General features: G+C 31.2%; 3 protein-coding genes across 3 annotated transcripts; all 3 read left to right on the forward strand.

The window, feature by feature from the left end:
• Nucleotides 1-5,963: 5,963 nt before the first annotated feature.
• Nucleotides 5,964-16,774, forward strand: LOC143043786 (uncharacterized). Its single transcript, XM_076215965.1, has 8 exons — nt 5,964-6,189; nt 8,781-9,083; nt 10,408-10,468; nt 12,024-12,061; nt 12,951-13,004; nt 15,245-15,280; nt 15,968-16,016; nt 16,753-16,774. Exons 1-8 carry the CDS (start codon nt 5,994-5,996, stop codon nt 16,772-16,774), a joined length of 759 nt encoding a protein of 252 aa, XP_076072080.1. The 5' UTR covers nt 5,964-5,993.
• Nucleotides 16,775-16,914: 140 nt separating this feature from the next.
• On the forward strand, nt 16,915-110,243 carry LOC143043543 (uncharacterized). The gene is made up of 7 exons (XM_076215807.1): nt 16,915-17,109; nt 21,224-21,492; nt 23,748-23,888; nt 25,588-25,814; nt 103,896-104,005; nt 105,844-105,985; nt 109,819-110,243. Exons 1-4 carry the CDS (start codon nt 17,046-17,048, stop codon nt 25,663-25,665), a joined length of 552 nt encoding a protein of 183 aa, XP_076071922.1. The 5' UTR covers nt 16,915-17,045; the 3' UTR covers nt 25,666-25,814; nt 103,896-104,005; nt 105,844-105,985; nt 109,819-110,243.
• Nucleotides 110,244-114,986: 4,743 nt separating this feature from the next.
• Nucleotides 114,987-117,823, forward strand: LOC143043787 (uncharacterized). Its single transcript, XM_076215966.1, has 5 exons — nt 114,987-115,335; nt 115,979-116,020; nt 116,525-116,614; nt 116,851-117,010; nt 117,616-117,823. The coding sequence occupies exons 1-5, from the start codon at nt 114,987-114,989 to the stop codon at nt 117,821-117,823; spliced, it is 849 nt and encodes a 282-aa protein (XP_076072081.1).
• Nucleotides 117,824-144,179: the final 26,356 nt, after the last annotated feature.

Raw genomic sequence — 144,179 nt, forward strand, 5'->3', positions numbered from 1 at the left:
GTAGGGGTCACCGTGCTATTTTTCAAGCTATGAGTCATTGAAAATTGCCTAAATTTGGTTAGATTGTTAATGGAAAAACACAATTGTGTGCATAAAAAATAATCTATGAGATAGAATTTTGAAATAAATTGTGAAAAGATAGGTTTTGTAATATGTTTTAAGAAAATAAAAAGAAAAAATGGTGTCACCGAACTTGTTTTCTTGCTACAAGTAAAAAGAAAAAAATTCCCTATCTGTCCAGTATAATTTTTTTACTAAAAGAGTTATCTTCCCTTAAATGGCTCATTTGAAAAAAAATGATTCAAAAAGCAAAATAAAATGATATTTGTTTAATTATTTTGAATTATACAATAAATTGCCAAGTTTTCTTTATATTATTAAACAGTCTAACCATCAAATTGCAAATCTGTCTCCAAATTTGCACATTTAGGCAAATAACTAGACCGATTTTTTACTGTGATTGTTCAATCCAAGATGGCGATATACCATGAATCTACCTTAAAGTATTTATCTTATAAAGATAAGACCGTTGGTTTTCCTGTGTGGATGGTTTAACGCTTTTTATTTTTTGGGCCCTCCATCTTGCTGTTCGGTGAGAGACAAGGCTCCCGGTTGAAGGTCATGTTCTGACCCATATTGGTTTACTTTTAAAAATTCTGACTTAGTTGGAGATTTGTTTCATTTGTATTCATGCTTCATCTTATATCTATTTGCATCTTTGAAAAAAAATTAGTGGACACGGTGAAGGCTTGAGGGTAACAAAATTTATAATTCAATTATTTACCAGTGATACATAAATTACGTTCATCGACATTACAACATCATCGCAGAAATCGGAATTGTTTAGTGGTCGTCGTTGTTCATAGGTGTCTCTCTTATCACGTTTTTGAATATATTAGATCATTGGTTTTCTTGTGTTAATTGTTTCACACTAGTCATTAATTGGACACTTTATAGCTTACTATTCGGTTTTAGCCAAGGCTCCGTGTTGAATGCTGTACTTTGACCTATTATTGTTTAGTGGTTTATACATTTGGATCTTAATGGAAATTTTTCTCATTGGCATACATACCACGTGATAATATGTTCTTCCCTACCGCATAAGTGACCATTACTTATGTAACTCTGTATGACAAGTTTTATATTATCGAGATGTTTTAACCCGATACTTATTTATTTGTGGGCATTACACTGCTAAGATCAGAGATGTTAACAAATTGGAAATACTAACAGAAGAAGAATAGTGTGTCTACATGCATGGTAGTTTGAAGTGTGTCATCTTCAGCATTATCAATGACAGGAATATCAATTTTAGCCTCTATCCTTTCTGAGTCGATTTAGCAAGATTATGGCCATGAAAATCTTGTTTAAGGTACGCAGAGGGAGTATAAACAAGAATTGATAGAATTTTACATACTTTGTCAAAATGAAGTATAGATCTCTGCAAACATATAATGAAAGTGATCAATCATTGAGCATAGTCGGCAAGCTTCATTCAGATGGTGAACACTACCAATTATGTATAGATTAAACAGAAAGAAGGCATCACAATGTATCATGGGTACATAGAAGGAAAACTATAACTAAAATATTATCAGATTGCTCTTTTAAAATGTTTTTACAATATATATATAAAGAAACCATGGGGTCACTGTTTTTCTCCCTGTGGTAACATAAATCGGGAAACTTTTCTGTAGATTCCCTTCCTGAAAAATTGTGATAATGCTAAGCTACCTACGCACGATCAATACGCCAAAAAAATTGATTCAAACAAATATATTTTACCTTTGTAAAAGATACGATTGACCATTACTTGAAATCAGATAAATTTGTTCAAATGATAATTCGTGTTATCAAATTGCACTCATGTATTGAAAATTGTGGACCGAAAATAGTCTAGACCTACTGTTTTCTGCTATTTAACATTCAAAGACTATGGAAGACAGTCGCACCAACTCAAGTTAAAAGTGTGTACGACAGAAAAAGTCCAAATTCGCTAAATTAAATAATGCATCTGACACTGCCCTGTACAATAGAATATTTAGAAACATAATAATTTTAAAATCTTTGTTACTTCTATATGTATTGTAGTTCTCAAAATAATTGGAGGAAGATCAATAGCTTCACGAAGATGACGGAAAGCAAAAACAAATATAAGGTTGTAAAAAAGAGACGAAAGATACCAGAAAGAGAGACAAACTCATAGAAAGAAAATACCCGAACATGACTGAAGAATTACACTGGAAAAGCGAATAAGAACATTACGATCACACATTTCACGAAAATGTACTTTGGCGTAAGAGGGGATTCGTCAATTATACATTATATCTTTTCTTGACCAAAAGCCGATAATATAATATAATATTTGATATAGTTAATACCGTGAACAGTTAGTATTGCAACGTAAATAAAATAAATTGAGATCACATCTAATTAATATAACTGACACTGTCTTTAATAATCCGAAATCAAAAATGGATAATTTCTCCATTTCAACAAATTTTATTTTTACTAGGATATCATTAAGTTCTTAAAACATTATCAACATGAAAAAGAAAGATAGTTTATGATTCCAAAAAATAGTTTTCATCGTTTTCGCTAAAAAGACGAAAGTATAGTTGATATTGAACTTGAAGGCTCACGATAAATGTTTCTGTTCTAATTTGCAAACATATTCAGAAAATATTTTGCAATTTGAAGTTTAATGTATTACAGTGTTCATCTTGTTCATTAACCATGTTAACTGACACAAATTTTAAGCAAACTGATATTTTTGCGTTTTCTGTAAATCAATTTGTTGGGTTTCCCCTTTTGATAACCTAGTTTTGGAAAACCGATCAATGACCCGGAGATTTCGAAAGGCTTTAAGGTATAATATGTTATTCTATTTCATTCAATTATTCACCTTTAACATTTATGTTAAGTACCCGGAATATTGATTTCTGATAATTTTTTAAAAACTTTAATGAGATATGCACACGGCCATTATCAAAAACCTACCGACCTATCACGTGCTATACACACGTTTTCAATATGGCCGATTTCAGCGAGGATTAAACTTTATACAGTGCAGAAATGACAAGAAAATTAGATATTTTGTGTTTGAAAACATTAAGGATCACAGCTAACATCTTACAAAGAAATGTCACGAATGGTGTCAAGTAAATATACATTTGTTTCATTTTGTATTTATAATGTAACACTTACTTATTAAAATGACTGATTGCTGTGCGTTCACAAATATGACTTTGTAACCAGTTGTATCTCTCTCGTCTTCATTCAATTTGACGTCTTTATACCAATGCGTTACACGATTGAATATTAACATGGTTTTGGTGATTTAAATCGTAGGGTCACTGATTCTCTAATTTCAGGTAAACTATAGGGTTATAACAACCCCGTTACTAGTAGTAGCATATATTTGGGTACGTGCTATGGATTCATTTTCTAACGCCTTATAGAATATAGCTGCAATCCCTATACAGCGTCGATTGTTTAACAAATAAAGAAACTAAAGGAAACTAGTATATTTATATGGTTTTAATTCAAAAATAATATTGATTTCAAACTGATAACAAACAAAAATAAATACAGGTACATATTTAAGAATCTTTATCAACGTTTAGTTGTGATAAAGTCCTAATAATACACCTTGAAGTGTGCAGTAACTGATATAGACCGAAGTTTTGCTAAATAGTTTACACTTGTTTTTCGTTTTAATAATGAAATTTGTCTATAGGCCTTTTTGTGTTTCTTTCCGACATATTTGATTGTTTCAGTAGTGTTTAAGATTTTAACAAAATGTTGACTGCCGTACCCCTATTTTACCTTTTATATCTGTTTGTTTAATTTGTTCACACATCTATTTCAGTATAATGGTATTTTATGCGACTGTCATAAAAGTAAGAGGTTTATCTAGTTATAAATCCAGGAATATGACAGTTGTCATCCATTAGTTTGATGTGTTTGAGCTTGAAGGTTTGCCATATGATTAGTGGCTTTCCATTTTCAATTTTCCTCCGAGTTCGGTATTTAAGTGATTTTACTTTTAACTATCATGCATCAAAGACATCGTTACCTTTGCCGTTGGCAAAAAATAAAATTATTGTGTTTATCAAAAGTAAAATTTTAAATACATGGTGAATGGCATAAATGTATGACTCAAAGGGTACTGGGGTACAGAAATGTGGTCACTTCTGGTCCCATTCGACCAGCAGTACATTAAAACCATTGCTAAATTTTGGCGTCCATTTAGTTGCGTGGGATGCACAAATACGAAGCCACAACCTGTCGTTATGAAGAAACGTAGAAAGAATTTTTGTAACAACTTTTTGAGGTGTCTGTATGTGACTTATTGCAAATCCTAATTTCAGTTTTTCCACAAAACAAACCTCTGCTATCAATTGTCGCTGAAATCAAAGAAATGATTTTATTTCTTCTGTTTAAGAGACAACTCTTTATTCTACATAATTATAATATGTTCTATGTGCAAGCATACCATTAGCGAAATAATTACAAACCACAACTCCTATTAATATAAAGCTTGGAATCACATACTTCATTCTGGTATGGGCTCAGCATAAAATCAAAATCTATAATTTATTAATGTATCTTATATGCATTATCTATTGCAGTTATACTGTGCCTTTTATATGAATTATTCGGACTCAGTGACAGAATTGATATAAAAACGCCAAAAATAGTTACTTGATTTGGGAAACATTACTATACATGTATATCTTTTCAATAGACACGAACCAGTGCTGCAAGGTGAAAAACTCAATTACAAGTAGAAAAGAATAACAAGTATTAATCAATAAGAATGCTTCTCAAATAACGTCTAAAGCAAATTGACATATACTCTCAAAAGTAAACAGTATATGAATACGTCCAATACGACCATATTATTAAACAGCAGACAGTTAACCCAATTATTTTAACACATGCATTTTTTGTTAACCCTGGTAATTTTTGTATGAAAACAAGGAAATGTGGTTTAATTGTGCGTGTTGTGTAATGCTATAACCGATTTGAAATTTTCCTGGTTATAGTTTTTCTTTCTGTTTCAGCATTGTATACTCGATTTAAGAAGTGGTACTGGTTCTGACAAATACCCCGTTCGAGTAAAAAGAGGGGAAAAGACAACGAGAAAATAACTTAAAGGTAACATATACAGATAGGTATTTCTAAACCAACTTCTAGTAGTTTGGTAATTAAACAGACGCAAGATAATAATTTAGCAAAATAACATTACTAAGTGATAGTTATGAAATAAAAATGTAAAACACAGTAGGCAAGGCAACACTAGTTTATAAATTTCAAATCACATTATACAATTTAGAAGGTGCAAATCGAACTTAAGCAATACCTCAATGAATTGTATAAACTCTAAAAAGGATTGAATTTAGACCAGGGGCGTTGGACAGATTAAGCGTCGTCTTCTTTGCTTGCTAATCCAACATGTCACAGAATTAGTTATGTAAGTGTGAATATGAATATTTACATATTATTATGATATAAATATATATTTGCCCTCATATTACACTCTGATATGTAAGAGAAATTGAACATTTGTATTGCTGAAATGCCGTATTTGATCTGTGTATTGTTAGCACACATTTTTTGGACTTGAATAATGCGGTATGGGTTATTAAGGCCGTATGGTTCCTTTAAAAAAATCTTAGACGGAGAGTTGATTGAGTTGTAAACGTACCACATCTTCTTATTTGTTATCAGAAAAAAATCGGGTAGCAACGTTATGAAATTTTATTTTTATACAGCTTAACATGTTAAACAGTTATACAATTAAACAATAAAAAATTAAAAAGAAATTAAATTTAACAGGTTGTACCTACACTAATATTGTTATAATGATGGTACAGTCATATAATTTTGTTAAAACTTTGAAACTATTTTAGTTTTATGATTTTGATAAAATAAATCGTTATCTAGAAGAAAAAAACATGGATTAATACTAATTCTAATGGTTTTAGATGATTTTGATGGTTTTGGCAATAACCGTTATCTCGGCATTCGATTTAAAATGCCCAGAGGAATTAGAAAGAACGTTTCGGGCCAAGTTTGTTTGTTATAACAACACACTAGTGAATCGCTATTCATGTCTGTTAGACCAAGATGCAAACGTTTATAATGAATCATGTACAGACAATGCTGACTATGTACGACCAGGCAAGTATCATGTAAAAAAATAGTGTTCATTTATTTTCAGAAGACATGGTTCACTATTGCTGATTATGCAATACGAGCTCTCTTCATTTTTGAAGGCCGTACGGTTATTTATAATATTATTTTCTGAGTCATTTTTGGGTTCCTGTGGAGAGTTGTTTCATCGGAAATTATACTACATCTTTTTTTTTATATAGATACATTTTCCTTATCAGGCCACCATGCTTTGATTGACTGGGTTGGATATGCATGTCGCTGATATTGCGGTTACATTAGCATATGACGTTTTATTGAAAGCATAATATATATTTTAACACCAATACAATATGTGCACTTAGCAAAACCAGGAAATTTATTAGGAGCACCCGAGCCAACCATTAACGTTTAAGGGATAAATTTATACAAAACCAACACATGTATGAACACTTTTAACATTCAGCAGATTTCGACACACGTTTCGTACTTCTCAACAATCTTGTTGTTTGGTTGTTTATTCCGACACCTTCATGCTGTCTTCTGTAAATAAATGTTGATTTGTTTTCTTTTATATTTTTATATTGGCTGTATCAATTATTGAATTGATATTATCCACTCAACGTAATCGAAAAAATCGATAATACTGCGGTCAAAAATTCCTCCAGAATATGTTCAGATATGTTATCATCTTTTAAATTAGATGGTCAAGAGTTATTTAAGAGAAAGCTGATTTGAATCTTTTGTTTTGCTCCATATTTGAGATTGTATCCGTGCCGTTTTAGAACGTCAGCACTGTTTATATAAGAAAAGAAGATGCGGTATGGTTGCCAATGAGACAAATGTCTACGAGAGACCAAATGACACAGAAATAAGCAACTATAGGTCATTGTACGGCCTTCGAAAATGAGCAACGCCCATACCGCATAGTCACCTATAAAAGGCCCGAAAATTACAAATGTAAAAGAATTTAAACGAGAAAAAAACGGCCTTATTAATGTAACATAAGTCATATCAACAAACGACTGAATTATAGGTTCCTGGTTTGGGACAGACACATACATACGGAATTTGTTGGAGTTAAACATGTTAGCGGGATCCACCCCTCCCTTATGGCTATACTGTTGATTTATATGTAATAATTATAAATATTCTAACTGCCGCCATCCTACACCAAAGTTTCATAAAATGCTTGATTTGCTTGATGTTGCCTTACAAAACTTGTTTACCGTATTATAAGTAGGCAAACGTTACAAATAAAGACATAAGAGTATCTAAATAAACCTTTAATTAGTTATTAAATGTTTTTTCAAATTTTTACTTACAATGCATTCATGACAGGGATGTTAAAGCAAAAGACCATACATTCTAAATACCCAGTCCTCACTGGATTGGACATTTAGTGTTATGCTTGTCCTTCCGTACGTCCGACCTTCAGTACGTTCTAAAACTCTAAAATATTTCCAATCTGTAACCGTTCACAAGATTTAAAAAATGCTGAAAAATTTTGGAATATACTTAATATTAACTTACACACACATCACTAAGTTACGTACTATACAAATAATATACAATGTTGAACTGTGTGATTCTAATGAGTACGTACAATTTAAGTAAGTTCAAAAGATTACGATGTCAGGATAAGTAACAAAAAGAAAATATCAATAAAACCAAATTCCGAGAACGGACAGTCCGTAGTCAAATTGCAAAATCAAAAGCTCAAACGCATCAAGCGAATGAATGACAACAGTCCTATTTCTGACTTGGAACAAGCATTTTCTTATGTTGAAAATGGAAAATTATACCTGGTTTTATAGCTAGCTAGCTAAAAGTCTAACTTGTAAGACAGTCGTATAAAAAATAAAAACACAAAAATACTGAACTCCGAAGAAAATTCAAAAAGGAAAGTCCCAAATCAAAGGGCAAAATCAAAAGTTTAAACACATCAAACGAATGGATAACAACTGTCATATTCCTGACTTGGTACAGGCGTTTTCTTATGTAAAAAATGGTGGATTGAACCTGGTTTTATAGCTAGCTAAACCTCTGACTTGTATGACAGTCGCATCAAATTCCATAACATTGTCAACGATGCGTGAACGGTACAAACATTCCATAACATTGACAACGTTGATCAGACAAAACGAACAGACAAAAATGTCACAAAGTGGTACATAAATCTGCATTTCGTTATAAACTTAATAACTTAAAAACCAAAAAATAATTGTGACAGAGGTATACTAAATGGCATACAAAAAGAACATTTGTAAGATTGAAAGACATGAATACAAAGAAATTTAGGCAAAATGACAACAATTAACAGTTACAGACATGCCAGCTCCATCATATTAAAATCAAGCACAATCCCTCACTATGTAATTTTTCATAATTTGGTCAAGCACAATCCCTCACTATGTAATTTTTCATAACATTGGTCAAGCACAATCCCTCACTATGTAATTTTTCATAACATTGGTCAAGCACAATCCCTCACTATGTAATTTTTCATAACATTGGTCAAGCACAATCCCTCACTATGTAATTTTTCATAACATTGGTCAAGCACAATCCCTCACTATGTAATTTTTCATAACATTGGTTATTTTTTTTTATCAATCTAGGACAAAAGTATGTTACAAGTGGAAGTCGCAAAAATATCGATTGTTCTCCTTTGAGGTATCAACCGTTTAAATTTTGGTCACACGAACTAAGTAGATGTGTTTTCAAAAAATCGAAATGTGATGAATTGGGACAATTTTTATACGAGAATGGTTCATCTATGGCTGACAGCACCTGTCGATGTGACTATACTGCGGGTTATGCGTTTGTTACTGAACCAAGAGATAAATGTTTCTGTATACCAACAAAGGAAGATTGTATGTGCTATTTAGTTTCGTGTCCAAAACAGATGCAGCTAGATCAGGGTAAGATCAATATAAATATACTAATTGACGTTTCCATCGACAGTATCATACAAGTTATACACAAAACATTTGTCACCCTAAAAACTCCGAAGTTATCAACACTTTAAATGCGTCAAAATTGATGCAGGTGTAACAATCAAAAGATGAAATGACATAAGATGCACATGGAAAGTCAACGTATTACCTGTTTGCAATGTAACCGAACTCAAAGGTAAATTAATAAGTCCATAACGACTGTCAAATTAAACTCTATAAACCAACAAAACGAGAAGAAATCATATGTCATATTCCTAACTTGGAACATGCATTTCCGAGGAAAATGGTTGCTTTAACCTAGGTTACCAGCCTCCTACTTGTATGACAGATGGTATTAACAGTTTGAAGTATCATTTCTAGATAGCACAATACATTCAAGAACCCTCTTAAAAAAGCTATTTGATTTTAGTGCGTTCCCCTTGTAAAGTCATTCTGTAAAGTTTAAAAGGTAATTTATATGCGCGAAAAAACTAATGTTAGACTTATGTACATTTTGCCACTTCTCCCAAATTGTATGAAGCAAAAAACCTTTTGAGCAAAAAATAGACAGCACCAACAAGGACCTATCGTATCAAACAAACAAAAATATACTTCAAATTACTTTAAAACAATATCCTAATACATTTTCGTTCAAAAATTTAAGAAATAAGTGATGCAAGCTATACTCTATTATAGTTTTAACATGGGTAGACATTATAATCGGGATTATTTTTGCCCGAGCGATATTGAGGGCTAAAATGACACTAATATAATGCCTACCCATTTTAAAACTACAAAAAAGTATAGCTTGCATCAATTATTTCGATTCTAAATAGGACAATTAAGGTAATGTATATGTCCGATAAGTTTAAGTGTAAAGGCGTGTGTGTAGGCTCTTCCATGAATCTTCTTTTTTTGTAAAGAAGCAAACGGCTGGCACTGTGATTTTTCAGAGGGAGGAGTTTGAATAGCCAACATGAACGGTTATCGTATCGAGGTCAAATATGTCAATTTTGGAATGCAACACATTACAGTCATAATAAATGAATTAGTAACATCATGTGCACCATTTAAGCGTTTGGAAGTGTTTTAAAGTTAAGGAAATATATTAAGTGCATGATAATTTGATAAAATTCATTATTCTGAAGAAGTCAATATACGCATGTGCAAACAGATGTTATTGGATTTAGAGCATGAGTTTGTTCATAAAGCGAAAGAAGCACGTCATATTAGAATGATAAATATAAGCAGGAGATTCTGATATGGCTGATGGTCTTCATTTTGTTTAAAGTTTAAAGTTTTGTTTCAGATTATAATTGCAGCTCTAGAGAAAATTTGACACTAGCGTTTAGTTGCCCGCCGATTAATAAGTGAGCATTGTTATATTTTGTATCTATTTATTTATTAACTAAGACCGAGAGAGTTCGTAAATTTGAAATATCGACAAAAATACCAGTAAACTAGAAATATTTAATTCTATACAAATATAATAATCCTTTTGATTTGTTTTATCTTTTAATTTTGCCATGAGATTTGTGACTTTTTGTTTTGAGTTTTTCTCGAAGTTCAGTATTTTTGTGATTTTACTTTGTATTGTAAGTATTCTAGATATTTATTCAAATTCCGAGTATTATATATTTACTGGAATTGCATTTGTGTTATTGTTTCAAAAATAGTAGTTTCTGTCCTCGAGTAATGTAACCTGATGTCGTTTGCATAAAATTGCTCTTAAACTAATCCTTAAACTATAATCAGTCAGTATTTGATTTTTGTTGAATTGATTTCAACAGTGCAAAGAACAACTTTTATAATTGAGACACGATACTTAAATCGAAAAAAATAAAGATAGACATTTGTAGGTATAATACCGAATTGAAATGATAATTATTTCCTGAACATGCAAGCTACAATACTGTTCAAAGGCCCACCGTATCAGCATAGTAAACAAAAAAAAAAGTATTTTAATGGTCAATTAAGTCCAAAAACATTGAAATGGTATTAATGTAGATTCATGGTATACCGCCATCTTGGATTTTACTATCTCAGTACACAATCAGTCTAGTAATTTGCCCAAGTCTACAAACTTGTGGACAGATGTGCAGTGTTATTGGTTAGACTGTTTATTTATATGAAGAAAACATGCTGATTTATTGCATTTCGCAAAATATATAAACAAATACCAAACATTATTTTTTTTAATTTCATTTTTAATAACTAAGCCATTTAAGGGTAGATTACTCTTTTGGTAAAAAATGTATACTGGATTGATAGGAATTTTTTTAATTTATACTTGTGGAGAGGACACCAGTTAGATGACACCATATTTTTGTTATGTTGTAACCACATGTTATAAAACATTTCTTCTGACAATTCATTTCAAAATTCTATCTCATAGATTTCTTTTAATGAACAAAAATGTGTTTGTTCATGATCATTTTTAGAAAATTGAGCAATTTTTGAACTGAGGATAGTAAAATTTTCAGTTTGGCATAGTATAAGAAACATATACTTATGATCTACCTTAACCACTTAGGGCGAATTTATTATTATTCGTTGGATACCAATTTTCGAGAATTTCGTGAGTACAAGTTAACTACGAAATGAAATTATCAACAAATGATACTTTTTCTACAGGCTATATTCAGACCTCGACAAAACACGAAATGAAACATCCATGAACAAACAAGTTTTCTTTCATAAACGAAGATAGGTACACACAAAAATAAATGTATTCACAGTATAGTAAATATTTATTTGGAAACTCAAATGGTTTACTCAAACGACAATATATATTGAACAAATCTTGAACAGTAATAAACAAGTGTTATCATTTGTTTACATTGATGAAAAACTAATAAAACAATTAGAATAGAATTTTTCATTAGTACAAGGGATTTTCTTCTCAAATACTCATACAAATTTCAGGACTGCAGCTGAAACCAAAGCATCATCACCTATCAAAGGTAAGGCGATATTACATTACAATGTTTGTTTCAAAAAACCTTTCATCAGGTTTGCTAAGAACAATCAGTTCAAAAATAAAAGAGACAAACCCTTCGTTTACATAATTTTTATTTGTAATAAACGAAAATTTACATACACATTACATTTGTATGATGTATACACATATTTACACACACATGTATATATGTATATCATTCAAAATCATTGTGTATGCCTCGAGCATTCAAAAACTCAAATACATTAACAAATATGTTTACCCATTGCCAATTATCAAACCGGAATGATGAGATGCTTATTACTAAAGGTGTATTACAACTGGCCTTACATGCATGTGCAGATGACCAGAGATCCCCCTAGTTTGGGATGTTGTCCTTGTTGCTATTAGTCTCATTTTTTACAGTTTTCTAAGTTTTGTGCACTGTTGTTTGTTTTACAGCTGTTTCGATATCCCTTTGTCGATCCTTTTCTATTAATAATTTTGTACATTTAACAGTCATTCGTCTTCGAAATTCATGTCAACATACTTCATATGGCATGCTCTAGAAAGCTGCCAAAAAGTCGGTACAGTTTGTAAAATTTATTATTTTTTTCACATATCATTGTTAATATGATGAAATTGATGCGACTGTCGTACAAGTGAGAGGTTTAGCGCCAGATTCAATCCATTATTTTCAATATATTTGAAAATGCATGTACCAAGTCTGAAATATGACAGTTGTTGTCCATTCGTTTGTTTGATGTGTTTCATCAGTTGACTTTGCCATTTGATAAGGGACTTTCCGTTTTGAACTTTCCTCGGATTTCAGTATTTTTGTGATTTTACTTTTTAAAGATAGGTAAATAAATCATATTTTTTTTGAAAATAGTATCACAATATTTGTTTTGCAGGCAAAGAAAAAAAACATACAGTTAGAATAGTGGGTACATTTCTTATAGTACTAGGTAAGCTTTTGAGATTACTAAGAACAGAGTTACAATTTTAAGCAGTCATTATTATTTTGCATTTACTGTCAGTTAAAAAAGACTCCCTTGTCGTTTTATTTTCCCAGTCGTTGAAGAATGATTTATACTTCGATCTTTTCAATTTCAATTTTAACTGTGTAATTTATTAGCATAAAGAACTATTTAAATGTATTTAAATATCGGACAGCAGTCATCATTCATACCGAAAGATATACAAATAATTAAATGTAAATGATTGTGCAAAGCAACTATAAATTATAAAATACACGAAAAAAGCATCAAAGACTGGCATTTTGTCATATTAAATTGCGATTTCATATATCAGATCTAATGCTTACGTATATTATAAACAAGCAACAAGAACGTTGACACATAATAAATAGGCAAAAGGAGATAAATGAAGAAAAATTAAAACAACAAAACGTTAGGAACATGATGACAAAAGAGACATAAACGAGGAAGCATGTCCTTGTAAGGTTCATTTTGCCTAAAGATGTGGGAATCTTATTTTCTGAATATTTGCTTACCTTATCAACGGAGAAATTTCAAATAGTGTTGTTGTTGTTAGAAAATATGTCACGGCCGAAACCCTTATTACAAAGCTGAGTTTACAAACGGAGAATAACAGCAAATAAAAACCAGCAGCGGTTATGCTAGTATGAACAATAGCTCTAATTAACATAATAACTTATTCTTTTTTATTAACCTCCACCACAAATACAGAAATAGTTTATTTCTAAATTTTTATCGTTAGGATGAGGGTTTTTGACTGATTTAGCTTTGGTTAAATTTATCTTTTGCTTTTGAAACGTTTTAACTGGCACAAACCTTAACCCTTACCTGGAATAGAAGTGAAACATTACCACATAGAAAGACACACTATAAAATATCAAATCCAAGCAACTTTATCGTTATTTTTTTTACCACCATTTGGTCCAAATTATAGTTGTCTTTTACATTGTGTCATAGATCCAATTTGTTCAGTGATTGTTTTTTTTTTTATTGATTTGTCTTTTTGATTGAGTAAAGCTATTGGATTTGATATTTTATAGTGTGTCTTTCTATGTGGTAATGTTTCACTTCTATTCCAGGTAAGGGTTAAGGTTTGTGCCAGTTAAAACGTTTTAAACTGTTGCACTAGATTGCACCTGGTCTTAGTCAGGAACCTGGTTCAGTGGTTGTCGTTTGGTGATATGTTACCTTATTGTTTATCGTTTTTTTATATAGATTAGACCGTTGGTTTTCCTGTTTGAATTGATTCATACTTGATATTTTGTGGCACTTTACAGCTTGTTCGATGTGAGTCAATGGTCCATGTTGAAGGCCGTACTTTGACAAACACTTATCTTCTTTTTACACATTGTGATATTGGTGGAGAGTAATCTATTAGCACTCATACCACATCATGCATGCGACTCTTCTGAGTTCGAACAAGAGTTATTTCTCCGAGTATCACAAGGACTAAATAATTGTAGCATTTTAGAATGGAATAAATAATTGTTAAGTTCACTCAATGAACAGCGACGGACACCAAGGGCGTAATGGCTTCTGGTTCTCAAATAGTAGTTAAGGTAACCAAAATTGGTGATCGATGCAATGAAGATGTCTAATTTCTCTGGCTTTTTTTATCTGGTTTACTGCTTTTTTTACAGTTGCTTTTTTAAACCAATAGTCGTAATTGCTGTGTAAAGCCCATGCTTTTAATTGCTGTTTAAAACCAATGCTCTAAATTGCTCTTTTAAAATATGCCAAAGATCCATTTAAAGCAATGCTCATCAATTTATTCTTTGCTTCAAGCTGAAGATGATACTTAATACTTTAGGCAAAGCTTCATTACAGAAAAGATGCTTCCTACTTCTTCAGAGTTATTGTAAACACTTCTATTTGTTAGTGTGTCTTTAGCTTAACGTTCGACATCCGACTAACACAATCACTACGAGCACGGCTTTATAAACCAAACATTGGACTTTTTCAAATAAAAAACTTAATCAGAAAGACTGTTTACTTGCGTGTATTACTATACAAACATTTAGGTATGAAATAGGGAAGTACCTTTATGGTGTTTTAATATGACCGTACTTATTCCAGATAAAAAATCGGTTTATTACCTTGTATTTAATGTTAATACGATCAACATATTTGTATTAAAACAAAATTCATCACTATAATGATATGCTGGGTTAATAACCATGAATAACTATATGGTTTGTTTTTTCTAGCTATTATACTTTTATTGATTATGGCAATGATAGAATGTAAGTATTTGTTTAAACTGCTTTTATCTTTATAAATAACTTTACAAGCCAAAATGCTTACATGGAAAGGGATATGTTTAAATCATCAAAGTTCTTATACGTGTATGTTTTTCAAAACCATTCATATCAAACAACATTATTATCGCGGATAAAAGATTCCATTAAAATCTACAACATACAATTGTTAAGAATGTCGTACATGTAAAATAACATTAACGGTACCAATTTTTCTGCACCAGATGCACATTTCGACAATACATGTCTCTTCAGTGATGCTCGTAGACCAAATATGTGAAATCGAAAGCTTTTTATAAAAGATGAAGAGCTATAATTTAAAAGTTCCAAAAAGTATAGTCAAATCCCTGAAAGGAATCAGAGCTTTGCATGAGGGAGATACATTCCTTAATTTATTATAATTGCTAATATTTTGTAACAGCAAAGTTAATAACACAAATAGTCCGTATTTTCATGCCAATACCGGAGTATTGGCTACTGGGCTGGTAATACCACCAGGGACTAACAGTCTACCTGCAGAGGTATCGATACAGTGGTAGTAATACATTAACAGTACCAATTTTTCTGCACCAGAAGTGATATAGGATTTAAAACAATAACTATCAAACAATTCGTTGAAGTGTTACCTTCAGCTTTCGCCGTAATAATAACAATTTTTTTTAAAATGTTCAGTCAGATATGTTCCTACAACAGACACGAAGGAGGAATGTCGCAATGAAAGGTTGGTAATAGATAAAAAAAAATCTTAGCTTTTAATACTCTATTCTTAACTGTTAACGACATGTGAATGTGAATTTGGGACTTTTCATATTTGTATAAATTTACAAAAATGATGTAGGTGAAGTTTATAGTTATAGTTGAAAGTAAATGATGTCTGAAATCTTTTTGTGACCCCTACAAGTAATTTTAACGTGTTCATGTCATTGAAAAACATGATCTCAATACACAAAAACCATACATATACTCTAGTAACATGTGAAAATACGAATATATAAAATAAAATGAAAATTCTTACACTGTTGGTTTTAATATTCAAACTTATATGAATATCTGTATTAACCCTGTATCTCAAACACATTGAGATCAACGGAAATATATGGTATGGTTGTCATTTTAACCAATAACGTCTGTTAGTTTTGCTCACACATTGCTGTCACTATAATAAAATCTTATCTGACTTTCATACAATTGGAAGATTTAGCTAGCTATAACAAAATTGAGAATGGAAATGGGGAACGTGTAAAAGAGACCACAGCCCGACCACAGAACAGACAAAAACAGAAGGTCACTAATAAAACTAGGTTAAGCCCAATATTTTCCACATAAGGTACCAAGCCAGAAATATGAAAATTGTTTTCCTTTCGTTTGATTTATTTCCACTTTTGTTTTTGCGTCTTGATAATAAACTCTCAGTTTTGAATTTTATTTTGGAGTTTTGTGTTATTTTACTCTTTCAGGTTATCTAAACATACTCAATAAAATATACTTCTGCACCATGTTAAGAAAGTACATAATTACAGATATCCATTTATTAAATGTCTAACGACAGAGTAAAAATGCCTGTATTGAATAACTATCGGAATGACAATATACCAATTTAAATGTTTTAGTAAAAAAAAAAGAAAAGATTTCACCGGAAAAAGCTGTGGAGAAACTACGTTTTATCATTGAACTTTTGGAAAAACTGTTGAGTAACAAAGAGTTTGATAAGGATTTTCAAGAAGAATTATCTGCAGCTTGTCCCGACTATATGAACGTTTTGCAGACATATAAACGTGACTTGCTTAGAAATGACTGTGGTATTCTTATTGCAGGTATGTGTACGTAGCATGGTTGTATTCATAAGAATAATAACATTGTGAATATAGTGAAACCAAGTGCATTTAGTCAGCAGTAGTTTAATGTTTCAGTCTGCCTCTAAACTTTTACTATATTATTTTTAGGTTAAAAGGATAGCACTTTTATCATTTAACACGTCATTCTTACTTGTAGATATCTCATCACTGTTTACAAAACTTTCGAAATACTAAAGATTTTCTAAATCAGGAAAGAGTTACTTAGTTGTATATTGAAAGCATGTCGGAGTTGTTGGTAATCAATACTCTTCAACTTAATACTTTGTTTGGCTTTTAATTTTTTAGAAATCGAGGGTCACTAATAAGTCTTTTGTGATCCGGGGAAACAGCTACAGACGTATGACGAATGTTTTAGGGAGAAATAGTACCACGTCCGTACAACGAATATCCCGTATTATTAGACCTTCACAAATATTCTTTTTTTATTGATCTTTCTCAAACATCTGTATCACGCCTGTGTAATCACATGACTTTGTCTTATTTTCATGAAAAAACACAATTCTTTCATTGTAACATTAAAAACCGGAAACGTGCAAAAAATTTTCATAACAAAATATGATAAGTGAAAGTTTTTGATACTACCCTGTAAATATGACATGTACTTGTATTTTGGGTTTTTATGTAACAAGATTGCTATCTCATATTAAAGTTGTCATACATTTTGTATTAAAGAAGGTCAATTCAAGTGATTGACATATATTTACGAGCGATATGAGTAAATTACACGATCTTCCAATGTGCGCTGCAGTGTATTTTTATATGTAGATCACAATTTGATGATAATGTACACTCAAGAAAAAGGTTTGACTGGTGCTTAAATTCTGATATAAATTACACCAAAAGGCGTGTCAAACATATTCACGTAATAACGTTGTACACGATGTTTCTACAACACGACGTTACAATTAAAATGCGACGTACAAGAGGGTTTTTGATTCGATTAATTTTTGCATGTTTTATTCGGTCTTTTATATTTTGTTGGTTGATTCTGGTTCTGTTCTTTTTGTGATGTCATTTTATCATAAATTACATCAAGGTGTGGAAATCGATTTAATGATATTTACCATTTACGTTATTTCACCCAAAAATGCAGTATTGTCGCAAGTAATGTAGGAAGGAAAAAACTGGGACGGAAGTACATGTATATGGTTTTCCATGAATTAATCTATATATTTTAGATGTACTAAACTTTTATCATAGGATGTTTAACTTTCATGGTGCAAATCATCTGTCATTATAGGATTTCTATATCTTAATTCAACCCCAATACAAATGTATCTGACACTCTGCAAGTAAATGGACAAATTTTTACCCATGGTTAACTTGAATATAGTTGTATTTTCTCTGTCCCATAATTTGTCGAAATACACCCGATCAATTATTTGAACCTAAGCATGATAATTATTTCCCAAGTCATCTTCTTGCTTACATTGTTTAACTTCTGATATACAATTAAAATATAGAAATCTACTCCTGGATTAGCCGTAAAAACGGCTAATATAATCCCGGATTTTATGAATTCAATGAAACGGTTTTCGTCGCTGTTTTGGATTATTCTTTCAATTACCTCCATTTCATGCACAAGTTTAGGTAGCACTCCACAGTTAGGTGTAGTTTCGCCTGTGGATTTTTCAAATATGAGAGCTAGTGTGAAATAAAATTAACTTTTGGATAGCTGAGTATCAAAATAGCCTTCGTATTGGGTTTATATGAACATCAAGATTATGTTATGTATGTAATATAGGCTGTTTTCTGTATGACAGTCCGTATTTGCATGTCCGTACCAAACATTGGTCTCGCAATTATTGTAATGTTTTTTTCCAACTTTTTATCGCACGAACTTTGTGATTAGATTTTACGAAAAAATTAGGCGAAAGATACCCATTTTTTTTATCATTAGGAAGATGAATGTCAACAGTTTCTAAAAAGGTATCACTCAAAGGCATTGAAATTCTAGTTTGACCCAAATTTCCGGGAGATATGTGACATGTTCACCCCCCTTTTTGCAATATTTTATGGTAAATAAATGCAAAATGTTGCCATTGATACACATGAAAGGAATTATTTTTCACCCTTTTAACTTTTGAAAATCTAATCTATGGAAGATACTGATTACAAGCATATGCACTTGTACAACATAACGACTTTAAAGGATCTATTTCGGAGTACTTCCGCAACATAAATTAAAGTTCGCATTTTACATTTAGAAAACTGTCTTGGTGGCTCCAATTTGAAATTCAAGTAATGAGATTTTGTTTTCTTCATTTCACCATTCTTTTAAATAAATCGTTAAAAGCTATAAACGATTAATGAAAATTGCAAAAGTTAACCGGTGTTGAATCTATGTCCCGGCCGGAGTCTATAGCAACATGCACTATTCTTTTTTTCGGCAGCCTTTAACATCTTTTTCCAAATTTCGTATTGAATTTGTTTTAATAGTGGTTCATGTTTGTTAACATTTTTATTTTGTTTTGTTAAGAAAATTTTGAAAATTCTGTTTTATGTCGTAGGGGTTGTAGAAACAGCGTGCTTAACGTTAATACTATATTTAACATTTATATGGCAACACTAAATAGATATACATACTCCAAATAAAAAAATCATATTAAATAAAACATTGGTATATGACATACATGATGTCAAGGAACCGATGACGAGGGTTCTGGCTTACAACAGAGACATTAATCTGTATAAGGGATCTCTTAACCTTTGATATATAAAGGCAACAATAATATATCGATGTTCTGAAGTCATAAATCGATTGAGAGAAAACAAATCCGGGTTACAAACTAAAACCTAGGGAACACACCAACTATATGTATAAGAGGAAAACAACGAAACAACAGAAATACTTAAGTGCAACAAAAACCAAACGACAATGTCACAGACACATTAACGAACTATAAGATAACAACTGGGACAACATCCCTAATGCGCCTCGAACTCAAAAGTCACGTGTAAAGACAAAATATCTGTGTAGTGATATTGGACATTTTTCTATTTTTTACAATTGACTGATTCTAACCATTTGTAGTGATAAGGAAAGTAAAGGGACATAGAATAAATGTGTAAAAACTATGGAGCTATTAAATGTGTTCAAAGTATTAAATTTTCAAAGAACTTATTGTGTTAAAAAGGGGATATTTTACCAAAAGGAGCCGCATCACGAAAGGATGTTCGGGGTATGCTAATTTACAGAAAAAGTAATCTCACTTCGTACCCCGAAAATTTAACCACATATGTGAATATGTCACAGCTTCGAAACGAGCTATCATACATATCCAAGTTTACGATATGGACTGGGCTACAGGAAAAAATGTTACCATTATCGCCTATGTATAAACAATTAAAGATATTGACCCTACTGCCATTTTTCTGACTTGGTACAGGACCTGATTTTATATGCATATAAAAACAACAAAAATGTACAAGTAATTTTGTTGTACTATTCCAGTAAAAACTAACTAATGAGAAAAGATAATATTTTTTACATTGATGATGTGCGTTGATCTTGTTTGTATACCTTGTGTAATACACATTAGACCTATTGTTGTTTATTTCTGAGTCATTTGGTCTGTTTTGGAGAGTTATCTCATTGACATTCATACCTCATATTTGATATGTTTGACATCGAGTAACAAATTGGATTAGCCTATAAACCAATTCTCACAATTAAGATTTTGTTAGTCAAAATATAGTTTATACCTCTTTTTTTTTTATATAGTTTTAGTTATTTCTGATCGTGATAGCAAGACTATTTTTTTAAGATTTAAGATGTAAACAGAAAAAATAGTTTTTCTATCATTATATTGTATGCCCTTCTTTAAATACAAAACAAAACGAATTTGACACCTGGTAACAATCTCGAAAAGCATGTTATTCTATATATAATACTATTTTTTTCGAAAATCAAACAACAGATAGATATTAATGAACACAACATTTTCGTAAGTTTATAATTTTTAAATGCATAATACGCATTTGGTTCAATATTCTGTATTTTTTGTTTGTGCTTGAAAGAAATCAGTGGGCCTTTTTTTATTTTCTGATCTTGATTAATTTACTTTTGAAGGCGAGACAAGTGCTGGAAAAACAACATTGATCAATCAACTTGTAGGAAAAGAAATTTTTTTCACCAGTAACCTTGCAGCTACTGGAGCAGTATGTAGAATTCGAAATTCCAAATCATTATCGATTCAAATACATTCAAAAGATCACCCCACTGAAGAGAAGGCTGCTGCTGATTTTGATGAACTAGAATCACTTCTTACGCAATTTACAGATATTGAAAAACATCCCCCAGAGATGATTGATGTGTATCTGCCGGTTCCTATATTGAAGGTAATATCAATCTTAAATATAATGGGTGAGTAAAGAAAATAAGTTAAATTTGCTCTTAAATTAAGTGCACATTGAATTTGGAATATCCGATGTATTAAATTAATTTGTATAACAGTTTTAAGAATGCAAAATATATATATATAATAAAGAAAAACATTAAAGAAATAGAAATATATGGGTGATATAGTAAGCCTTATTCACACATACAGACATTCTTTGAATATACAGCGATTAAAATCAGCAAGACGAGATCAATAAATCATTCAAATGCTTGAAATTGTTTATTTGGTTCCTAATATGACTTTCCAATCATTTTTTCTAAACAACGATTGTGATAAAATAATGATACAGAATTGAGTGTTTCTGTGGTGTCGTTGTCCTTTTCGTATAGTTGATGTGTTTCCCTCAGTTTTAGTTTGTTACCCGGATTTGTTTTATCTCAATCGATTTAGGAATTTCAAAAAGTGGTACATATGACGTTACTCTGTACTTTTAAAGATCCCGCCATTTATATGTTAATGTTCTAGTGTAATGCCATTATGTTATTGTCCTATTATAATTTTGAAAATTATTTGAACGAAAAAATTATTTTACTCAGCATTTTTGTGAATTACTTTATACTACTGTTGACTTCATATATAATTCATTCGATGCACATGGCGACTAAATTTTACAACCGATCAACCCGATTGCTGAATTTACAGACCAAACGACTGCACTTAATCTCGAAGATACTTCCATTTTTAGTTAAGACACATATTATGTATGAGTCAACCAATTTTCGTTAATGACTTACTTATTATCGATTAATTGATCCTTATGCGATACATTGCTCTAAGGGGCTTCTGAATTTAAAAGTAGGTAATGCTTATAGTCGTTCATAATCATAACTATATTTGAAAAGTTTTTATCGATATCTATTATAGTGTTATACTCGATCACTCGATCTTTACAAGAAAGTCTTGTGTTCTTGGCGAAAAACTTTGAACGGTCGACACGTACATTGGCCTTGCAAAAACAGCAAGAGTGCTCACACTGAAATATCTCGCCCTCTTTACTAATCATTGATATTATGTTGATAGTCCTAAATATAAAGCTTAATTACGTTTCTTGGCGAAAAACTTTGAACGGTCGACACGTACATGGGCATAAAATGTTTTTTGAGATCTCAACCCTCCCCTATATATCTAGCCAATGTAGAAAAACAAACGCACAACAATACGTGTTCACTGATCCATGAAATGAGGTCTAGATCAAGTGAGAACTGTCTGACGGGCATGACGACCTTGCAAGGTACGCACATACCACATAGAGTTATCCTATTACTTATAAAAAGAGAGAATTTAACAATACAAAAAAATCTTAATTTGTTTTTAGAAGTCACTGAACCATGAAAATGTGGTCAAGTACATTGTACATGTGACTGACGGAATCTTCGTAACATGAGGCATCTATAAACAAAACATAAAGCATCCTGGTCTTCCTCCTTCTGAAATATTAAGCTTTTAAGAAGTTAATTAATGCCGCCATCGCTGGATCACTATCCCTATGTCGAGCTTTCGAACGACAAATATGCAAAAAAATATCCATTATGAGTTAAGCTTTTCATCGATTTTGTTTTTTTTACCATGCATATGTTATCGATTTCGACTTCTGATTTCAAATTTCCTTAAATACATGAAATATGTTTAATGTTATTCATCTCTTTTGTACTGTATTGTGATTCGAAGATAAAGTAAGAAAAGTTTTACAAACCATCTTCCAAATCATTCAAAATACACAAAGAACTTTTGGCTCGGTCAAATTTGTTTGCACGCTGCTATCCAAAAGTCTGACATGAGGTAGAGGAATGATATTCAAGTTGATCAGAAAAATTAAGTTATCTCTATCACACTGTCTGCTCACTAACATGTTTTATATGATGGAAATTTATTTTCAAAGAAATCTTGAATTGAAGTTTGTATTTTTTGAATTATCTTCATATTAATTGAAGTGTCTTTCGAGGGTTTAATTCTTCATAAAAATAAGGTGTCTTTTGTTACTTCTACATAAAATGAGGTTGAAAATCTAACAAATTAAGTGTTCAATTATACATATATTCTCTGAAATTTAAAAAAAAACCCGCGGAAATTTAGATTGAAATAGTTTGTGCGGTCATTAGCTATTGATAAATTAAGGAAATGAACAGGAACGGCACTCAGTTGTCAAGTAAGCTTAATTGTATGTTATCAATCGTATTATTACTTTCACTTCAGGGAAATGTTATTATAGTTGATACACCTGGTGTTGGCGAAAACGAACAGCTAGATAATCTTCTGTTGGATTTTCTGCCTAATGCCGTCTCTTTTGTATTTATTGTAAACGCAAGCAATGCTGGAGGAATACACAAGGATAGGGTAATTCGAATTAATGTATAGGTTTTTAAATAAAGGAATGCATACGTAGAAAAAAAAGTACCTTCTTTATTTTTCAGAAATTATTAATTATAGTTTTCTATCTTTCCTGAAATCAAAAGCAATTTTATATATAAAAAAAAAAAAAGAAATCATACGTGTCGAACATTAAATTATAAATTAAACATTGTTTTTAAAACAACCTTGAATATGTCGTATTTTATATTCGTTGCGATTACTTTTCCATTGTTTGGTTTAAATATCAATAGTTAAATTTCATCAGTATTTTACTGATGATAAAACCTCGTAATGCTGAGTCATGTCAGGTTTACGAATTAAAGTCAGATGTTCGGATTGCTTGGGTTTTCCCTAAGATGCAGAATAACATATTTTGTCCGATATCATCAACTGATCTTTTCAAGAAGACTTCAATAGCTCTTTAAAGAATACATTACCAATATCGAAAATCATATTCTAAATTTGTTTTCTTACAATTTGAGACCCAAATAATGACAATGATGAAAGTGAGGCAAAAGTAGGCATCAATATTTTCTCGTTTCAATTTTTCAAAAACCAAATATCTAAAAATAGATTTCCATAATATATAATTTGTTTTTACCTTATTTTGTTTTTTCTCTAATGCTATTCTAGCTTAAAGTATCAATTTTTTTAATTTCTAGATTTTCTAAATTTTACATAAATGACATCCTTAAAACATTTCAACTATAGCAATCAAGATTTATGAAACGAGGAATAGTTAATTGTAAACCTGGAATATTTGAAGTTTGAAGAACCTCTACAGATGTGTTAAAGGATTTGTGTATGCATATCATCTAAGTAATACAAATGAAAACATGGTAAAAATATTATGAAAGGGATAACGATATAATCATTTAATACAAAGCCAAGACAACAATAAGTTATCATTTTCTATTTCTAATGAACATGCAAAACGACATTAAGTAGTTCATGAATGGTATTTACCGATATTTCCTGTTTAGAAATTTAGACGACTGCAGTTTATCGTTGTTGAAATCTCATAGAGACAAATCAACATAGCAAACTTAAATTGGGAAATCGCATGAACATGATGAGCTCAAAACAGAGAGATCCCGTGCTTCAAATATGTCAGCGTCTTATGCTATTATTTCATCACCCGCAATCATAATTCAACTATCAGAAAACTGTTGAATTCACAAAAATCACATAAATACAGAACTTCGAGGAAAACTCAAGACGGAAAGTACCTAATCAAATGGCAAAGTCAAAGGCCCTAACACATCAAACGAATGAATAACAACTGTCATATTCCTGACATGGTATAAAAGACAAAAACAAAATCCTAAAGGGAAAGAAAGCACTGATTATCACTAGAGAAGACTAAACAATACGATGAACCAAATTATAAAATAAAAATAAGAAAATGTAGTAGGGCTGCCAATAAGACAACCAGCCAACAGAGGCTAAACGACGAAGAACTAATAACTCATATAAATTAGAAATCATTAAGGGGAGAATAATTCTTTGATAACACTGATTTTTAATACAGCGAATTTCTATCAAATAGAAAGTACGGGATACAGAGTTGAAAATACCATCTGGTACTTAAATGTCTGCAAGATACGAATAAACGATAATATATACGAAGTATTGATACATTTATGTGATATACATAAAATGTAAAAATGTATTTTTTTTTAAGCTTTTACACATTTTGAAGACAGTGATTGAAAAACGAAAGGATATGCCATGTTTTGAGCCAGATGAAGTTATATCTTGACAAATCAATGGGATATCATACCAAATACCAAAAAAAAAGGAGAAGAGGAAGACACACACACGAGGACATGGAACCAAATTCAAAGAAAATTAGAAGAAGGTTGGCCAGGTTTCAAAACTGATCGTTTATTTAAAATCAGTTTAGAACAGGTATATTACTTGCATTTCTTTTTCTAAAACCTGTAATTAAAACATTGGTGTTGCCAGTATTTAGCAACAGATATGTAAAATATAATTTATGTAGAACATCTTAGAAATGTGTATGAATAGTATAGTGTATTGAAAATCAGTATCATAAATACAACCATAAAAATCGACGCTTCAGATTCAGGAATATAACATTTTTTTCAATTTATTTGAGGTGTTTTGGCTTTTGATTTTGCAGTTTGATTTTTTGAAGGTTTTATTTTATGCTTCGCATTTTCCTTGGTGTTGTTATTACTTCCATTTTTTATTATATATCTGCAAATATTGAAATGAAATCCATAAACAATCACTAAAAATAATAGTATGTATACACCTACATTTTTTATTTGTCGTAAGTTTCAAATTCCTTGTAATATCGACTGTCATATGAATGACCTGTATCATCACTTTTCAATGTACAATGTCTGACAATATATGACATTGTTTTTTTAATAAAGGTAGGTTCCTGAAATAACAGTTTTACCTTTATTTACAAATTAGGCTGGTACTATTAAACTTAAAAGAGAAAGAGAAAATACACACACTATAAGATATTAGAACGACGAGGTCTTAAGAGTAATAAAACGACATGACCTTAATGGGTTTTCATTATTAATAATTGCACTATTATAAAAAGTAAAGGACATGTTGAGATACAAACATCTTAAAAACGGATTATCAAACTACAGCTAGAAGGCAAAACACGGAATTTAGAAAAAAGACCCTGGAAAGACCTGCATCGGAGAGAAACATGTTGATGCAAGTCAAGTCTACATGTTTAAGAATAAGACTCTGATTGATTTTTGACCAATCAAATTCGAAATAAAAGAAGACAAAAATGCTAATCAGTCACATACATTGTACTGTCCTTATTTTTGTATTGATATTCATTTTCATAAAGTAGATCTCTATCCGACGAAGCTCTTGCCTTGAAGTCATAAAACGTTCTAGTACGTTTTTTTGTACTCATGCTCCAAAATCAACCAGTCAAAATGTTGGATTTCATGTTTCGAGCATGATTTTTGTGCTCCGAGCACTACGCAAAGTTTGATAAATGCAACCCTAGGTGTAAAACAATGTGACAAGCTCTAAATTGTTCAGAGTTTGAGAGTTTAAAAGTTGAATATAAGATCCGCCATTAAGACCCGTTATTTTTTTAAAACAAAAAGCATACTACTATTTTTTTATTCGATTCCGATTAAATGTACTGAATACAATAAAACTCATATATTTTTTAAGACTTGAAATACATTTATTGAAAACCACCTGAACATAATTTACCTTGTATAACCCAGGGAAGTATACACAAGGTGCTCTGTGTTTACAATGATCCATCGTGCAGGGATAAACGGTGGACTCTATTATAAAAAAAATCTATTTTATATTTTTTGCATACATAAGTTATACATTCATATTAATTATACAGACAGATTTTGCGAATACAATATTTATAACATTTTACAGTAAAAAAAAATACATTCCCCAAAAAACACACTACAATCTACACAATAATTTACCTTTACTTAAAATTAACATTTAATTTTTTGTACTTTTAACACCTGGATTAAATTGTAATGTGTCGGTCAGTGACTTTATATGTCACATGCTCGACATTGTAAATGCGTGTATTTTATATTTCTATTGATGGATGTATAATGTTCTAAAAAGGAAAGGAAAGTAAGTACAAATTATAAAGTCACTTACTAATGTATAAGATTTATTATAAGTTTTATTTCAGCTGCAAAATTTTCTTTTTTGGAAGATAATGATTTATCCATTGATTCAATTAAACTGCACAGTTCCCGTTTTGCATATGATATCAATTGACTGGAAGTAAAACTTTTAGACTGTTATTTGATTATATTCATACATTTCTAAATAATTCATTTAATTGTATTCATAATCGTATTAGTTATGACATTGTACTTTTTGTTGTAATCGTACATTCCTAGTATGATAAGTTCTACGCTGAATGGAATCTATACTGTGTTTTTAAGTACATTATATTTTTGAAGCGCATCAAAAATATGTTCCAAAACTACCATTATAAAGGTACAGCTATGAAAAAGGTGTGTGAGAGTATCGTTTTCTGTTTTACAAAAACGGTATTTGCCATTATTTCATTTGCCGATTCTAAATAGTTTTTGCTCCGTATAGATAATGTTATGAACAATTTTCCATCTAATTTGATTTGCTTTCCTAGAGGACATACTTTTATTTAAATTTATCCAGATCTTTTTCCATGGTAATTTCGAATTATACTGAATATTTCATTTTATTTGACAGTTTGGAACTATATCTTAATTTAACGAATATTGGATTAATTTCAGATATCTCACTTAGGATTACTACTTTATTCTGTTTAATATCGTAGAATTCAAATGTATTTTTAATGTAATAACAATTTTTGGGGGGTTCCGGATCAACGTGGACGTTTTGTAGTCTGTCCTTGAACAACTTTGGAATAGCTAATTTCAGCCTTGTCCATTCCGAGATCCAGTTTCTTTTATCTTTAAGAATATTGTATATAAAGTTGTCGCTTTTGATATTTTTCGTTTCTTCATCCCAAATATTTCCGAATTTTGTTGTATTGAATTTTTACGTTTCCAAAAAGTTGTTGGTTTCGGATATCGTTTTTATTTTTTGGACTTTGTATACTTAAACATTTTGACAACGTTTAAAATAATTCAATTAATTTTGGAAAATTTTCAATTTGTAATCCTCGTAAATCCGAATACTTTGCTAACAAATATTTGATCCCACTTATATTTGATATCAAACTTCTATAGCCACCATTTGGCTATTGAGTTCCAGTTATCGGTTTTTGATCTTAAAATCTTTTGCAAACTTTCGATTTGTTTGGATCTAATGAACGAGTCTATATTGATTATATCAATCCCCCCTTCCTTTACCGGTAAGAAACACACGTCACTTTTAATAAAAAAACAACAACAAATTTTTAACGCTTTAATTGCTGATACATGTAATGTTGCATATTTGTTCTGGTTGCTATGGAAAGCCATACGGGACCCCCGACTCCGTGCAAGTTTTACAGTGTAATAATACAGTACTTGTACGGCCGTGTAAGATTGCCGAATCCCGTGAATGTTTCTGCCGACTCCTCGAAAGTTTTGGACCGACTCCGTGAAAGTTGTTGACCGATTCCGCGAATGTTTTAGGTAGCAATACACAGTTAGGAAAAAAACTTAAAATTGACACTCATAATTTTTAAACACCCTCTTTCCCCTCCTGTCTAACAAAGAAGGCTTTATATGTGTGTTATGCATGTATATACTTATAGAAAGAGAATCTTCCATAGATTTGATTTCTAATGGTCATAAGGGTGAAATATAATCCCTCTTGGGTGTAACCATGGCAACAATCTGCATTTCTTAGATACAAAATATAGCAAAAAAGGGGGGTGAACATGTCACAAAAGTCTCCAAAATTTGGTCTAAAGGAAAATTTCAATCAATTACAGTAATACCTTTCCTGAATCCATAGGTTTATATCTATCAAGTGGTCCCAAAAAAATCATATGCTTATCTGCTCGTTTTTCCATAAAATTGAATTGAAAAGATCGAGCGCAAAATCTTTGTTGATAAACACTACAATAATGTATGGACCTATGAACGGTACGGATAGGAAAATACGGACTGTCAATCATATAAATGGCCTATAAAACATGTTAAAAACAATCTTAATGTTCATATAAACCCACTAAGAAGGCTATATTATTCTTCAATTATCTAAAAATCAATTTTATTGTACAAAAACTTTCATATTTAAAACATTCACAGGGGCCATAATGCGAAACTAAACTTCTAACTGTGTATTGCTACCTTAAGGATTAACATTTTTTTTCCCAATTCCACTTTAAATGGATTTCTGTTTTCTACTAGCTAAAACGAGCAAATTGGCCTGCTAGTTTTGAAAATCGGTTAAGAAATAAATATTTTATGAAGGTTAGCAGTTGACACTGAAATGCAACAAAAAAGTGATTTTATGAAACATGCCATGTCAAAGTGCATTTTCTCCTTTTTTAGTCAAATTTCTAAAACTATACCTTCTAAGCCTGTCTTTTCTTGTTTAAAAACATAAATTGACCTTAACAGTAGACAAATTGTACAAGTTAAAGCTATTTTAAAGCTCTAGAATGTCAATTTTGTTGTGTATTACCATACCAAAGCCTTGGTTAAAATTTAGTAAATACTGAATTCATTTATAATAGCGGGAAAAAATTTAGGCTTAATTCATGGTAAATTGTGACTTTATACTTGCTAAAATAATAAATTTGATTTAGTCGCATGAAAAAATATAAAGCGTTCCCTTCTAAGGTTTCTAAATAACGCGCAATCTTCTTTTCCAAGGGGTAGCCAATAAAGTTTCAATTTATGACGGAACCAAGTCTTTATGTCAAAATGTCTATATTGGTTGCTAAGGACAATAAACAACAAAACTAACATATATTGTCATTCTAAAGGTTGTTTCTCCCTCAGAATTGTATCTATAACATAGTTATCAATAGATTTGTGGTATGATTTGTCTAAAAAAAGGCAATTCTTTGCTTTGTCAAATGCCATAAGGTAGCAATACACAGTTAGGAAAAAAACTTAAAATTGACACTCATAATTTTTAAACACCCTCTTTCCCCTCCTGTCTAACAAAGAAGGCTTTATATGTGTGTTATGCATGTATATACTTATAGAAAGAGAATCTTCCATAGATTTGATTTCTAATGGTCATAAGGGTGAAATATAATCCCTCTTGGGTGTAACCATGGCAACAATCTGCATTTCTTAGATACAAAATATAGCAAAAAAGGGGGGTGAACATGTCACAAAAGTCTCCAAAATTTGGTCTAAAGGAAAATTTCAATCAATTACAGTAATACCTTTCCTGAATCCATAGGTTTATATCTATCAAGTGGTCCCAAAAAAATCATATGCTTATCTGCTCGTTTTTCCATAAAATTGAATTGAAAAGATCGAGCGCAAAATCTTTGTTGATAAACACTACAATAATGTATGGACCTATGAACGGTACGGATAGGAAAATACGGACTGTCAATCATATAAATGGCCTATAAAACATGTTAAAAACAATCTTAATGTTCATATAAACCCACTAAGAAGGCTATATTATTCTTCAATTATCTAAAAATCAATTTTATTGTACAAAAACTTTCATATTTAAAACATTCACAGGGGCCATAATGCGAAACTAAACTTCTAACTGTGTATTGCTACCTTAAGGATTAACATTTTTTTTCCCAATTCCACTTTAAATGGATTTCTGTTTTCTACTAGCTAAAACGAGCAAATTGGCCTGCTAGTTTTGAAAATCGGTTAAGAAATAAATATTTTATGAAGGTTAGCAGTTGACACTGAAATGCAACAAAAAAGTGATTTTATGAAACATGCCATGTCAAAGTGCATTTTCTCCTTTTTTAGTCAAATTTCTAAAACTATACCTTCTAAGCCTGTCTTTTCTTGTTTAAAAACATAAATTGACCTTAACAGTAGACAAATTGTACAAGTTAAAGCTATTTTAAAGCTCTAGAATGTCAATTTTGTTGTGTATTACCATACCAAAGCCTTGGTTAAAATTTAGTAAATACTGAATTCATTTATAATAGCGGGAAAAAATTTAGGCTTAATTCATGGTAAATTGTGACTTTATACTTGCTAAAATAATAAATTTGATTTAGTCGCATGAAAAAATATAAAGCGTTCCCTTCTAAGGTTTCTAAATAACGCGCAATCTTCTTTTCCAAGGGGTAGCCAATAAAGTTTCAATTTATGACGGAACCAAGTCTTTATGTCAAAATGTCTATATTGGTTGCTAAGGACAATAAACAACAAAACTAACATATATTGTCATTCTAAAGGTTGTTTCTCCCTCAGAATTGTATCTATAACATAGTTATCAATAGATTTGTGGTATGATTTGTCTAAAAAAAGGCAATTCTTTGCTTTGTCAAATGCCATAAGGATTAACATTTTTTTTCCCAATTCCACTTTAAATGGATTTCTGTTTTCTACTAGCTAAAACGAGCAAATTGGCCTGCTAGTTTTGAAAATCGGTTAAGAAATAAATATTTTATGAAGGTTAGCAGTTGACACTGAAATGCAACAAAAAAGTGATTTTATGAAACATGCCATGTCAAAGTGCATTTTCTCCTTTTTTAGTCAAATTTCTAAAACTATACCTTCTAAGCCTGTCTTTTCTTGTTTAAAAACATAAATTGACCTTAACAGTAGACAAATTGTACAAGTTAAAGCTATTTTAAAGCTCTAGAATGTCAATTTTGTTGTGTATTACCATACCAAAGCCTTGGTTAAAATTTAGTAAATACTGAATTCATTTATAATAGCGGGAAAAAATTTAGGCTTAATTCATGGTAAATTTTGACTTTATACTTGCTAAAATAATAAATTTGATTTAGTCGCATGAAAAAATATAAAGCGTTCCCTTCTAAGGTTTCTAAATAACGCGCAATCTTCTTTTCCAAGGGGTAGCCAATAAAGTTTCAATTTATGACGGAACCAAGTCTTTATGTCAAAATGTCTATATTGGTTGCTAAGGACAATAAACAACAAAACTAACATATATTGTCATTCTAAAGGTTGTTTCTCCCTCAGAATTGTATCTATAACATAGTTATTAATAGATTTGTGGTATGATTTGTCTAAAAAAAGGCAATTCTTTGCTTTGTCAAATGCCATAAGGTAGCAATACACAGTTAGGAAAAAAACTTAAAATTGACACTCATAATTTTTAAACACCCTCTTTCCCCTCCTGTCTAACAAAGAAGGCTTTATATGTGTGTTATGCATGTATATACTTATAGAAAGAGAATCTTCCATAGATTTGATTTCTAATGGTCATAAGGGTGAAATATAATCCCTCTTGGGTGTAACCATGGCAACAATCTGCATTTCTTAGATACAAAATATAGCAAAAAAGGGGGGTGAACATGTCACAAAAGTCTCCAAAATTTGGTCTAAAGGAAAATTTCAATCAATTACAGTAATACCTTTCCTGAATCCATAGGTTTATATCTATCAAGTGGTCCCAAAAAAATCATATGCTTATCTGCTCGTTTTTCCATAAAATTGAATTGAAAAGATCGAGCGCAAAATCTTTGTTGATAAACACTACAATAATGTATGGACCTATGAACGGTACGGATAGGAAAATACGGACTGTCAATCATATAAATGGCCTATAAAACATGTTAAAAACAATCTTAATGTTCATATAAACCCACTAAGAAGGCTATATTATTCTTCAATTATCTAAAAATCAATTTTATTGTACAAAAACTTTCATATTTAAAACATTCACAGGGGCCATAATGCGAAACTAAACTTCTAACTGTGTATTGCTACCTTAAGGATTAACATTTTTTTTCCCAATTCCACTTTAAATGGATTTCTGTTTTCTACTAGCTAAAACGAGCAAATTGGCCTGCTAGTTTTGAAAATCGGTTAAGAAATAAATATTTTATGAAGGTTAGCAGTTGACACTGAAATGCAACAAAAAAGTGATTTTATGAAACATGCCATGTCAAAGTGCATTTTCTCCTTTTTTAGTCAAATTTCTAAAACTATACCTTCTAAGCCTGTCTTTTCTTGTTTAAAAACATAAATTGACCTTAACAGTAGACAAATTGTACAAGTTAAAGCTATTTTAAAGCTCTAGAATGTCAATTTTGTTGTGTATTACCATACCAAAGCCTTGGTTAAAATTTAGTAAATACTGAATTCATTTATAATAGCGGGAAAAAATTTAGGCTTAATTCATGGTAAATTGTGACTTTATACTTGCTAAAATAATAAATTTGATTTAGTCGCATGAAAAAATATAAAGCGTTCCCTTCTAAGGTTTCTAAATAACGCGCAATCTTCTTTTCCAAGGGGTAGCCAATAAAGTTTCAATTTATGACGGAACCAAGTCTTTATGTCAAAATGTCTATATTGGTTGCTAAGGACAATAAACAACAAAACTAACATATATTGTCATTCTAAAGGTTGTTTCTCCCTCAGAATTGTATCTATAACATAGTTATCAATAGATTTGTGGTATGATTTGTCTAAAAAAAGGCAATTCTTTGCTTTGTCAAATGCCATAAGGTAGCAATACACAGTTAGGAAAAAAACTTAAAATTGACACTCATAATTTTTAAACACCCTCTTTCCCCTCCTGTCTAACAAAGAAGGCTTTATATGTGTGTTATGCATGTATATACTTATAGAAAGAGAATCTTCCATAGATTTGATTTCTAATGGTCATAAGGGTGAAATATAATCCCTCTTGGGTGTAACCATGGCAACAATCTGCATTTCTTAGATACAAAATATAGCAAAAAAGGGGGGTGAACATGTCACAAAAGTCTCCAAAATTTGGTCTAAAGGAAAATTTCAATCAATTACAGTAATACCTTTCCTGAATCCATAGGTTTATATCTATCAAGTGGTCCCAAAAAAATCATATGCTTATCTGCTCGTTTTTCCATAAAATTGAATTGAAAAGATCGAGCGCAAAATCTTTGTTGATAAACACTACAATAATGTATGGACCTATGAACGGTACGGATAGGAAAATACGGACTGTCAATCATATAAATGGCCTATAAAACATGTTAAAAACAATCTTAATGTTCATATAAACCCACTAAGAAGGCTATATTATTCTTCAATTATCTAAAAATCAATTTTATTGTACAAAAACTTTCATATTTAAAACATTCACAGGGGCCATAATGCGAAACTAAACTTCTAACTGTGTATTGCTACCTTAAGGATTAACATTTTTTTTCCCAATTCCACTTTAAATGGATTTCTGTTTTCTACTAGCTAAAACGAGCAAATTGGCCTGCTAGTTTTGAAAATCGGTTAAGAAATAAATATTTTATGAAGGTTAGCAGTTGACACTGAAATGCAACAAAAAAGTGATTTTATGAAACATGCCATGTCAAAGTGCATTTTCTCCTTTTTTAGTCAAATTTCTAAAACTATACCTTCTAAGCCTGTCTTTTCTTGTTTAAAAACATAAATTGACCTTAACAGTAGACAAATTGTACAAGTTAAAGCTATTTTAAAGCTCTAGAATGTCAATTTTGTTGTGTATTACCATACCAAAGCCTTGGTTAAAATTTAGTAAATACTGAATTCATTTATAATAGCGGGAAAAAATTTAGGCTTAATTCATGGTAAATTGTGACTTTATACTTGCTAAAATAATAAATTTGATTTAGTCGCATGAAAAAATATAAAGCGTTCCCTTCTAAGGTTTCTAAATAACGCGCAATCTTCTTTTCCAAGGGGTAGCCAATAAAGTTTCAATTTATGACGGAACCAAGTCTTTATGTCAAAATGTCTATATTGGTTGCTAAGGACAATAAACAACAAAACTAACATATATTGTCATTCTAAAGGTTGTTTCTCCCTCAGAATTGTATCTATAACATAGTTATCAATAGATTTGTGGTATGATTTGTCTAAAAAAAGGCAATTCTTTGCTTTGTCAAATGCCATAAGGTAGCAATACACAGTTAGGAAAAAAACTTAAAATTGACACTCATAATTTTTAAACACCCTCTTTCCCCTCCTGTCTAACAAAGAAGGCTTTATATGTGTGTTATGCATGTATATACTTATAGAAAGAGAATCTTCCATAGATTTGATTTCTAATGGTCATAAGGGTGAAATATAATCCCTCTTGGGTGTAACCATGGCAACAATCTGCATTTCTTAGATACAAAATATAGCAAAAAAGGGGGGTGAACATGTCACAAAAGTCTCCAAAATTTGGTCTAAAGGAAAATTTCAATCAATTACAGTAATACCTTTCCTGAATCCATAGGTTTATATCTATCAAGTGGTCCCAAAAAAATCATATGCTTATCTGCTCGTTTTTCCATAAAATTGAATTGAAAAGATCGAGCGCAAAATCTTTGTTGATAAACACTACAATAATGTATGGACCTATGAACGGTACGGATAGGAAAATACGGACTGTCAATCATATAAATGGCCTATAAAACATGTTAAAAACAATCTTAATGTTCATATAAACCCACTAAGAAGGCTATATTATTCTTCAATTATCTAAAAATCAATTTTATTGTACAAAAACTTTCATATTTAAAACATTCACAGGGGCCATAATGCGAAACTAAACTTCTAACTGTGTATTGCTACCTTAAGGATTAACATTTTTTTTCCCAATTCCACTTTAAATGGATTTCTGTTTTCTACTAGCTAAAACGAGCAAATTGGCCTGCTAGTTTTGAAAATCGGTTAAGAAATAAATATTTTATGAAGGTTAGCAGTTGACACTGAAATGCAACAAAAAAGTGATTTTATGAAACATGCCATGTCAAAGTGCATTTTCTCCTTTTTTAGTCAAATTTCTAAAACTATACCTTCTAAGCCTGTCTTTTCTTGTTTAAAAACATAAATTGACCTTAACAGTAGACAAATTGTACAAGTTAAAGCTATTTTAAAGCTCTAGAATGTCAATTTTGTTGTGTATTACCATACCAAAGCCTTGGTTAAAATTTAGTAAATACTGAATTCATTTATAATAGCGGGAAAAAATTTAGGCTTAATTCATGGTAAATTGTGACTTTATACTTGCTAAAATAATAAATTTGATTTAGTCGCATGAAAAAATATAAAGCGTTCCCTTCTAAGGTTTCTAAATAACGCGCAATCTTCTTTTCCAAGGGGTAGCCAATAAAGTTTCAATTTATGACGGAACCAAGTCTTTATGTCAAAATGTCTATATTGGTTGCTAAGGACAATAAACAACAAAACTAACATATATTGTCATTCTAAAGGTTGTTTCTCCCTCAGAATTGTATCTATAACATAGTTATCAATAGATTTGTGGTATGATTTGTCTAAAAAAAGGCAATTCTTTGCTTTGTCAAATGCCATAAGGTAGCAATACACAGTTAGGAAAAAAACTTAAAATTGACACTCATAATTTTTAAACACCCTCTTTCCCCTCCTGTCTAACAAAGAAGGCTTTATATGTGTGTTATGCATGTATATACTTATAGAAAGAGAATCTTCCATAGATTTGATTTCTAATGGTCATAAGGGTGAAATATAATCCCTCTTGGGTGTAACCATGGCAACAATCTGCATTTCTTAGATACAAAATATAGCAAAAAAGGGGGGTGAACATGTCACAAAAGTCTCCAAAATTTGGTCTAAAGGAAAATTTCAATCAATTACAGTAATACCTTTCCTGAATCCATAGGTTTATATCTATCAAGTGGTCCCAAAAAAATCATATGCTTATCTGCTCGTTTTTCCATAAAATTGAATTGAAAAGATCGAGCGCAAAATCTTTGTTGATAAACACTACAATAATGTATGGACCTATGAACGGTACGGATAGGAAAATACGGACTGTCAATCATATAAATGGCCTATAAAACATGTTAAAAACAATCTTAATGTTCATATAAACCCACTAAGAAGGCTATATTATTCTTCAATTATCTAAAAATCAATTTTATTGTACAAAAACTTTCATATTTAAAACATTCACAGGGGCCATAATGCGAAACTAAACTTCTAACTGTGTATTGCTACCTTAAGGATTAACATTTTTTTTCCCAATTCCACTTTAAATGGATTTCTGTTTTCTACTAGCTAAAACGAGCAAATTGGCCTGCTAGTTTTGAAAATCGGTTAAGAAATAAATATTTTATGAAGGTTAGCAGTTGACACTGAAATGCAACAAAAAAGTGATTTTATGAAACATGCCATGTCAAAGTGCATTTTCTCCTTTTTTAGTCAAATTTCTAAAACTATACCTTCTAAGCCTGTCTTTTCTTGTTTAAAAACATAAATTGACCTTAACAGTAGACAAATTGTACAAGTTAAAGCTATTTTAAAGCTCTAGAATGTCAATTTTGTTGTGTATTACCATACCAAAGCCTTGGTTAAAATTTAGTAAATACTGAATTCATTTATAATAGCGGGAAAAAATTTAGGCTTAATTCATGGTAAATTGTGACTTTATACTTGCTAAAATAATAAATTTGATTTAGTCGCATGAAAAAATATAAAGCGTTCCCTTCTAAGGTTTCTAAATAACGCGCAATCTTCTTTTCCAAGGGGTAGCCAATAAAGTTTCAATTTATGACGGAACCAAGTCTTTATGTCAAAATGTCTATATTGGTTGCTAAGGACAATAAACAACAAAACTAACATATATTGTCATTCTAAAGGTTGTTTCTCCCTCAGAATTGTATCTATAACATAGTTATCAATAGATTTGTGGTATGATTTGTCTAAAAAAAGGCAATTCTTTGCTTTGTCAAATGCCATAAGGTAGCAATACACAGTTAGGAAAAAAACTTAAAATTGACACTCATAATTTTTAAACACCCTCTTTCCCCTCCTGTCTAACAAAGAAGGCTTTATATGTGTGTTATGCATGTATATACTTATAGAAAGAGAATCTTCCATAGATTTGATTTCTAATGGTCATAAGGGTGAAATATAATCCCTCTTGGGTGTAACCATGGCAACAATCTGCATTTCTTAGATACAAAATATAGCAAAAAAGGGGGGTGAACATGTCACAAAAGTCTCCAAAATTTGGTCTAAAGGAAAATTTCAATCAATTACAGTAATACCTTTCCTGAATCCATAGGTTTATATCTATCAAGTGGTCCCAAAAAAATCATATGCTTATCTGCTCGTTTTTCCATAAAATTGAATTGAAAAGATCGAGCGCAAAATCTTTGTTGATAAACACTACAATAATGTATGGACCTATGAACGGTACGGATAGGAAAATACGGACTGTCAATCATATAAATGGCCTATAAAACATGTTAAAAACAATCTTAATGTTCATATAAACCCACTAAGAAGGCTATATTATTCTTCAATTATCTAAAAATCAATTTTATTGTACAAAAACTTTCATATTTAAAACATTCACAGGGGCCATAATGCGAAACTAAACTTCTAACTGTGTATTGCTACCTTAAGGATTAACATTTTTTTTCCCAATTCCACTTTAAATGGATTTCTGTTTTCTACTAGCTAAAACGAGCAAATTGGCCTGCTAGTTTTGAAAATCGGTTAAGAAATAAATATTTTATGAAGGTTAGCAGTTGACACTGAAATGCAACAAAAAAGTGATTTTATGAAACATGCCATGTCAAAGTGCATTTTCTCCTTTTTTAGTCAAATTTCTAAAACTATACCTTCTAAGCCTGTCTTTTCTTGTTTAAAAACATAAATTGACCTTAACAGTAGACAAATTGTACAAGTTAAAGCTATTTTAAAGCTCTAGAATGTCAATTTTGTTGTGTATTACCATACCAAAGCCTTGGTTAAAATTTAGTAAATACTGAATTCATTTATAATAGCGGGAAAAAATTTAGGCTTAATTCATGGTAAATTGTGACTTTATACTTGCTAAAATAATAAATTTGATTTAGTCGCATGAAAAAATATAAAGCGTTCCCTTCTAAGGTTTCTAAATAACGCGCAATCTTCTTTTCCAAGGGGTAGCCAATAAAGTTTCAATTTATGACGGAACCAAGTCTTTATGTCAAAATGTCTATATTGGTTGCTAAGGACAATAAACAACAAAACTAACATATATTGTCATTCTAAAGGTTGTTTCTCCCTCAGAATTGTATCTATAACATAGTTATCAATAGATTTGTGGTATGATTTGTCTAAAAAAAGGCAATTCTTTGCTTTGTCAAATGCCATAAGGTAGCAATACACAGTTAGGAAAAAAACTTAAAATTGACACTCATAATTTTTAAACACCCTCTTTCCCCTCCTGTCTAACAAAGAAGGCTTTATATGTGTGTTATGCATGTATATACTTATAGAAAGAGAATCTTCCATAGATTTGATTTCTAATGGTCATAAGGGTGAAATATAATCCCTCTTGGGTGTAACCATGGCAACAATCTGCATTTCTTAGATACAAAATATAGCAAAAAAGGGGGGTGAACATGTCACAAAAGTCTCCAAAATTTGGTCTAAAGGAAAATTTCAATCAATTACAGTAATACCTTTCCTGAATCCATAGGTTTATATCTATCAAGTGGTCCCAAAAAAATCATATGCTTATCTGCTCGTTTTTCCATAAAATTGAATTGAAAAGATCGAGCGCAAAATCTTTGTTGATAAACACTACAATAATGTATGGACCTATGAACGGTACGGATAGGAAAATACGGACTGTCAATCATATAAATGGCCTATAAAACATGTTAAAAACAATCTTAATGTTCATATAAACCCACTAAGAAGGCTATATTATTCTTCAATTATCTAAAAATCAATTTTATTGTACAAAAACTTTCATATTTAAAACATTCACAGGGGCCATAATGCGAAACTAAACTTCTAACTGTGTATTGCTACCTTAAGGATTAACATTTTTTTTCCCAATTCCACTTTAAATGGATTTCTGTTTTCTACTAGCTAAAACGAGCAAATTGGCCTGCTAGTTTTGAAAATCGGTTAAGAAATAAATATTTTATGAAGGTTAGCAGTTGACACTGAAATGCAACAAAAAAGTGATTTTATGAAACATGCCATGTCAAAGTGCATTTTCTCCTTTTTTAGTCAAATTTCTAAAACTATACCTTCTAAGCCTGTCTTTTCTTGTTTAAAAACATAAATTGACCTTAACAGTAGACAAATTGTACAAGTTAAAGCTATTTTAAAGCTCTAGAATGTCAATTTTGTTGTGTATTACCATACCAAAGCCTTGGTTAAAATTTAGTAAATACTGAATTCATTTATAATAGCGGGAAAAAATTTAGGCTTAATTCATGGTAAATTGTGACTTTATACTTGCTAAAATAATAAATTTGATTTAGTCGCATGAAAAAATATAAAGCGTTCCCTTCTAAGGTTTCTAAATAACGCGCAATCTTCTTTTCCAAGGGGTAGCCAATAAAGTTTCAATTTATGACGGAACCAAGTCTTTATGTCAAAATGTCTATATTGGTTGCTAAGGACAATAAACAACAAAACTAACATATATTGTCATTCTAAAGGTTGTTTCTCCCTCAGAATTGTATCTATAACATAGTTATCAATAGATTTGTGGTATGATTTGTCTAAAAAAAGGCAATTCTTTGCTTTGTCAAATGCCATAAGGTAGCAATACACAGTTAGGAAAAAAACTTAAAATTGACACTCATAATTTTTAAACACCCTCTTTCCCCTCCTGTCTAACAAAGAAGGCTTTATATGTGTGTTATGCATGTATATACTTATAGAAAGAGAATCTTCCATAGATTTGATTTCTAATGGTCATAAGGGTGAAATATAATCCCTCTTGGGTGTAACCATGGCAACAATCTGCATTTCTTAGATACAAAATATAGCAAAAAAGGGGGGTGAACATGTCACAAAAGTCTCCAAAATTTGGTCTAAAGGAAAATTTCAATCAATTACAGTAATACCTTTCCTGAATCCATAGGTTTATATCTATCAAGTGGTCCCAAAAAAATCATATGCTTATCTGCTCGTTTTTCCATAAAATTGAATTGAAAAGATCGAGCGCAAAATCTTTGTTGATAAACACTACAATAATGTATGGACCTATGAACGGTACGGATAGGAAAATACGGACTGTCAATCATATAAATGGCCTATAAAACATGTTAAAAACAATCTTAATGTTCATATAAACCCACTAAGAAGGCTATATTATTCTTCAATTATCTAAAAATCAATTTTATTGTACAAAAACTTTCATATTTAAAACATTCACAGGGGCCATAATGCGAAACTAAACTTCTAACTGTGTATTGCTACCTTAAGGATTAACATTTTTTTTCCCAATTCCACTTTAAATGGATTTCTGTTTTCTACTAGCTAAAACGAGCAAATTGGCCTGCTAGTTTTGAAAATCGGTTAAGAAATAAATATTTTATGAAGGTTAGCAGTTGACACTGAAATGCAACAAAAAAGTGATTTTATGAAACATGCCATGTCAAAGTGCATTTTCTCCTTTTTTAGTCAAATTTCTAAAACTATACCTTCTAAGCCTGTCTTTTCTTGTTTAAAAACATAAATTGACCTTAACAGTAGACAAATTGTACAAGTTAAAGCTATTTTAAAGCTCTAGAATGTCAATTTTGTTGTGTATTACCATACCAAAGCCTTGGTTAAAATTTAGTAAATACTGAATTCATTTATAATAGCGGGAAAAAATTTAGGCTTAATTCATGGTAAATTGTGACTTTATACTTGCTAAAATAATAAATTTGATTTAGTCGCATGAAAAAATATAAAGCGTTCCCTTCTAAGGTTTCTAAATAACGCGCAATCTTCTTTTCCAAGGGGTAGCCAATAAAGTTTCAATTTATGACGGAACCAAGTCTTTATGTCAAAATGTCTATATTGGTTGCTAAGGACAATAAACAACAAAACTAACATATATTGTCATTCTAAAGGTTGTTTCTCCCTCAGAATTGTATCTATAACATAGTTATCAATAGATTTGTGGTATGATTTGTCTAAAAAAAGGCAATTCTTTGCTTTGTCAAATGCCATAAGGATTAACATTTTTTTTCCCAATTCCACTTTAAATGGATTTCTGTTTTCTACTAGCTAAAACGAGCAAATTGGCCTGCTAGTTTTGAAAATCGGTTAAGAAATAAATATTTTATGAAGGTTAGCAGTTGACACTGAAATGCAACAAAAAAGTGATTTTATGAAACATGCCATGTCAAAGTGCATTTTCTCCTTTTTTAGTCAAATTTCTAAAACTATACCTTCTAAGCCTGTCTTTTCTTGTTTAAAAACATAAATTGACCTTAACAGTAGACAAATTGTACAAGTTAAAGCTATTTTAAAGCTCTAGAATGTCAATTTTGTTGTGTATTACCATACCAAAGCCTTGGTTAAAATTTAGTAAATACTGAATTCATTTATAATAGCGGGAAAAAATTTAGGCTTAATTCATGGTAAATTGTGACTTTATACTTGCTAAAATAATAAATTTGATTTAGTCGCATGAAAAAATATAAAGCGTTCCCTTCTAAGGTTTCTAAATAACGCGCAATCTTCTTTTCCAAGGGGTAGCCAATAAAGTTTCAATTTATGACGGAACCAAGTCTTTATGTCAAAATGTCTATATTGGTTGCTAAGGACAATAAACAACAAAACTAACATATATTGTCATTCTAAAGGTTGTTTCTCCCTCAGAATTGTATCTATAACATAGTTATCAATAGATTTGTGGTATGATTTGTCTAAAAAAAGGCAATTCTTTGCTTTGTCAAATGCCATAAGGTAGCAATACACAGTTAGGAAAAAAACTTAAAATTGACACTCATAATTTTTAAACACCCTCTTTCCCCTCCTGTCTAACAAAGAAGGCTTTATATGTGTGTTATGCATGTATATACTTATAGAAAGAGAATCTTCCATAGATTTGATTTCTAATGGTCATAAGGGTGAAATATAATCCCTCTTGGGTGTAACCATGGCAACAATCTGCATTTCTTAGATACAAAATATAGCAAAAAAGGGGGGTGAACATGTCACAAAAGTCTCCAAAATTTGGTCTAAAGGAAAATTTCAATCAATTACAGTAATACCTTTCCTGAATCCATAGGTTTATATCTATCAAGTGGTCCCAAAAAAATCATATGCTTATCTGCTCGTTTTTCCATAAAATTGAATTGAAAAGATCGAGCGCAAAATCTTTGTTGATAAACACTACAATAATGTATGGACCTATGAACGGTACGGATAGGAAAATACGGACTGTCAATCATATAAATGGCCTATAAAACATGTTAAAAACAATCTTAATGTTCATATAAACCCACTAAGAAGGCTATATTATTCTTCAATTATCTAAAAATCAATTTTATTGTACAAAAACTTTCATATTTAAAACATTCACAGGGGCCATAATGCGAAACTAAACTTCTAACTGTGTATTGCTACCTTAAGGATTAACATTTTTTTTCCCAATTCCACTTTAAATGGATTTCTGTTTTCTACTAGCTAAAACGAGCAAATTGGCCTGCTAGTTTTGAAAATCGGTTAAGAAATAAATATTTTATGAAGGTTAGCAGTTGACACTGAAATGCAACAAAAAAGTGATTTTATGAAACATGCCATGTCAAAGTGCATTTTCTCCTTTTTTAGTCAAATTTCTAAAACTATACCTTCTAAGCCTGTCTTTTCTTGTTTAAAAACATAAATTGACCTTAACAGTAGACAAATTGTACAAGTTAAAGCTATTTTAAAGCTCTAGAATGTCAATTTTGTTGTGTATTACCATACCAAAGCCTTGGTTAAAATTTAGTAAATACTGAATTCATTTATAATAGCGGGAAAAAATTTAGGCTTAATTCATGGTAAATTGTGACTTTATACTTGCTAAAATAATAAATTTGATTTAGTCGCATGAAAAAATATAAAGCGTTCCCTTCTAAGGTTTCTAAATAACGCGCAATCTTCTTTTCCAAGGGGTAGCCAATAAAGTTTCAATTTATGACGGAACCAAGTCTTTATGTCAAAATGTCTATATTGGTTGCTAAGGACAATAAACAACAAAACTAACATATATTGTCATTCTAAAGGTTGTTTCTCCCTCAGAATTGTATCTATAACATAGTTATCAATAGATTTGTGGTATGATTTGTCTAAAAAAAGGCAATTCTTTGCTTTGTCAAATGCCATAAGGTAGCAATACACAGTTAGGAAAAAAACTTAAAATTGACACTCATAATTTTTAAACACCCTCTTTCCCCTCCTGTCTAACAAAGAAGGCTTTATATGTGTGTTATGCATGTATATACTTATAGAAAGAGAATCTTCCATAGATTTGATTTCTAATGGTCATAAGGGTGAAATATAATCCCTCTTGGGTGTAACCATGGCAACAATCTGCATTTCTTAGATACAAAATATAGCAAAAAAGGGGGGTGAACATGTCACAAAAGTCTCCAAAATTTGGTCTAAAGGAAAATTTCAATCAATTACAGTAATACCTTTCCTGAATCCATAGGTTTATATCTATCAAGTGGTCCCAAAAAAATCATATGCTTATCTGCTCGTTTTTCCATAAAATTGAATTGAAAAGATCGAGCGCAAAATCTTTGTTGATAAACACTACAATAATGTATGGACCTATGAACGGTACGGATAGGAAAATACGGACTGTCAATCATATAAATGGCCTATAAAACATGTTAAAAACAATCTTAATGTTCATATAAACCCACTAAGAAGGCTATATTATTCTTCAATTATCTAAAAATCAATTTTATTGTACAAAAACTTTCATATTTAAAACATTCACAGGGGCCATAATGCGAAACTAAACTTCTAACTGTGTATTGCTACCTTAAGGATTAACATTTTTTTTCCCAATTCCACTTTAAATGGATTTCTGTTTTCTACTAGCTAAAACGAGCAAATTGGCCTGCTAGTTTTGAAAATCGGTTAAGAAATAAATATTTTATGAAGGTTAGCAGTTGACACTGAAATGCAACAAAAAAGTGATTTTATGAAACATGCCATGTCAAAGTGCATTTTCTCCTTTTTTAGTCAAATTTCTAAAACTATACCTTCTAAGCCTGTCTTTTCTTGTTTAAAAACATAAATTGACCTTAACAGTAGACAAATTGTACAAGTTAAAGCTATTTTAAAGCTCTAGAATGTCAATTTTGTTGTGTATTACCATACCAAAGCCTTGGTTAAAATTTAGTAAATACTGAATTCATTTATAATAGCGGGAAAAAATTTAGGCTTAATTCATGGTAAATTGTGACTTTATACTTGCTAAAATAATAAATTTGATTTAGTCGCATGAAAAAATATAAAGCGTTCCCTTCTAAGGTTTCTAAATAACGCGCAATCTTCTTTTCCAAGGGGTAGCCAATAAAGTTTCAATTTATGACGGAACCAAGTCTTTATGTCAAAATGTCTATATTGGTTGCTAAGGACAATAAACAACAAAACTAACATATATTGTCATTCTAAAGGTTGTTTCTCCCTCAGAATTGTATCTATAACATAGTTATCAATAGATTTGTGGTATGATTTGTCTAAAAAAAGGCAATTCTTTGCTTTGTCAAATGCCATAAGGTAGCAATACACAGTTAGGAAAAAAACTTAAAATTGACACTCATAATTTTTAAACACCCTCTTTCCCCTCCTGTCTAACAAAGAAGGCTTTATATGTGTGTTATGCATGTATATACTTATAGAAAGAGAATCTTCCATAGATTTGATTTCTAATGGTCATAAGGGTGAAATATAATCCCTCTTGGGTGTAACCATGGCAACAATCTGCATTTCTTAGATACAAAATATAGCAAAAAAGGGGGGTGAACATGTCACAAAAGTCTCCAAAATTTGGTCTAAAGGAAAATTTCAATCAATTACAGTAATACCTTTCCTGAATCCATAGGTTTATATCTATCAAGTGGTCCCAAAAAAATCATATGCTTATCTGCTCGTTTTTCCATAAAATTGAATTGAAAAGATCGAGCGCAAAATCTTTGTTGATAAACACTACAATAATGTATGGACCTATGAACGGTACGGATAGGAAAATACGGACTGTCAATCATATAAATGGCCTATAAAACATGTTAAAAACAATCTTAATGTTCATATAAACCCACTAAGAAGGCTATATTATTCTTCAATTATCTAAAAATCAATTTTATTGTACAAAAACTTTCATATTTAAAACATTCACAGGGGCCATAATGCGAAACTAAACTTCTAACTGTGTATTGCTACCTTAAGGATTAACATTTTTTTTCCCAATTCCACTTTAAATGGATTTCTGTTTTCTACTAGCTAAAACGAGCAAATTGGCCTGCTAGTTTTGAAAATCGGTTAAGAAATAAATATTTTATGAAGGTTAGCAGTTGACACTGAAATGCAACAAAAAAGTGATTTTATGAAACATGCCTTGTCAAAGTGCATTTTCTCCTTTTTTAGTCAAATTTCTAAAACTATACCTTCTAAGCCTGTCTTTTCTTGTTTAAAAACATAAATTGACCTTAACAGTAGACAAATTGTACAAGTTAAAGCTATTTTAAAGCTCTAGAATGTCAATTTTGTTGTGTATTACCATACCAAAGCCTTGGTTAAAATTTAGTAAATACTGAATTCATTTATAATAGCGGGAAAAAATTTAGGCTTAATTCATGGTAAATTGTGACTTTATACTTGCTAAAATAATAAATTTGATTTAGTCGCATGAAAAAATATAAAGCGTTCCCTTCTAAGGTTTCTAAATAACGCGCAATCTTCTTTTCCAAGGGGTAGCCAATAAAGTTTCAATTTATGACGGAACCAAGTCTTTATGTCAAAATGTCTATATTGGTTGCTAAGGACAATAAACAACAAAACTAACATATATTGTCATTCTAAAGGTTGTTTCTCCCTCAGAATTGTATCTATAACATAGTTATCAATAGATTTGTGGTATGATTTGTCTAAAAAAAGGCAATTCTTTGCTTTGTCAAATGCCATAAGGTAGCAATACACAGTTAGGAAAAAAACTTAAAATTGACACTCATAATTTTTAAACACCCTCTTTCCCCTCCTGTCTAACAAAGAAGGCTTTATATGTGTGTTATGCATGTATATACTTATAGAAAGAGAATCTTCCATAGATTTGATTTCTAATGGTCATAAGGGTGAAATATAATCCCTCTTGGGTGTAACCATGGCAACAATCTGCATTTCTTAGATACAAAATATAGCAAAAAAGGGGGGTGAACATGTCACAAAAGTCTCCAAAATTTGGTCTAAAGGAAAATTTCAATCAATTACAGTAATACCTTTCCTGAATCCATAGGTTTATATCTATCAAGTGGTCCCAAAAAAATCATATGCTTATCTGCTCGTTTTTCCATAAAATTGAATTGAAAAGATCGAGCGCAAAATCTTTGTTGATAAACACTACAATAATGTATGGACCTATGAACGGTACGGATAGGAAAATACGGACTGTCAATCATATAAATGGCCTATAAAACATGTTAAAAACAATCTTAATGTTCATATAAACCCACTAAGAAGGCTATATTATTCTTCAATTATCTAAAAATCAATTTTATTGTACAAAAACTTTCATATTTAAAACATTCACAGGGGCCATAATGCGAAACTAAACTTCTAACTGTGTATTGCTACCTTAAGGATTAACATTTTTTTTCCCAATTCCACTTTAAATGGATTTCTGTTTTCTACTAGCTAAAACGAGCAAATTGGCCTGCTAGTTTTGAAAATCGGTTAAGAAATAAATATTTTATGAAGGTTAGCAGTTGACACTGAAATGCAACAAAAAAGTGATTTTATGAAACATGCCATGTCAAAGTGCATTTTCTCCTTTTTTAGTCAAATTTCTAAAACTATACCTTCTAAGCCTGTCTTTTCTTGTTTAAAAACATAAATTGACCTTAACAGTAGACAAATTGTACAAGTTAAAGCTATTTTAAAGCTCTAGAATGTCAATTTTGTTGTGTATTACCATACCAAAGCCTTGGTTAAAATTTAGTAAATACTGAATTCATTTATAATAGCGGGAAAAAATTTAGGCTTAATTCATGGTAAATTGTGACTTTATACTTGCTAAAATAATAAATTTGATTTAGTCGCATGAAAAAATATAAAGCGTTCCCTTCTAAGGTTTCTAAATAACGCGCAATCTTCTTTTCCAAGGGGTAGCCAATAAAGTTTCAATTTATGACGGAACCAAGTCTTTATGTCAAAATGTCTATATTGGTTGCTAAGGACAATAAACAACAAAACTAACATATATTGTCATTCTAAAGGTTGTTTCTCCCTCAGAATTGTATCTATAACATAGTTATCAATAGATTTGTGGTATGATTTGTCTAAAAAAAGGCAATTCTTTGCTTTGTCAAATGCCATAAGGTAGCAATACACAGTTAGGAAAAAAACTTAAAATTGACACTCATAATTTTTAAACACCCTCTTTCCCCTCCTGTCTAACAAAGAAGGCTTTATATGTGTGTTATGCATGTATATACTTATAGAAAGAGAATCTTCCATAGATTTGATTTCTAATGGTCATAAGGGTGAAATATAATCCCTCTTGGGTGTAACCATGGCAACAATCTGCATTTCTTAGATACAAAATATAGCAAAAAAGGGGGGTGAACATGTCACAAAAGTCTCCAAAATTTGGTCTAAAGGAAAATTTCAATCAATTACAGTAATACCTTTCCTGAATCCATAGGTTTATATCTATCAAGTGGTCCCAAAAAAATCATATGCTTATCTGCTCGTTTTTCCATAAAATTGAATTGAAAAGATCGAGCGCAAAATCTTTGTTGATAAACACTACAATAATGTATGGACCTATGAACGGTACGGATAGGAAAATACGGACTGTCAATCATATAAATGGCCTATAAAACATGTTAAAAACAATCTTAATGTTCATATAAACCCACTAAGAAGGCTATATTATTCTTCAATTATCTAAAAATCAATTTTATTGTACAAAAACTTTCATATTTAAAACATTCACAGGGGCCATAATGCGAAACTAAACTTCTAACTGTGTATTGCTACCTTAAGGATTAACATTTTTTTTCCCAATTCCACTTTAAATGGATTTCTGTTTTCTACTAGCTAAAACGAGCAAATTGGCCTGCTAGTTTTGAAAATCGGTTAAGAAATAAATATTTTATGAAGGTTAGCAGTTGACACTGAAATGCAACAAAAAAGTGATTTTATGAAACATGCCATGTCAAAGTGCATTTTCTCCTTTTTTAGTCAAATTTCTAAAACTATACCTTCTAAGCCTGTCTTTTCTTGTTTAAAAACATAAATTGACCTTAACAGTAGACAAATTGTACAAGTTAAAGCTATTTTAAAGCTCTAGAATGTCAATTTTGTTGTGTATTACCATACCAAAGCCTTGGTTAAAATTTAGTAAATACTGAATTCATTTATAATAGCGGGAAAAAATTTAGGCTTAATTCATGGTAAATTGTGACTTTATACTTGCTAAAATAATAAATTTGATTTAGTCGCATGAAAAAATATAAAGCGTTCCCTTCTAAGGTTTCTAAATAACGCGCAATCTTCTTTTCCAAGGGGTAGCCAATAAAGTTTCAATTTATGACGGAACCAAGTCTTTATGTCAAAATGTCTATATTGGTTGCTAAGGACAATAAACAACAAAACTAACATATATTGTCATTCTAAAGGTTGTTTCTCCCTCAGAATTGTATCTATAACATAGTTATCAATAGATTTGTGGTATGATTTGTCTAAAAAAAGGCAATTCTTTGCTTTGTCAAATGCCATAAGGTAGCAATACACAGTTAGGAAAAAAACTTAAAATTGACACTCATAATTTTTAAACACCCTCTTTCCCCTCCTGTCTAACAAAGAAGGCTTTATATGTGTGTTATGCATGTATATACTTATAGAAAGAGAATCTTCCATAGATTTGATTTCTAATGGTCATAAGGGTGAAATATAATCCCTCTTGGGTGTAACCATGGCAACAATCTGCATTTCTTAGATACAAAATATAGCAAAAAAGGGGGGTGAACATGTCACAAAAGTCTCCAAAATTTGGTCTAAAGGAAAATTTCAATCAATTACAGTAATACCTTTCCTGAATCCATAGGTTTATATCTATCAAGTGGTCCCAAAAAAATCATATGCTTATCTGCTCGTTTTTCCATAAAATTGAATTGAAAAGATCGAGCGCAAAATCTTTGTTGATAAACACTACAATAATGTATGGACCTATGAACGGTACGGATAGGAAAATACGGACTGTCAATCATATAAATGGCCTATAAAACATGTTAAAAACAATCTTAATGTTCATATAAACCCACTAAGAAGGCTATATTATTCTTCAATTATCTAAAAATCAATTTTATTGTACAAAAACTTTCATATTTAAAACATTCACAGGGGCCATAATGCGAAACTAAACTTCTAACTGTGTATTGCTACCTTAAGGATTAACATTTTTTTTCCCAATTCCACTTTAAATGGATTTCTGTTTTCTACTAGCTAAAACGAGCAAATTGGCCTGCTAGTTTTGAAAATCGGTTAAGAAATAAATATTTTATGAAGGTTAGCAGTTGACACTGAAATGCAACAAAAAAGTGATTTTATGAAACATGCCATGTCAAAGTGCATTTTCTCCTTTTTTAGTCAAATTTCTAAAACTATACCTTCTAAGCCTGTCTTTTCTTGTTTAAAAACATAAATTGACCTTAACAGTAGACAAATTGTACAAGTTAAAGCTATTCTAAAGCTCTAGAATGTCAATTTTGTTGTGTATTACCATACCAAAGCCTTGGTTAAAATTTAGTAAATACTGAATTCATTTATAATAGCGGGAAAAAATTTAGGCTTAATTCATGGTAAATTGTGACTTTATACTTGCTAAAATAATAAATTTGATTTAGTCGCATGAAAAAATATAAAGCGTTCCCTTCTAAGGTTTCTAAATAACGCGCAATCTTCTTTTCCAAGGGGTAGCCAATAAAGTTTCAATTTATGACGGAACCAAGTCTTTATGTCAAAATGTCTATATTGGTTGCTAAGGACAATAAACAACAAAACTAACATATATTGTCATTCTAAAGGTTGTTTCTCCCTCAGAATTGTATCTATAACATAGTTATCAATAGATTTGTGGTATGATTTGTCTAAAAAAAGGCAATTCTTTGCTTTGTCAAATGCCATAAGGTAGCAATACACAGTTAGGAAAAAAACTTAAAATTGACACTCATAATTTTTAAACACCCTCTTTCCCCTCCTGTCTAACAAAGAAGGCTTTATATGTGTGTTATGCATGTATATACTTATAGAAAGAGAATCTTCCATAGATTTGATTTCTAATGGTCATAAGGGTGAAATATAATCCCTCTTGGGTGTAACCATGGCAACAATCTGCATTTCTTAGATACAAAATATAGCAAAAAAGGGGGGTGAACATGTCACAAAAGTCTCCAAAATTTGGTCTAAAGGAAAATTTCAATCAATTACAGTAATACCTTTCCTGAATCCATAGGTTTATATCTATCAAGTGGTCCCAAAAAAATCATATGCTTATCTGCTCGTTTTTCCATAAAATTGAATTGAAAAGATCGAGCGCAAAATCTTTGTTGATAAACACTACAATAATGTATGGACCTATGAACGGTACGGATAGGAAAATACGGACTGTCAATCATATAAATGGCCTATAAAACATGTTAAAAACAATCTTAATGTTCATATAAACCCACTAAGAAGGCTATATTATTCTTCAATTATCTAAAAATCAATTTTATTGTACAAAAACTTTCATATTTAAAACATTCACAGGGGCCATAATGCGAAACTAAACTTCTAACTGTGTATTGCTACCTTAAGGATTAACATTTTTTTTCCCAATTCCACTTTAAATGGATTTCTGTTTTCTACTAGCTAAAACGAGCAAATTGGCCTGCTAGTTTTGAAAATCGGTTAAGAAATAAATATTTTATGAAGGTTAGCAGTTGACACTGAAATGCAACAAAAAAGTGATTTTATGAAACATGCCATGTCAAAGTGCATTTTCTCCTTTTTTAGTCAAATTTCTAAAACTATACCTTCTAAGCCTGTCTTTTCTTGTTTAAAAACATAAATTGACCTTAACAGTAGACAAATTGTACAAGTTAAAGCTATTCTAAAGCTCTAGAATGTCAATTTTGTTGTGTATTACCATACCAAAGCCTTGGTTAAAATTTAGTAAATACTGAATTCATTTATAATAGCGGGAAAAAATTTAGGCTTAATTCATGGTAAATTGTGACTTTATACTTGCTAAAATAATAAATTTGATTTAGTCGCATGAAAAAATATAAAGCGTTCCCTTCTAAGGTTTCTAAATAACGCGCAATCTTCTTTTCCAAGGGGTAGCCAATAAAGTTTCAATTTATGACGGAACCAAGTCTTTATGTCAAAATGTCTATATTGGTTGCTAAGGACAATAAACAACAAAACTAACATATATTGTCATTCTAAAGGTTGTTTCTCCCTCAGAATTGTATCTATAACATAGTTATCAATAGATTTGTGGTATGATTTGTCTAAAAAAAGGCAATTCTTTGCTTTGTCAAATGCCATAAGGTAGCAATACACAGTTAGGAAAAAAACTTAAAATTGACACTCATAATTTTTAAACACCCTCTTTCCCCTCCTGTCTAACAAAGAAGGCTTTATATGTGTGTTATGCATGTATATACTTATAGAAAGAGAATCTTCCATAGATTTGATTTCTAATGGTCATAAGGGTGAAATATAATCCCTCTTGGGTGTAACCATGGCAACAATCTGCATTTCTTAGATACAAAATATAGCAAAAAAGGGGGGTGAACATGTCACAAAAGTCTCCAAAATTTGGTCTAAAGGAAAATTTCAATCAATTACAGTAATACCTTTCCTGAATCCATAGGTTTATATCTATCAAGTGGTCCCAAAAAAATCATATGCTTATCTGCTCGTTTTTCCATAAAATTGAATTGAAAAGATCGAGCGCAAAATCTTTGTTGATAAACACTACAATAATGTATGGACCTATGAACGGTACGGATAGGAAAATACGGACTGTCAATCATATAAATGGCCTATAAAACATGTTAAAAACAATCTTAATGTTCATATAAACCCACTAAGAAGGCTATATTATTCTTCAATTATCTAAAAATCAATTTTATTGTACAAAAACTTTCATATTTAAAACATTCACAGGGGCCATAATGCGAAACTAAACTTCTAACTGTGTATTGCTACCTTAAGGATTAACATTTTTTTTCCCAATTCCACTTTAAATGGATTTCTGTTTTCTACTAGCTAAAACGAGCAAATTGGCCTGCTAGTTTTGAAAATCGGTTAAGAAATAAATATTTTATGAAGGTTAGCAGTTGACACTGAAATGCAACAAAAAAGTGATTTTATGAAACATGCCATGTCAAAGTGCATTTTCTCCTTTTTTAGTCAAATTTCTAAAACTATACCTTCTAAGCCTGTCTTTTCTTGTTTAAAAACATAAATTGACCTTAACAGTAGACAAATTGTACAAGTTAAAGCTATTTTAAAGCTCTAGAATGTCAATTTTGTTGTGTATTACCATACCAAAGCCTTGGTTAAAATTTAGTAAATACTGAATTCATTTATAATAGCGGGAAAAAATTTAGGCTTAATTCATGGTAAATTGTGACTTTATACTTGCTAAAATAATAAATTTGATTTAGTCGCATGAAAAAATATAAAGCGTTCCCTTCTAAGGTTTCTAAATAACGCGCAATCTTCTTTTCCAAGGGGTAGCCAATAAAGTTTCAATTTATGACGGAACCAAGTCTTTATGTCAAAATGTCTATATTGGTTGCTAAGGACAATAAACAACAAAACTAACATATATTGTCATTCTAAAGGTTGTTTCTCCCTCAGAATTGTATCTATAACATAGTTATCAATAGATTTGTGGTATGATTTGTCTAAAAAAAGGCAATTCTTTGCTTTGTCAAATGCCATAAGGTAGCAATACACAGTTAGGAAAAAAACTTAAAATTGACACTCATAATTTTTAAACACCCTCTTTCCCCTCCTGTCTAACAAAGAAGGCTTTATATGTGTGTTATGCATGTATATACTTATAGAAAGAGAATCTTCCATAGATTTGATTTCTAATGGTCATAAGGGTGAAATATAATCCCTCTTGGGTGTAACCATGGCAACAATCTGCATTTCTTAGATACAAAATATAGCAAAAAAGGGGGGTGAACATGTCACAAAAGTCTCCAAAATTTGGTCTAAAGGAAAATTTCAATCAATTACAGTAATACCTTTCCTGAATCCATAGGTTTATATCTATCAAGTGGTCCCAAAAAAATCATATGCTTATCTGCTCGTTTTTCCATAAAATTGAATTGAAAAGATCGAGCGCAAAATCTTTGTTGATAAACACTACAATAATGTATGGACCTATGAACGGTACGGATAGGAAAATACGGACTGTCAATCATATAAATGGCCTATAAAACATGTTAAAAACAATCTTAATGTTCATATAAACCCACTAAGAAGGCTATATTATTCTTCAATTATCTAAAAATCATTTTTATTGTACAAAAACTTTCATATTTAAAACATTCACAGGGGCCATAATGCGAAACTAAACTTCTAACTGTGTATTGCTACCTTAAGGATTAACATTTTTTTTCCCAATTCCACTTTAAATGGATTTCTGTTTTCTACTAGCTAAAACGAGCAAATTGGCCTGCTAGTTTTGAAAATCGGTTAAGAAATAAATATTTTATGAAGGTTAGCAGTTGACACTGAAATGCAACAAAAAAGTGATTTTATGAAACATGCCATGTCAAAGTGCATTTTCTCCTTTTTTAGTCAAATTTCTAAAACTATACCTTCTAAGCCTGTCTTTTCTTGTTTAAAAACATAAATTGACCTTAACAGTAGACAAATTGTACAAGTTAAAGCTATTTTAAAGCTCTAGAATGTCAATTTTGTTGTGTATTACCATACCAAAGCCTTGGTTAAAATTTAGTAAATACTGAATTCATTTATAATAGCGGGAAAAAATTTAGGCTTAATTCATGGTAAATTGTGACTTTATACTTGCTAAAATAATAAATTTGATTTAGTCGCATGAAAAAATATAAAGCGTTCCCTTCTAAGGTTTCTAAATAACGCGCAATCTTCTTTTCCAAGGGGTAGCCAATAAAGTTTCAATTTATGACGGAACCAAGTCTTTATGTCAAAATGTCTATATTGGTTGCTAAGGACAATAAACAACAAAACTAACATATATTGTCATTCTAAAGGTTGTTTCTCCCTCAGAATTGTATCTATAACATAGTTATCAATAGATTTGTGGTATGATTTGTCTAAAAAAAGGCAATTCTTTGCTTTGTCAAATGCCATAAGGTAGCAATACACAGTTAGGAAAAAAACTTAAAATTGACACTCATAATTTTTAAACACCCTCTTTCCCCTCCTGTCTAACAAAGAAGGCTTTATATGTGTGTTATGCATGTATATACTTATAGAAAGAGAATCTTCCATAGATTTGATTTCTAATGGTCATAAGGGTGAAATATAATCCCTCTTGGGTGTAACCATGGCAACAATCTGCATTTCTTAGATACAAAATATAGCAAAAAAGGGGGGTGAACATGTCACAAAAGTCTCCAAAATTTGGTCTAAAGGAAAATTTCAATCAATTACAGTAATACCTTTCCTGAATCCATAGGTTTATATCTATCAAGTGGTCCCAAAAAAATCATATGCTTATCTGCTCGTTTTTCCATAAAATTGAATTGAAAAGATCGAGCGCAAAATCTTTGTTGATAAACACTACAATAATGTATGGACCTATGAACGGTACGGATAGGAAAATACGGACTGTCAATCATATAAATGGCCTATAAAACATGTTAAAAACAATCTTAATGTTCATATAAACCCACTAAGAAGGCTATATTATTCTTCAATTATCTAAAAATCAATTTTATTGTACAAAAACTTTCATATTTAAAACATTCACAGGGGCCATAATGCGAAACTAAACTTCTAACTGTGTATTGCTACCTTAAGGATTAACATTTTTTTTCCCAATTCCACTTTAAATGGATTTCTGTTTTCTACTAGCTAAAACGAGCAAATTGGCCTGCTAGTTTTGAAAATCGGTTAAGAAATAAATATTTTATGAAGGTTAGCAGTTGACACTGAAATGCAACAAAAAAGTGATTTTATGAAACATGCCATGTCAAAGTGCATTTTCTCCTTTTTTAGTCAAATTTCTAAAACTATACCTTCTAAGCCTGTCTTTTCTTGTTTAAAAACATAAATTGACCTTAACAGTAGACAAATTGTACAAGTTAAAGCTATTTTAAAGCTCTAGAATGTCAATTTTGTTGTGTATTACCATACCAAAGCCTTGGTTAAAATTTAGTAAATACTGAATTCATTTATAATAGCGGGAAAAAATTTAGGCTTAATTCATGGTAAATTGTGACTTTATACTTGCTAAAATAATAAATTTGATTTAGTCGCATGAAAAAATATAAAGCGTTCCCTTCTAAGGTTTCTAAATAACGCGCAATCTTCTTTTCCAAGGGGTAGCCAATAAAGTTTCAATTTATGACGGAACCAAGTCTTTATGTCAAAATGTCTATATTGGTTGCTAAGGACAATAAACAACAAAACTAACATATATTGTCATTCTAAAGGTTGTTTCTCCCTCAGAATTGTATCTATAACATAGTTATCAATAGATTTGTGGTATGATTTGTCTAAAAAAAGGCAATTCTTTGCTTTGTCAAATGCCATAAGGTAGCAATACACAGTTAGGAAAAAAACTTAAAATTGACACTCATAATTTTTAAACACCCTCTTTCCCCTCCTGTCTAACAAAGAAGGCTTTATATGTGTGTTATGCATGTATATACTTATAGAAAGAGAATCTTCCATAGATTTGATTTCTAATGGTCATAAGGGTGAAATATAATCCCTCTTGGGTGTAACCATGGCAACAATCTGCATTTCTTAGATACAAAATATAGCAAAAAAGGGGGGTGAACATGTCACAAAAGTCTCCAAAATTTGGTCTAAAGGAAAATTTCAATCAATTACAGTAATACCTTTCCTGAATCCATAGGTTTATATCTATCAAGTGGTCCCAAAAAAATCATATGCTTATCTGCTCGTTTTTCCATAAAATTGAATTGAAAAGATCGAGCGCAAAATCTTTGTTGATAAACACTACAATAATGTATGGACCTATGAACGGTACGGATAGGAAAATACGGACTGTCAATCATATAAATGGCCTATAAAACATGTTAAAAACAATCTTAATGTTCATATAAACCCACTAAGAAGGCTATATTATTCTTCAATTATCTAAAAATCAATTTTATTGTACAAAAACTTTCATATTTAAAACATTCACAGGGGCCATAATGCGAAACTAAACTTCTAACTGTGTATTGCTACCTTAAGGATTAACATTTTTTTTCCCAATTCCACTTTAAATGGATTTCTGTTTTCTACTAGCTAAAACGAGCAAATTGGCCTGCTAGTTTTGAAAATCGGTTAAGAAATAAATATTTTATGAAGGTTAGCAGTTGACACTGAAATGCAACAAAAAAGTGATTTTATGAAACATGCCATGTCAAAGTGCATTTTCTCCTTTTTTAGTCAAATTTCTAAAACTATACCTTCTAAGCCTGTCTTTTCTTGTTTAAAAACATAAATTGACCTTAACAGTAGACAAATTGTACAAGTTAAAGCTATTTTAAAGCTCTAGAATGTCAATTTTGTTGTGTATTACCATACCAAAGCCTTGGTTAAAATTTAGTAAATACTGAATTCATTTATAATAGCGGGAAAAAATTTAGGCTTAATTCATGGTAAATTGTGACTTTATACTTGCTAAAATAATAAATTTGATTTAGTCGCATGAAAAAATATAAAGCGTTCCCTTCTAAGGTTTCTAAATAACGCGCAATCTTCTTTTCCAAGGGGTAGCCAATAAAGTTTCAATTTATGACGGAACCAAGTCTTTATGTCAAAATGTCTATATTGGTTGCTAAGGACAATAAACAACAAAACTAACATATATTGTCATTCTAAAGGTTGTTTCTCCCTCAGAATTGTATCTATAACATAGTTATCAATAGATTTGTGGTATGATTTGTCTAAAAAAAGGCAATTCTTTGCTTTGTCAAATGCCATAAGGTAGCAATACACAGTTAGGAAAAAAACTTAAAATTGACACTCATAATTTTTAAACACCCTCTTTCCCCTCCTGTCTAACAAAGAAGGCTTTATATGTGTGTTATGCATGTATATACTTATAGAAAGAGAATCTTCCATAGATTTGATTTCTAATGGTCATAAGGGTGAAATATAATCCCTCTTGGGTGTAACCATGGCAACAATCTGCATTTCTTAGATACAAAATATAGCAAAAAAGGGGGGTGAACATGTCACAAAAGTCTCCAAAATTTGGTCTAAAGGAAAATTTCAATCAATTACAGTAATACCTTTCCTGAATCCATAGGTTTATATCTATCAAGTGGTCCCAAAAAAATCATATGCTTATCTGCTCGTTTTTCCATAAAATTGAATTGAAAAGATCGAGCGCAAAATCTTTGTTGATAAACACTACAATAATGTATGGACCTATGAACGGTACGGATAGGAAAATACGGACTGTCAATCATATAAATGGCCTATAAAACATGTTAAAAACAATCTTAATGTTCATATAAACCCACTAAGAAGGCTATATTATTCTTCAATTATCTAAAAATCAATTTTATTGTACAAAAACTTTCATATTTAAAACATTCACAGGGGCCATAATGCGAAACTAAACTTCTAACTGTGTATTGCTACCTTAAGGATTAACATTTTTTTTCCCAATTCCACTTTAAATGGATTTCTGTTTTCTACTAGCTAAAACGAGCAAATTGGCCTGCTAGTTTTGAAAATCGGTTAAGAAATAAATATTTTATGAAGGTTTGCAGTTGACACTGAAATGCAACAAAAAAGTGATTTTATGAAACATGCCATGTCAAAGTGCATTTTCTCCTTTTTTAGTCAAATTTCTAAAACTATACCTTCTAAGCCTGTCTTTTCTTGTTTAAAAACATAAATTGACCTTAACAGTAGACAAATTGTACAAGTTAAAGCTATTTTAAAGCTCTAGAATGTCAATTTTGTTGTGTATTACCATACCAAAGCCTTGGTTAAAATTTAGTAAATACTGAATTCATTTATAATAGCGGGAAAAAATTTAGGCTTAATTCATGGTAAATTGTGACTTTATACTTGCTAAAATAATAAATTTGATTTAGTCGCATGAAAAAATATAAAGCGTTCCCTTCTAAGGTTTCTAAATAACGCGCAATCTTCTTTTCCAAGGGGTAGCCAATAAAGTTTCAATTTATGACGGAACCAAGTCTTTATGTCAAAATGTCTATATTGGTTGCTAAGGACAATAAACAACAAAACTAACATATATTGTCATTCTAAAGGTTGTTTCTCCCTCAGAATTGTATCTATAACATAGTTATCAATAGATTTGTGGTATGATTTGTCTAAAAAAAGGCAATTCTTTGCTTTGTCAAATGCCATAAGGTAGCAATACACAGTTAGGAAAAAAACTTAAAATTGACACTCATAATTTTTAAACACCCTCTTTCCCCTCCTGTCTAACAAAGAAGGCTTTATATGTGTGTTATGCATGTATATACTTATAGAAAGAGAATCTTCCATAGATTTGATTTCTAATGGTCATAAGGGTGAAATATAATCCCTCTTGGGTGTAACCATGGCAACAATCTGCATTTCTTAGATACAAAATATAGCAAAAAAGGGGGGTGAACATGTCACAAAAGTCTCCAAAATTTGGTCTAAAGGAAAATTTCAATCAATTACAGTAATACCTTTCCTGAATCCATAGGTTTATATCTATCAAGTGGTCCCAAAAAAATCATATGCTTATCTGCTCGTTTTTCCATAAAATTGAATTGAAAAGATCGAGCGCAAAATCTTTGTTGATAAACACTACAATAATGTATGGACCTATGAACGGTACGGATAGGAAAATACGGACTGTCAATCATATAAATGGCCTATAAAACATGTTAAAAACAATCTTAATGTTCATATAAACCCACTAAGAAGGCTATATTATTCTTCAATTATCTAAAAATCAATTTTATTGTACAAAAACTTTCATATTTAAAACATTCACAGGGGCCATAATGCGAAACTAAACTTCTAACTGTGTATTGCTACCTTAAGGATTAACATTTTTTTTCCCAATTCCACTTTAAATGGATTTCTGTTTTCTACTAGCTAAAACGAGCAAATTGGCCTGCTAGTTTTGAAAATCGGTTAAGAAATAAATATTTTATGAAGGTTAGCAGTTGACACTGAAATGCAACAAAAAAGTGATTTTATGAAACATGCCATGTCAAAGTGCATTTTCTCCTTTTTTAGTCAAATTTCTAAAACTATACCTTCTAAGCCTGTCTTTTCTTGTTTAAAAACATAAATTGACCTTAACAGTAGACAAATTGTACAAGTTAAAGCTATTTTAAAGCTCTAGAATGTCAATTTTGTTGTGTATTACCATACCAAAGCCTTGGTTAAAATTTAGTAAATACTGAATTCATTTATAATAGCGGGAAAAAATTTAGGCTTAATTCATGGTAAATTGTGACTTTATACTTGCTAAAATAATAAATTTGATTTAGTCGCATGAAAAAATATAAAGCGTTCCCTTCTAAGGTTTCTAAATAACGCGCAATCTTCTTTTCCAAGGGGTAGCCAATAAAGTTTCAATTTATGACGGAACCAAGTCTTTATGTCAAAATGTCTATATTGGTTGCTAAGGACAATAAACAACAAAACTAACATATATTGTCATTCTAAAGGTTGTTTCTCCCTCAGAATTGTATCTATAACATAGTTATCAATAGATTTGTGGTATGATTTGTCTAAAAAAAGGCAATTCTTTGCTTTGTCAAATGCCATAAGGTAGCAATACACAGTTAGGAAAAAAACTTAAAATTGACACTCATAATTTTTAAACACCCTCTTTCCCCTCCTGTCTAACAAAGAAGGCTTTATATGTGTGTTATGCATGTATATACTTATAGAAAGAGAATCTTCCATAGATTTGATTTCTAATGGTCATAAGGGTGAAATATAATCCCTCTTGGGTGTAACCATGGCAACAATCTGCATTTCTTAGATACAAAATATAGCAAAAAAGGGGGGTGAACATGTCACAAAAGTCTCCAAAATTTGGTCTAAAGGAAAATTTCAATCAATTACAGTAATACCTTTCCTGAATCCATAGGTTTATATCTATCAAGTGGTCCCAAAAAAATCATATGCTTATCTGCTCGTTTTTCCATAAAATTGAATTGAAAAGATCGAGCGCAAAATCTTTGTTGATAAACACTACAATAATGTATGGACCTATGAACGGTACGGATAGGAAAATACGGACTGTCAATCATATAAATGGCCTATAAAACATGTTAAAAACAATCTTAATGTTCATATAAACCCACTAAGAAGGCTATATTATTCTTCAATTATCTAAAAATCAATTTTATTGTACAAAAACTTTCATATTTAAAACATTCACAGGGGCCATAATGCGAAACTAAACTTCTAACTGTGTATTGCTACCTTAAGGATTAACATTTTTTTTCCCAATTCCACTTTAAATGGATTTCTGTTTTCTACTAGCTAAAACGAGCAAATTGGCCTGCTAGTTTTGAAAATCGGTTAAGAAATAAATATTTTATGAAGGTTAGCAGTTGACACTGAAATGCAACAAAAAAGTGATTTTATGAAACATGCCATGTCAAAGTGCATTTTCTCCTTTTTTAGTCAAATTTCTAAAACTATACCTTCTAAGCCTGTCTTTTCTTGTTTAAAAACATAAATTGACCTTAACAGTAGACAAATTGTACAAGTTAAAGCTATTTTAAAGCTCTAGAATGTCAATTTTGTTGTGTATTACCATACCAAAGCCTTGGTTAAAATTTAGTAAATACTGAATTCATTTATAATAGCGGGAAAAAATTTAGGCTTAATTCATGGTAAATTGTGACTTTATACTTGCTAAAATAATAAATTTGATTTAGTCGCATGAAAAAATATAAAGCGTTCCCTTCTAAGGTTTCTAAATAACGCGCAATCTTCTTTTCCAAGGGGTAGCCAATAAAGTTTCAATTTATGACGGAACCAAGTCTTTATGTCAAAATGTCTATATTGGTTGCTAAGGACAATAAACAACAAAACTAACATATATTGTCATTCTAAAGGTTGTTTCTCCCTCAGAATTGTATCTATAACATAGTTATCAATAGATTTGTGGTATGATTTGTCTAAAAAAAGGCAATTCTTTGCTTTGTCAAATGCCATAAGGTAGCAATACACAGTTAGGAAAAAAACTTAAAATTGACACTCATAATTTTTAAACACCCTCTTTCCCCTCCTGTCTAACAAAGAAGGCTTTATATGTGTGTTATGCATGTATATACTTATAGAAAGAGAATCTTCCATAGATTTGATTTCTAATGGTCATAAGGGTGAAATATAATCCCTCTTGGGTGTAACCATGGCAACAATCTGCATTTCTTAGATACAAAATATAGCAAAAAAGGGGGGTGAACATGTCACAAAAGTCTCCAAAATTTGGTCTAAAGGAAAATTTCAATCAATTACAGTAATACCTTTCCTGAATCCATAGGTTTATATCTATCAAGTGGTCCCAAAAAAATCATATGCTTATCTGCTCGTTTTTCCATAAAATTGAATTGAAAAGATCGAGCGCAAAATCTTTGTTGATAAACACTACAATAATGTATGGACCTATGAACGGTACGGATAGGAAAATACGGACTGTCAATCATATAAATGGCCTATAAAACATGTTAAAAACAATCTTAATGTTCATATAAACCCACTAAGAAGGCTATATTATTCTTCAATTATCTAAAAATCAATTTTATTGTACAAAAACTTTCATATTTAAAACATTCACAGGGGCCATAATGCGAAACTAAACTTCTAACTGTGTATTGCTACCTTAAGGATTAACATTTTTTTTCCCAATTCCACTTTAAATGGATTTCTGTTTTCTACTAGCTAAAACGAGCAAATTGGCCTGCTAGTTTTGAAAATCGGTTAAGAAATAAATATTTTATGAAGGTTAGCAGTTGACACTGAAATGCAACAAAAAAGTGATTTTATGAAACATGCCATGTCAAAGTGCATTTTCTCCTTTTTTAGTCAAATTTCTAAAACTATACCTTCTAAGCCTGTCTTTTCTTGTTTAAAAACATAAATTGACCTTAACAGTAGACAAATTGTACAAGTTAAAGCTATTTTAAAGCTCTAGAATGTCAATTTTGTTGTGTATTACCATACCAAAGCCTTGGTTAAAATTTAGTAAATACTGAATTCATTTATAATAGCGGGAAAAAATTTAGGCTTAATTCATGGTAAATTGTGACTTTATACTTGCTAAAATAATAAATTTGATTTAGTCGCATGAAAAAATATAAAGCGTTCCCTTCTAAGGTTTCTAAATAACGCGCAATCTTCTTTTCCAAGGGGTAGCCAATAAAGTTTCAATTTATGACGGAACCAAGTCTTTATGTCAAAATGTCTATATTGGTTGCTAAGGACAATAAACAACAAAACTAACATATATTGTCATTCTAAAGGTTGTTTCTCCCTCAGAATTGTATCTATAACATAGTTATCAATAGATTTGTGGTATGATTTGTCTAAAAAAAGGCAATTCTTTGCTTTGTCAAATGCCATAAGGTAGCAATACACAGTTAGGAAAAAAACTTAAAATTGACACTCATAATTTTTAAACACCCTCTTTCCCCTCCTGTCTAACAAAGAAGGCTTTATATGTGTGTTATGCATGTATATACTTATAGAAAGAGAATCTTCCATAGATTTGATTTCTAATGGTCATAAGGGTGAAATATAATCCCTCTTGGGTGTAACCATGGCAACAATCTGCATTTCTTAGATACAAAATATAGCAAAAAAGGGGGGTGAACATGTCACAAAAGTCTCCAAAATTTGGTCTAAAGGAAAATTTCAATCAATTACAGTAATACCTTTCCTGAATCCATAGGTTTATATCTATCAAGTGGTCCCAAAAAAATCATATGCTTATCTGCTCGTTTTTCCATAAAATTGAATTGAAAAGATCGAGCGCAAAATCTTTGTTGATAAACACTACAATAATGTATGGACCTATGAACGGTACGGATAGGAAAATACGGACTGTCAATCATATAAATGGCCTATAAAACATGTTAAAAACAATCTTAATGTTCATATAAACCCACTAAGAAGGCTATATTATTCTTCAATTATCTAAAAATCAATTTTATTGTACAAAAACTTTCATATTTAAAACATTCACAGGGGCCATAATGCGAAACTAAACTTCTAACTGTGTATTGCTACCTTAAGGATTAACATTTTTTTTCCCAATTCCACTTTAAATGGATTTCTGTTTTCTACTAGCTAAAACGAGCAAATTGGCCTGCTAGTTTTGAAAATCGGTTAAGAAATAAATATTTTATGAAGGTTAGCAGTTGACACTGAAATGCAACAAAAAAGTGATTTTATGAAACATGCCATGTCAAAGTGCATTTTCTCCTTTTTTAGTCAAATTTCTAAAACTATACCTTCTAAGCCTGTCTTTTCTTGTTTAAAAACATAAATTGACCTTAACAGTAGACAAATTGTACAAGTTAAAGCTATTTTAAAGCTCTAGAATGTCAATTTTGTTGTGTATTACCATACCAAAGCCTTGGTTAAAATTTAGTAAATACTGAATTCATTTATAATAGCGGGAAAAAATTTAGGCTTAATTCATGGTAAATTGTGACTTTATACTTGCTAAAATAATAAATTTGATTTAGTCGCATGAAAAAATATAAAGCGTTCCCTTCTAAGGTTTCTAAATAACGCGCAATCTTCTTTTCCAAGGGGTAGCCAATAAAGTTTCAATTTATGACGGAACCAAGTCTTTATGTCAAAATGTCTATATTGGTTGCTAAGGACAATAAACAACAAAACTAACATATATTGTCATTCTAAAGGTTGTTTCTCCCTCAGAATTGTATCTATAACATAGTTATCAATAGATTTGTGGTATGATTTGTCTAAAAAAAGGCAATTCTTTGCTTTGTCAAATGCCATAAGGTAGCAATACACAGTTAGGAAAAAAACTTAAAATTGACACTCATAATTTTTAAACACCCTCTTTCCCCTCCTGTCTAACAAAGAAGGCTTTATATGTGTGTTATGCATGTATATACTTATAGAAAGAGAATCTTCCATAGATTTGATTTCTAATGGTCATAAGGGTGAAATATAATCCCTCTTGGGTGTAACCATGGCAACAATCTGCATTTCTTAGATACAAAATATAGCAAAAAAGGGGGGTGAACATGTCACAAAAGTCTCCAAAATTTGGTCTAAAGGAAAATTTCAATCAATTACAGTAATACCTTTCCTGAATCCATAGGTTTATATCTATCAAGTGGTCCCAAAAAAATCATATGCTTATCTGCTCGTTTTTCCATAAAATTGAATTGAAAAGATCGAGCGCAAAATCTTTGTTGATAAACACTACAATAATGTATGGACCTATGAACGGTACGGATAGGAAAATACGGACTGTCAATCATATAAATGGCCTATAAAACATGTTAAAAACAATCTTAATGTTCATATAAACCCACTAAGAAGGCTATATTATTCTTCAATTATCTAAAAATCAATTTTATTGTACAAAAACTTTCATATTTAAAACATTCACAGGGGCCATAATGCGAAACTAAACTTCTAACTGTGTATTGCTACCTTAAGGATTAACATTTTTTTTCCCAATTCCACTTTAAATGGATTTCTGTTTTCTACTAGCTAAAACGAGCAAATTGGCCTGCTAGTTTTGAAAATCGGTTAAGAAATAAATATTTTATGAAGGTTAGCAGTTGACACTGAAATGCAACAAAAAAGTGATTTTATGAAACATGCCATGTCAAAGTGCATTTTCTCCTTTTTTAGTCAAATTTCTAAAACTATACCTTCTAAGCCTGTCTTTTCTTGTTTAAAAACATAAATTGACCTTAACAGTAGACAAATTGTACAAGTTAAAGCTATTTTAAAGCTCTAGAATGTCAATTTTGTTGTGTATTACCATACCAAAGCCTTGGTTAAAATTTAGTAAATACTGAATTCATTTATAATAGCGGGAAAAAATTTAGGCTTAATTCATGGTAAATTGTGACTTTATACTTGCTAAAATAATAAATTTGATTTAGTCGCATGAAAAAATATAAAGCGTTCCCTTCTAAGGTTTCTAAATAACGCGCAATCTTCTTTTCCAAGGGGTAGCCAATAAAGTTTCAATTTATGACGGAACCAAGTCTTTATGTCAAAATGTCTATATTGGTTGCTAAGGACAATAAACAACAAAACTAACATATATTGTCATTCTAAAGGTTGTTTCTCCCTCAGAATTGTATCTATAACATAGTTATCAATAGATTTGTGGTATGATTTGTCTAAAAAAAGGCAATTCTTTGCTTTGTCAAATGCCATAAGGTAGCAATACACAGTTAGGAAAAAAACTTAAAATTGACACTCATAATTTTTAAACACCCTCTTTCCCCTCCTGTCTAACAAAGAAGGCTTTATATGTGTGTTATGCATGTATATACTTATAGAAAGAGAATCTTCCATAGATTTGATTTCTAATGGTCATAAGGGTGAAATATAATCCCTCTTGGGTGTAACCATGGCAACAATCTGCATTTCTTAGATACAAAATATAGCAAAAAAGGGGGGTGAACATGTCACAAAAGTCTCCAAAATTTGGTCTAAAGGAAAATTTCAATCAATTACAGTAATACCTTTCCTGAATCCATAGGTTTATATCTATCAAGTGGTCCCAAAAAAATCATATGCTTATCTGCTCGTTTTTCCATAAAATTGAATTGAAAAGATCGAGCGCAAAATCTTTGTTGATAAACACTACAATAATGTATGGACCTATGAACGGTACGGATAGGAAAATACGGACTGTCAATCATATAAATGGCCTATAAAACATGTTAAAAACAATCTTAATGTTCATATAAACCCACTAAGAAGGCTATATTATTCTTCAATTATCTAAAAATCAATTTTATTGTACAAAAACTTTCATATTTAAAACATTCACAGGGGCCATAATGCGAAACTAAACTTCTAACTGTGTATTGCTACCTTAAGGATTAACATTTTTTTTCCCAATTCCACTTTAAATGGATTTCTGTTTTCTACTAGCTAAAACGAGCAAATTGGCCTGCTAGTTTTGAAAATCGGTTAAGAAATAAATATTTTATGAAGGTTAGCAGTTGACACTGAAATGCAACAAAAAAGTGATTTTATGAAACATGCCATGTCAAAGTGCATTTTCTCCTTTTTTAGTCAAATTTCTAAAACTATACCTTCTAAGCCTGTCTTTTCTTGTTTAAAAACATAAATTGACCTTAACAGTAGACAAATTGTACAAGTTAAAGCTATTTTAAAGCTCTAGAATGTCAATTTTGTTGTGTATTACCATACCAAAGCCTTGGTTAAAATTTAGTAAATACTGAATTCATTTATAATAGCGGGAAAAAATTTAGGCTTAATTCATGGTAAATTGTGACTTTATACTTGCTAAAATAATAAATTTGATTTAGTCGCATGAAAAAATATAAAGCGTTCCCTTCTAAGGTTTCTAAATAACGCGCAATCTTCTTTTCCAAGGGGTAGCCAATAAAGTTTCAATTTATGACGGAACCAAGTCTTTATGTCAAAATGTCTATATTGGTTGCTAAGGACAATAAACAACAAAACTAACATATATTGTCATTCTAAAGGTTGTTTCTCCCTCAGAATTGTATCTATAACATAGTTATCAATAGATTTGTGGTATGATTTGTCTAAAAAAAGGCAATTCTTTGCTTTGTCAAATGCCATAAGGTAGCAATACACAGTTAGGAAAAAAACTTAAAATTGACACTCATAATTTTTAAACACCCTCTTTCCCCTCCTGTCTAACAAAGAAGGCTTTATATGTGTGTTATGCATGTATATACTTATAGAAAGAGAATCTTCCATAGATTTGATTTCTAATGGTCATAAGGGTGAAATATAATCCCTCTTGGGTGTAACCATGGCAACAATCTGCATTTCTTAGATACAAAATATAGCAAAAAAGGGGGGTGAACATGTCACAAAAGTCTCCAAAATTTGGTCTAAAGGAAAATTTCAATCAATTACAGTAATACCTTTCCTGAATCCATAGGTTTATATCTATCAAGTGGTCCCAAAAAAATCATATGCTTATCTGCTCGTTTTTCCATAAAATTGAATTGAAAAGATCGAGCGCAAAATCTTTGTTGATAAACACTACAATAATGTATGGACCTATGAACGGTACGGATAGGAAAATACGGACTGTCAATCATATAAATGGCCTATAAAACATGTTAAAAACAATCTTAATGTTCATATAAACCCACTAAGAAGGCTATATTATTCTTCAATTATCTAAAAATCAATTTTATTGTACAAAAACTTTCATATTTAAAACATTCACAGGGGCCATAATGCGAAACTAAACTTCTAACTGTGTATTGCTACCTTAAGGATTAACATTTTTTTTCCCAATTCCACTTTAAATGGATTTCTGTTTTCTACTAGCTAAAACGAGCAAATTGGCCTGCTAGTTTTGAAAATCGGTTAAGAAATAAATATTTTATGAAGGTTAGCAGTTGACACTGAAATGCAACAAAAAAGTGATTTTATGAAACATGCCATGTCAAAGTGCATTTTCTCCTTTTTTAGTCAAATTTCTAAAACTATACCTTCTAAGCCTGTCTTTTCTTGTTTAAAAACATAAATTGACCTTAACAGTAGACAAATTGTACAAGTTAAAGCTATTTTAAAGCTCTAGAATGTCAATTTTGTTGTGTATTACCATACCAAAGCCTTGGTTAAAATTTAGTAAATACTGAATTCATTTATAATAGCGGGAAAAAATTTAGGCTTAATTCATGGTAAATTGTGACTTTATACTTGCTAAAATAATAAATTTGATTTAGTCGCATGAAAAAATATAAAGCGTTCCCTTCTAAGGTTTCTAAATAACGCGCAATCTTCTTTTCCAAGGGGTAGCCAATAAAGTTTCAATTTATGACGGAACCAAGTCTTTATGTCAAAATGTCTATATTGGTTGCTAAGGACAATAAACAACAAAACTAACATATATTGTCATTCTAAAGGTTGTTTCTCCCTCAGAATTGTATCTATAACATAGTTATCAATAGATTTGTGGTATGATTTGTCTAAAAAAAGGCAATTCTTTGCTTTGTCAAATGCCATAAGGTAGCAATACACAGTTAGGAAAAAAACTTAAAATTGACACTCATAATTTTTAAACACCCTCTTTCCCCTCCTGTCTAACAAAGAAGGCTTTATATGTGTGTTATGCATGTATATACTTATAGAAAGAGAATCTTCCATAGATTTGATTTCTAATGGTCATAAGGGTGAAATATAATCCCTCTTGGGTGTAACCATGGCAACAATCTGCATTTCTTAGATACAAAATATAGCAAAAAAGGGGGGTGAACATGTCACAAAAGTCTCCAAAATTTGGTCTAAAGGAAAATTTCAATCAATTACAGTAATACCTTTCCTGAATCCATAGGTTTATATCTATCAAGTGGTCCCAAAAAAATCATATGCTTATCTGCTCGTTTTTCCATAAAATTGAATTGAAAAGATCGAGCGCAAAATCTTTGTTGATAAACACTACAATAATGTATGGACCTATGAACGGTACGGATAGGAAAATACGGACTGTCAATCATATAAATGGCCTATAAAACATGTTAAAAACAATCTTAATGTTCATATAAACCCACTAAGAAGGCTATATTATTCTTCAATTATCTAAAAATCAATTTTATTGTACAAAAACTTTCATATTTAAAACATTCACAGGGGCCATAATGCGAAACTAAACTTCTAACTGTGTATTGCTACCTTAAGGATTAACATTTTTTTTCCCAATTCCACTTTAAATGGATTTCTGTTTTCTACTAGCTAAAACGAGCAAATTGGCCTGCTAGTTTTGAAAATCGGTTAAGAAATAAATATTTTATGAAGGTTAGCAGTTGACACTGAAATGCAACAAAAAAGTGATTTTATGAAACATGCCATGTCAAAGTGCATTTTCTCCTTTTTTAGTCAAATTTCTAAAACTATACCTTCTAAGCCTGTCTTTTCTTGTTTAAAAACATAAATTGACCTTAACAGTAGACAAATTGTACAAGTTAAAGCTATTTTAAAGCTCTAGAATGTCAATTTTGTTGTGTATTACCATACCAAAGCCTTGGTTAAAATTTAGTAAATACTGAATTCATTTATAATAGCGGGAAAAAATTTAGGCTTAATTCATGGTAAATTGTGACTTTATACTTGCTAAAATAATAAATTTGATTTAGTCGCATGAAAAAATATAAAGCGTTCCCTTCTAAGGTTTCTAAATAACGCGCAATCTTCTTTTCCAAGGGGTAGCCAATAAAGTTTCAATTTATGACGGAACCAAGTCTTTATGTCAAAATGTCTATATTGGTTGCTAAGGACAATAAACAACAAAACTAACATATATTGTCATTCTAAAGGTTGTTTCTCCCTCAGAATTGTATCTATAACATAGTTATCAATAGATTTGTGGTATGATTTGTCTAAAAAAAGGCAATTCTTTGCTTTGTCAAATGCCATAAGGTAGCAATACACAGTTAGGAAAAAAACTTAAAATTGACACTCATAATTTTTAAACACCCTCTTTCCCCTCCTGTCTAACAAAGAAGGCTTTATATGTGTGTTATGCATGTATATACTTATAGAAAGAGAATCTTCCATAGATTTGATTTCTAATGGTCATAAGGGTGAAATATAATCCCTCTTGGGTGTAACCATGGCAACAATCTGCATTTCTTAGATACAAAATATAGCAAAAAAGGGGGGTGAACATGTCACAAAAGTCTCCAAAATTTGGTCTAAAGGAAAATTTCAATCAATTACAGTAATACCTTTCCTGAATCCATAGGTTTATATCTATCAAGTGGTCCCAAAAAAATCATATGCTTATCTGCTCGTTTTTCCATAAAATTGAATTGAAAAGATCGAGCGCAAAATCTTTGTTGATAAACACTACAATAATGTATGGACCTATGAACGGTACGGATAGGAAAATACGGACTGTCAATCATATAAATGGCCTATAAAACATGTTAAAAACAATCTTAATGTTCATATAAACCCACTAAGAAGGCTATATTATTCTTCAATTATCTAAAAATCAATTTTATTGTACAAAAACTTTCATATTTAAAACATTCACAGGGGCCATAATGCGAAACTAAACTTCTAACTGTGTATTGCTACCTTAAGGATTAACATTTTTTTTCCCAATTCCACTTTAAATGGATTTCTGTTTTCTACTAGCTAAAACGAGCAAATTGGCCTGCTAGTTTTGAAAATCGGTTAAGAAATAAATATTTTATGAAGGTTAGCAGTTGACACTGAAATGCAACAAAAAAGTGATTTTATGAAACATGCCATGTCAAAGTGCATTTTCTCCTTTTTTAGTCAAATTTCTAAAACTATACCTTCTAAGCCTGTCTTTTCTTGTTTAAAAACATAAATTGACCTTAACAGTAGACAAATTGTACAAGTTAAAGCTATTTTAAAGCTCTAGAATGTCAATTTTGTTGTGTATTACCATACCAAAGCCTTGGTTAAAATTTAGTAAATACTGAATTCATTTATAATAGCGGGAAAAAATTTAGGCTTAATTCATGGTAAATTGTGACTTTATACTTGCTAAAATAATAAATTTGATTTAGTCGCATGAAAAAATATAAAGCGTTCCCTTCTAAGGTTTCTAAATAACGCGCAATCTTCTTTTCCAAGGGGTAGCCAATAAAGTTTCAATTTATGACGGAACCAAGTCTTTATGTCAAAATGTCTATATTGGTTGCTAAGGACAATAAACAACAAAACTAACATATATTGTCATTCTAAAGGTTGTTTCTCCCTCAGAATTGTATCTATAACATAGTTATCAATAGATTTGTGGTATGATTTGTCTAAAAAAAGGCAATTCTTTGCTTTGTCAAATGCCATAAGGTAGCAATACACAGTTAGGAAAAAAACTTAAAATTGACACTCATAATTTTTAAACACCCTCTTTCCCCTCCTGTCTAACAAAGAAGGCTTTATATGTGTGTTATGCATGTATATACTTATAGAAAGAGAATCTTCCATAGATTTGATTTCTAATGGTCATAAGGGTGAAATATAATCCCTCTTGGGTGTAACCATGGCAACAATCTGCATTTCTTAGATACAAAATATAGCAAAAAAGGGGGGTGAACATGTCACAAAAGTCTCCAAAATTTGGTCTAAAGGAAAATTTCAATCAATTACAGTAATACCTTTCCTGAATCCATAGGTTTATATCTATCAAGTGGTCCCAAAAAAATCATATGCTTATCTGCTCGTTTTTCCATAAAATTGAATTGAAAAGATCGAGCGCAAAATCTTTGTTGATAAACACTACAATAATGTATGGACCTATGAACGGTACGGATAGGAAAATACGGACTGTCAATCATATAAATGGCCTATAAAACATGTTAAAAACAATCTTAATGTTCATATAAACCCACTAAGAAGGCTATATTATTCTTCAATTATCTAAAAATCAATTTTATTGTACAAAAACTTTCATATTTAAAACATTCACAGGGGCCATAATGCGAAACTAAACTTCTAACTGTGTATTGCTACCTTAAGGATTAACATTTTTTTTCCCAATTCCACTTTAAATGGATTTCTGTTTTCTACTAGCTAAAACGAGCAAATTGGCCTGCTAGTTTTGAAAATCGGTTAAGAAATAAATATTTTATGAAGGTTAGCAGTTGACACTGAAATGCAACAAAAAAGTGATTTTATGAAACATGCCATGTCAAAGTGCATTTTCTCCTTTTTTAGTCAAATTTCTAAAACTATACCTTCTAAGCCTGTCTTTTCTTGTTTAAAAACATAAATTGACCTTAACAGTAGACAAATTGTACAAGTTAAAGCTATTTTAAAGCTCTAGAATGTCAATTTTGTTGTGTATTACCATACCAAAGCCTTGGTTAAAATTTAGTAAATACTGAATTCATTTATAATAGCGGGAAAAAATTTAGGCTTAATTCATGGTAAATTGTGACTTTATACTTGCTAAAATAATAAATTTGATTTAGTCGCATGAAAAAATATAAAGCGTTCCCTTCTAAGGTTTCTAAATAACGCGCAATCTTCTTTTCCAAGGGGTAGCCAATAAAGTTTCAATTTATGACGGAACCAAGTCTTTATGTCAAAATGTCTATATTGGTTGCTAAGGACAATAAACAACAAAACTAACATATATTGTCATTCTAAAGGTTGTTTCTCCCTCAGAATTGTATCTATAACATAGTTATCAATAGATTTGTGGTATGATTTGTCTAAAAAAAGGCAATTCTTTGCTTTGTCAAATGCCATAAGGTAGCAATACACAGTTAGGAAAAAAACTTAAAATTGACACTCATAATTTTTAAACACCCTCTTTCCCCTCCTGTCTAACAAAGAAGGCTTTATATGTGTGTTATGCATGTATATACTTATAGAAAGAGAATCTTCCATAGATTTGATTTCTAATGGTCATAAGGGTGAAATATAATCCCTCTTGGGTGTAACCATGGCAACAATCTGCATTTCTTAGATACAAAATATAGCAAAAAAGGGGGGTGAACATGTCACAAAAGTCTCCAAAATTTGGTCTAAAGGAAAATTTCAATCAATTACAGTAATACCTTTCCTGAATCCATAGGTTTATATCTATCAAGTGGTCCCAAAAAAATCATATGCTTATCTGCTCGTTTTTCCATAAAATTGAATTGAAAAGATCGAGCGCAAAATCTTTGTTGATAAACACTACAATAATGTATGGACCTATGAACGGTACGGATAGGAAAATACGGACTGTCAATCATATAAATGGCCTATAAAACATGTTAAAAACAATCTTAATGTTCATATAAACCCACTAAGAAGGCTATATTATTCTTCAATTATCTAAAAATCAATTTTATTGTACAAAAACTTTCATATTTAAAACATTCACAGGGGCCATAATGCGAAACTAAACTTCTAACTGTGTATTGCTACCTTAAGGATTAACATTTTTTTTCCCAATTCCACTTTAAATGGATTTCTGTTTTCTACTAGCTAAAACGAGCAAATTGGCCTGCTAGTTTTGAAAATCGGTTAAGAAATAAATATTTTATGAAGGTTAGCAGTTGACACTGAAATGCAACAAAAAAGTGATTTTATGAAACATGCCATGTCAAAGTGCATTTTCTCCTTTTTTAGTCAAATTTCTAAAACTATACCTTCTAAGCCTGTCTTTTCTTGTTTAAAAACATAAATTGACCTTAACAGTAGACAAATTGTACAAGTTAAAGCTATTTTAAAGCTCTAGAATGTCAATTTTGTTGTGTATTACCATACCAAAGCCTTGGTTAAAATTTAGTAAATACTGAATTCATTTATAATAGCGGGAAAAAATTTAGGCTTAATTCATGGTAAATTGTGACTTTATACTTGCTAAAATAATAAATTTGATTTAGTCGCATGAAAAAATATAAAGCGTTCCCTTCTAAGGTTTCTAAATAACGCGCAATCTTCTTTTCCAAGGGGTAGCCAATAAAGTTTCAATTTATGACGGAACCAAGTCTTTATGTCAAAATGTCTATATTGGTTGCTAAGGACAATAAACAACAAAACTAACATATATTGTCATTCTAAAGGTTGTTTCTCCCTCAGAATTGTATCTATAACATAGTTATCAATAGATTTGTGGTATGATTTGTCTAAAAAAAGGCAATTCTTTGCTTTGTCAAATGCCATAAGGTAGCAATACACAGTTAGGAAAAAAACTTAAAATTGACACTCATAATTTTTAAACACCCTCTTTCCCCTCCTGTCTAACAAAGAAGGCTTTATATGTGTGTTATGCATGTATATACTTATAGAAAGAGAATCTTCCATAGATTTGATTTCTAATGGTCATAAGGGTGAAATATAATCCCTCTTGGGTGTAACCATGGCAACAATCTGCATTTCTTAGATACAAAATATAGCAAAAAAGGGGGGTGAACATGTCACAAAAGTCTCCAAAATTTGGTCTAAAGGAAAATTTCAATCAATTACAGTAATACCTTTCCTGAATCCATAGGTTTATATCTATCAAGTGGTCCCAAAAAAATCATATGCTTATCTGCTCGTTTTTCCATAAAATTGAATTGAAAAGATCGAGCGCAAAATCTTTGTTGATAAACACTACAATAATGTATGGACCTATGAACGGTACGGATAGGAAAATACGGACTGTCAATCATATAAATGGCCTATAAAACATGTTAAAAACAATCTTAATGTTCATATAAACCCACTAAGAAGGCTATATTATTCTTCAATTATCTAAAAATCAATTTTATTGTACAAAAACTTTCATATTTAAAACATTCACAGGGGCCATAATGCGAAACTAAACTTCTAACTGTGTATTGCTACCTTAAGGATTAACATTTTTTTTCCCAATTCCACTTTAAATGGATTTCTGTTTTCTACTAGCTAAAACGAGCAAATTGGCCTGCTAGTTTTGAAAATCGGTTAAGAAATAAATATTTTATGAAGGTTAGCAGTTGACACTGAAATGCAACAAAAAAGTGATTTTATGAAACATGCCATGTCAAAGTGCATTTTCTCCTTTTTTAGTCAAATTTCTAAAACTATACCTTCTAAGCCTGTCTTTTCTTGTTTAAAAACATAAATTGACCTTAACAGTAGACAAATTGTACAAGTTAAAGCTATTTTAAAGCTCTAGAATGTCAATTTTGTTGTGTATTACCATACCAAAGCCTTGGTTAAAATTTAGTAAATACTGAATTCATTTATAATAGCGGGAAAAAATTTAGGCTTAATTCATGGTAAATTGTGACTTTATACTTGCTAAAATAATAAATTTGATTTAGTCGCATGAAAAAATATAAAGCGTTCCCTTCTAAGGTTTCTAAATAACGCGCAATCTTCTTTTCCAAGGGGTAGCCAATAAAGTTTCAATTTATGACGGAACCAAGTCTTTATGTCAAAATGTCTATATTGGTTGCTAAGGACAATAAACAACAAAACTAACATATATTGTCATTCTAAAGGTTGTTTCTCCCTCAGAATTGTATCTATAACATAGTTATCAATAGATTTGTGGTATGATTTGTCTAAAAAAAGGCAATTCTTTGCTTTGTCAAATGCCATAAGGTAGCAATACACAGTTAGGAAAAAAACTTAAAATTGACACTCATAATTTTTAAACACCCTCTTTCCCCTCCTGTCTAACAAAGAAGGCTTTATATGTGTGTTATGCATGTATATACTTATAGAAAGAGAATCTTCCATAGATTTGATTTCTAATGGTCATAAGGGTGAAATATAATCCCTCTTGGGTGTAACCATGGCAACAATCTGCATTTCTTAGATACAAAATATAGCAAAAAAGGGGGGTGAACATGTCACAAAAGTCTCCAAAATTTGGTCTAAAGGAAAATTTCAATCAATTACAGTAATACCTTTCCTGAATCCATAGGTTTATATCTATCAAGTGGTCCCAAAAAAATCATATGCTTATCTGCTCGTTTTTCCATAAAATTGAATTGAAAAGATCGAGCGCAAAATCTTTGTTGATAAACACTACAATAATGTATGGACCTATGAACGGTACGGATAGGAAAATACGGACTGTCAATCATATAAATGGCCTATAAAACATGTTAAAAACAATCTTAATGTTCATATAAACCCACTAAGAAGGCTATATTATTCTTCAATTATCTAAAAATCAATTTTATTGTACAAAAACTTTCATATTTAAAACATTCACAGGGGCCATAATGCGAAACTAAACTTCTAACTGTGTATTGCTACCTTAAGGATTAACATTTTTTTTCCCAATTCCACTTTAAATGGATTTCTGTTTTCTACTAGCTAAAACGAGCAAATTGGCCTGCTAGTTTTGAAAATCGGTTAAGAAATAAATATTTTATGAAGGTTAGCAGTTGACACTGAAATGCAACAAAAAAGTGATTTTATGAAACATGCCATGTCAAAGTGCATTTTCTCCTTTTTTAGTCAAATTTCTAAAACTATACCTTCTAAGCCTGTCTTTTCTTGTTTAAAAACATAAATTGACCTTAACAGTAGACAAATTGTACAAGTTAAAGCTATTTTAAAGCTCTAGAATGTCAATTTTGTTGTGTATTACCATACCAAAGCCTTGGTTAAAATTTAGTAAATACTGAATTCATTTATAATAGCGGGAAAAAATTTAGGCTTAATTCATGGTAAATTGTGACTTTATACTTGCTAAAATAATAAATTTGATTTAGTCGCATGAAAAAATATAAAGCGTTCCCTTCTAAGGTTTCTAAATAACGCGCAATCTTCTTTTCCAAGGGGTAGCCAATAAAGTTTCAATTTATGACGGAACCAAGTCTTTATGTCAAAATGTCTATATTGGTTGCTAAGGACAATAAACAACAAAACTAACATATATTGTCATTCTAAAGGTTGTTTCTCCCTCAGAATTGTATCTATAACATAGTTATCAATAGATTTGTGGTATGATTTGTCTAAAAAAAGGCAATTCTTTGCTTTGTCAAATGCCATAAGGTAGCAATACACAGTTAGGAAAAAAACTTAAAATTGACACTCATAATTTTTAAACACCCTCTTTCCCCTCCTGTCTAACAAAGAAGGCTTTATATGTGTGTTATGCATGTATATACTTATAGAAAGAGAATCTTCCATAGATTTGATTTCTAATGGTCATAAGGGTGAAATATAATCCCTCTTGGGTGTAACCATGGCAACAATCTGCATTTCTTAGATACAAAATATAGCAAAAAAGGGGGGTGAACATGTCACAAAAGTCTCCAAAATTTGGTCTAAAGGAAAATTTCAATCAATTACAGTAATACCTTTCCTGAATCCATAGGTTTATATCTATCAAGTGGTCCCAAAAAAATCATATGCTTATCTGCTCGTTTTTCCATAAAATTGAATTGAAAAGATCGAGCGCAAAATCTTTGTTGATAAACACTACAATAATGTATGGACCTATGAACGGTACGGATAGGAAAATACGGACTGTCAATCATATAAATGGCCTATAAAACATGTTAAAAACAATCTTAATGTTCATATAAACCCACTAAGAAGGCTATATTATTCTTCAATTATCTAAAAATCAATTTTATTGTACAAAAACTTTCATATTTAAAACATTCACAGGGGCCATAATGCGAAACTAAACTTCTAACTGTGTATTGCTACCTTAAGGATTAACATTTTTTTTCCCAATTCCACTTTAAATGGATTTCTGTTTTCTACTAGCTAAAACGAGCAAATTGGCCTGCTAGTTTTGAAAATCGGTTAAGAAATAAATATTTTATGAAGGTTAGCAGTTGACACTGAAATGCAACAAAAAAGTGATTTTATGAAACATGCCATGTCAAAGTGCATTTTCTCCTTTTTTAGTCAAATTTCTAAAACTATACCTTCTAAGCCTGTCTTTTCTTGTTTAAAAACATAAATTGACCTTAACAGTAGACAAATTGTACAAGTTAAAGCTATTTTAAAGCTCTAGAATGTCAATTTTGTTGTGTATTACCATACCAAAGCCTTGGTTAAAATTTAGTAAATACTGAATTCATTTATAATAGCGGGAAAAAATTTAGGCTTAATTCATGGTAAATTGTGACTTTATACTTGCTAAAATAATAAATTTGATTTAGTCGCATGAAAAAATATAAAGCGTTCCCTTCTAAGGTTTCTAAATAACGCGCAATCTTCTTTTCCAAGGGGTAGCCAATAAAGTTTCAATTTATGACGGAACCAAGTCTTTATGTCAAAATGTCTATATTGGTTGCTAAGGACAATAAACAACAAAACTAACATATATTGTCATTCTAAAGGTTGTTTCTCCCTCAGAATTGTATCTATAACATAGTTATCAATAGATTTGTGGTATGATTTGTCTAAAAAAAGGCAATTCTTTGCTTTGTCAAATGCCATAAGGTAGCAATACACAGTTAGGAAAAAAACTTAAAATTGACACTCATAATTTTTAAACACCCTCTTTCCCCTCCTGTCTAACAAAGAAGGCTTTATATGTGTGTTATGCATGTATATACTTATAGAAAGAGAATCTTCCATAGATTTGATTTCTAATGGTCATAAGGGTGAAATATAATCCCTCTTGGGTGTAACCATGGCAACAATCTGCATTTCTTAGATACAAAATATAGCAAAAAAGGGGGGTGAACATGTCACAAAAGTCTCCAAAATTTGGTCTAAAGGAAAATTTCAATCAATTACAGTAATACCTTTCCTGAATCCATAGGTTTATATCTATCAAGTGGTCCCAAAAAAATCATATGCTTATCTGCTCGTTTTTCCATAAAATTGAATTGAAAAGATCGAGCGCAAAATCTTTGTTGATAAACACTACAATAATGTATGGACCTATGAACGGTACGGATAGGAAAATACGGACTGTCAATCATATAAATGGCCTATAAAACATGTTAAAAACAATCTTAATGTTCATATAAACCCACTAAGAAGGCTATATTATTCTTCAATTATCTAAAAATCAATTTTATTGTACAAAAACTTTCATATTTAAAACATTCACAGGGGCCATAATGCGAAACTAAACTTCTAACTGTGTATTGCTACCTTAAGGATTAACATTTTTTTTCCCAATTCCACTTTAAATGGATTTCTGTTTTCTACTAGCTAAAACGAGCAAATTGGCCTGCTAGTTTTGAAAATCGGTTAAGAAATAAATATTTTATGAAGGTTAGCAGTTGACACTGAAATGCAACAAAAAAGTGATTTTATGAAACATGCCATGTCAAAGTGCATTTTCTCCTTTTTTAGTCAAATTTCTAAAACTATACCTTCTAAGCCTGTCTTTTCTTGTTTAAAAACATAAATTGACCTTAACAGTAGACAAATTGTACAAGTTAAAGCTATTTTAAAGCTCTAGAATGTCAATTTTGTTGTGTATTACCATACCAAAGCCTTGGTTAAAATTTAGTAAATACTGAATTCATTTATAATAGCGGGAAAAAATTTAGGCTTAATTCATGGTAAATTGTGACTTTATACTTGCTAAAATAATAAATTTGATTTAGTCGCATGAAAAAATATAAAGCGTTCCCTTCTAAGGTTTCTAAATAACGCGCAATCTTCTTTTCCAAGGGGTAGCCAATAAAGTTTCAATTTATGACGGAACCAAGTCTTTATGTCAAAATGTCTATATTGGTTGCTAAGGACAATAAACAACAAAACTAACATATATTGTCATTCTAAAGGTTGTTTCTCCCTCAGAATTGTATCTATAACATAGTTATCAATAGATTTGTGGTATGATTTGTCTAAAAAAAGGCAATTCTTTGCTTTGTCAAATGCCATAAGGTAGCAATACACAGTTAGGAAAAAAACTTAAAATTGACACTCATAATTTTTAAACACCCTCTTTCCCCTCCTGTCTAACAAAGAAGGCTTTATATGTGTGTTATGCATGTATATACTTATAGAAAGAGAATCTTCCATAGATTTGATTTCTAATGGTCATAAGGGTGAAATATAATCCCTCTTGGGTGTAACCATGGCAACAATCTGCATTTCTTAGATACAAAATATAGCAAAAAAGGGGGGTGAACATGTCACAAAAGTCTCCAAAATTTGGTCTAAAGGAAAATTTCAATCAATTACAGTAATACCTTTCCTGAATCCATAGGTTTATATCTATCAAGTGGTCCCAAAAAAATCATATGCTTATCTGCTCGTTTTTCCATAAAATTGAATTGAAAAGATCGAGCGCAAAATCTTTGTTGATAAACACTACAATAATGTATGGACCTATGAACGGTACGGATAGGAAAATACGGACTGTCAATCATATAAATGGCCTATAAAACATGTTAAAAACAATCTTAATGTTCATATAAACCCACTAAGAAGGCTATATTATTCTTCAATTATCTAAAAATCAATTTTATTGTACAAAAACTTTCATATTTAAAACATTCACAGGGGCCATAATGCGAAACTAAACTTCTAACTGTGTATTGCTACCTTAAGGATTAACATTTTTTTTCCCAATTCCACTTTAAATGGATTTCTGTTTTCTACTAGCTAAAACGAGCAAATTGGCCTGCTAGTTTTGAAAATCGGTTAAGAAATAAATATTTTATGAAGGTTAGCAGTTGACACTGAAATGCAACAAAAAAGTGATTTTATGAAACATGCCATGTCAAAGTGCATTTTCTCCTTTTTTAGTCAAATTTCTAAAACTATACCTTCTAAGCCTGTCTTTTCTTGTTTAAAAACATAAATTGACCTTAACAGTAGACAAATTGTACAAGTTAAAGCTATTTTAAAGCTCTAGAATGTCAATTTTGTTGTGTATTACCATACCAAAGCCTTGGTTAAAATTTAGTAAATACTGAATTCATTTATAATAGCGGGAAAAAATTTAGGCTTAATTCATGGTAAATTGTGACTTTATACTTGCTAAAATAATAAATTTGATTTAGTCGCATGAAAAAATATAAAGCGTTCCCTTCTAAGGTTTCTAAATAACGCGCAATCTTCTTTTCCAAGGGGTAGCCAATAAAGTTTCAATTTATGACGGAACCAAGTCTTTATGTCAAAATGTCTATATTGGTTGCTAAGGACAATAAACAACAAAACTAACATATATTGTCATTCTAAAGGTTGTTTCTCCCTCAGAATTGTATCTATAACATAGTTATCAATAGATTTGTGGTATGATTTGTCTAAAAAAAGGCAATTCTTTGCTTTGTCAAATGCCATAAGGTAGCAATACACAGTTAGGAAAAAAACTTAAAATTGACACTCATAATTTTTAAACACCCTCTTTCCCCTCCTGTCTAACAAAGAAGGCTTTATATGTGTGTTATGCATGTATATACTTATAGAAAGAGAATCTTCCATAGATTTGATTTCTAATGGTCATAAGGGTGAAATATAATCCCTCTTGGGTGTAACCATGGCAACAATCTGCATTTCTTAGATACAAAATATAGCAAAAAAGGGGGGTGAACATGTCACAAAAGTCTCCAAAATTTGGTCTAAAGGAAAATTTCAATCAATTACAGTAATACCTTTCCTGAATCCATAGGTTTATATCTATCAAGTGGTCCCAAAAAAATCATATGCTTATCTGCTCGTTTTTCCATAAAATTGAATTGAAAAGATCGAGCGCAAAATCTTTGTTGATAAACACTACAATAATGTATGGACCTATGAACGGTACGGATAGGAAAATACGGACTGTCAATCATATAAATGGCCTATAAAACATGTTAAAAACAATCTTAATGTTCATATAAACCCACTAAGAAGGCTATATTATTCTTCAATTATCTAAAAATCAATTTTATTGTACAAAAACTTTCATATTTAAAACATTCACAGGGGCCATAATGCGAAACTAAACTTCTAACTGTGTATTGCTACCTTAAGGATTAACATTTTTTTTCCCAATTCCACTTTAAATGGATTTCTGTTTTCTACTAGCTAAAACGAGCAAATTGGCCTGCTAGTTTTGAAAATCGGTTAAGAAATAAATATTTTATGAAGGTTAGCAGTTGACACTGAAATGCAACAAAAAAGTGATTTTATGAAACATGCCATGTCAAAGTGCATTTTCTCCTTTTTTAGTCAAATTTCTAAAACTATACCTTCTAAGCCTGTCTTTTCTTGTTTAAAAACATAAATTGACCTTAACAGTAGACAAATTGTACAAGTTAAAGCTATTTTAAAGCTCTAGAATGTCAATTTTGTTGTGTATTACCATACCAAAGCCTTGGTTAAAATTTAGTAAATACTGAATTCATTTATAATAGCGGGAAAAAATTTAGGCTTAATTCATGGTAAATTGTGACTTTATACTTGCTAAAATAATAAATTTGATTTAGTCGCATGAAAAAATATAAAGCGTTCCCTTCTAAGGTTTCTAAATAACGCGCAATCTTCTTTTCCAAGGGGTAGCCAATAAAGTTTCAATTTATGACGGAACCAAGTCTTTATGTCAAAATGTCTATATTGGTTGCTAAGGACAATAAACAACAAAACTAACATATATTGTCATTCTAAAGGTTGTTTCTCCCTCAGAATTGTATCTATAACATAGTTATCAATAGATTTGTGGTATGATTTGTCTAAAAAAAGGCAATTCTTTGCTTTGTCAAATGCCATAAGGTAGCAATACACAGTTAGGAAAAAAACTTAAAATTGACACTCATAATTTTTAAACACCCTCTTTCCCCTCCTGTCTAACAAAGAAGGCTTTATATGTGTGTTATGCATGTATATACTTATAGAAAGAGAATCTTCCATAGATTTGATTTCTAATGGTCATAAGGGTGAAATATAATCCCTCTTGGGTGTAACCATGGCAACAATCTGCATTTCTTAGATACAAAATATAGCAAAAAAGGGGGGTGAACATGTCACAAAAGTCTCCAAAATTTGGTCTAAAGGAAAATTTCAATCAATTACAGTAATACCTTTCCTGAATCCATAGGTTTATATCTATCAAGTGGTCCCAAAAAAATCATATGCTTATCTGCTCGTTTTTCCATAAAATTGAATTGAAAAGATCGAGCGCAAAATCTTTGTTGATAAACACTACAATAATGTATGGACCTATGAACGGTACGGATAGGAAAATACGGACTGTCAATCATATAAATGGCCTATAAAACATGTTAAAAACAATCTTAATGTTCATATAAACCCACTAAGAAGGCTATATTATTCTTCAATTATCTAAAAATCAATTTTATTGTACAAAAACTTTCATATTTAAAACATTCACAGGGGCCATAATGCGAAACTAAACTTCTAACTGTGTATTGCTACCTTAAGGATTAACATTTTTTTTCCCAATTCCACTTTAAATGGATTTCTGTTTTCTACTAGCTAAAACGAGCAAATTGGCCTGCTAGTTTTGAAAATCGGTTAAGAAATAAATATTTTATGAAGGTTAGCAGTTGACACTGAAATGCAACAAAAAAGTGATTTTATGAAACATGCCATGTCAAAGTGCATTTTCTCCTTTTTTAGTCAAATTTCTAAAACTATACCTTCTAAGCCTGTCTTTTCTTGTTTAAAAACATAAATTGACCTTAACAGTAGACAAATTGTACAAGTTAAAGCTATTTTAAAGCTCTAGAATGTCAATTTTGTTGTGTATTACCATACCAAAGCCTTGGTTAAAATTTAGTAAATACTGAATTCATTTATAATAGCGGGAAAAAATTTAGGCTTAATTCATGGTAAATTGTGACTTTATACTTGCTAAAATAATAAATTTGATTTAGTCGCATGAAAAAATATAAAGCGTTCCCTTCTAAGGTTTCTAAATAACGCGCAATCTTCTTTTCCAAGGGGTAGCCAATAAAGTTTCAATTTATGACGGAACCAAGTCTTTATGTCAAAATGTCTATATTGGTTGCTAAGGACAATAAACAACAAAACTAACATATATTGTCATTCTAAAGGTTGTTTCTCCCTCAGAATTGTATCTATAACATAGTTATCAATAGATTTGTGGTATGATTTGTCTAAAAAAAGGCAATTCTTTGCTTTGTCAAATGCCATAAGGTAGCAATACACAGTTAGGAAAAAAACTTAAAATTGACACTCATAATTTTTAAACACCCTCTTTCCCCTCCTGTCTAACAAAGAAGGCTTTATATGTGTGTTATGCATGTATATACTTATAGAAAGAGAATCTTCCATAGATTTGATTTCTAATGGTCATAAGGGTGAAATATAATCCCTCTTGGGTGTAACCATGGCAACAATCTGCATTTCTTAGATACAAAATATAGCAAAAAAGGGGGGTGAACATGTCACAAAAGTCTCCAAAATTTGGTCTAAAGGAAAATTTCAATCAATTACAGTAATACCTTTCCTGAATCCATAGGTTTATATCTATCAAGTGGTCCCAAAAAAATCATATGCTTATCTGCTCGTTTTTCCATAAAATTGAATTGAAAAGATCGAGCGCAAAATCTTTGTTGATAAACACTACAATAATGTATGGACCTATGAACGGTACGGATAGGAAAATACGGACTGTCAATCATATAAATGGCCTATAAAACATGTTAAAAACAATCTTAATGTTCATATAAACCCACTAAGAAGGCTATATTATTCTTCAATTATCTAAAAATCAATTTTATTGTACAAAAACTTTCATATTTAAAACATTCACAGGGGCCATAATGCGAAACTAAACTTCTAACTGTGTATTGCTACCTTAAGGATTAACATTTTTTTTCCCAATTCCACTTTAAATGGATTTCTGTTTTCTACTAGCTAAAACGAGCAAATTGGCCTGCTAGTTTTGAAAATCGGTTAAGAAATAAATATTTTATGAAGGTTAGCAGTTGACACTGAAATGCAACAAAAAAGTGATTTTATGAAACATGCCATGTCAAAGTGCATTTTCTCCTTTTTTAGTCAAATTTCTAAAACTATACCTTCTAAGCCTGTCTTTTCTTGTTTAAAAACATAAATTGACCTTAACAGTAGACAAATTGTACAAGTTAAAGCTATTTTAAAGCTCTAGAATGTCAATTTTGTTGTGTATTACCATACCAAAGCCTTGGTTAAAATTTAGTAAATACTGAATTCATTTATAATAGCGGGAAAAAATTTAGGCTTAATTCATGGTAAATTGTGACTTTATACTTGCTAAAATAATAAATTTGATTTAGTCGCATGAAAAAATATAAAGCGTTCCCTTCTAAGGTTTCTAAATAACGCGCAATCTTCTTTTCCAAGGGGTAGCCAATAAAGTTTCAATTTATGACGGAACCAAGTCTTTATGTCAAAATGTCTATATTGGTTGCTAAGGACAATAAACAACAAAACTAACATATATTGTCATTCTAAAGGTTGTTTCTCCCTCAGAATTGTATCTATAACATAGTTATCAATAGATTTGTGGTATGATTTGTCTAAAAAAAGGCAATTCTTTGCTTTGTCAAATGCCATAAGGTAGCAATACACAGTTAGGAAAAAAACTTAAAATTGACACTCATAATTTTTAAACACCCTCTTTCCCCTCCTGTCTAACAAAGAAGGCTTTATATGTGTGTTATGCATGTATATACTTATAGAAAGAGAATCTTCCATAGATTTGATTTCTAATGGTCATAAGGGTGAAATATAATCCCTCTTGGGTGTAACCATGGCAACAATCTGCATTTCTTAGATACAAAATATAGCAAAAAAGGGGGGTGAACATGTCACAAAAGTCTCCAAAATTTGGTCTAAAGGAAAATTTCAATCAATTACAGTAATACCTTTCCTGAATCCATAGGTTTATATCTATCAAGTGGTCCCAAAAAAATCATATGCTTATCTGCTCGTTTTTCCATAAAATTGAATTGAAAAGATCGAGCGCAAAATCTTTGTTGATAAACACTACAATAATGTATGGACCTATGAACGGTACGGATAGGAAAATACGGACTGTCAATCATATAAATGGCCTATAAAACATGTTAAAAACAATCTTAATGTTCATATAAACCCACTAAGAAGGCTATATTATTCTTCAATTATCTAAAAATCAATTTTATTGTACAAAAACTTTCATATTTAAAACATTCACAGGGGCCATAATGCGAAACTAAACTTCTAACTGTGTATTGCTACCTTAAGGATTAACATTTTTTTTCCCAATTCCACTTTAAATGGATTTCTGTTTTCTACTAGCTAAAACGAGCAAATTGGCCTGCTAGTTTTGAAAATCGGTTAAGAAATAAATATTTTATGAAGGTTAGCAGTTGACACTGAAATGCAACAAAAAAGTGATTTTATGAAACATGCCATGTCAAAGTGCATTTTCTCCTTTTTTAGTCAAATTTCTAAAACTATACCTTCTAAGCCTGTCTTTTCTTGTTTAAAAACATAAATTGACCTTAACAGTAGACAAATTGTACAAGTTAAAGCTATTTTAAAGCTCTAGAATGTCAATTTTGTTGTGTATTACCATACCAAAGCCTTGGTTAAAATTTAGTAAATACTGAATTCATTTATAATAGCTGGAAAAAATTTAGGCTTAATTCATGGTAAATTGTGACTTTATACTTGCTAAAATAATAAATTTGATTTAGTCGCATGAAAAAATATAAAGCGTTCCCTTCTAAGGTTTCTAAATAACGCGCAATCTTCTTTTCCAAGGGGTAGCCAATAAAGTTTCAATTTATGACGGAACCAAGTCTTTATGTCAAAATGTCTATATTGGTTGCTAAGGACAATAAACAACAAAACTAACATATATTGTCATTCTAAAGGTTGTTTCTCCCTCAGAATTGTATCTATAACATAGTTATCAATAGATTTGTGGTATGATTTGTCTAAAAAAAGGCAATTCTTTGCTTTGTCAAATGCCATAAGGTAGCAATACACAGTTAGGAAAAAAACTTAAAATTGACACTCATAATTTTTAAACACCCTCTTTCCCCTCCTGTCTAACAAAGAAGGCTTTATATGTGTGTTATGCATGTATATACTTATAGAAAGAGAATCTTCCATAGATTTGATTTCTAATGGTCATAAGGGTGAAATATAATCCCTCTTGGGTGTAACCATGGCAACAATCTGCATTTCTTAGATACAAAATATAGCAAAAAAGGGGGGTGAACATGTCACAAAAGTCTCCAAAATTTGGTCTAAAGGAAAATTTCAATCAATTACAGTAATACCTTTCCTGAATCCATAGGTTTATATCTATCAAGTGGTCCCAAAAAAATCATATGCTTATCTGCTCGTTTTTCCATAAAATTGAATTGAAAAGATCGAGCGCAAAATCTTTGTTGATAAACACTACAATAATGTATGGACCTATGAACGGTACGGATAGGAAAATACGGACTGTCAATCATATAAATGGCCTATAAAACATGTTAAAAACAATCTTAATGTTCATATAAACCCACTAAGAAGGCTATATTATTCTTCAATTATCTAAAAATCAATTTTATTGTACAAAAACTTTCATATTTAAAACATTCACAGGGGCCATAATGCGAAACTAAACTTCTAACTGTGTATTGCTACCTTAAGGATTAACATTTTTTTTCCCAATTCCACTTTAAATGGATTTCTGTTTTCTACTAGCTAAAACGAGCAAATTGGCCTGCTAGTTTTGAAAATCGGTTAAGAAATAAATATTTTATGAAGGTTAGCAGTTGACACTGAAATGCAACAAAAAAGTGATTTTATGAAACATGCCATGTCAAAGTGCATTTTCTCCTTTTTTAGTCAAATTTCTAAAACTATACCTTCTAAGCCTGTCTTTTCTTGTTTAAAAACATAAATTGACCTTAACAGTAGACAAATTGTACAAGTTAAAGCTATTTTAAAGCTCTAGAATGTCAATTTTGTTGTGTATTACCATACCAAAGCCTTGGTTAAAATTTAGTAAATACTGAATTCATTTATAATAGCGGGAAAAAATTTAGGCTTAATTCATGGTAAATTGTGACTTTATACTTGCTAAAATAATAAATTTGATTTAGTCGCATGAAAAAATATAAAGCGTTCCCTTCTAAGGTTTCTAAATAACGCGCAATCTTCTTTTCCAAGGGGTAGCCAATAAAGTTTCAATTTATGACGGAACCAAGTCTTTATGTCAAAATGTCTATATTGGTTGCTAAGGACAATAAACAACAAAACTAACATATATTGTCATTCTAAAGGTTGTTTCTCCCTCAGAATTGTATCTATAACATAGTTATCAATAGATTTGTGGTATGATTTGTCTAAAAAAAGGCAATTCTTTGCTTTGTCAAATGCCATAAGGTAGCAATACACAGTTAGGAAAAAAACTTAAAATTGACACTCATAATTTTTAAACACCCTCTTTCCCCTCCTGTCTAACAAAGAAGGCTTTATATGTGTGTTATGCATGTATATACTTATAGAAAGAGAATCTTCCATAGATTTGATTTCTAATGGTCATAAGGGTGAAATATAATCCCTCTTGGGTGTAACCATGGCAACAATCTGCATTTCTTAGATACAAAATATAGCAAAAAAGGGGGGTGAACATGTCACAAAAGTCTCCAAAATTTGGTCTAAAGGAAAATTTCAATCAATTACAGTAATACCTTTCCTGAATCCATAGGTTTATATCTATCAAGTGGTCCCAAAAAAATCATATGCTTATCTGCTCGTTTTTCCATAAAATTGAATTGAAAAGATCGAGCGCAAAATCTTTGTTGATAAACACTACAATAATGTATGGACCTATGAACGGTACGGATAGGAAAATACGGACTGTCAATCATATAAATGGCCTATAAAACATGTTAAAAACAATCTTAATGTTCATATAAACCCACTAAGAAGGCTATATTATTCTTCAATTATCTAAAAATCAATTTTATTGTACAAAAACTTTCATATTTAAAACATTCACAGGGGCCATAATGCGAAACTAAACTTCTAACTGTGTATTGCTACCTTAAGGATTAACATTTTTTTTCCCAATTCCACTTTAAATGGATTTCTGTTTTCTACTAGCTAAAACGAGCAAATTGGCCTGCTAGTTTTGAAAATCGGTTAAGAAATAAATATTTTATGAAGGTTAGCAGTTGACACTGAAATGCAACAAAAAAGTGATTTTATGAAACATGCCATGTCAAAGTGCATTTTCTCCTTTTTTAGTCAAATTTCTAAAACTATACCTTCTAAGCCTGTCTTTTCTTGTTTAAAAACATAAATTGACCTTAACAGTAGACAAATTGTACAAGTTAAAGCTATTTTAAAGCTCTAGAATGTCAATTTTGTTGTGTATTACCATACCAAAGCCTTGGTTAAAATTTAGTAAATACTGAATTCATTTATAATAGCGGGAAAAAATTTAGGCTTAATTCATGGTAAATTGTGACTTTATACTTGCTAAAATAATAAATTTGATTTAGTCGCATGAAAAAATATAAAGCGTTCCCTTCTAAGGTTTCTAAATAACGCGCAATCTTCTTTTCCAAGGGGTAGCCAATAAAGTTTCAATTTATGACGGAACCAAGTCTTTATGTCAAAATGTCTATATTGGTTGCTAAGGACAATAAACAACAAAACTAACATATATTGTCATTCTAAAGGTTGTTTCTCCCTCAGAATTGTATCTATAACATAGTTATCAATAGATTTGTGGTATGATTTGTCTAAAAAAAGGCAATTCTTTGCTTTGTCAAATGCCATAAGGTAGCAATACACAGTTAGGAAAAAAACTTAAAATTGACACTCATAATTTTTAAACACCCTCTTTCCCCTCCTGTCTAACAAAGAAGGCTTTATATGTGTGTTATGCATGTATATACTTATAGAAAGAGAATCTTCCATAGATTTGATTTCTAATGGTCATAAGGGTGAAATATAATCCCTCTTGGGTGTAACCATGGCAACAATCTGCATTTCTTAGATACAAAATATAGCAAAAAAGGGGGGTGAACATGTCACAAAAGTCTCCAAAATTTGGTCTAAAGGAAAATTTCAATCAATTACAGTAATACCTTTCCTGAATCCATAGGTTTATATCTATCAAGTGGTCCCAAAAAAATCATATGCTTATCTGCTCGTTTTTCCATAAAATTGAATTGAAAAGATCGAGCGCAAAATCTTTGTTGATAAACACTACAATAATGTATGGACCTATGAACGGTACGGATAGGAAAATACGGACTGTCAATCATATAAATGGCCTATAAAACATGTTAAAAACAATCTTAATGTTCATATAAACCCACTAAGAAGGCTATATTATTCTTCAATTATCTAAAAATCAATTTTATTGTACAAAAACTTTCATATTTAAAACATTCACAGGGGCCATAATGCGAAACTAAACTTCTAACTGTGTATTGCTACCTTAAGGATTAACATTTTTTTTCCCAATTCCACTTTAAATGGATTTCTGTTTTCTACTAGCTAAAACGAGCAAATTGGCCTGCTAGTTTTGAAAATCGGTTAAGAAATAAATATTTTATGAAGGTTAGCAGTTGACACTGAAATGCAACAAAAAAGTGATTTTATGAAACATGCCATGTCAAAGTGCATTTTCTCCTTTTTTAGTCAAATTTCTAAAACTATACCTTCTAAGCCTGTCTTTTCTTGTTTAAAAACATAAATTGACCTTAACAGTAGACAAATTGTACAAGTTAAAGCTATTTTAAAGCTCTAGAATGTCAATTTTGTTGTGTATTACCATACCAAAGCCTTGGTTAAAATTTAGTAAATACTGAATTCATTTATAATAGCGGGAAAAAATTTAGGCTTAATTCATGGTAAATTGTGACTTTATACTTGCTAAAATAATAAATTTGATTTAGTCGCATGAAAAAATATAAAGCGTTCCCTTCTAAGGTTTCTAAATAACGCGCAATCTTCTTTTCCAAGGGGTAGCCAATAAAGTTTCAATTTATGACGGAACCAAGTCTTTATGTCAAAATGTCTATATTGGTTGCTAAGGACAATAAACAACAAAACTAACATATATTGTCATTCTAAAGGTTGTTTCTCCCTCAGAATTGTATCTATAACATAGTTATCAATAGATTTGTGGTATGATTTGTCTAAAAAAAGGCAATTCTTTGCTTTGTCAAATGCCATAAGGTAGCAATACACAGTTAGGAAAAAAACTTAAAATTGACACTCATAATTTTTAAACACCCTCTTTCCCCTCCTGTCTAACAAAGAAGGCTTTATATGTGTGTTATGCATGTATATACTTATAGAAAGAGAATCTTCCATAGATTTGATTTCTAATGGTCATAAGGGTGAAATATAATCCCTCTTGGGTGTAACCATGGCAACAATCTGCATTTCTTAGATACAAAATATAGCAAAAAAGGGGGGTGAACATGTCACAAAAGTCTCCAAAATTTGGTCTAAAGGAAAATTTCAATCAATTACAGTAATACCTTTCCTGAATCCATAGGTTTATATCTATCAAGTGGTCCCAAAAAAATCATATGCTTATCTGCTCGTTTTTCCATAAAATTGAATTGAAAAGATCGAGCGCAAAATCTTTGTTGATAAACACTACAATAATGTATGGACCTATGAACGGTACGGATAGGAAAATACGGACTGTCAATCATATAAATGGCCTATAAAACATGTTAAAAACAATCTTAATGTTCATATAAACCCACTAAGAAGGCTATATTATTCTTCAATTATCTAAAAATCAATTTTATTGTACAAAAACTTTCATATTTAAAACATTCACAGGGGCCATAATGCGAAACTAAACTTCTAACTGTGTATTGCTACCTTAAGGATTAACATTTTTTTTCCCAATTCCACTTTAAATGGATTTCTGTTTTCTACTAGCTAAAACGAGCAAATTGGCCTGCTAGTTTTGAAAATCGGTTAAGAAATAAATATTTTATGAAGGTTAGCAGTTGACACTGAAATGCAACAAAAAAGTGATTTTATGAAACATGCCATGTCAAAGTGCATTTTCTCCTTTTTTAGTCAAATTTCTAAAACTATACCTTCTAAGCCTGTCTTTTCTTGTTTAAAAACATAAATTGACCTTAACAGTAGACAAATTGTACAAGTTAAAGCTATTTTAAAGCTCTAGAATGTCAATTTTGTTGTGTATTACCATACCAAAGCCTTGGTTAAAATTTAGTAAATACTGAATTCATTTATAATAGCGGGAAAAAATTTAGGCTTAATTCATGGTAAATTGTGACTTTATACTTGCTAAAATAATAAATTTGATTTAGTCGCATGAAAAAATATAAAGCGTTCCCTTCTAAGGTTTCTAAATAACGCGCAATCTTCTTTTCCAAGGGGTAGCCAATAAAGTTTCAATTTATGACGGAACCAAGTCTTTATGTCAAAATGTCTATATTGGTTGCTAAGGACAATAAACAACAAAACTAACATATATTGTCATTCTAAAGGTTGTTTCTCCCTCAGAATTGTATCTATAACATAGTTATCAATAGATTTGTGGTATGATTTGTCTAAAAAAAGGCAATTCTTTGCTTTGTCAAATGCCATAAGGTAGCAATACACAGTTAGGAAAAAAACTTAAAATTGACACTCATAATTTTTAAACACCCTCTTTCCCCTCCTGTCTAACAAAGAAGGCTTTATATGTGTGTTATGCATGTATATACTTATAGAAAGAGAATCTTCCATAGATTTGATTTCTAATGGTCATAAGGGTGAAATATAATCCCTCTTGGGTGTAACCATGGCAACAATCTGCATTTCTTAGATACAAAATATAGCAAAAAAGGGGGGTGAACATGTCACAAAAGTCTCCAAAATTTGGTCTAAAGGAAAATTTCAATCAATTACAGTAATACCTTTCCTGAATCCATAGGTTTATATCTATCAAGTGGTCCCAAAAAAATCATATGCTTATCTGCTCGTTTTTCCATAAAATTGAATTGAAAAGATCGAGCGCAAAATCTTTGTTGATAAACACTACAATAATGTATGGACCTATGAACGGTACGGATAGGAAAATACGGACTGTCAATCATATAAATGGCCTATAAAACATGTTAAAAACAATCTTAATGTTCATATAAACCCACTAAGAAGGCTATATTATTCTTCAATTATCTAAAAATCAATTTTATTGTACAAAAACTTTCATATTTAAAACATTCACAGGGGCCATAATGCGAAACTAAACTTCTAACTGTGTATTGCTACCTTAAGGATTAACATTTTTTTTCCCAATTCCACTTTAAATGGATTTCTGTTTTCTACTAGCTAAAACGAGCAAATTGGCCTGCTAGTTTTGAAAATCGGTTAAGAAATAAATATTTTATGAAGGTTAGCAGTTGACACTGAAATGCAACAAAAAAGTGATTTTATGAAACATGCCATGTCAAAGTGCATTTTCTCCTTTTTTAGTCAAATTTCTAAAACTATACCTTCTAAGCCTGTCTTTTCTTGTTTAAAAACATAAATTGACCTTAACAGTAGACAAATTGTACAAGTTAAAGCTATTTTAAAGCTCTAGAATGTCAATTTTGTTGTGTATTACCATACCAAAGCCTTGGTTAAAATTTAGTAAATACTGAATTCATTTATAATAGCGGGAAAAAATTTAGGCTTAATTCATGGTAAATTGTGACTTTATACTTGCTAAAATAATAAATTTGATTTAGTCGCATGAAAAAATATAAAGCGTTCCCTTCTAAGGTTTCTAAATAACGCGCAATCTTCTTTTCCAAGGGGTAGCCAATAAAGTTTCAATTTATGACGGAACCAAGTCTTTATGTCAAAATGTCTATATTGGTTGCTAAGGACAATAAACAACAAAACTAACATATATTGTCATTCTAAAGGTTGTTTCTCCCTCAGAATTGTATCTATAACATAGTTATCAATAGATTTGTGGTATGATTTGTCTAAAAAAAGGCAATTCTTTGCTTTGTCAAATGCCATAAGGTAGCAATACACAGTTAGGAAAAAAACTTAAAATTGACACTCATAATTTTTAAACACCCTCTTTCCCCTCCTGTCTAACAAAGAAGGCTTTATATGTGTGTTATGCATGTATATACTTATAGAAAGAGAATCTTCCATAGATTTGATTTCTAATGGTCATAAGGGTGAAATATAATCCCTCTTGGGTGTAACCATGGCAACAATCTGCATTTCTTAGATACAAAATATAGCAAAAAAGGGGGGTGAACATGTCACAAAAGTCTCCAAAATTTGGTCTAAAGGAAAATTTCAATCAATTACAGTAATACCTTTCCTGAATCCATAGGTTTATATCTATCAAGTGGTCCCAAAAAAATCATATGCTTATCTGCTCGTTTTTCCATAAAATTGAATTGAAAAGATCGAGCGCAAAATCTTTGTTGATAAACACTACAATAATGTATGGACCTATGAACGGTACGGATAGGAAAATACGGACTGTCAATCATATAAATGGCCTATAAAACATGTTAAAAACAATCTTAATGTTCATATAAACCCACTAAGAAGGCTATATTATTCTTCAATTATCTAAAAATCAATTTTATTGTACAAAAACTTTCATATTTAAAACATTCACAGGGGCCATAATGCGAAACTAAACTTCTAACTGTGTATTGCTACCTTAAGGATTAACATTTTTTTTCCCAATTCCACTTTAAATGGATTTCTGTTTTCTACTAGCTAAAACGAGCAAATTGGCCTGCTAGTTTTGAAAATCGGTTAAGAAATAAATATTTTATGAAGGTTAGCAGTTGACACTGAAATGCAACAAAAAAGTGATTTTATGAAACATGCCATGTCAAAGTGCATTTTCTCCTTTTTTAGTCAAATTTCTAAAACTATACCTTCTAAGCCTGTCTTTTCTTGTTTAAAAACATAAATTGACCTTAACAGTAGACAAATTGTACAAGTTAAAGCTATTTTAAAGCTCTAGAATGTCAATTTTGTTGTGTATTACCATACCAAAGCCTTGGTTAAAATTTAGTAAATACTGAATTCATTTATAATAGCGGGAAAAAATTTAGGCTTAATTCATGGTAAATTGTGACTTTATACTTGCTAAAATAATAAATTTGATTTAGTCGCATGAAAAAATATAAAGCGTTCCCTTCTAAGGTTTCTAAATAACGCGCAATCTTCTTTTCCAAGGGGTAGCCAATAAAGTTTCAATTTATGACGGAACCAAGTCTTTATGTCAAAATGTCTATATTGGTTGCTAAGGACAATAAACAACAAAACTAACATATATTGTCATTCTAAAGGTTGTTTCTCCCTCAGAATTGTATCTATAACATAGTTATCAATAGATTTGTGGTATGATTTGTCTAAAAAAAGGCAATTCTTTGCTTTGTCAAATGCCATAAGGTAGCAATACACAGTTAGGAAAAAAACTTAAAATTGACACTCATAATTTTTAAACACCCTCTTTCCCCTCCTGTCTAACAAAGAAGGCTTTATATGTGTGTTATGCATGTATATACTTATAGAAAGAGAATCTTCCATAGATTTGATTTCTAATGGTCATAAGGGTGAAATATAATCCCTCTTGGGTGTAACCATGGCAACAATCTGCATTTCTTAGATACAAAATATAGCAAAAAAGGGGGGTGAACATGTCACAAAAGTCTCCAAAATTTGGTCTAAAGGAAAATTTCAATCAATTACAGTAATACCTTTCCTGAATCCATAGGTTTATATCTATCAAGTGGTCCCAAAAAAATCATATGCTTATCTGCTCGTTTTTCCATAAAATTGAATTGAAAAGATCGAGCGCAAAATCTTTGTTGATAAACACTACAATAATGTATGGACCTATGAACGGTACGGATAGGAAAATACGGACTGTCAATCATATAAATGGCCTATAAAACATGTTAAAAACAATCTTAATGTTCATATAAACCCACTAAGAAGGCTATATTATTCTTCAATTATCTAAAAATCAATTTTATTGTACAAAAACTTTCATATTTAAAACATTCACAGGGGCCATAATGCGAAACTAAACTTCTAACTGTGTATTGCTACCTTAAGGATTAACATTTTTTTTCCCAATTCCACTTTAAATGGATTTCTGTTTTCTACTAGCTAAAACGAGCAAATTGGCCTGCTAGTTTTGAAAATCGGTTAAGAAATAAATATTTTATGAAGGTTAGCAGTTGACACTGAAATGCAACAAAAAAGTGATTTTATGAAACATGCCATGTCAAAGTGCATTTTCTCCTTTTTTAGTCAAATTTCTAAAACTATACCTTCTAAGCCTGTCTTTTCTTGTTTAAAAACATAAATTGACCTTAACAGTAGACAAATTGTACAAGTTAAAGCTATTTTAAAGCTCTAGAATGTCAATTTTGTTGTGTATTACCATACCAAAGCCTTGGTTAAAATTTAGTAAATACTGAATTCATTTATAATAGCGGGAAAAAATTTAGGCTTAATTCATGGTAAATTGTGACTTTATACTTGCTAAAATAATAAATTTGATTTAGTCGCATGAAAAAATATAAAGCGTTCCCTTCTAAGGTTTCTAAATAACGCGCAATCTTCTTTTCCAAGGGGTAGCCAATAAAGTTTCAATTTATGACGGAACCAAGTCTTTATGTCAAAATGTCTATATTGGTTGCTAAGGACAATAAACAACAAAACTAACATATATTGTCATTCTAAAGGTTGTTTCTCCCTCAGAATTGTATCTATAACATAGTTATCAATAGATTTGTGGTATGATTTGTCTAAAAAAAGGCAATTCTTTGCTTTGTCAAATGCCATAAGGTAGCAATACACAGTTAGGAAAAAAACTTAAAATTGACACTCATAATTTTTAAACACCCTCTTTCCCCTCCTGTCTAACAAAGAAGGCTTTATATGTGTGTTATGCATGTATATACTTATAGAAAGAGAATCTTCCATAGATTTGATTTCTAATGGTCATAAGGGTGAAATATAATCCCTCTTGGGTGTAACCATGGCAACAATCTGCATTTCTTAGATACAAAATATAGCAAAAAAGGGGGGTGAACATGTCACAAAAGTCTCCAAAATTTGGTCTAAAGGAAAATTTCAATCAATTACAGTAATACCTTTCCTGAATCCATAGGTTTATATCTATCAAGTGGTCCCAAAAAAATCATATGCTTATCTGCTCGTTTTTCCATAAAATTGAATTGAAAAGATCGAGCGCAAAATCTTTGTTGATAAACACTACAATAATGTATGGACCTATGAACGGTACGGATAGGAAAATACGGACTGTCAATCATATAAATGGCCTATAAAACATGTTAAAAACAATCTTAATGTTCATATAAACCCACTAAGAAGGCTATATTATTCTTCAATTATCTAAAAATCAATTTTATTGTACAAAAACTTTCATATTTAAAACATTCACAGGGGCCATAATGCGAAACTAAACTTCTAACTGTGTATTGCTACCTTATACCGACTCCGTGAAAGTTATGAACCGATTCCGTGAAAGTTGTTGACCGACTTCGCGTTTTGGAACGACTCCGTGAAGTTGTTGACCGATTCCGCGAATGTTTAATTCCGACTACCTTAAGGTTATGAACCGATTCCGTGAAAGTTCTTGACAGACTTCGCGAAAAATGTGAACTGACTTATTGAAATATTTTGTAAATTCCTTTTCGTTATAATGTCTGAATGGATTTTTAACATTCAATTCATTCAAGTACGTAACATGTCAAAATTGAACATTGCGAGAATGCAGCCGGCTCTGGTTATTTTATAAACTACATTAGTGATCTAAATAGTTCTTCTTGAAATGATAAAAAAAAATTTAAATGAAGTGTACATGAGTGTTTGGATTAGAGTCTTCATACTTGTTTTCTTTAACTTTTTCGACTTTTTTTTCTCTCTATCCCTTTCTATTCTTCATGATTTACCATCCCATTATTCGTTTTATTTTCTAGCACTCCACTATTCTCATTTCTTTTGTATCTGGCGCCAATTATTCTCATTTCTATATTATTTGCATATTATTCTCTATTTTGTAAACCGTATCCATACCCTCATACGGATATTATTGATATCATATTTTAAATTGTGATATGGGGAAAAAATATAATGCCTCAAAATGCTTGAATGGCTCGTCCTGTTAATATAATTCACGTGTAGATATCAACTTAATGAATTGTGATGTGGGAACAAACTTAAATATCATATGTTCCCTCAGCAATCACATGAATACAAATGACCAATTACATGTTAAATGTTTCCAAGACAACACCTATAATGCCATATGCATGGGACAGTTTCAAGAGTATGAATTTGTCTATCAATAACTACTAAGTTAAACAAAGTAGTATATTTGGCGAGTATAAAGATGTCTATGGAATTTTCTGTTATTAGATTTATGGAAGATGTGGTATGAGTGCCAATGAGACAACTCTCCATAGAAGTCACAATTTATAAAAGTAAACCATTATAGGTCAAGGTACGGTCTTCAACACGGAGCATTGGCTCACACCGAACAGCAAGCTATAAAGGGCCCCAAAAAATTACTAGTGTAAAACCATTCAAACGAGAAAACCAACGGTCTAATCTATATAAAAAAAAAAACGAGAAACGAGAAACACTTATGAACCACATCAACAAACGACAACAACTGAACATCAGATTCCTGACTAAGGACAGGTACAAAAAATTGCAGCGGGATTAAATGTTTTGATTAAATGTTTTAATGGCACCATACCTTCTCCCTTATCTGAAACAATAGTGTAACATCACAACATAGAAAGACACACTATAAAATATCAATTGGAATGGCTTAACTCAATCAAAAAACGTAGTAACACAATGAACATACACTGAACGAATAAATTTGATCTATGATACAATGTAAATACAAAGTTAATAAAAATATTAATATTAATAAAGTCAAAGAAACTAAACAGACTCAAAAATCAGTAATACAAGATAAAACAAAATAGAGATTTTTGTCATGAAGTCTATTCTCATCTAAAAGGTTGGAGAGTATATATCTATCCTTTGTTTGATATGCCCATAGATCAAGGTGAGCGACACAGGCTCTTAAGAGTTTTTTTTAACGCTATGCCAAAATTCGATATTGACAAAAAGAATAACAACAGTATTAAGACACTACATAAAAGCATAAAGACATATAAATTCACCTCATGAAGTAGGGGATGTTCCCAGGTGCTCCTGGTGGGTAACAAGAATCTGGTCAACACGTGAAGCGTCCGGTGCTACTTTTCGCTCATTGTCAGGGTTTATTCGCTCTCTTTTTGTCGAGCCTTCGCCTTTAGTCGAAAAAGCGAGACATAGCGATCCTACATTCCGTCGGCGTCGGCGGCGTCGGCGGCGTCCACAAATATTCACTCTGTGGTTAAAGTTTTTGAAATTTTAATAACTTTCTTAAACTATCCTTGAATTGTACGAAACTTGGACAGAAGCTTGTTTATGTTCATAAGATATATATAGTATCCAGAAGTAAATTTTGTAAAAATAAAATTCCATTTTTTCCGTATTTTACTTATAAATGGACTTAGTTTTTTCTGCCAGGAAACATTACATTCACTCTGTGGTTAAAGTTTTAAAAATTTTAATAACTTTCTTAAACTATCCTGGAAATGTACAAAACTTGGTCAGAAGCTTGTTTATGATCAGGAGATAGTATCCAGAAGTAAATTTTGTAAAAATAAAATTCCATTTTTCCCGTATTTTACTTATAAATGGACTTAGTTTTTCTTCCAGTTAACATTACATACAGTCTGCAGTTAAAGTATTTAAAACATTTTTAAGATTCTTAAACTAGCCTGGATTTTTACCAAACTTGGACAGAAGCTTCTGACAATCAAAAGATGGTATCGAGAGGAATAATTTTATTGATTTTTTTCATCATTTTTGATGAGTGTGTGATTAACAGCAAAAGTAGGCGAGACACTGGGTTCCGCGAAACCCTTACACATTTTTTTACTGTACGAGCGATATATGTATATTTATACCGCGAACCACAATGTGAACCTTTTTTGGGAGTGAGATCAGGATAAAGTTCGAATATCACGGCCCAGGCCGCGTGTAAATTTCCAACAAATCTATGGCTTCCATGAATTATTTCTTAAATAAAAAACGTCGTATCAACTATCGGAAGCCCTCTCGACCAATCATATTAACGTATTTCCTAATGTGCAAATCATATAAGAATTATTACTGGTCTTTTCCCCCTTCCTAAGACAGTTTTACGCTTGACGAAAGCAAGCTGGATAACGGCTCCTCACACTCGAATCAAGATTAAGCAAGTCAAGTTTATAAATATAAGCCCATACCGCATAGTCAGCTATAAAAGGCCCAAAAAATGACAAATGTAAAACAATTCAAACGAGAAAACTAACGGTAGGCTAATTTATGTACAAAATGATTTACGAAAATTAAATATGTAACACAGCAACAAATGACAACCACTGAAGAACAACAGGCTCCCGACTTGGGACATGCAGGCACATACAGAATGTATATGTTCCATCTTCAGACATAAATTCATTTACTCTGTAACCTTTTTTAAAATGTTTTTTTTTTAAATAATTGAGTTTTTATAAACAAATCTAGCGGAAATTGTCATAACTCATACTTATGTTATAACACTTATGTATCAATGTTACATAATGTTTTCTTATTTACTAGAACCGATTTGTTAAATTTATTATGCACTTTCTCGTAGCTGAATCTGTGAATCAAGAATAACATAAAATAGTTAATTCTAGCTTTATTAAACTCTAAACAATGGAATAATATACTTCCACATTTAAATATCAATTATAATATGGGTTTTATTGATGGGCGATATTTTTTTTGCGCCTAAAATGAACTCATTTGCGCCACAACTTATTTACGCCAATGCTACTTTTGCGCCACTCCAATTTAAAAATTATAGGTATCATCTGCGCCAAAAAAACAACATCTAATTGCGCCAATTTTATGAATTTATTTATTTTTACTTATATATATATCAACTAAATAATTGACTTCTCTCCTCCTTCATCCATGCATAGGACCATCAATTTACCGCCTGGCAGAGTTATTTTAAAGTCATTTTAATACATAAAATATGCTGAATCATCTTTGTTTGTTGCAACACCAAATATCATCAAGAATTTGTGAAATTCGGATTGATTTTTTTGTTGAACTGGATGAAGTTTCCTTCTTTCTCTGTTTTATGTATAGTTGAAAGAAGGAGGTTAAACATATTTCAAATATTAATTATTGTAGGAGGTTGCTCAGATAACATACCAGTTGCTTTTTCGTTTGCATGCTTTTCTCAAAATCTGTCTTTCTAGTTTCTGAGTATTAGTTTCATGTAAATAATCTAAATGCCTAGAACAACTCGAATATCTGTGTATCTCCATCTAATTTCTCTAACAAATGCCTGACGAAATTTATGTTCTTCGACAACGATGACAAGTTTTCCTCTATCAGATTCGTATTTCTCGAACGATATATTATCAGACATCTTTACATGTGAAAAAATATTCTATTGATACTGAACAAGTTATTTCTTGGTGACTTTTCTTAATTTTTATGAGATAGTATTAATGAGTAAAACCATTTACAGGATAAATCAACAGGAACATACTTTTAAAACCTTTGAAATAGTTATATTTTCTAGTAGGAATAATGAATATCTATATATGATATTCGTATCCTCAAAAGAAAAAATGATAGACAGTTCTTTTCGTGAAACTATAACAATTGCTAAACTTGTCTCCTGGTTCTGCTACTAATTGTATGCATGCATTATAAAACAGCAAAAGAAAAAAGATAATCCGCACTAAAAAAAGAACATCTAATATATTGTATTCATGTGGAGCAAGTTATCAAAATTAGGGGCGGTACTGTCAATATAGTAACATAAAAAAATCCGCATATATTCTCGTTTTATACCGTTTACATAAACAAAGAACCCCCCCCCCAAACAAAATTCCCTTCTAAATTATTTTAGATTTTAGATCAAATATTAAAAAACTATAAGAGGTAAGAATAAAATTGTCAAATACATATTAATACAATGACAAGTAGCGAAAAATACAAAATAATTATGCATTATATAATTATAATGGTTTTAATGATTCCATGGAGATCGCTAATGATATGTATGAAATGGACACAGTCGGCAATAAATTGTATTACACGGCCGCGACCATCACTAATTACTAACGTTTTAATCAAATTAATTACTACAGAGTCGGCATCAATCTTACACGGCCGCGAATGTGCTATGTAATTAAATAAAGTTATCAAAGTCGGCATCAATCTTACACGGCCGCGAATGTGCTATGTAATTGAAATAAAGTTTTCAAAGTCGGCATCTATCTTGCACGGCCGAGTACATGTCAACTGGCATTGCGTTTAAAGAGTTTGTTAAATAAGTCGGGCTATATCATTCGCGGAGTCGGTCAGGAACTTTCACGGAATCGGTCCAAAACTTTCACGGAGTCGGTCCAAACATTCGCGGAATCGGAAAAAACATTCACGGGTTCGGTAATCTTACACGGCCGTGAAAGTACTATATAAAACATGCACGGAGTCGGGGGGTCCCATGTGGCTTTCCATACTATGACATGTGGCTTTCCATAATTTTTTTCTTCTGTAGGTTAGAAAACGTAAGAAAACTCGTTTTACAAGACCATTTGAAAAGTTTATGCTTATGCTCAGCGAAACCATTGAAAAAAACAAAGACAAACGAGTAGAATATTATTTCAGGTAAATTTACTTGTTTATTGTGTATGGTCATAAAATCAAATGAAAATACGTGTATGAACTGAGTTTTTTTATCGGGAAAAACAAAAATAACAACGAAAAAACAGAAAACAAAAACATAACATTAAAAAGATAAGTAACAAACCTAGTGAAATAATCAAAACTTAGATTATCTTTAGTTTCCTATATGTTTATCTCTTTTTGTCATGGAGATTGTGGTCGTAATTATGCCTTCGATCAGGTTGATCAACAGAACATATCTGTGGAAGATTGATCAAAATAATTAACCTGTTGTGAAAGTGAGAAATTAAATTTAATAACCATACCAAAGCCCACTTAACTTTAGACGGATGAGGCCCATAGTAAAACTAAATAATGATGTTTTCCTATTATATCCGTGTCTTTTTGTCTACAGTATATGGTAATTGGCCGTCGATTTGTTTAATGTTTACGTTTCTTTGTTATGACGAATGACGTTTGTTTAATTGATGTTTTTGTTTATCTATGCGAAAATTTCATCGTTGAACATGTCTCTTATTCGAACCATTGGGTTTCTCTTTGAATAGTGATTCATTCCTTCCTGCGCAGCATTATCCATACGATTTGAAATATGAAGGATTAAAAGGCGTATTAACAAACTACTTCTATCGTGACTACATTGGTGTCTAACTCGTCTTAAGGTAGCCCCAAGTCGCGGACTCTTTTACCTTTTTTCAATAAGCAGCCAAATAATCAACAATGACGTCTTTATATGCACGATAATTATTCAAAATGCAAAAACAAAGATCTTGAAATTTACAAATACCCCTATATCAAAAACGAAAAAGGACATTCTAGAAAGTCATAACAACTTTTTCCATTGATTTGAACATAAAAGATGATAGAATATTGAAGTCTAAAAAAATATATATCAGCCGAGATTCATGTTTTCAAAATGAATTTTTAAAAAAGCAATCTAAAAATAATAGCCAAGAGAAAATAAATCGAAAATACAACACAATAGACTAATAAAAAAAAAAGAAACAGAAAAATGACACACTATAACATGTATAACTGAGCATTTTAAAGATTCATCAGCACTGCACAAAAACGGAAAAATCATTATTCAGCCTGAGAACGCCAGAAGGTTAACATGTTTAAGTAGGTCTTATCCCAATAGGGTCATGCATCGTGGTGTTCCCGGAAAAAACAAAATCAGATGATCAGCGACGATAGAGATATGACAGTTAAAAGAAATGTTAGATACCGTATAGCGTTTTGAATACTTCATATGCATAGAAGTAAGCAAATTGTACAGTTTATATAATTGTAATCATATTAATAAAACATCTCAATCTAAATTTGTAGATTATAGAGAAATTAAATAAGGAGAACTTAAACTTATATAATTGAACAGTAAAACAAATTAAGGCCTTACGGTGACCTATAGTTGTTAATGTCTGTGTCATTTGGTCTCACGGGAGGGTTGTCTCATTGGCAAATCATACCACATCTTTTTTTTATATTTACACTATTTATTTTTGAATATTTTAGATTATACTAGAATCATAGATTTTGTTCAATAATCTAAGTCGGGGATAACAAACAAAAGCTAAAAAGGTTTCAAAATGACAAATACTGTATGAAACTGATTATAATACAAATATTCAGTTTCATGGAATACAGAATACGACTGATATCCTTAATGCAACCCAAACCCATTTGATATTAGTGTTAAATGTACAGTATCGTGATATAAGATGAAATACATTACAAAATATGACCTATTTTGTATATATTTCAAAATTGTAATCTTTAAAATGAGACATATAGTTGTTGATCGTTACACTATGTTAATTCAGATTTGTACAGAGATTTGCTGTTACTGCAGAATTGGGAATTGCTTCACGAATAAATCTACTTGAAAAATCAGACGACGACCGAAAGAAAACTATTCTAAAGAATAAAGAAACAGTAATCCATTTAGCAAGAGTATCACAACAGGTATTAAGTATTGGTTTTAAATCGCAGTATAAACCAGTTAAAAGATTTATGTCATGTATGTTCTTTTTGAAAATATCAAATACAAACCACAAATAAATTTACAAATTCTGGAATTATAAGAAATTTTCTAAATGTTAAATGCCATATAAATTCATGATAAATATAAAGAAAGTTTTTAAAGACACCTTTATATATTTAAAAGATATAACCTCCTAGAATGCAAAACTACAATTAACAAGTCATGATGCCTTTAGCGAAGTAAAATAACTTTTAAAATCAACCATATTGAGCCCCTTTTTCATATGGGCTAGTTATCAGGTTTCTTGTTCTTTTCTATAACATTCATTGTAGATATCTGTTCTATATTTACAAAATAGAGTTGTGTCACCTGCTAACTGAGAATCTTAATGCTGTGACTTTTCCCAACTAATTAAACAGTGATTAATTTTATTTTGTTGCTATTTTTCAACTCAGGAGCCATACTTTCAACAGCCAAAACAAATAATTAAGCTGATGAAGTACAACCTTGCCGGAATCCCCGTGGATTTTAGAAATTTTCTGTAACACAACCATTATTCATAACACATGTTTGAACGTCTCTATCAATAGTTTTAACCAGCGTAATAAATGATTCATTAAAATCAAAATATTCCAAGCATTCTTTTGAAAACCTTTTGATTTTTTCTACCGCCATATTTTGTCTCGCGATGATAATGGGTTTTGCGATATGTCTTTCATATGCCTTCGAGAAGGTGTTGCACTTCTGAAACTCATCCTGTTAACCGAACACGTTTTTGTCTCTCTTCGCATTGCTTCATTAACAGTAGACAATAAAGACAAGTTTATTTTTCTAAATTGCTCGTTAAATCCTCAAGATGCACTGGTCAGATTATACAAAAGCGTTTATGAGATTCCAAGTGAGAGTTACTTCTCTTTTGTATTTTCCATTAGTTATATGTAAATGTAATTATATCTCATAAAACATAAGTGATAGAGAATTAGGGCATCTTTATTTGAGGTCCTGTGTCCACACAGGTCATAGTTTTATTTTATGTTTGCCCTAACTCCTCTCAAACTATACAAGGTAAGTAAACACAAAAGAACCGATGCCAACTGTTTGGGTGTTTTGTTGGGGAAATGGCACAGTCGGTCAAAAGCGAACTGGTGACCTTTCATATGAGTAATCGCCCCTAAAATTTTGAAATTTGAAGTTAATTGATTATTATTCCATAAAGGTACATAACAAAGTACTGGGATTTTGCTTTTTAAAGTTGTAAAACAAAGAACCTTGAAAATATCATTCGAAAGTGACCTTGTGCCATCAGAAGTAGCAATTTTCGGGCACTGATTTAAAGGAAAAAATAAAACCATCTATTTCTAGAATCAGCATACAATTGCCTTTGAAAGACGCCAGTAAAGACCTTTTATGTAGCGCAAGTAGCCAATCATTTCCCTTATTTGCTAAAAAATGTATATAATAATAAAACTAATAATATAATAAAACATCGCTGATATTTACTTGCAAGTGAATGATTCGACCTCAATGAATCTGTATTCGTGTGAACTTCAATTTTAACTCTTAACTAGGGATTGGTTACACATCAATTAGGCGTGTTCAGTTATTAAAGTCAAATGAAACCTCAAATTTAAAAAAAATAAATATGCATATGTTTTTATAACTAAATGGATTTTCATTATAAAACTTATGTACACATACTTTTTCTAATGAAAATTCTTTAATTTTTCCACATTTAGAAGAGGTTTACTTTTTTAATTGATTGCTTTAAGGAAGCAATTCGCCGACATATTGTCCGTATGCAAGTGACCGTAGCGTGACCCTCCTCGTAAAAATCATCTAAACGCAATACGCATGGATCTGTCAATGAAATAAACTTTTATATGAATGTGCATGTTATACACGTGCTCAATATCCATGTTCTTTGTTGATTATGAACTACAAGGTGAAAATCGGTAAACTACGGCTAAAAAAACATGACAATTACCGAGGTGCTTCATAACAGACAGATAGTTAAAAAAATGACGATTATACGATTTGTTTGCGAAAAAATGATAAAATCGTGCACATAAGACTAAGTTTATAATATATACATGCATTGGTTCAAGAATTGGATAAACATTATTGTTCATCAGTCGCTAGTGTCATATGACTTTTAGGAAAAGATAATCAACATTGAGAATGAAACAAGGGTAAAACATGCATTTGATTGACTGATGATTCGATCCAAAGAAAGTTATTCCTATACATGTTAAAAACGATGCATACATTGTTCACCTATAATATGAATTAAAACAAACTTAAAAAAATCTTATTGAACGACTTCGCTACGTGTTCATATTTATATGTATGTCAATGTCTGGTTAAATGACCATCCGCAGTCTTTGAAGGTCATCCTGATCGTTAATTAGATGGCATCTAGACTAAAAAAATACGACATGTTGATACATATTATTGAGCCTATGCATTGTAAATTGTTTGTTTAGACTTTCTATTAATTGGATATACGTTTTAGTATGTTACAAATCAAAGAATTTGAGTCAAGTTAGTCAATATGAATTTGACAGCTAGTGCCCCTAAAGTGTTTAGTTTACTTTCGTCATCTTTCTCATCAAAAACACTTACTAGTCAATAGCTTAAATCATGTGCAAAGACTTCAAACTGTTAAACGAACAATTGGCTTTTAAGTATATTTTTATTTTTATAAATGACAAGAAAGACAGTGTCTGTGTTTTCATCATTTAAATACAAAGGATATTAAACTATATTCAACACAACTTTACAAAGATGACTGGAGTTTGTTTTTTGTGCTCTATGCATGTTCATATAATGTGTTTCGTTTCTATATATGACCGAGGGAAGCAGTTATAAAATTATATTCAATCTTAACAGTTCTTCATTCCATTGTATGTCCGAAGATTTCATTAATATTATGCGGAATAGAAAATAATCAAAATTGTCATTTCTCTTTGATGTACAATACAGGCATGTGCTTTTGTAATAAAAAGAGGTCACCGATGATGAACGGTAGATTCTTCATCTAAATTTAAAAAATGTGAAAGTCGGTTTGTAAGAAGGATCATCCGAAATATTTTTCAAAAAGATATGTATTTGTTCCACATTTTTATAGGAGATTTGTGCAGGAGTAAAAAGACAACGGCGGAAGCAAACTGATTGTTGTTGCCTTTGGGTCTAATAAGCTACAAAGGAGGACTATAAAAACCAAGTCAAACAATATAGAAGACCGAAACATAATACCATGAATCATGCACAGTACATTCCTTAAAATAATCCCGCTCCATCCAAATTTTTGATACGATAAGGAAAACATTATATAATAAGTATAAGTTAATTCAAACAACTGTGAAAGTTATAGAATTTAAATAATTATTATATACAAAAAATCATTTTTTTAAATTCCTCAAAACGAATTACCTTTCTAGTCTCTTAATGTTTCTCCTCAAATGAAATAACATTTATAGCTATCTCTGAAAAATACGGTCAGTTATTCCAATTGTTACGATTCAGGCATTATGGCGTTGTATGTGATATTAATAGTACATCATAAAATTGAGACTGAAAATGAGGAATTTGTCAAAGGAACAACAACCAGACCAAACAGCAGAAAACAGCCGACGTCCACCTATGGGTCTTCAACACAGCCTGTACTCTTTTATCCTTATCTTCATATTAATTTTTTTTATTGGAATACAATTTTAAAAAATGGATCTTGTTTTGCTATGTTATTTAGATGAAAATTACTATTCAATAAACAATAATTTATAATGTATATATATATTTTTTTTGTTTGGTTTAGAAAATGAATGAAGCAAAAGAATACAAAACCAAAGTGATAAACAATTTAGCAGAACAACTTTTTAACTATTTAAAGTCGGATGTTGGCAGAAGAGAAACTTTAAAACCTCCAGGATGGAAAAGTATCAGCTCAGCTGAATATGATTCATTGGGCGAGGAAGTGAAAACTAGAATAAGTTTTGGAATAAATAGATGGTGTGAAGGTAAAAATGTTTCAATGGTTATTCAAGAGATCCAATATGCAATGAAACATTTTCTTTCAGAGGTTCAATTAATTATTCATAACATTGAGCAAGACATAACTGGTTTCGCAAGATCAATTCATGATATTTCGTTTACCGTTGATGAGCGATCCGCATTCCACGTAGCTATGATGAGCAATAGAATAAGTTTAGTTGCAGCTTTTGCATATATGTTAACTTCACCAGATTTAAATTACCTTTTCAGTCAATATATGAAAGAAAAAACTGCTATAGCAATTTATGATAAATGGCTTTCAACATTCACATATGAACAAATTCGAAGTAGTTTTGAAGAGAATTTTGGAACTGAGTATGACAGGGTGATATACCGGATCTTTAAATGTGAAATTCCACTGAAGATTGTATCTTATGAATTAACTATCAGTAAATTGCTAAATGAACTATCTCGTAATAAAAAGAAAAGCAAATCATTCACGGAACTAAATGCAATAATACACAACATAAACACAAACATTGAGGAATTCAAGGAAGAGGCAGGGATGTTTTATGCATAAATAAGAGTAAATAATGTTTGTTCAAGATGTGTTAATGATAGGTTATTTGTATTGTAAAGAGTGTGAAGAACTAGCCGTTTTATTACCTAGCATCGATGTTTGTGTTTTGTGGCCAGTCGCCTGTTTTATTTTGGTCATAATCATTTTTTTTATATATAACTATTTCTGTGACTGCATTTTTTAATCCTTGAGGACAGACAACTTAGCTATTCTGCAATCAATTCTATCATGTTGTGTTTAGTCTAGGTGGTCGAGTGGTCTATAGAGCTGGACACAAAATATATCGATGGCCTACTACAGGTCTTGAACCTAAAAGTTAGCCGTTGCTATCGATCGTCTTGATTTTACTTTTAAAAGTTTGATCTGAATTACGCATCGATCATTTATTTTAAAATTCTAATATTTCTTACTCTAAAAATAATGTGGCATGGTCATTGTAGGAAAATCTAAAAAAAAAAACAAATATTAAAAGCCTTAAATTCGATGCAATTTTAAAACAAGAAACTGCATTAAAATGTTAAAAGATAACTATGAAGTCAATCAAACTTTGTAGGTCTTTTATTTTTTAGACGAATCAAAATGCTATTTTTGTTTTAACGATGTTTTAAATAGATACTTATGAAATAGAAAAGATGGATATATATTGGGAAAGAACTTTAGATATTTAGTAATGATGAAGGGGAAACACAAACACATGTTATCTTTAAAATCATATAATTCATTTACACATTACCTATTTTATTTTCCCATGGATGTACTTTAGTTCCAATGGGAAAACTGAAAGTCCAAATAGGAACACAGATTTACAATCGTTCCCATAAAAAAATCCTTGTTAACTTTTCTAGATTTTGCCAGAGACAATTAATCTTGAAAGGTACATGTGACCTACTGAGTTGAAATAGGTGACATTTGTCATAAACTATTCATTTCCTTATTGTTGTTGGAAAAAATATTTAAAATATTTTCAACCCGTAAAAAAATTATTTTCCAGCATCAAAATGAAAAATATGCGCCGCACTAAGTTCAGACCTCGGCATATTGCTAGCTTTGTTTGCTTTATTATTCATTATAAAAAATCTGTATGTAGAGTAGACACAACGCATCGAGATGAAAAGCATAGCAGTTTTCAAAGTTATTCTACTTATTTGATTTTACAAATGAGATAACTTAATAAGTCGCATGTAAAAAAAAATGTTTATCTTTAAAACTATATAATCATTTAAACATTATCAATTTATTTTGCAATGGATGTACTTCCAAATAGGAACAAAGATTTACAACCGTTCCCATAAAAAATCTATGTTAACTTTTCCTAGATTTTTGCCCAATGAATTTCATCTTTAAAAGTTCATGTGACCTTTGAAGTTGAAATTGATGCCATTTGTCATATACAATGTATTATCTTGTTGTTGTTGGAAAAGTATTTACAATATTTTCGACCAGTGAAAAATCAGATTTGCTAGCATCAAAATGGAAAATATGTCCAACACTGTGTTCAGACCTCGGCATATTGCTAGCTTTGTTTTATTATTTATCAGAAACATCTATATGTACAGTAGACACAATGCGTCGAGATGAGAAGCAAAGCATTTTTCAAAGTTATTGTAAATATTTGATGTTACAAATGAGATGACTTAATAAGTCGCATGTAAAAGGAGACGAAGATCTATCGTATTGTTCAACCATTGTGTGACGCTTACAGTATAGTGTCTTAAGTGTCCGGCTGATAGGGGTGCCAATTTTAAAACTATGTAAATTTGGTGAATGTAGACTAATTACTTAATATTGCGAAGGAAGATATTTTGAGTCTGTATTCCACTTAACAACTTTTCAAGTGTATGTTATTTATATATATGTTTATTTTACGATGGTTGATTGTAAATAACGTTCTCGATAATTCCAGAAAAAATTACCTTCCTCTTTGTATATCAACGAAGAAAACACTGACAAGATGTTATCACCTGTATCAAATATAAAGTCAATGGTCTACTTGTCCGTAGGTCATCCCGTTCGTTAGAACCAGTTACTTAGTAAACAAAATAACCTAATACTAAAAAATCCCCTTTGCATACTAAATTCCGAAAAAATGACTGTATGTCATTTCTCTTTCTATTCCTCTTTGTATATCCATTAAAAACTCACTGACCAGACGAAAACTCCATCTGCAGGATTAACTATTTGCTTTTCTATATAGTTGTAAAAAACATGTCCTTTGCTTGCCTAATCGTTTGGACCGGTTCAACAAAATAACCTGATGCTAATCTGTTTTTTTGTATCAATAGGCTGAGGTCATCTGTCCTAAAATAAAAGTGTAGAAGACAATGACCTAAGGTCAACCCCTTTCCCTATGATAAATGAAAAATTAAAAAGCTGATCTTCCTTTATGTATAATAAGAACGTGTATACACAGAAACTATGGAATCATTTATGCCACAAGAGCATTAAACTTCTTTAGGTAGAAACAAACCGAACTATACCAAGTTTCAAGACGCCTATGTCTATGTGTGTAAGTACCAGGCTTATAATTTAATACACCAGACACGCGTTTCGTCTACATACGACTCATCATTGACGCGTAGATAAAAAATAGAAAGCCAAACAACTACAAATTTGAATAGCATTAATGACAAAAAAAAAATCGAAAAAAAATTGTGCCGAATACGGATAAGGTTATCTATGCCTTGTATTAGAAAAACCTTAGTATTTTGGACAATTCATACTTTTGCAAACAGTAAATTTGTAAAATGAAATTTATGTCAACACCGTAAGGTTTGTTCAAACAATATTGTGGCAACCATGTTTAAAAAAAAGAACCAGCGCTTTTATTAATGTGGCACCTTATTGAATTGAATTTGACATAGACAAATAAATCAAAACTACATGCTTTATTACCACGCTAACACAATAGAATTATTGACAATTTCAGATAAAATTAACAAAATATTTAAGAATGAGGCAGTTATTAGGATGAAATCCTTTCATGTATATTTTGTAAAGAATCAGTTTGTAAGCATTTTGTATTTACGGAATGACTGTAATATTTTTTCTGTGTATGAAGAAATAACACTTAAAATGTGGTGCAAATTGAGTAACCTGCGTAGCTGGTTATTTTAAAGTGTTCACCACATTTGTTTCTTATTTAGAATACTACACAGACAAAACAATACAATCATTCCTTATAATTTAATCATCAATTTCAAGCTGAAGTAAATCATGAAAAAAACCATTGATAACAACGTCACACTCACATGACAAAATATGTCTATGAGCTCATAAACAGAACACTGTCAGCCAGTCAGAAGATGCGTTACACCCAAAATAAATTATTTAATGATAAACTTTGTACAGAAAGAAATAAACTAATGTTTTCTTCGTTAAAATTCAGATTTCAACCATTTATTATTAATTCAGTGTCCAAAGTTACAGTTCATTCTTGGCTTCCAAATGGCTTTATCATTCCTTATCTTATGTCCGCATATACATGTAAGGGGCAGAATTATGAAAAATGCATATTAGTTTTCAAGTCAGCAAGCTTTAGAGTTGAGAAGAGAAACAACATACAATTGACTCAAATGACAATTTAAAGAACTACTTTCATTCGTAGTCTCGAGTAAAGAATTTGACCTTTGGGACATTCAGCATTAAAGTACAAATAAATACAGAGAATACATGTTTCACTTAATCGTAATTGGTTGTATAATTTGTTGGATGACGGAAGATGATAATCTAGGTAGGATTTTGTACGGCTTTCCACCTCAAAAAGATTCTTAATTTATCTTGTACTGTGGTCGTGTTGACCATTGACAAAACACGCAATAAATCATGCACACATTTTGTGGTTTTATTATTTGCATTTTTTTGGAACAGTATTAATTCTTGGTTACTTCTTGATCAGAAAGTGTCTCCATTTGGTTTCTTTATATAACATTACAGTTATTTTGAGTTAAGTTTCCCACGTAGCAATATTGTTGTTTTCGAGTCTATTCATTACAGTGCGATTTCTTGAATCCCTGATATCATCAGCACATTTTCAATGACAGGTGTTATAAAAGGTATATTATTCTTTTCCAAAATCGTTCTATCTTAAAGTGTGTTTTTTCACTTAAAATATTAGTTCTTTAATGAGATTTCTGGGCCCGGTTGTTCAAAAGTGTCGTTAAGCTAACGACTAGTTAAGCCTAACAACTCGTTAAATTTTAACATTGTTGTCAGTTAATTTCTGTGTTAAATTATGTTGTTCAAAAACATTTAACGACTGCGTTAACTAACAACTTGTTAAAAATTTAACAACTGATTAATTAAACATTTCCCCATAAATCCCCAAAATTCTTACACTTCCTGTTTAACAATGGCTGAACAACAAACCCCCCAACAAGAAACTACCAAGAATTAGAGGGACTAACTTCACAAGTATGGAAGTGAATATGATCAGTAGAAGAGTGGTGGAGGAGCTAGGCTTATTGAGAGGAAAGTTTGGCCCTGACATAACTGCAGATGCAAAGAACAAGATGTGGGCCAAAATAACAGACGAGGTGAATGCTCTGGGGGTTAGTTACAGGAAACTTTCAACTGTTAAAACCAAATTCAGGAATCTAGCCAGAGATGTCAAGGAAAAGTTTACGTACGAGAGAAAGGAGAGAAATAAAACAGGGGGAGGACCAGTACCCAAACCCATAAGTATGGCTGAGGAAAACATCATCAATGCTATGAAAGATACATCCTCATTCAAGGGAATAGACGGTGACATGGAGACCTCTGTAGGTTGGTATTTGAGAAATAGTATTTTATATTGCTTAATTTTCATTCCTTAGTTTTACCCAAATTTGTCTGTTTTATTGTTTTCTTTATTAAAGTAACAAAGAAAACCCCAAAACCAAAACCTGTCGTCTGCTATGACAGAAGCATATCCCTTTGAAAGAAATTCCCTGCAGACGTCGCCAATGTTCTAAAAATAGATTCATGTGTTTACGATTACTTAGTATGACATTCATGTTACCTTTTATTTATATAATTCCTTTATGTGATATTGTTGAAAGAACCACCATCTACTAATCAAATTGTGGTTAAAGATGGTATTTAAATGCTGAAGTTTGCTAGCCATTGCTTTATTATGGCGGTCAAATTTGCAATGCCCCTTATGTCAACATTTGCCACATTGAAAAAAAAATAAAAAAAGATAAAGTGTGGTAAAAATTCATACAAAATTGATTTACTGAGGTACAATAATTATAGAATTAATATTAATTTGTTAATACCATCTTCAAGGCACTTGCAATGATTAATTTTCCACAGATATTGTGTCATGTCTTATAGTCCTTTTCAAAATAGCATGCAGTATAAAAAACATAATTGAGTTATCTTTCTTTGTGCCTTATCATATTAAAAAAGGTATGATTTTTTTCAGGGATTTCTCACCAAGACACCAGTAACAGCAGACACTCACAAGGTGTGTATATATAAATTACATAGTTTATACATATGACTATAAATTACTTCAGAAATTGTATTTCGTAGATATTAAGTAGATTTGGTCTGAATGCCTGTGATACCTTATTAGTATGCATGAAATTTCAAGTTTCTTCAAATTTAAGAAGTGCAATCAATTTGTAAACTGAACTGAACTGATTTAATATATGAAGCCTTGAAATAGTAACTTATTAACAGATCCATATGCATGGTTTTAATAATTGTACAGCAAACATGTCAAATTATGTCTGATCAGTTCATAATGAAGGTTTATAAAAAGCAAGGACTGTTTAGAAAATTGCAGTCACTATGTTATTTTACAAGTATTCCAGATCTGTAAACTGTACTGTCAAATTAATTTTTATATATTGATATGAAAATTTGGGAAGAAAGAAACAATTGTAATAGATGTATACTTTGTTCTATTATGAAGAGTATCAATTCACTTCTTTAAATAAAACAAGTCTTTTTACATTATTTTCAGACAGCATAACATCTGACCAAATGTTTACAGTTGAACCCATCTCACCAGTTCCAGCTCTGAATGCTTTTCCAACATGCCAGACTGTTGATGGTATTTATTACTAACTTAGATAATTTCATTAATGGTTTAGTAATTTTCTTTATTTTGCATTTTATATAAAGTTGCAATGATAAAGCATAAGTTTTGATAGAAATAAGTTGACAATAATATATTATGACGTTGCATGTGTAAAAAAATCTTAATAAAAAGTCTTCTATTTTTTTTTATGTTACAGTATGTTTCAAGTTTAATCAAAATCTTTATGTAAAACAATTGTCAACTTGTAGATTTACCATCTTCTGTGGAGAGTATCTGGATAAGGAGACTAGAGCAGGTTCACCAGAGAAATGAGGAGTTAGCACTTTCTAGTGCTACTGTTCATGCCAGCCTACCTGTACCTGTACCTGCACAAAAACAGACTTCCACTCAGCAACAACCAAAACCAAGGTATGTGTTTCATATGTTAAAATACAGCACTGTTTATGATGTATTTACATAAGTTGCTTAGTGAGTCTGATGAGAATAACTTTTTCCTACAGGTTCCGAGTTTGTTTTAAGATAAATTATTTTGTAGGGAATCAGTGAAACATGACTGGATTGGGCACCCCTTATGTCAAACAGTTAGCCCCCCCCATGAAGTTCTGTACCCCCACTGAGTAACCATGATTAGAATGGAATAATAGAGTTCTTACAAACACATTTACCATTTTCAGATTTTGTTAGTCCCTGTCCCAATTAAGGAGACTTTAAAACAGTATATGACTTGGGTTGTTGTCTGTTTAATTTTGTTGTTAGCTTATGTGTCATTATTCATTTTTTTTAATTGTTCCACATTGGACTTGTTAAGTCAGTTATTTTATAAGAGCTAATCCGTATTGGGTTTTCTCATTGTTAAAGGCTGGGAATAGTGATATTATTATAATAAAATCTGTGTCATTTTGACTCTTGAATAATTGTCTCATTGGCAATGATATAATATTAACACATCACTTAAATATTGAGTTAGATTTTAAAATAAAAATACCAAATAGCAAAATTTCTTTATATTTCAGTGAAAGTATGCAGAAGAAGAAAACAAAGAGGACTGTAGATGATGTGTATGAGCTGCAGTGTATTGTTTTAGAAAGTGACCTAAAAAGAAATGAACTGCAGATGGAACTTTTCCAAAGACAAATGCAATTTTATTACATGATGATCAAGAAGAAAACTATTGATAGTGAAAACATGATTTTAGATGCTCTACTTCATACAGAAGCTTAGTCAAAATTAATCTTTATTTATTTATTTGTCTGTGTTGATGATTCTTGTTCTCTTATTCCATTGTTATTGATAAAAAAAAGTATTAAAAGATGTTGTCATGATTTATTTCTGATTTTCAATGATTAAAAAATGTTGTGGAAATATGATCTCTAACAGCTCTTCCATCTTGATGACCATTGAAATGTTCCCCAAGATTACCATCATTGCCTACAATTACTCCATCATCTTCAATGTCTGGTTCATTCAACAAAATGCATATATTGTGGAGTATAGCACAAGCCATTATTATTTTGCATGCCTTGCCTGGTTTCATTCTTATCTGAAATAAAAAAAAATCATAACTTAATTTGTTACCCTTAATAATTGTCTTCTTATCAGCATTTTTCTAAAGTAGTATTTTATAGTATTTCAAATGTTGGCATTGCATGTGTGTATGTATATACAATGTATAAAATAGAAAGCTGTGAGATCACTTGTATGAGTGCCAATGAGACCATTTTCTGTTGTTAAAGTAATGAAATATAAAAGTTTACAGTATGATATTCAACATTGGAGCCTATAGTAAGATATAAATAATACTACATAAAATGTCTCTATAGTGGTATACCATACATCACATTTTGTTAAGCATTTCGAAAGATGTTTTACTTATTTATTAATTGATTAAAATTTATGTTGTCCAAGTATTGTGTTAGTAGCACTTAATATTCATCTCTTGATTGTGGTCAGGTTTTTATACATCAATTGCTGGATTATTTAGTTTTCCAATTGTATACTAAATACATATTTTCCCCTTTTATCAAATTTCCATTTGTGATATGGAACCTTGTGGTACAATTTCAGAGAGAACCATACAATAATAAACAAGTAATTGTCTGGAAAACTAGAAAAATGCTTGTTTCGGCCTCTATTGGGCCCCTAAGTCATAAACAGTATGGACCAATACACCACAAAACAAACCCTATGTACATTTCTTTTGGGGTATTAAACTTTTTGGTGAAACATATGAATGCAAATATAAAAAAGAAGATATATGGTATAATTGCCAATGAGACAACTATCCACATGACAAGACACCAATAGACACAGAAATTAACAACTATAGTTCACAGTATGGCTTTCAACAATGAGCAGATTAGTCACATTATAAAAAAATTAGTTTGTTTCTACTGAATACACCAACATTAATTCCCAAATATATCCCATTTAAGCGTCGCCCTTGAAAAGATTTTTTTTATAACTGTTCATTATATAAAAAGTTATTCTATTATACTTTACCTCTGAGTGTAATATATGGAACCGTCTCTTCAGCCTCCCAAATGTTCTCTCTATCACACTTCTGGTTGAACAGTGGCATTTGTTGTACTTTTTTTGATGATTTAGTACAGGATTCAGATATGGGGTCATCAGAAATGGTCGAAATGGATAACCACTATCCCCAAGCAATACACCATTTGCCCATCCACCATTTTCTTCCATGTAGGTACACACCTATAAATAAAGGTTTATATTTCTTTTTACAGCAAATATTTTGTTAAAACTACCATTTATATAATTAAATTGATATATTCAGCTTTAAAGAGGAGTCACACTAGAAAACCTAAAATCATATTGAGCAAGACTATTTTTCAATATTCCTTTTTCAGTTTTTATACATCAATATTTTTTAGCATAGCCACCCCTTAAAAGTAATGTATTGCTTCTTTATATATATATAGAATTATTGATTTGAGTGCTTGAAAGAGAATATGACTAATAAAAGATGACAAACATCATGAACATTGTAATAAAATACATACCTGTGAAGTCCTGAATATGTGGGAATCATGACTACTACCTGGCCAGTTTGCATTTATGTTTGTGAATTTACCTGCAAAATGTAAAAGATTATATATTAATGCACAAATAAGCTAGGCCATTAGTTTTCTAGTTTCTAATTGTTTTACCTTGTCATTCCTGGTCCTTTTATAGTTGATAGGCTGTAGGGGCTTTGTTCATTGTTGAAGGCAGTATGGTGACCTATAATTGTTATTTTCTGTGTCCTTTGGTCTCTTGTGGAGAAATGTCTCATTAGCAATCTTACCACATCTTCTTTTTTATATGTATAGACTAACCAATTTTGACTCAACTATATTGTTTCAAACTAGGAACCATGATATCAAATTAAAAGTTGTAATGCATGTTGCATAATGCATAAATGTGCTGATCTAGTCATCAGAGCAACATCAAATTATAAATTGTACAAAAGCTAGGGTAATCTAGGTTAATGTTTCTTTCTTTTGGATTGAAAGGGGGAAATTTAAGAAATATATCAGAAACAGCAGTGGTGGATACAGGATAGGGAAACCTCCCTTTTTAAGATTATCAGTGGAGTATTTGAATGGGGACATTATGGTTGGAGCTCCCCTTCAGGCTTCATCTTATGTTGGGAACCCCCTTTTTGGAAATGGTTGGCCCCTGAACAGAATATTTTTCTCATTAAAGAAAACTAATATCTTCTTTTAATATTTGACTTACCAATATTTTAAGTTATCTTTAGTAGGTAAACCATATAAAACCCTAATCATGTCCTAGATGATCCTAGATGAACTGAGTGAAAGTGAACACAGGCGCTTGGGTCTATGATACAGATTTTTTTTTTTTTTTTTTTTTTTTTTTTTATTAAAATATTCAATTTTCTATATTTATAATACATATCTATCACTTCTGTGCATGTCTTACCAAGTTTCGAGTGATTTAAAAGACCCAGAGAAAATACCCAATTTTACTATCCATACTAAGAAACAAAAAGGCAACTAACTCGACGCCATTTTTCTGCTATCTATAAATAAATAGATTGACCTACCTGGATTCCCCAACGATTTCTCTGGGAAAACGTGCCTTCCTTGCCGTCAGATCGCACACATCGTTTATATTTATCAAATTGGTATTGTTCGTAACATTTTTAGTCCATCTCCAGCATATAATAAAAAGATTTTAACTATTTTGACTAATTTCAAATTTACGGGCCCGGAAGTTGACTGTTTTTCCCGAACTTTTGTTAAAGGGAAGTAATATTTTCCCGGACTTTTTCGGAACATCTCTCCTAGTACGTATGAAAATAATAAAGTGATACGATGATTTCCGAACTTTTACAAAAAAAGCGCAACTTTCCAATATTGCCGGAAAAGAATCTGTCATATTCAGTCTGAAAAGATGACAATTCAACCAAAGGAAGTTACTCATAAAAATATTGATTCATGATAATTTATGAATATACAAATACTAACACAAAATTGACTTATGAGAGGAATTATAAAAAAATTAAGCCATTGTCCATTTGAACTGATATTTTTATTTATTTGGTGGAAAAGGGGTGGGGGGGGTGCAAGGAAATTGACTAATATTTTCTTTTCACGAAAATGTTTTTGACTTTGTTTTAATTATTACAAAACATGGGTCATGTTAACTGAAGTAAAAAAAAAGGGGGGGGGGCAATATTTACAAATTTTGCAGTTCCCCTTTCTAACATAAAATCAAAACAGTGTGATTTTTGAAAATTAAAAGATTATGACCGCTAACAATCAAATGAGGGGCTTGATATTGTTCGTTGTTCATCATATCTGTTTGTTTGGACTGGAAATTTCAAATTGACTATGTATGTAAAAACTTAAGTTCTCGTATCGCACTGCTATCTAGAATTCAGAAACTTTTGGATATAAGTAGTAGAAAGCTGTTTTATAATGCTTATATTCTGCCCATATTTGTTTTTTGTTGCTCAATATGGGGAAATTGCTATGAGGATGGATATAACAAAATTCTTAAAATGCAGAAAAGAGCTGCAAGGATAATACTTGATACACCAATACTAACACCTAGTATAAATTTATTTAAAGAGCTAAAGTGGTTGAATTTCAAATCTAGAATTTCCTATCATAAACGTATTCTTGTTCATAAAATTCTAAACGATAAAGCACCTGATTACTTAAAGGAACTCTGTTGTCCAATTGTTAACCTACATAGTAGAAATCTAAGGTCATCTGCAAATAATAATTTAGCTGTTGTACGACCGAACACAAATTCAATGAAGAAATCTTCTGCATATAGCTCATCTATACTTTGGAATAAACTACCAAATGAAATAAAATGTTGTGAAAACCTGGACACTTTTAAACAAAAATGTGTTGATTTCTTGACTATAAATGATTTATAACAACTTACTCAAATATTCTAATGATTTGTATGTTATGTATATATATGAATTTATTTTTCTCTTGTTCTACAGACAGTTTATAGTTAGTATGAATAGTGCATTTATATAATATGTTAGAAACTGTAAGCTTTGTAATATTTGTACTGTTTGTTCTTTGTGAGGGCCTCAAGGTAGATTAGCGAAAGCTAATTGAGTCACCCTCTTTAAATAAAGTCATTACTTACTTACTTACTTACTTACTTGTTAACATATAGTATTAGTTCGGAAGTCATCGTATCACTTTGTTATTTTCTTACGTACTTGGAGAGATGTTCCGAAAAAGTCCGGGAAAATATTACTTCCCTTTAACAAAAGTTCGGGAAAAACAGTCAACTTCCGGGCCCGTAAATTTGAAATTAGTCAAAATAGTTAAAATCTTTTTATTATATGCTGGAGATGGACTAAAAATGTTACGAACAATACCAATTTGATAAATATCAACGATGTGTGCGATCTGACGGCAAGGAAGGCACGTTTTCCCAGAGAAATCGTTGGGGAATCCAGGTAGGTCAATCTATTTATTTATAGATAGCAGAAAAATGGCGTCGAGTTAGTTGCCTTTTTGTTTCTTAGTATGGATAGTAAAATTGGGTATTTTCTCTGGGTCGTTTAAATCACTCGAAACTTGGTAAGACATGCACAGAAGTGATAGATATGTATTATAAATATAGAAAATTGAATATTTTAATAAAAAAAAAAAAAAAAAAAAAAAATCTGTATCATAGACCCAAGCGCCTGTGAAAGTGAAAGTGAAAGTAAAATGTTCTTTTCTTAGGAAAAGACTATAGGGGTCCCAGTCACACTGAAAAGTTGATACCAGTTTATTATTTACGAAGGTCAATGTCATATTAGATGAGAAATGTTTTACCTTTGGCATCACAAACAGCCTGCACATTTACAGAGTGTATCCCTTTCCTATTAACAAATGATGCTTCATCTTCTGATGGAGCCTGGATACGGACGTGTGTCCCATCTATTGCCCCTAGCACATTCGGGAAACCACTTAGACGGTAAAAGTCTCCTCTTGTTTCGTCCACATTCCTTGGCCACTTGATGAATTGATCCCGTTTGTTACAAAGTGATGTCAACACATCAGACACAATACGCGAGACAGTTCCCTTGTGCAAACCTGTAAACAGACCAAAAGCATACAATTTGGGAGAACGTTTAAGAACAAAAAACAAACTGTGTATTTACCGGCGTTTGTTTACATATTATTCGAAAATTAACAAATTGAAATTATCATTCAAACATCAGTCAAAGATCATTATAGCAATTAATTAACACAATTTTACTAATGTTTACATAATTTTAAATCATATATGATAAATATATAAATGAAATCTTACCTATTGTGTCTCCAACTACTTGCAAAAAACTGCCTGTAGCTAGAAATCTCAGGGTCACCATGACCATCTGTGGTACAGTGAGAGCATGGTTTCTCTTTGTTTTTCTTGTAATATCACCACTGACTAGATTAGAAATGAAATTAATTCCCTCTCTTCCAAATCGATACCGTTCTCGTAACTCCTCATTTGACAAATTCAAAGAAAGGTCATCTTTCAGGCGAAAATGCCTTTCTTTTCTGTGAGGTGGAACAGGTACTTGTCTAAAGGCGGCCATATTTAACAATAATTGTTACATTTAACGACACTCTAACGACACTTTAACGACTGCGTTAGCTTAACGACACTTTTGAACAACTGGGCCCTGTACAATATACTCAAAATGAACATCACAAGAACCGAAAAATAGAATTTGACAAGCAGATCTTGGGACCATCTGTGATTTTTTTTTCATATCATTATTTATAAATTGCAGTGGCTCCTACTGAATACTTTACAGAAAGATATAGACCTGTGTAGTCAACAAAAAGCTTAATTTTGGCTTGGATATTCATGACTATGTCATTGATAAATATTAAAAACAGAAGAATACCTAGTATCGGACCTTATGGAACACAACCATAAGTGGACAACAAGTTACAATTTGATCCCTTCATAACAATATTCTTTGGTACCTTTCATTCAAATAATTTTCAGACTATTTAAGTAAATTTCCAGAAATGCAATATTTCTGTTAAGACCCGTATACCTCTCAAATGCCTTTCCTATGTCTCAAGACACAACACGCGTTTCTTAGATACTGTCCAACGCTTTCCCCAAATAACTCGTAATACCCACCTGCCGAAGTAGTTTAGCTTTAGGTGATTATTCTGTTATACATTGTTAAAGATATATTGATAAATACATTGTTCCATACGTTTTGATCAAACACCAAAAAGGAATATTGGTCGATTATTAAAGTGTGATTAACTCTCCTTAAGGGCAGGTATGGTATTAGCTTATTATCGTTGTCTCAGAAATTCAGCCTTCATTAACGAATAATCAAATAAAATACAGAGATATTTATTTATAACCGATAATGTTTCTTCAAATAGTTTTGGATTTAATATGTCAGATCCAAAATATTTAGAAGGTTATACATTTTTGAAGGCATCCTTGATTCCTATTTCATTAAGGTCAATTTGCAATTCAAATTATCAACATCATCACTGAGACATAAATGGTATCAACACTGACGTCGTATGTATAACTAAAGATGGTCTGACAGTAGAGGGGCAATATGTTTTCTGGTCTGTGTGTCCATTTGTCCGTCTGTCTAACCCGCTTCAGGTTCAAGTTTTTGGTCAAAGTAGTTTTTGATGAAATTTAAGTCCAATCAACTTGAACCTTGGTACACATTCCATCGAACATAGAAAATGATAGTGTGAGAGGATCATTCGTGTATTATTGATACATTCTTGTTTAAAGCTAAAACGAGTTTTGTAAAAACATGATAATTCATAGAAACTATTCAAAGGTTACATGGTCGAGGCTGGATCAAGGGCATAGAGGGCGTACGCTCCGCACCCGTTTTCGTTGTCTTCTTCTGTCTGTCTGTCTGTCCGTCTATCTATCATATATTTCAAAATGATAGACAATTATCAAAAACTATTGGTATTTAAATGCTCCGCTAGGCACAGCTTCATACAACCATAAAGGTAAAAATCTGAACAGTTGGGGCAAGTATGGAAATTACATTGAAAATGAAAACAGCTCTGAATTTAGATTGTGGTTACTTATTTTACAAAACATAGGTTTGTTTAACTACTATGGTCCAACATCCTATTCTGAATACATTGTTAGAATCAGCATATCAAAAAGTAAAATCACAAAAATACTGAGCTCAGAGGAAAATCCAATCGGAAAGTCCATAATCACATGGCAAAATCAAATGACAAAACACATCAAAAACATCAAAAACGAATGGAAGAGAACTCATATTCCTGACTTGGTACAGGCATTTTAAATGTAGAAATGTAGAAAATGGTAGATTCAATCTAGTTTTAAAGCGCTAAACCTCTCGCTTTGATGACAGTCTCATCAGTATACCCCAATTATTTTTTGAAGACATCCAACAGTTTAATTTTGGACCTTTAAGACCTGCATAAATTATAGGTATATTGACCCAATATCCAACCGTTTATAGTATGGATCCCATTCCCGACTTTACATTGATAACGTGCTACGTGTACAATGTTTCGAGTTATTTCGGAATTATATTCCAGGTAACTCTCTTCAGAGGTCGTCAGTTTTGTTTTTAATTCTCTAAATGTTTATTTGTTTATTATTTTGTACATTTTATTTATTACTGTACCTTTTATTCACTTCTGTTCGTTTTATCAACGTATGGATCACTGGTTTGGGTTATTAGATTTAGTTTAAGATACGTTTCAATATGCATTTTTCATTGTCAGCGTACCTTCCTTTGGTTTTAGTGTAACTGTCTAAATAATTTCTATTGGGAGACATTGATTTATTTCAAGTGTTTCTTAACGATTTCCCCAATGTTCCTGTTTCTTTGGAATGCAATTGTAGTTTTTTTTATCAAAGAGATTTTTGAACTGTGGGTTGTCTTGAATTAAATGCCAATGTTTTCTTATAATGGTATGTAAATTTTCCGCATTAGCGTGGTATTGTGTTATGACAGATATATTATAGTTATCTGTGTTTTTGTTTATGCTTGTTTCTTTCTTTGTTTGTTAATTTGTTTAATCTTTCTGTATGGGAAATATTTCTTAATATTTTATTTACAAAAGCGATTTTGTAACCTCTTTGTATTAATTTTTCTGTAAATAAGTTTATTCTTTCATTAAAATTGGCAGGATTTGAGGTATTTCTAAGAATTCCTATTCCTTCACCTTTAATAAAGGATTTAAAACAGTGTTTAGAGTGGTTAGAATTTTGGTGTAGGTATTGAAATTTTCAGTTGGTTTTGTGAAATATTTAATATCTAAGATATTTGTTTTTTGAAATCTCTGTCCTTTATACGTTTCTAAGTCTAGAAAGGAGTAGGTCCGATAAGGGCCAATTTTGGCCTCAAATTTCAGGTTCATCTAAAGAAAGATTTTGGATACTTTTTAAACACTAAAGTGTCTATTTCAATTGATTCGATTAGTGTATATGAAAGATTTTAACTGATTTAGTCATTAAAAAGGCTCCGATTCAAGCTTAAATATGAAAAATCTATCATATACAAATGTATGTCAAAAACGTCTCTTTTCAGATGTTTTTTTTTGTCAAATATGAAAGTGATATGAATCAACACGAATGCGGCCACTTTCATTTAAGACGAAAACCGTATAGAATTTAACTAAAATGCTAAAATTGTGACGAATTCAGTAATTTAGCATGACGTAATGATACTAGTACCCGATATATGTGCATTGTATTGTCAAAAACAGCCCATATGTATGTAGCAGAAGCATTCAACCCTTCAATAAATAACTAAAAGATTACATTTTCACATTTTGACAAAACTGCTATATTTTGGGAGTAAAAAGGGGTCTTACTGAACCTACTCTTTCAAACTTTGTCTAGAAATTTCATAAGTAAATTGCAGTAGGCTGTGGTTTGTGTTTGCTATTTCGAAAAGAAGTTTAACTTCTTCCGTAGTACCTTGAAATAAAATATATCAATCATCTTTCATACGTTTATGAAATAATATTTTGTTTTTGTGTGGAAAGATATTTAGAATTTGATTTATATGTTGGTATATGGCTATATCTGAGATTTGAGGTTTGCTACATGTCCTTGGCTAGCTCCTTTAATTTGTCTATAACATATTTTGTTGAAGGTAAATTCATTATTAAGGAGAATTAAGTTTGTTATTTGTAGTAAATAGTAAAAAGTGGGTTTTATTATATTATATTCTAGGTTTCGATATATCCCCGTAACACTGTTTAAAGCGTCAATAATTTCGCTAAATCTTAGATTTGTGTAAAGGGCTGTGATATCATAAGTCACCAGTAAAGTATCGGTTTCTATCTTTGATTTTTCGAGTAGACGTATGAAACTACCTGTATCAAATATGTACGTAGTTTGTGTTTTAACTATTGGTATTAGGAAGAAATCCAAATACCGCCCGATTCTTTCTAAAGGACCGTTGCATTGTGAATTGATTGGCCTTGCTGGTACTTGTATTTTAATTTCAGTTTGTTGTTCATAAATATCTTTCAGTATTTCGTTATCCAGTTTATGGATTTTAGGCAGAAAGTAGGCAAAGGGTGTTGTTATATATTGGTTTTCGTATTTGATGTATTTATCAATGACTTATCTGCTCTAAATTATCTACTGATCATTTACTGTTTGGTCAACAGTGATATCTTTTTCGTGCTCCTTTGCCTGTGACATTAAATGAAAAAATCAAAGCCTCATTTTTCTTGTTACTTGAACAAAGCCAAAGTGTGGTATACAATATGTAGACAAATAGAACGGAAATTTTTAAGACAAACACAGGAACATCTATACTTCTTCCGAATACCTAATACATTCATACATTATCCAATTATCAAGAGTCCAGCCACTCAAAACAATCTATCCCGTAAACAATTTGATAATTATCGAACTGTCTATGATTAAACGCATGTAGATAACACATCCCTTTGGTCTGAATGTCAATATGATGGGACAAGGGGACATATCTAAAACGTCTTCTATTAACATCATGATTATTGTTGATAAGGAATATGTATCATGGCAAATGTATCGACTTTTTCTGTTTCTTATTCTAGAAATCGGCCTTTTTTGTACTCTTTTTTTATATTTGCTAATTATTTTCAAAATGTGGTATTCGAATATCAACAACATTCATGCATCTTTTAGATTATAAATCAATATAATATCGTTTTGACCAATTTTTATAATACGATAAAAGAGTGTCCTTTATGACCTGACCTCATTGTTTTAAATCTTTTTTGATGGAGAACGATATTTTGGTTCTTTTAGTGAATAGTTCTAAGTCTCGTTCTTGAAAGAAAAAGAGATCCACCATAATAACATGGACATAGTGTTCATATAAAATGAAATTCAACGACTCACTGTCTCAAGTTAAATTTTAGAAATAAGTATAGAAATATAGTCACCCCTAAACTTCTCAATATCCGTTTAGAAAATCCATACGTTTGTGTGGATGTGTGATATATAAATACACAGCAACTTATGGTCTGAATCATGAAGCATAATCACATGTCTCATGCAGGGAGAGTGTTACGTCTTTTGCACGACTATGAAAACTCTTTAAGGGTTTCACAGGGGGTCTTTTACAAGGATACATGTATGTCAATGCCCTTAATTCAAGTTGAATCAAATTTCGGGCTTTTATCATGGTCGACATAAACTGTATTATATTCCTCTTAGACGACATGTATAGTCATAAAAATGTATGAAATGCTTGTTACTGCAAGTTCAGCAATACACATCACGATATTAAGACCATACTGAACCTAAAATTGGTGACCTCAGTAAATACAAGGGTCAACTTGATTTTTACTCAACTGGAAATTCTTGTAGAGTACGTACACTGATCAATAAAATTGATAAAGGAAATGTGAAATTTGTCAAAGCGACAACAACCCGACCATAAAGCAGACAACAACCGAAGGCCACCAATTGGTCTTCAATGTAGCAAGAAACTCTTGCATCCGTAGGCTTCTTTCTTTTTATTTGTCCTAAGTACAATGATGTAAGACAGATCCTTCTTGATTCCTTTAAACTCCATTGCTGATAATGTTGATATAAATATTGAATAATTACTTTTTGGAAACAGAATAATTTCATATGAGATAAATACTGCTATTTTTAAATCTGTTCAGAAATTTATCAGTGACACTCCACGTTTGAAACTTATTTATTTTTTGTTTCATTTAGTTTTATTTTTTCTCATTTTTTTTTCTCCTCCACATTTTATCCACTAAGCAAGCTTAGTGTCTCATTCAAGCCATACATATGGCTTTTTTTGTCTTTTGAAAAATGTTGTTAGTGCTGTATTTAGACCCTTCTACAACGAAATTTGTTTTACATGCACACGTATAAAAATTGCGGTTTTTATCCAACGCAATTATAGGTTTGAACGTAGTTTTCAATTTAGACTCGTTTATGTTTTTTCGTTTGGGCTTGTATCATATTTTTCCTCCGGTTTATATGAACCGTTCATCCTATATTGACTCTTAAAATTCAAAAGTCGATCTGAAATGGAGGGTAAATTATATGGCCTTCCAAATACCGTTTCGATCCCTAACATCACTTAAGAGACATATATTGTCGAAATCTAGATCTGGTGTACAAAAAAAATATTGACACCTTGTGTTTGTGGCATGATATCTTGGTCACAAGTTTATCGTTTTCTGTTTAGTATTAAATTTATATTAAGATCCATTTTGTTTCATCACGTGATCAATTTTATTTGGCAATCGCCAATGACAGTCAGCAGCATTTAAGAACATCAGTTGTTCGACCTGTTAGTCAAATGCGTTTTGTTCAAACATACTTTTTCCCTTCTGTGGTCTTTTGGAAAATGTTGGTTGTGCTGTATTTAGACCCTTCTACAACGAAATTTGTTTTACATGCACACGTATAAAAATTGCGGTTTTTATCCAACGCAATCATATGTTTGAACGTAGTTTTCAATTTAGACTCGTTTATATTTTTTCGTTTGGGTTTGTATTATATTTTCCCTCCGGTTTATATGATCCGTTCATCCTATATTGACTCTTAAAATTCAAGAGTCGATTTGAAATTGAGGGTAAATTATATGGCCTTCCAAATACCGTTTCGATCCGTAACATCACTTAAGACACATATATTGTCGAAATCTAAATCTGGTGTACAAAAAAAATATTGACACCTTGTGTTTGTGGCATGACATCTTGGTCACAAGTTTATCGTTTTCTGTTGAGTATTAAATTTATATTAAGATCCATTTTGTTTCATCACGTGATCAATTTTATTTGGCAATCGCCAATGGCAGTCAGCAGCGTTTAAGAACATCAGTTGTTCGACCTGTTAGTCAAATGCGTTTTGTTTAAATGTACTTTTTCCCTTCTGTGGTCTTTTGGAAAATGTTCGTTGTGCTGTATCTAGACCCTTCTACAACGAAATTTGTTTTACATGCACACGTATAAAAATTGCGGTTTTTATCCAACGCAATCATAGGATTGAACGTAGTTTTCAATTTAGACTCGTTTATATTTTTTCGTTTGGGCTTGTATTATATTTTCCCTCCGGTTTATATGATCCGTTCATCCTTTGTTGACTCTTAAAATTCAAGAGTCGATCTGAAATTGAGGATAAATTATATGGCCTTCCAAATACCGTTTCGATCCCTAACATCACTTAAGAGACATATATTGTCGAAATCTAGATCTGGGGTCTGTTGTTCAACTTGTGATTAAACTAATCATATGATTAATTTTAATCAGTCGTTAAAAGTTAATCGGATGATTAGTAAATGCAATGATTAAATTGCGTTGTTCAACTTATTTTAATCATTGTATTTACTAATCATCCGATTAATTTTTAATCATATGATTAAATTTGGGTAGTTAGCAAGTGTTTCCCACAATGCATTGTAAATCAGGGCCTACAAAACTTCCTTTGGTGCATTTAATTATAACATTCTTCTTTTAAACAGGTTTTGGGTGCCAATAATTATTGAATAAATATCTTATAACATGTTCATGTTTTTTCTTATGGAAACATAAAAATATTTTAGATATGTTTCCAGTTCAAAATGAAATATGCTTGAATGAAAAAATAATTTCAGTGAATGCACTGATTAAGTAATCTCAAATTCAATAGTAATATGCATTTATTTACCATGAAAATTGTTTCGGGTGCATTTTGTAATAATCAGCATTTGCATTTCACTATGACTAGGGCCAGAGTTTTTCATGTTATTGCTCATAAATCTTGGTATCTGAAATGATGAGGTCATGCAGGTGGTCGGAAAAACCAACATTCCATGAATAACTTGAAATCAGTTTGTTTCTTAATTATATTAAAAAATTCAATCGTTGTTGAAATAGTCTTATCATGCAACATGTGACTGTCTAACTCAGAAGCAATGTCAGAGATTGTCTTCAGCCCTCAATCAAAAGCACCATTCATGACCGTGATTTTAATGCTGGAATTTGGTGTCTGAAAACAACGACAGTGTCCGTGATTGCAATGATAATTCAGTTGAAGTCTTTGTTTTTACATATTAATGATTCCTTCAAATATCTGTTAAAATATGTTTTGTTAGTTAAGTCATACCTTCTACACATGCGAAAGATACGCTTTTGTTTTATAAATGACGAAATAATTTGAAATAACGATCTCCATTGACGCGTATGTGAAGGGTGCTTTCTTTCACGTCCGCATTTTATCAAGTATGGCATGCCAAGTTAACATTTCAGATCATTTTTACGGATGGTGTAGATCGTAATAAATAACAGAACTGTAATCGATTGCAGTTCACACGGCATGAGCAGATACAGCGTGACAATTTTAAATATGCACTTGTGCAAGTGTAATGGCACAGAACGAGAACCTTTTCAATGATTTTTTAAAACTGAAATAACAAATTGTTAGTTCTAGAAATTTTCATAAAGGGGGAGGGGCACTGACTGCCTAAGAGGGGGCCCGCTCCAATCATGCTTCAGTGATTCCCTTTATATAATTAACCAAATTTTTTCCACAAAAGGGGGAGGGGGTCTGGGCCCCTGAAAACACATCTGAAATAGTTCGTTCTGATGTTGTACTGTTATACCACTGTCCCAGGTTAGGGGGAGGGTTGCGATCCCGCTAACATGTTTAACCCCGCCACATTATTTATGTATGTGCCTGTCCCCAGTCAGGAGCCTGTAATTCAGTGGTTGTCGTTTGTTTATGTGTTCCATATTTGTTTTTCGTTCATTTTTTTATATATATATAAATAAGGCCGTTAGTTTTCTCGTTTGAATTGTCTACATTGTCTTATCGGGGCCTTTTATAGCTGACTATGCGGTATGGGCTTTGCTAATAGTAAATATAAAGACAAGAAGATGTGGCATGATTGTCAAAGAGACAATTCCCTATCGGGAACCAAAAGATGTAGTAGTTAACAGATATAATATAGGTCACCGTATGGCCTTCAACAACGAGCAAAACTCACATCGAAGCATAAGCTATAAAAGACCTATAGATATGACAAATCAAGGCAGTAAAACAATTCAAACTAGAAATCTAAAGGCCTTATATATATTCATGAACAAAACTAAGAACGTAAAACAATAATATATATAGCAACAAACGACATGCAACAACTGAATTACAGGCACATCCAAATGCTGATTTACGGTATACAAGTAGAAGATGTTTATTTGGTCCCTATTGGCCCGAGAACACAGTTATTTCGTAGAGCATTTCTTTTAGACAATAAATTCAAATTTAAAAATCGCACCTACTCTTTCTCAAAAAGATTTTTACAGTGTAGTGTACTACTAGTGAGACAAATAATATCAAATTAATAGACACTTCTACCAGCTCTAACTGACAGCTTCCGACGTAATAAAAATTGACCTTTTTTAAACTGACCAAATCACTACTTAACATAAAGATTCAGCACCCAAATTTTTATACTAAACATGTAATAACAGCCCCCTACTTAATATTTCATGCATTAGATATCAAGAAATAAATTGTGAAAGTGTATCAAATACAAATGCAAGTTATACACTGTTCACAGTAGGGACTAACTAACGAAAACCACAGGACGATAACTGTGTCCTTGAACCTATTGTGTGGTCTTTTTTACCATTTGATGAGATTGTGCTACAACCGACCAACAAAGATGGCTGCTCACTGTGAATAAAATAACTATGAATTATGATTATGTATCTATTTTTGTGGCAAAAAGTTTAGCTTCTTGTTTGAAATATATTCTCTTAATTGTTCTCCGTTATATAAAGGCATGAAGTATTTTCCACTGGATTTTTAACATGATAATTCACAAGATAACAAAAGAAAGGAAGAAAGACCAATCACAATTTGTCTAATTTGGCCAACTCCAAGATGTTTATTATTAATATATTCCTGCATCAAGTTATTTTTCACCTTGGGCTTACATAAGAATAAATACAGAATATAGAAAGTGAAACTAAAATTGAAAACATAAAGTCTGAAGTCACATTGAAGAGAAACAGATTTATGTTTTTTGGAGGAAAACAGCCGGTGCCAGGGGTACCCTCTGTGTGTTCAAATATGCATGCCATATTTGCCACTGCCCCACGTCTGTTTTATGAATTCTGACCCTAAATTTTCCATCTGTTGCATACCAAGAATTCCTCTCTCAAAACTCCGGTGGACCTCCTACTGCCGCCCCATTACCTGGATCCATTCGTAGATTTGATCCATTGTAAAGTGAAATTAATTTATGAAAGAGGGACGAAAGATACCAAAGGGACAGTCAAACTCATAAATCGAAAATAAACTGACAACGCCATGGCCAAAAATGAAAAAGACAAACAGACAACAATAGCACACACAACATAGAAAACTGAAGAATAAGCAACACGAACCCCATCAAAAACTAGGGGTTATCCCAGGTGCTCTGGAACATGACCTGCATGTACGTGTCGCCACTGAAGACCACAACCATATAACAAATGGTCAATATAAATTATCCGTGTTATTTGCTCTATGAGATATCTGCATGCTCTTTATTTTTTAATATTGATGCAATTTATGATCATTTATACTTATCATTTCTTACTCGGACTAACCAGAGAAGCATCTATAGATGAGTTGGAAGTTAAAAAAATCAAAGATATATTCTGTGATGATCTGGAAAAACAAGCACTAGTCACATAAATCATACATTATTGTACCTCTCTCCCAACGGTGGTATAATACTTTCTTTTGAAATATATCTGACACTCGAATATGAGATTTTCTAGATTCTTAATTAATAACAGGTGCTTGTTTTTTTATATTGTGTCAGATAAAAAATATGAGACATTTTATTGACTCAGTCTCTTAATACCTAATCAGTAATATTAAACACTGATGGCAGTATATTTTCATTATAAATATTTGCAGTTGCGGATCCTAGGCCTAAGGGGGAGTCCGGGGGTTGGAATCCCACTTTTTTTTGACAATCAAAGTTTTTGAAAGGCGACGTGAGATTTGAAACAACCCTTTTAATCTGGGCTACGTTGGAACCCCCCAAAATGGCTGGATCAACCCATGATTTGGATCCTCACAGCTCATAAGCTTTACTAAATGGGAAAACAATATACACTGTTTAAAAACTCCGTGTAAAGATAAAAATCGTAAGGGACGAGATATACGGGGACGAATTCACCCATCATAACTTACCTGCGTAAACAGTTAGGACTAGGTCAAGGGCGCTACTGAAACTGAAAGTGCTCATATTTGAACTTCGAAAATGGGGAAATTAGCAAAGACTTGCTTTGAAAATCAATTATGGCCTGTACATTAATGCTATGGTAACATTATTTATTTATGAAAGCTGTTCGTCATAATTTGCTGAATGGTTCCGCACAATTACATGTGGCCTGTCTCAGCGTACGTTTAGTTTTTTTGCAATCAACACTGTCACTGAGCGGTAAAATACAAACGAAAAACTGCCGAAATGTACAATTTCTCTCTGTTATCAAATGCCCATTGTATGAGTGCGTCCGATCCTTCGCCCCATCTTGTCAAATCTCTTTCCAATTTATGTTTCAACTCAACTCCTAGCAACTATATTGTGTTTCTTTCAAATATTAAGGTATTTTGTGGCTGAAATCTCTTTCCAGGAGCTAAATATCTCTTAAACGCCTCATATTTCGAGGATAAACTATTTTTTGCATTGATACAGCAGCCATCTTGGATGCTTTAATCATATGATTAAAATTAATACACCTCAAAGAGATGGATTAAGTTTAACGACAGTTTTAGCCTTTTTAACGCAGCGTTAAAATTGACAAGTTGAACAACACACTTATCATATGATTAATTTTAATCGAATGATTAAGAAATTTTAACGACGCGTTAGCCCTAACGACAAGTTGAACAACAGACCCCTGGTGTACAAAAAAAATATTGAAACCTTGTGTTTGTGGCATTGACATCTTGGTTACAAGTTTATCGTTTTCTGCTTAGTATTAAATTTATATTAAGATCCATTTTGTTACATCTCGTGATCAATTTTATTTGACAATCGCAATGGCAATCAGCAGCATTTAAGAACATCAGTGATCGACCTGTTAGTCAAATGCGTTTTGTTTAAATATACAATTTCACTTTTTTGGTCTTTTGGAAAATGTTGTTTGTGCTGTATTTAGACCTGTCTACAACGAAATTTGTTTTACATGCTCACGTATAAAAATTGCGGTTTTTATCCAACGCAATCATAGGTTTGAACGTAGTTTTCAATTTAGACTTGTTTATATTTTTTCGTTTGGGCTTGTATCATATTTTCCCTCCGGTTTATATGATCCGTTCATCCTATATTGACTCTTAAAATTCAAGAGACGATCTGAAATGGAGGGTAAATTATATGGCCTTCCCAATAACGTTTCGATCCCTAACATCACTTAATAGACATATATTGTGGAATTCTAGATCTGGTGTACAAACAAAATATTGACACCTTGTGTTTGTGGCATGACATCTTGGTCACAAGTTTATCGTTTTCTGTCTAGTATTGAATTTATATTAAGATCCATGTTGTTTCATCACATGATCAATTTTATTTGGCAATCGCCAATGGCAGTCAGCAGCGTTTAAGAACATCAGTTGTTCGACCTGTTAGTCAAATGCGTTTTGTTTAAATATACTTTTTCACTTTTTTGGTCTTTTTGAAAATGTTGGTTGTGCTGTATTTAGACCCTTCTACAACGAAATTTGTTTTACATACACACGTATTAAAATTGCGGTTTTTATCCAACTTAATCATAGGTTTGAACGTAGGTTTCAATTCAGACTCGTTTCTATTTTGTCGTTTGGGCTTTTATTATATTTTCCCTCCGGTTTATATGATCCGTTCATCCTATATTGACTCTTAAAATTCAAGAGTCGATCTGAAATTGAGGGTACATTATATGGCCTTTCAAATACCGTTTCGATCCCGGGTCTCTAAAAACACCGCAAACACCGCAAAGGACCTCCTTTGTGCACAAGGGAGGACTAAGGACACGAAAAAAGTTTGATAAACGCACAAAGGACCCGAGATACCCTTTAAAGCATATAAATATTATTATTCCTGAACAAAAATGTAAAAACAAATTAAACAATTTCAATAAAAATTGCGATTTTTGTAGTTTACGATTTGGTGTTATCACCGGTATCGATTCGGAACCGACTTTACATCCGGGCTGTGTTATAGCTTATGTATCTGAATCTTTAAATAGTGATAATGTAATAAAAATGATAAAAACAAGTTAATTATTATTCTTAATATTTTGTTGTTGTAATATTTTTTAAAGATAAGAGACTTTACCAAAACTACGAAACTTTTGTAGAATACCGATATTTTGCTGTTTTGTTTAAAATTTATATTACGGAAACGTTTCTAAAGGCACAAAGGGAAGGGTATGGCAATAATTCTAAAGGTTGGAAGTAAGTTGAATTTATCGTATTTGATAAATTTCAATATGCTCTTTATTTTATCAAACTTAATTCTGCACAAAAAGACAGTATTTCCGGAATGTTCTTACAAGACGATTCTTCAATTGCTTTAACGAAAACGTTTCTAATGCACAAAGGGAACAGTATAGGATTTATTCTAAAGGTTGGAAATTGGTTTGAATTTTTCAATCCGTTATCTTATTCTGCACAAAACAAAGTATGCACCGAAATTGTTTAACTGCCGAATTATATATTTAGATTATAAATAAAGAACAAGAAAAAGTTTATAATTTCCATAGCAATGCTGATGAAAATAAAATATATAATGAGAAATAAAATGCTTTGATAGTCAAGACTTGAAAGAAAATATACCTGATAGATAGACTTGAGACGTAGTTGTATTGAGATTAAATCATATTGAATTTGTATAGCGTTGAATGTTTCAATGAAGAGCTTTCTGATTATTTATTCTTTTATTTCTAATAAATTTTTGAGTAAAATAGTTTATATTTCTCCTTTTTTTTAAACTTCAATGGACGATGTCTTTGATCGCTGAGATCTATATTTAGAAAACCTGTATATTTTTATTGTGCATATGTCTGAAGTTTTTTGGTTTTGTTTATTAATATAATAATTAAATACATACTATTTTCATTTTCTAAATGTCAATTTTTTAAAAGATGTTTTTTTATAAACGCTTATAATTAACTGTAAAGAATTTATTACGGTTTATTCATTCCAAGTGCAATCAAGTCCTCACTAAACAATACTTATTGATTGTCAAGTTTAAATCTTGACAAACATAACTGTTTGCTTTATTTTTTTCCGTTTTAATGTCCAGTCTGTATTTATATGTTTGTATTTTCTCAATATTTTTCAATACATAAATGGATAACCTCCTTGGTCATGTTGGTATAACTTAGTAAAAAATAAAATCTTATATAAAAGGGCCGTAATATTATGCATGCATACTACTACCGATTACAGACACGGTTTCTTCAACTTTAATACCAATTTAACTCAAGTATTTTAATGAAAATCAATATTTTTTTCGTCAGATATAACTATTATCCCATTCTATAAACAATGTCAGGTCCTTTGTGCACAAAGAAAGTCCTTTGCGGTATTTTTAGAGACAGTTCGTACCCTAACATCACTTAAGAGACATATATTGTCGAAACCTAGATCTGGTGTACAAAACAAAATATTGACACCTTGTGTTTGTGGCATGACATCTTGGTCACAAGTTTATCGTTTTCTGTTTAGTGTTAAATTTATATAAAGATCCATTTTGTTACATCTCGTGATCAATTTTATTTGGCAATCGCCAATGGCAGTCAGCAGGGTTTAAGAACATCAGTTGTTCGGCCTGTTAGTCAAATGCGTTTTGTTTAAATATACTTTTTCACTTTTTTGGTCTTTTTGAAAATGTTGTTTGTGCTGTATTTAGACCCTTCTACAATGAATTTTGTTTTACATGCACACGTATAAAAATTGCGGTTTTTATCCAACGCAATCATAGGTTTGAACGTAGTTCAATTTAGACTCGTTTATATATATAGATAAAGTCAAAAAGGGTACAACATCACCATTAAATAACTATAAAATGAACTAATATTAGATATTTGGGATAACAGATATCCTTCTTCAATAATAGCATGATGTTAAATGAATCATGTCAATATATTCAAACTGAGAAACTTTTTCAAAATCTTGGATTTATACAATTTAAGCGAACACTAGACGCTGATACAATTTTAAAATTTCCAAACATGGCGCAAAGATTACAAAGATATGCCAAATGAAAATAGTTATTATCGATGTGAACTGGCACAACACTAAATTTCCAAAGGTTGTGACAGTTTAGATGTTATAACTGCATTGAGGGCAGTCCTCAAACGAAAAAATCAAAAATGTCCTAACCGATCTTGTTGGTATAACATTTCAAATTTGACAACGGTAGGGCAATTGCAACAGAAACAACATATTTAAGCCTCCCAAATGAATAGCAGTCTAATAATGATAAGAAAAATAATGTTTTATCTAATGAGGTAAAATAATTGAACGTGGCTACGTACTTATAGACGGTTCTTAAAAGTTATTCATGTATGCATTGACCCAGAGGTCAATTATCGAAAATGAGGCTAAGCTAGGCACCGGTATTGTCAATAATGGCTTCTCCAGCATCATCAACAAGTAAACAAAGAGATGAATACTGTTGTGTGCCCTTTTGTAATGGCAATGCCAGAACTAATAAAGAGCTGAGTTTTCATCACATACCATCAGAAAAGAAAATGCAAACAAGAAAACAGTGGATTGTTGCAATCCGTAGAGATGAAGGTGAATTTTTCAAGGTAAATACTAGAAACACGTGCATTTGTTTACACTTTTCATAGAAGCCGATAATGTTCTTTTATATGTAATACCTGTCCTAATTTTCAATAATTAGTTTTAGACAGACTAAAAGATTATGTTCAACAATATTTTTCTTTAACAATACTTTTATTTTAGCCGTAAAACATCTGTTTAAGTGTTCCATGTCAAACTGTTACCACATGTTGATAGCGATTTTCCCCTCATCATATCTGTAGATATGTGTAATTAATTTATCCCATGTTGTTTTTATCACTGTATGTATGAGACTGTTATAAATATAATATGCATTTTGAACTTCAAACCGTCTTACATCATGGTCATAGGGAATGAAAATAATGTGATGTATGAATTCGTAAACAACACCAACAATTTCATTCTCAACATTCTTTTAAAATTGTAATTTACTTATAAACACATTTGTAAATTGCAAATACTTTTATTTAATTATTAAAAAAAAAAAAATTCTTAATTTTTTATAAATATGTTACTGGTCTACATTATAAACATGATAAGTTAAGAACAATGTTATACAAGAATGAAACCTATTCATTTGGGTTTGTTTTCAGATTGGAGGTAATACAGTGGTTTGTTCCAAACATTTCAAAAAGGAAGATTACCGCTGGACTCCTAACAGAAAATGTCTTAAACCAGAAGCTGTTCCATCTCTCTTTGATTGGAAATTAAATGAAAGCAGCAGAAAGGCCCCCACACCAAGACAGTCCCTTTTCAAAAAGATGAAAGTTGACGATCGTGAAGATGAAGATGAAATGGTTGTAGAGGAGAGTGTCTGTGAAGTTCACAATTCACAAAGTGTTGAGCATGAAAATGACATGTAAGCTTAGTTATCAGAATGTATAAATTCAAAATAAAAAAAATATTAAATGTATATACCCAAGTTTAAATTGAACTTGCATGTTTTTTATGTATATAATTATTTTCAAAATAATTAAGAAGAAAATACAAAAATATTTTATAAAATCAAAAGGAAACATAATGTGCTTTAAAACTACTTCTCCCCCCTTTAATGTTAACGAGATTATACCATTACTTAATACATTTATTTTATATTGACAGGAGTTGTGATTCTAATATTCATGCTGGCTGTCTCGAGAAAATTGAGAAACTGGAACATGTGGTACAGCAAAAGGACTCTGAACTTAAAGACAAGACACATGAGCTGGCAAGTTTAAACCAGAAATTACAAATGGAACGGTTTGGAGTAACAAGATTTTCTTTTGACCATGAAATGATAGAGTTTTATACTGGATTTCCAACTTTTGATTTATTTTTAATTTTCTATTCTGTAATCAAGCCTACTGCAACAAGAATGAAAACTGTGTATTATAAGTCTTCTGATGAACCCAGCAATAGAGGACGTCCAAAGTCAATGGATCCTATTGATGAACTATTTATGTTTTTATGTAGGTTAAGGTGTGGTTTTCTGACCGATGACTTGTCAGTAAGATTTAACATTCATGCATCAACAGTAAGCAGAAAAATAATAACTTGGACAAATTATTTATATTTCATATTGGGTGGCATTAATATCTGGCCTAGTAGGAGTAAAATTATGGAGCATATGCCACAGGACTTTAAACTTCTGTACCCTAATACTCGTGTGATAATAGACTGTACGGAAATTTTTACAGAAAGACCTTCTTCTTTAGCCTTGGCGTCAAAAACCTTTTCATCATACAAAAGTCACAACACCTGGAAAGGACTGGTCGGAATATCGCCACATGGTGCTATCACATTTATTTCTGCATTATATTCTGGATGTATGTCTGACATAGAAATTACCAAGCATAGTGGACTTATTGACCTATTAGAACCAGGAGACCAAATAATGGCGGATAAAGGGTTTATTTTAAATAAATTACTTAAAGATACAGGTGTATCAATAGCAACGCCACACTTTCTTTGAAGTGATGGACAGTTTACACCATCACAAATTGAGGACAATCAAAAAATTGCATCGTTAAGAATACATGTTGAGCGGCATATAAAGCGGGCTAAAGAATATAGACTTTTACAGTATACAGTCCCACTTTCATTAGCTGGATCTGTGAATCAGTTATGGACTGTTGCTAATCTTTTGACTCTGTTCAGAAGACCATTAATTAAACAAAAAAACTAAATTATCACTAATTAAAAATTGGCATTGTGTTTCATTTATACATGCATACAGTGACATAATTTAGTTCAAGAAATAAGTTTTGAAAAACAAATCAAGTTTGTCTTTTGTAGCTTCCCGAAATTCACTATCAAAATAAACTGTTTCCAAATGTGAATCATTTTCAAGCCAAACAAAAAAGTCACACCAGTCTAATCCTGTAACGGCCATTTGCATCTGTTTTTGATAATGATAGTTATCGTTTTTTTTCAATTTTAGCTCCCCGTCTATTAAATGAAGACATTTGACGCTTGATAATTGGTCAGTGTTTGGACATTTTATTTCCAGCAAACCATGTGGTTGATTTCTATCAGATGCATATACTTTTCTGTCTGGGGTAGCTACAAGCCAGTGACACCAGGGATTTACAATCACACCACATGGATATAAGTTGACATTGTCATTCATCACCTTGCTATAGGCATGTGCTGCAGTAACCTCACATTCTATACCACGTTTCATAGCTGCTGTCGGAACATGTCTAGTTGACTGCAAGCGTTCAGCAAGTTTAGGCCCATCAGCTGTTCGCTTGGCTATTTCTCCTGCATGTGATGCTGTGATACGATCACGTCTAATTTTGTGCCATTTAGGATCATTTGATTGAAGACGTGTTCCTTCCTCAATTTCTTTACTTTCTAGTAGTGTAACCTTCAAGGAGTCATACTTTTTTAACTGATCTCTCATGAGGACAGTTTCAAAATTGTTAATCATGACATTTTTCAATGGTAATTCTGGAAATGAATTATTATCCATTAAGTTAAGGAGGTAGTCACTTGCCATTTTTTGTTGATAACTGAGAATGCTTCCTTTAGGGAATTTTCCAAATTCAGTTTGAACTAATTCTGTCCTGTGTTCTGTCACCACAGTGTCAAACAAAATGTCCATATCTTTAACTTGGACCAATAAGTCATTTACATTGATAGCTTCGTTCCCAGGAATAGGATTATATAGGGTAGACTTTATTCCCTTTGTAGCTCGTTGGGGATCCTCACGGTCATAACCCTGCACAACGATGTTATCAGCTTTTTCACCATGTAATTTCTGGCCTCGTGGAACATGCCATGTCTGTGGTAAAGATGTTTTAGCAATATCTGTTGGAATTAACTTCATTTTCAGGGATTTGTAGTGTGCAAGTTGGTAAAGAAGGGCTGACACATGTCCACAGTAACCACTTTGTCCAATTGTACATGTACAGAATGAATATTCAATCTGCCCTCCATTTATCATGATCTGTGAAAGAATTTGAGTTGTATTAGTTTAATATTTTGTTAATAATTTTATTATATTTATCAGCATGTATTGATTAATATGTAAAGTACTTTATTATTGTTTGAAAATGTGTATTTGCAAAATATTTTTTTAGGAGGATATAAAGTTAATATTTATATTTTATGTTTACGTACAAGTAGTGAAATAAAATGTATGCCTACCTTGACATCATGTGGAGACTCGTTTTTTCTTTGTGATCTGAAACATTTTCCTTTGACCAAACACCCAGTTTCATCAGGATGCACTGTAAAAAAATACATCTTTTTAAACTAAACATTTAACATATATAAAACTATGTACACAAGTTTTATTATCCGAAAGGGTTCATGCATGATTGCTACCCTTCACTTATTCAGCTGATTTATAAGTGATTATCAGGATCAAGATACGGAGTTAATTATCTAAATAAATCAGCAGTCTTCAGATTAAAATAATAAGAATGTGAATAATGATTTCTACTGCACAAATAATGGTCTAAAGTTATAATTTGCTGGTAAAATAATGGTTTGTGTAGAGACAATATTTCTCACGTGCACCTCGTAAACAAACATAATGATTGACCTTACCTGACACAGAATGTACGTATTCCTCGCTGTAATATTTGAATCCTTTTGTCATTTAATCTTTTCCTGAACTCTGGCTGTGTTTTCTTATAAATTCTTCCACAAAAGCAAATGATATATCTGGTAAATGTGAAAGATCTTTTGATGAGGTACCGTTTGTTGTTGATGCTGCCATATTGTTTACAAATAATTGCCTAGCTTAGCCTCGATTTCGAATTTATATGAATATTCATTACAATCTTATTAAGAACGGTCTATACATCCATCCCGAATGAATTGAGCCCTGCAATTTAAACTGTTATTTTTAAAAATAATTTCGAACTGTAAAGCCAGTACTAAAGCCGGAGTTATTGGAAACAGGTGATGAAACAGGTGATGACAGGAAAATGAGGGACTCATTCTATTTTTTTTCATTTATGCCCTCTGAGGAAACTGTTCGTAACTTTCTTATCCAAAATCTTTCCCGAGCGACTCGATGATGGTAAGGTTTTTGAGATCAGCTTGTGTGTGCGCAGGTGATCTCAAATGACGACTTACGGGAAGGTCGGGCTTGCTAAAACAGAGCTTTTTCTATGAAAATGGAAATCGTAGATACAAATTTCTTGTTTTGGGTTACAATAATTCATATTTTGTGAAAAATCACACTGAATCTCCCAGAAAATATACAGAAGATGATATTATCAAAATGCTGGACTTTTTGATCGACAATATATTTGTTGAGTTTGGAGGATTTATATTTCAACAGACAGTCGGTATTCAAATGGGTACT

The sequence above is a fragment of the Mytilus galloprovincialis genome, chromosome 8 (genome assembly GCF_965363235.1).
Source record: "Mytilus galloprovincialis chromosome 8, xbMytGall1.hap1.1, whole genome shotgun sequence".
In the NCBI taxonomy this organism is placed as follows: domain Eukaryota; kingdom Metazoa; phylum Mollusca; class Bivalvia; order Mytilida; family Mytilidae; genus Mytilus; species Mytilus galloprovincialis.

Coding starts and splice junctions, on each gene's coding strand:
- LOC143043786 (XM_076215965.1), top strand. CDS start 5,994: ATGATTTTGATGGTTTTGGCAATAACCGTTATCTCGGCATTCGATTTA. Junction 13,005..15,244: donor TACATTTCTTATAGTACTAG/GTAAGCTTTTGA, acceptor TGTTTTTTCTAG/CTATTATACTTTTATTGATT. Junction 15,281..15,967: donor GATTATGGCAATGATAGAAT/GTAAGTATTTGT, acceptor TAAAATGTTCAG/TCAGATATGTTCCTACAACA.
- LOC143043543 (XM_076215807.1), top strand. CDS start 17,046: ATGAACGTTTTGCAGACATATAAACGTGACTTGCTTAGAAATGACTGT. Junction 17,110..21,223: donor CTGTGGTATTCTTATTGCAG/GTATGTGTACGT, acceptor TTACTTTTGAAG/GCGAGACAAGTGCTGGAAAA. Junction 21,493..23,747: donor TGCCGGTTCCTATATTGAAG/GTAATATCAATC, acceptor CTTTCACTTCAG/GGAAATGTTATTATAGTTGA.
- LOC143043787 (XM_076215966.1), top strand. CDS start 114,987: ATGGAAGTGAATATGATCAGTAGAAGAGTGGTGGAGGAGCTAGGCTTA. Junction 115,336..115,978: donor TGACATGGAGACCTCTGTAG/GTTGGTATTTGA, acceptor GATTTTTTTCAG/GGATTTCTCACCAAGACACC. Junction 116,615..116,850: donor AACATGCCAGACTGTTGATG/GTATTTATTACT, acceptor GTCAACTTGTAG/ATTTACCATCTTCTGTGGAG.